Source organism: Bos indicus x Bos taurus, chromosome 21 (genome assembly GCF_003369695.1).
Source record: "Bos indicus x Bos taurus breed Angus x Brahman F1 hybrid chromosome 21, Bos_hybrid_MaternalHap_v2.0, whole genome shotgun sequence".
Taxonomy (NCBI): domain Eukaryota; kingdom Metazoa; phylum Chordata; class Mammalia; order Artiodactyla; family Bovidae; genus Bos; species Bos indicus x Bos taurus.
The window spans coordinates 5,858,370-6,002,548 of record NC_040096.1 but is presented as its reverse complement, the minus strand read 5'-3'; positions in this window follow the sequence as shown (position 1 = coordinate 6,002,548).

Sequence of the window (144,179 nt, the reverse complement as noted above, 5' to 3'; positions counted from 1 at the left end):
TTCAGTATTTCATTGTGGATGATACCTACTAACTTAACTTCCAGTTCTCAAATTCTTTCTTTAGCTTTTTGTAATCTTCTGTTAAAAGATCTGAGTTTAGAGGAGGATTCTGTGAACACGATGAAGTAGGAAATGCCAGGAATCTATCTCTTTACTAACAATTGTACTGGCAGAATTTCTCTGGTGTACAGTTTTGGAACTCTGGAATCTGTTAAAGGCTTACAACTTTCAGGGGAAGACTTAGATGATAAATTGTGGTTAATTTTGGCAAATTTCAGCTCTTGGCACAGTAGCCGCTCATGCTCACCCACCCCAGCCACGTATCAGGCAGCGTGTCTGTGCTCCTGGAGCATCCTGCACACTTCTTCGAGGAGCCAGGAACGGCAGAAAGCACTCTGTTCTCTTGTCACCCAAGTATTAAGATCTGTTCCCAAATGTGATCTCTGGTTGCTGCTTTTGATTACAGAGCTGCCGTCTAAGAGACCGGCAACCGTGGTTTTTGCATCTCTTCCGTTATTGAGGACTCTTTCCCCTCCTATCAAACTGACTTCTGAGGGATTTAAAAGGCTGCCATCTCTTTTTTTCTCCAGTTTATTTATTTCTTAACCCAATTTGGGGACCCAGACATTAAAGAGTAAGATACTCAAAAAACAACAGCATTTACAGGGAAAATTTGGAAGTGACCAGACATACCTAAGGAAAGTCTCAGAAAAGATATGAGGAGAACTTAACACAGTTACAGCCTATGGCAATTTAAAAAAATGAACAAATAACCAAAAACAGTAACAAAAAGCAGCAAACCCTGGGGAAGGGGGAGATTCTACTTTCCAGAGTTCCCACGTTATTTAGATTCAAATGTCCATTGTTAAGCAAAATATTACAAGGTACACAAAGAAACAAGAAAGTATGACCCATTCAAAGAAAAAATAATTCAATAGAATCTGTCCCTGAGAAAGACTGATTGGCAGATATAGTAGACCAAAACTTCAAAACAGCCATCTTAAAGATGCTTCAAGAGCTAAAGGAAGATATAGAGAAAGTGAAGAAAATGATATGTGAACAAAATGGAAATATCAACAAAGAGATAGATATGCTCAAGAGATAATTTAGAGATTCAAAACCAGATTGAGAAGGCAAAAGAAGGAATTCACAAACTTGAAGATGGGACAGTGGAAATTATTCAATCTGAGGAACAAAAAGAAAAAAAGATCAAACAAAAGTGAACAGAGACTAAGGGACCTGCAATGTTAATCTCTCAGTCATGTCTGACTCTTTGTGACACCATGGACTATATAGCCTGCCAGGCTTCTTGGTCGATGGGATTTCCCAAGCAAGAATACTGGAGTGGATTGCGATTTCCTTCTCCAAAGGGACCTGTGGAACACCATAAAGTAGACTAACATATGCACTGTAGAAGTCTGATAAAGAGAAGGGAGAGAATATTTTTTTAAGTAATGGCTAGAACTCCTCAAATTCAATGAAAAACATAGTAAACATTCAAGAAGTTTAATAAACTTCAAGTAAGATAAACTCAAAGAGACCCATACCAATGCACATTATAATTAAAGTTTTTAAAGTCAAAGACAAGTGAAAACATCTTGACAGTAGCAAGATCTTGAAACCATCATATACGAGGAGTAAGACTGTGACCAGATTTCTCAACAGAATGTTGCAAGCCAGAAGACAGCCAATATATTCAAAGTACTTAAAAAAAAAAAAAAAAAAAAACACCAAAAAAACAAAACCAAAGACTCTGTCAAACAAGAATCCTATATTCAGAAAAACTGTCTCTCAAAACTGAGGGAGAAGTTAAGGTATCTCCAGATAAAGAAAAGTTGAGGCTGTTCATGGCTGCCAGACATGCCCTGCAAGAAATATTCAAGGGAGTCCTGCAAAGTCAAGTCAAGAGACACTAGACCATAACTTGAGCAGTATGGAGAAATAAAGGTCTTATTAAGGCTAAATACACAGGCAATTATAAAAGCAAGTGTTATTGTAAAAATGGTTATAACTGAATTTATTGTTTTCTACATGATTTAAGAGGCTACTACATTTAAAGAATAAAATAATTATTAGTAGAAAAAGTATTAATACTACTATAACTTTTGTCTATAACTCCTAATCTTGTCTTCTACACAATTTAAAAGACCAATGAACTTAAAAAATAATTATTAGTTTGTGTTTTGGGACACACATACATAATTTTTATTTATTTATTTATTTTTAATTGGAGGAGAGTTGCTTCACAACGTTGTGTTGGTTTCTGCTGTACAACAATGCAAATCAGCCATAATTATACATATCTCTCCCTCTCAAGACTTCCTCCCCTCCCTCCATCCCACTCCTCTGGGTTATCACAGAATGCCAGGCTGGGCTCCCTGGGTTATATAGCAACTTCTCACCAACTATCTATTTTACACATAGCATATTCAAAAGCAGAGACATTACTTTGCCAACAAAGGTTCATCTAGTCAAGGCTATGGTTTTTCCTGTGGTCGTGTATGGATGTGAGAGTTGGACTGTGAAGAAGGCTGAGCGCCGAAGAATTGATGCTTTTGAACTGTGGTGTTGGAGAAGACTCTTGAGAGTCCCTTGGACTGCAAGGAGATCCAACCAGTCCATTCTGAAGGAGATCAGCCCTGGGATTTCTTTGGAAGGAATGATGCTAAAGCTGAAACTCCAGTACTTTGGCCACCTCATGCGAAGAGTTGACTCATTGGAAAAGACTCTGATGCTGGGAGGGATTGGGGGCAAGAGGAGAAGGGGACGACAAAGGATGAGACGGCTGGATGGCATCACTGACTCGATGGACGTGAGTCTGAGTGAACTCCGGAAGTTGGTGATGGACAGGGAGGCCTGGCTGGTGTGCTGCGATTCACGGGGTTGCAAAGAGTCGGACACGACTGAGCGACTGATCTGATCTGATCTCTGAGTGTATATATGTCAATCCTACTTTTTCCATTTGTCCCACTATTTCCTTCTCCCACTGCGTCACAAGTCTGTTCTGTATGTCTGTCTCCATTTCTTCCCTGCAAATAGGTTCATCGATATCATTTTTTCTAGATTTTATATATATATATATATATATATATGCACTAATATACTATATTTGTTTTTTCTTTTTGACTTATTTTACTCTGTATAAAGACTCTAGGTTCATCTGCCTCAGTAGACCTGACTCCAGTTCATTCTTTTAAAGGCTGAAAAATATTTATCCATTCATTTTTCAATGGACATCCATGTTGCTTCCATGTCCTAGCTATTGTAAATAGTATGCCTGTAAACACTGGAGTATATGTGTCTTTTTCAATTATGAATTTCTCAGGGTGTATGTGGGGCACATATATATAAAGATGTAATTTTGTGTGGATCACAACAAGCGGTGGAAAATTCATAAAGAGATGGGAGTATCAGGCCACTTTATGTATCTCCTGAGAAACCTGTATGCAGGCCAAGAAGCAACAGAACCAGACATGGAACAACTGAATGCTTCAGAGTTGGGAAAAGAGCACAACAAGTCTGTATATTGTGACCCTGCTTATTTAACTTCTATGCAAAGTACATCATGTGAAATGCAAGGCTGGATGAAGCTCAAGCTGGAATCAAGATTGCTGGGAGAAACATCAACAACCTCAGATATGCAGATGATATACCACTCTAATGGCAGAAAGTGAAGAGGAACTAAAGAGCCTCTTGATGAAGGTGAAAGAGGAGAGTGAATAAGCTGGCTTGAAACTCAACATTCAAAAAATGAACATCATGGTCTCTGGTCCCATCACTTTATGGCAAATAGAATGGGAAAAGGTAGAAGCAGTGACAGATTTTGTTTTCTTGACTCCAATATCATTAGGGATGGGGATGACTGCAGCTGTGAAATTAAAAGTCACTTGCTCCTTGAAATGAAAGCTATGATAAACCTAGACAGTGTATTAAAAAGCAGAGACATCACTTTGCCAACAAAGCTCTGTATGATAAAAGCTGTAGTTTTTCCAGTAATCAATGTGTGGATATAAGAGTTGAACCATAAAGAAGGCTGAGCACTGAAGAACTGATGCTTTTGAACTCTGGTGTTGGAGAAGACTCTTGAGAGTCCCTTGGACTGCAAGGAGATCAAACCAGTCAATCCTAAGTGAAAACAAGTCTGAATATTCATTGGAAGAACTGATGCTGAAGCTGAAACTCCAATAGTTTGGCCATCTCATGCGAAGAGCCAACTCACTGGAAAAGATTCTGATGCTGGGAAAGATTGAAGGCAAAAGGAGAAGGGGTTGGCAGAGGATGAGATGGTTAGATAGCATCACTGACTGAATGGACTTGACTTTGAGCAAACTCTGGGAGACAGAGGAACCTGGCCTGCTACATTCTATGAGGTCGCAGAGTTGGACATGTGTCAGTGACTCAACAACAAGAACAATTTTGTGATATCAACAATACATGAACCCAGTTAGATGTAACAAGCATATATAGAACACTCTACCCAACAAATACAGTATATACATTATTCTCAAGTCCACGTGGGACACATTCCAGTATAGATTATGTGTTAGGCCACAAATTTAGCCTCAATAGATTTTAAAACATAGATAACATACAAAGTATCTTTTCTAACTGCAACTATATGAAGTTAGAAACCAATAACAAAAGGAAAACTCACAAAGTTGTAGAAATTAAACAACATACTTTAAAATGACCAATGGATTAAAGAAGAAATCACAAGGGAAAATAAAGATGAATGAAAATGAAAATACAACATACTAAAACTTTATGGAGAAATGTGAAAGTTGCTAATGGGGATATTTATAGATATAAGCATTTACATTAAAAAAAGAAAGAGATCAAATCCACAACTTAACTTTACAACTTAAGGCAATAAAAAAAAGAAGAAAAAAATTATATGTAAAGCTAGCAGAAGGAAGTAATAAAAATTGGAGCAAATATACATTAAATGGAGAATAGAAAACAATAGAGGAGACAATCAAACCAAAAGTTGATTATTTGAGAAAAATCAACAAAACTGACAATCCCTTAGATAGATGGATCAAGACAAAAAGGAAACTCAGATTATTAAATCAGAAATGAAAGCTGTGACATTACTACCAATTCTATAGAAATAAAAAAGATTGTAAGAGAATACTATAAAAGATTGTATTCCAACTGATTGGATAATCTAACGCAATGAGCAAATTCCTAAAAACACAAAACATACCAACACTAAATTAGGAAGAAATAGAAAAATACAATTAGATACATAACTAGTAAGAGTACTGAATCAGTAACCAAATATCTCCCAACAAGGGAAAAACAGTGACCTTGATGATTTCACTAGTGAATTCTACAAAATATATAAAGAAGAATTATAACAAATTTTCTCAAACTTTTCCCATAAAAACTTAAAAGGTTTTTGCAGTTGTGTCCGACTCTTTGTGACACACCCCATGGACTTTAGCCCACCAGTCTCCTCTGTCCATGGAATTCTCCAGGCAAGGATACTGGAGTGGGTAGCCATTTCTTTCTCCAGGGGATCTTTCTGACACAAGGATCAAACTTGGGTCTAGTCGCTTATATAGTTCTAAATGTAGTTCTGGTTAAAAATAAATACAGAAGTAGAAAGTTGAGGTTGAATTTGAGGAAAAGATACTGCATCAATGTTTCAGTATCTGCAAGAGCATCTTTCTGTTAGAAGTAGGGGTCACCATGCGGAATCTAAAAAGAAATGATACAAATGAAATTTTTGGGGGTGTTCTAGAAGGTTTTGTAGGTCGTCATAGAACTGTTCAACTTCAGCTTACTCAGCATGACTGGTCGAGGCATAGACTTGGATTACTATGATATTGAATAGTTTGCCTTGGAAAAAAAAAAAAAACTTAAAAGGTGGGAACACTTCCTAACTCATTCTGAGACCAACATTACCTTGATATCAAAGCCAAACAGAAGGTACAAGAAAAGTAAACTACAGACCAATAACTCTTATGAACACTGATGCAAAAATCTTCGACAAAACACTAGCAAACATAATTCAGAAACATATTAAAGGGATTATACATCATAACCAACCAAGTGGGATTTATTCCAAGTGGGAATGCAAGGATGGTTAAACATAAATTGATCAATGTAATATGTCACACCAACATAATGAAGGAAAAAGCTTAAGTAATCATCTCAATTGATGTAGAAACAGCATCTGGCAAAATTCAGCACACTTTCATTTTAAAAACAATCAAAAAGCTAAGAATAGAAAGAAACTATCTCCACATCATAAAAGCCATATATGAAAAACCCAGAACAAACTTTGTACCTAACAGTGAAAGACTGAAAGATTTTACTCTAAGACAAGGAACAAGGTAAGAATACTTGCTTTCAAGACTTCTATTTAGTAATAACATAGTTCTGGAACTTTTAGCCAGAGCAATTAGATAAGAAAAAGAAATAAAAGGAATCTAAATTGGAAAAGAAGCAAAATTACCTCTATTTTGCAGATGTATGATCTTATATGTAGAAAACCCTAAAGATTTCACCAAAAAGCTGTTAGAACTAATAAACAACTTCAACAAAGTAGCAGGATACTAAGTCAACAAGCAAAAAGATCAGTAACGTTTCTATACAGGAAGAATGAACAATCTGAAAGAGAAATTACAAAATTACAATCTTACTTACAACAATATCAAAAAGAATAAAACATTTATGTACGAACTTAACTGCAGATGTAAAACACTTGTGCAATGAAAACCACAAAACATTGTGGAAAATCAAAGAACACATAAACAAGTAGAAACACATCCATGTTCATGGATTGTAAGATTTAATATTAAAATGTCAATACTACCCAAAGTGATCCACGGATTCAATGTGATGTCTGTCAGAATCCCATTTTTTTTTTTTTTTTTTTTGCAGAAATAGAAAAACCCATTCTGAAATTTATATAGAAACTTGTGCTGTGTGCTATCATATCTGACAGTTGCTCTGTCATATCTGACACTTTGCGACCCCATGGACTATAGCCCACCAGGCTCCTTTGTCCATGGGGATTCTCCAGGCAAGAATACTGGAGTGGGGCGCCATGCCCTCCTCTAGGGGAATCTTCCCAACCCAGGGATCAAATCCAGATCTCCTGCATTGCAGGCGGATTCTACCGCTGAGCCACCAGAGAAGCCCAAGAGTACTAGAGCGCGTAGCCTATCCCTTCTTCAGGGGAACTTCCCAACCCGAGAATTGAACCGGGATCTCCTACATTGCAGGCAGATTCTTTACCAGCTGAGCTACCATGGAAGCCAATGTAGAAGTGTAAGATACCCCCAAATAGTTAAAATAATCTTTGAGAAGAAGAAAAAAATCAGAGAACTCACACTTCCCAATTTAAAAAATGACTACCAAACTTCAGTAATCAAATAGTGTGGTATTGGGATAAAGACATTCTGTTCAGCTCAATTCAGCCACTCAGTCCTGTCCAGCTCTTTGCAACCCCATGGACTGCACCACACGAGGCTTCCCTGTCCATCACCAACTCCCAGAGCTTACTCAAACTCAGGTCCATTGAGTTGGTGATGCCATCCAACCATCTCATCCTCTGCCATCCCCTTCTCCTCCAACCTTCAATCTTTCTCAGCATCGGGGTCTTTTCTAGTGGGTCAGTTCTTTGCATCAGGTGGCCAAAGTATTGGAATTTCAGTTTGTGCATCAATCCTTCCAGTGAATATTCAGGACTGATTTCCTTTAGTACTAACTGGTGTGATCCTCTTGCAGTCCAAGGGACTCTCAAGAGTCTTCTCCAACACCACAGTTCAAAAGCATCAATTCTTTGGTGCTCAGCTTTCTTTATAGTCCAACTTTCACTGGAAAAACCATAGCTTTGACTAGATGGACCTTTGTTGGCAAATAAATGTCTCTGCTTTTTAATATACTGTCTAGGTCGGTCATAACTTTTCTTCCAAGGAGCAAGCGTCTTTTATTTTCATGGCTTAGTCACCATCTGCAGTGATTTTGGAGTAAAAAAAAAAAGTCACTGTTTCCATTGTTTCCCCATTTATTTGCCATGAAGTGATGGGATCAGATGTCATGATCTTAGTTTTCTGAATGTTGAGTTTTAAGCCAAGTTTTTCACTCTCCTTTTGCACCTTCATCAAGAGGCTCTTTAGTCCTTCTTCACTTTATGCCATAAGGGTGGTGTCATCTGCATATCTAAGGTTATTGATATTTCTCTCAGCAATCTTGATTCCAGCTCATGTTTCTTCCAACCCAGCATTTTGCATGATGTACTCTGCATATAAGTTAAATAAACAGGGTGACAATATACAGCCTTGATGTACTTCTTTTCCTATTTGGAACCAGTCTATTGTTCCATGTCCAGTTATAACTGTTGCTTCTTGACATGCATACAGATTTCTCAGGAGGCAGATATGGTGGTCTGGTACGCCCATCTCTTTCAGAATTTTCCACAGTTTATTGTGATCCACACAGTCAAAGGCTTTGGCATAGTCAATAAAGCAAAAGTAGATGTTTACTGGAGCTCTCTTGCTTTTTCCATGATCCAGCAGATGTTGGCAATTTGATCTCTGGTTCCTTTGCCTTTTCTAAATCCAGCTTGAACAGTTGGAAGTTCATGGTTCACATACTGTTGAAGCCTGGCTTGGAGAATTTTGAGAATGACCTGGTGAGATGAGTACAACAGTGTAGTTGTTTGAACATTCTTCGGCATTGCCCTTCTTTGGGACTGGAATGAAAACTGACATTTTCCAGTCCTGTGGCCACTGCTGAGTTTTCTAAATTTGCTGACATATTGAGTGCAACACTTCCACAGCATCATCTTTTAGTACTTAGCTCAACTTAGCTATTTTAGGAAATAGCCTAACTGGAATTCAATCACCTCCACTAGCTTTGCTCCTTGTGATGCTTCCTAAGGCCCACTTGATTTTACATTCCAGGATGTCTGGCTCTAGGTGAGTGATCACACCATCATGATTATCTGGGCATGAAGATCTTTTTTGTATAGTTCTTCTGTGTATTCCTGGCATCTCTCCTTAGTATCTTCTGCTTCTGTTAGGTCCATACCATTTCTCTCCTTTATTGAGCCTATCTTTGCATGAAATGTCCCCTTGGTATCTCTAATTTTCTTGAAGAGATCTCTTGTCTTTCCCATTCTATTGTTTTCCTCTATTTCTTTGTATTATTCACTGAGGAAGGCTTTCTTATCTCTCCTTGCTATTCTTTGGAACTCTGCATTCAGATGGGCGTATCTTTCCTTTTCTCTTTTGCCTTTAGCTTCGCTTCTTTTCTCAGCTATCTGTAAGGCCTCCTCAGGCAACCATTTTGCCTTTTTGCATTTCTTTTTCTTGGGGATGGTCTTGATCACTGCCTCCTGTCCAGTGTCATGAACCTCCATCCATAGCTCTTCAGGCCCTCTGTCTATCAGATCTAAGCCCTTCAATCTATTTGACATTAGAATCTATAAAGACATTAATAAAAATCAATAGAATAGGGATTTGATGAATAAACACTTGTCTATATGGTCAAATGATTTTTGACAAGGGTTCCAAAACCATTTAATGGGTAAATAGCAGTCTTTTCAACAACAGTGCTGGGAAAACTGGATCAAATCAGATCAGATCAGATCAGTCGCTCAGTCGTGTCTGACTCTTTGCAACGCCATGAATCATGCCAGGCCACCCTGTCCATCACCAACTCCCGGAGTTCACTCAGACTCATGTCCATTGAGTCAGTGACGTCATCCAGCCATCTCATCCTCTGTCGTCCCCTTCTCCTCTTGCCCCCAATCCCTCCCAGCATCAGAGTTTTTTCCAATGAGTCAGCTCTTCGCATGAGGTGGCCAAAGTACTGGAGTTTCAGCTTTAGCATCATTCCTTCCAAAGAAATCCCAGGGCTGATCTCCTTCAGAATGGACTGGTTGGATCTCCTTGCAGTCCAAGGGACTCTCAAGAGTCTTCTCCAACACCACAGTTCAAAAGCATCAATTCTTTGGCACTCAGCCTTCTTCACAGTCCAACTCTCACATCCATACATGACCACTGGAAAAACCAGAGCCTTGACTAGACGGACCTTTGTTGGCAAAGTAATGTCTCTGCTTTTGAATATGCTATCTAGGTTGGTCATAACTTTCCTTCCAAGGAGTAAGCGTCTTTTAATTTCATGGCTGCAGTCACCATCTGCAGTGATCTTGGAGCCCAAAAAAGATAAAGTCTGACACTGTTTCCACTGTTCCCCATCTATTTTTCATGAAGTGATGGGACTGGATGTCATGATCTTCGTTTTCTGAATGTTGAGCTTTAAGCTAACTTTTTCACTCTCCACTTTCACTTTCATCAAGAGGCTTTTGAGTTCCGTTTCACTTTCTGCCATAAGGGTGGTGTCATCTGCATATCTGAGATTATTGATATTTCTCCCGGCAATCTTGATTCCAGCTTGTGTTTCTTCCAGCCCAGCGTTTCTCATGATGTACTCTGCATAGAAGTTAAATAAACAGGGTGACAATATACAGCCTTGACGTACTCCTTTTCCTATTTGGAACCAGTCTGTTGTTCCATGTCCAGTTCTAATTGTTGCTTCCTGACCTGCATACAGGTTTCTCAAGAGGCAAGTCAGGTGGTCTGGTATTCCCATCTCTTTCAGAATTTTCCACAGTTTATTGTGATCCACACAGTCAAAGGCTTTGGCATAGTCAATAAAGCAGAAATAGATGTTTTTCTGGAACTCTCTTGCTTTTTCCATGATCCAGTGGATGTTGGCAATTTGATCTCTGGTTCCTCTGCCTTTTCTAAAACCAGCTTGAACATCAGGAAGTTCACAGTTCACATATTGCTGAAGCCTGGCTTGGAGAATTTTGAGCATTACTTTACTAGCGTGTGAGATGAGTGCAATTGTGCGGTAGTTTGAGCATTCTTTGGCATTGCCTTTCTTTGGGAATGGAATGAAAACTGATCTTTTCCAGTTCTGTGGCCACTGCTGAGTTTTCCAAATTTGCTGGCATATTGAGTGCAGCACTTTCACCTTATCCCCATGAACAGTATGAAAAGGGAAAACTAGATAGCCACATGCAAAAGTATGAAATTGGATCCTTATCTCAAAATCATATACAAAAATTAACTCAAAATGGATCAAGGACCTAAATGTATTAATAAGCTCTAAAGCGAAAAAACCTATTAGAAGAAAACATAAGACAAAGGGTTGATGACATTAGTCTTGGCAATAAATTCTTGGATAGAATAACAGATCCATGTTAACAAAAGAAAAATAGACAAATTGGACTTTATCAAAACTAAATATTTTCATCATTGAAAGAAACCATTGACAGAGCAGAAAGGCAACCCACAGAATAGGAGAAAATACTTGTAAATTGTGTATCTAACCAGTAATTGATTTATATCTGGAACATATAAATAATTCCAAGAATTCAAAACAGAGACCAAGCAATCCAATGTTAACATGGGCAATGGTTTTGAACAGATAGTTCACCAAAGAAAATATACAAATAGCCAATATGTGCATTAAAAAACTCTCAACATCACTTATCATTCAGTTCAGTTCAGTCACTCAGTCATGTCCGACTCTTTGCAACCCCATGAGTCACAGCATGCCAGGCCTCCCTGTCCATCACCAACCCCCGGAGTTCACTCAGATTCACGTCAATTGAGTCAGTGATGCCATCCAGCCATCTCATCCTCTGTCACCCTCTTCTCCTCCTGCCCCCAATCCCTCCTAGCATCAGAGTCTTTTCCAATGAGTCAGCTCTTTGAATGAGGTCGCCAAAGTACTGGAGTTTCAGCTTTAGCATCATTCCTTCCAAAGAAATCCCAGGGCTGATCTCCTTTAGAATGGACTGATTGGATCTCCTTGTAGTCCAAGGGACTCTCAAGAGTCTTCTCCAACACCACAGTTCAAAAGCATCAATTCTTTGGCGCTCAGCTTTCCTCACAGTCCAACTCTCACATCCATACATGACCACTGGAAAAACCAGAGCCTTGACTAGACGAATCTTTGTTGGCAAAGTAACATCTCTGCTTTTGAATATGCTATCTAGGTTGGTCATAACTTTCCTTCCAAGGAGTAAGTGTCTTTTAATTTCATGGCTGCAGTCACCACATCTGCAGTGATTTTGGAGCCCAAAAAAGATAAAGTCTGACACTGTTTCCACTGTTACCCCATCTATTTGCCATGAAGTGATGGGACCAGATGCCATGATCTTTGTTTTCTGAATGTTGAGTTTTAAGCCAACTTTTTCACTCTCCTCTTTCACCGTCATCAAGAGGCTTTTTTTCCCTCTTCACTCTCTGCCATAAGGCTGGTGTCATCTGCATATCTGAGATTATTGATGTTTCTCCCGGAAATCTTGATTGCAGCTTGTACTTCTTCCACTTATCATTGCTGCTGCTACTGCTGCTAAGTTGCTTCAGTTGTGTCTGACTCTATGCGACCCCATAGACGGCAGCCCACCAGGCTCCTCTGTCCCTGGGATTCTCCAGTCAAGAACACTGGAGTGGGTTGCCATTTCCTTCTCCAATGCATGAAAGTGAAAAGTGAAAGTGAAGTCGCTCAGTCATGCCCGACTCTTAGCGACCCCATGGACTGCAGCCTACCAGGCTCCTCCATCCATGGGATTTTCCAGGCAAGAGTACTGGAGTGGGGTACTATTGCCTTCTTTGCCACTTATCATTAGCAGAATGTAAATCAAAACTATAATGAGATACTACCTTATACACATCAGTATGGCTACTATTAAAAGAACAGAAAGCAACAAATGTTGGTGAGGATATGATGACACTGGAATACTTGTATAATATTAGCAGGGATATAAAATGGTAGAGCTACTGTGGGAAGTGATATAGCTAGCTGTATGGTGATTCCTCAAAAATTTAAAAATAGAATTAGCATATGATTCACTAATTCCACTTCTGGATATTTATCCCAAAGAATTGAAAGTGGGATCTTGCAGAGATATTTGTACACTTGTGTTGATAGCATCATTGTTCACAGTAGCTCAAATGTAGAAGCAACTGAAGTGCCCAGAGACAGATGAATAGATAAGCAAAACATGATTCATGCATAAAATGGAATATTACATAGTCTTAAAAAAGAAGGAAATTCCACAATGTGTGGCAACACGGATAAATCTTGAGGACATTATGCTAAGTGAAATAAGCCAATCACAGAAGGACAAATACTGTATGGTTCCATTTAAATAAGATACTTAAAGTAGTTAAGTTGTTAGAGACAGAAAGTAGAATAGTGGTTGCCAGGAGCTGGAGAAAGGGGAGAATGGGGAGTTATTGTTTACCAGGCCTAGAGTTTCAGTTATACCAAGATGAAAAACGTTATTGGGATGGATGTTGGTGATGGCTGCATAAGACTGTGAATCTAGTCAAACCTCTAAATGATACACTTTAAAATGGTTAAATGGTGAACTGTATGTTATGTGTACATACCACCATAAACTATTTTAAAAGAAGGAAATGCTGATGACATGGATTTGAAGACATTATGCTAAGTGACTTAAGCCATACATAAAAGGGGAAATACTGTATGGTTTCAGTCACATAAGGTACCTAGAGCACTCAATCCATAGAGACATGAAGTAGAATGTTGGTTTCCAGGGGCTGGAGAGGAGTCAGTATTCAAAGGGTACAGAGTTTCAGTACTGTTTGAAAGAGTATTGAAAAGGATACCAAAAGGTATCCATTTGGGAAGATGGAAAAGTTCAGGAGGTGATTATGGCTGACGATGGTGATTTTGGCTCCTGACAATAAGAATATATTTAATGCCACTGAACTGTATGCCTAAAAATGATCTAAATGGTAAATTTCAAACATGGGGGTAACATAAATGTCCACTGACAGAAGAATGGATAAAGAAGATGTGGTACATGCATACAATGGAATATTACCCAGCCATTAAAAAGAGTGGAATAATGCCTTTTGCAGCAGCGTGGACGGACCTAGACAGTGTCATACTGAGTGAAGTCAGTCAGACAGAGAAGGAGAGATATCGTATGACACCCCCTTTCATGTGGAATCTAAAAAGAAATGAAACAAATGAACTTACAAAAGAGACAGAGACTCACAGACTTAGAAAATGAACTTACAGTTGCTGGGGGTAAGGGATAGTTAGGGACTTTGGAAAGGTCATATTCACACTGTTGTATTTAAAATGGATAACCAACAAAGACTTATTGTAAAAGACATGGAATTCTGCTCGACGTTATGTGCCAGGCTGAGTGGGAGAGGAGTCTGGGGGAGAATAAATACAAGTGTACGTATGGCTGAGTCCCTTTGCTGTTCACCTGAAACTACCACAACATTGTTAGTTGGCTCAGCCCCAATACAAAATGTTTTTGGTGTTAAAAAACTAAATGGTAAGTTTCATGTTATGTTATATTTTACAAAATAATATAGTATACTAACACATGTATATGGAATTTAGAAAGATGGTAACGATGACCCTATATGCGATACAGCAAAAGAGACACAGATGTATAGAACAGATTTTTGGACTTTGCAGGAGAAGGAGAGGGTGGGATGATCTGAAAGAATAGCATTGAAAAATGTATATTATCATATGTGAAACAGATTGCCAGTCCAGGTTCGATGCATGAGACAGGGTGCTCAGGGCTGGTGCACTGGGATGACCCTGAGGAATGGGATGGGGAGGGAGGTGGGGGTTGTTCAGGATGGGAACACATATACACCCATGGCTGATTCATGTCAATGTATGGCAAAAACCACTACAATATTTTAAAGTAATTAGCCTACAATTAAAATAATTTTTTTTAAAAGTAAGCAAAAAAGATATGAGTTTTAAATTTTGATTAATCTTTAAAAATCATTCCTAGAAGTTCTGTTTGGTTCTATTTTAAATTTTCTATGTCAGTTTTATAGTTTCCTATTCTCTGCAGATAACTTTCCTGCAGATATTTTTTAAGCGTTAAATATCTTTTAACATCATAGACAGTTATTTTGTAATCTGTGTCTTATGTTTTTAACACTGGACTTTTTTGTAGGTCAGTCTCTGCTGTCCATTGTTTCTGCTGGCTCTCACTGTGGTGTGTTTTTCCTTATGGGGTTGGTTATTTTTTATTGTATGCTGCTCATTTTCCTTGCAAAAGTATTTGTGAGATGAAATGCTTTCTTTCAGGATTTGCATTTGTTTCTGCAAGTTGTCTGGGGTTACTGCCAGCCAAAGGCCACTTTAAACCAAATTCACTTGAGCTTACTTTGGGATCTCCATAAACGTCTACTTATGACTGCAAATTTTTAGAGGATTCCCTCCTTCCATTCTGCTCAGTGCCTCAGCAACTCTCATTTAGTTTGCTAATTCACCTTTTCTCCTGAAAGTAGCTTTTCAGGTTCGTAGAATACTGTGGGAGATTCTCCTATTACACTTTTGACTTTTGCCCCTTCACCATCAAGAGACCAAACAAAGTTCAGGTTTGCTTGGATCAAAAAATGCACTTGGAGCGAAAACAGCTCGAGTACTGCTCTCACTGCTCTAGGCATCGATCCCTCTTTCCTAAGACTTTTGTACTGTTAATTCTGTACTACTAGGTTGAAAATAAGGAATTATTATCAGTTGGCCATTTTTTGGCTGTCACAAGGTGAATCTAGTAAATATAATATTTAGCCAGATTTTGGGTATTTCTTCGGTTTTATCCAACATTTTAAATTGTCTTGAGCAGGAAGATTGGCCTGAATAACCTAGTCTGCCAAATTCCCAGAAATGGAGTCTATCTTTCAGCTGTCCCCGATAATGCTTGTGGGAAGACTTCCCCTTCCAAAGCCAGCTCACTCATGTGTAATCTCTGGAAACTTTCTCCTACGGATTATCTCCTTACTTGGGTGATCACAATTTCTCTGTTTCAGCTAATTCCTTCTTTTCTGCCTTTTTTGGTTAATGGTTTATGTTGCTTTCTTCACAAGAAAACTTTTTCAGCAAGTGGGAATGACCTTCTCTTTCTCACAATGTACCTTCTAGTCACTGGAGAGAGTAAAGCAGGAAAGAGAAAGATGACAAACAAAAAAAGATGAAAAAGGAAGCACAGCTGAAAGGCAAAAAAGGCTGTTATGAAAGGCTAATGTGAATAAAATCCAGGACTGCGGCCATGTTGTTGGCTAACAGTAGCCAGTTCCATTTGGAGCAGAATCACAGGAAAAAGATTTCCAAAAAAGAAGCAAAATTGAGAGATTACTGGATGTGTATTGGATGTATGTAAACATTTTGAGAGGAGAAATATCAGAAGTGAAGCTAGCAAATCACTAAACTAAACAAAATAATGACAACATACATACACGTACTTCTAAAACAAACAAAAAATAAAGCCATTATAAACTCTGGTAAAAATTAAAGCTGTAAGTAAAGATGGTCATAATCATTGTGCACATGGCTCATCTATAAATAATATTTACAAAGCCATGACTATGAATATGGAAATTGGTTTACTGTAAAAAAAACTATATTAGGAAAATGGGGAATGTACACATAATTGAGGGGTGGTGTGAAGTGAAAGTGAAAGTCACTCAGTCATGTCCGGCTCTCTGCGACCCCATAGACTATACAGTCCATGGAATTCTCCAGGCCAGGATACTGGAGTGGGTAGCCTTTCCCTTCTCCAGGGGATCTTCCCAACCCAGGGATCAAACCTAGGTCTCACGCATTGCAGGCAGATTCTTTACCAGCTGAGCCACAAGGGAAGGCCGTGAATGCTGGAGTGGGTAGCCTATCCTTTCTCCAGGGGATCTTTCTGACCCAGGAATTGAACTGGGGTCTCCAGCATTCAGGCGGATTCTTTACCAACTGAGCTATGAGGGAAGTGGGAGGTTTCAGTTGAGTTCAGTTGCTCAGTCGTGTCCGACTCTTTGCGACCCTCTGAATTGCAGCATGCCAGGCCTCCCTGTCCATCACCAACTCCTGGAGTTTACTCAAACTCACATCCATTGAGTCAGTGATGCCATCCAGCCATCTCATCCTCTGTCGTCCCCTTTACCTCCTACCCCTAATCCCTCCCAGCATCAGAGTCTTTTCCAATGAGTCAGCTCTTTGCATGAGGTGGCCAAAGTACTGGGGTTTCAGCTTTAGCGTCATTCCTTCCAAAGAACACCCAGGGCTGATCTTTAGAATGGACTGGTTGGATCTCCTTGCTGTCCAAGGGACTCTCAAGAGTCTTCTCCAACACCACAGTTCAAAAGCATTAATTCTTCAGTGCTCAGCTTTCTTCATAGTCCAACTCTCACATCCACACATGACCACTGGAAAAACCAGAGCCTTGACTAGACGGACCTTTGTTGGCAAAGTAATGTCTCTGCTTTTGAATATGCTATCTAAGTTGGTCATAACTTTCCTTCCAAGGAGTAAGCATCTTTTAATTTCATGGCTGCAATCACCATCTGCAGTGATTTTGGAGCTCAAAAAAATAAAGTCTGACACTGTTTCCCCATCTATTTGCCATGAAGTGATGGGACCAGATGCCATGATCTTCGTTTTCTGAATGTTGAGCTTTAAGCCAACTTTTTCACTCTCCTCTTTCACTTTCATCAAGAGGCTTTTTGTTCCTCTTCACTTTCTGCCATAAGGCTGGTGGCATCTGCACATCTGAGGTTATTGATATTTCTCCTGGAAATCTTGATTCCAGCTTCTGCTTCCTCCAGCCCAGCGTTTCTCATGATGTACTCTGCATATAAGTTAAATAAGCAGGGTGACAATATACAGCCTTGGTGTACTCCTTTTCCTATTTGGAATCAGTCTGTTGTTCCATGTCCAGTTCTAACTGTTGCTTCCTGACCTGCATACAGGTTTCTCAAGAGGCAGGTCAGGTGGTCTGGTATTCCCATCTCTTTCAGAATTTTCCACAGTTTATTGTGATCCACACAGTCAAAGGCTTTGGCATAGTCAATAAAGCAGAAATAGATGTTTTTCTGGAACTCTCTTGCTTTTTCAATGATCCAGCGGATGTTGGCAATTTAAGAGACTTAAATTCTTGTTTTCCATTTGGGGAAGTGAATAAATAGTATCTAAATCAGTGCAGATGGTGAGTGCAGCCATGACATTAGAAGACGCTTACTCCTTGGAAGGAAAGTTATGACCAACCTAGATAGCATATTCAAAAGCAGAGACATTACTTTGTCAACAAAGGTCCGTCTAGTCAAGGCTATGGTTTTTTCAGTGGTCATGTATGGATGTACGGACTGTGAAGAAAGCTGAGCCCTGAAGAATTGATGCTTTTGAACTCTGGTGTTGGAGAAGACTCTTGAAAGTCCCTTGGATTGCAAGGAGATCAAGGACATCCAACCAGTCCATCCTAAAGGAGATCAGTCCTGGGTGTTCATCTGAAGGACTGATGCTGAAGCTGAAACTCCAATACTTTGGCCACCTGATGCAAAGAGCTGACTCATTGGAAAAGACCCTGATGCTGGGAAAAATTGAGGGCAGGAGGAGAAGGGGACAACAGAGGATGAGATGGTTGGATGGCATCACTGACTCAATGGACATGGGTTTGGGTGGACTCCGGGAGTTAGTGATGGACAGGGAGGCCTGGCATGCTGTGGTTCATGGGTTCGCAAAGAGTTGGACACGATTGACTGACTGAACTGAACTGAACTGAAATCTAAAATATAAAAATGATAAACAATATTATAAATACAAATCCTTTGTATTTCTGCATTGTCTTTGTAACCTCTCCTTTTTCATTTCTAATTTTGTTGATTTGATTCTTCTCTCTCTCTCTCTTTTTTTTTTTTCTTGATGAGTTTGGCTAAAAGTTTGTCAATTTTGTTTATCTTCTCAAAAACCAGCTTTTACTTTTATTAATCTTCACTACTGTTTCTTTCATTTGTCTTTCATTTATTTCTGTTCTGAGCTTGATGATTTCTTTCCTTCTGCTAATTTTTGGGGTTTTTGTTCTTCTTTTCCCAATTGTTTAGGTGTAAAGTTAGGCTGTCTATTTGATACTTTTCCTGTTCCTTGAGATAGGATTGTATTGCTATAAACTTCCTTCTTAGAACTGCTTTTGCCTGCATCCCACAGGTTTTGAGTTGTTGTATTTTCATTGTCATTTGTTTCTAGGAATTTTTTTCCCTTTTGATTTCTTCAGTAACTTTATTTATATCAGTTTATATTTATTTATATTTATATATATTTATTTATATTTATATCAGTTCATTATTTAGAAAAGTATTGTTTAATTTCCATGTGTTTGTGTTTTTTACAGTTTTTTTTTTTTCCATCGTTGATATCTAGTCTCATAGCATTGTGGTCAAAAAAGATGCCTGATATGATTTCAATTTTCTTAAGTTTACTGAGGCTTGATTTGTGACCCAAGATGTGATATATCCTGGAGAATGTTCCATGTGCACTTGAGAAGAAAGTGTATTCTTCTGCATTTGAATGCAATATCTTGAAGACATCAATGAGATTCATCTGAGCTAATGTATCATTTAAGACTTGTGTTTCCTTAAAATTAATTTTCTGTTTGATGATCTGTCCATTGGTAAAAGTGGGGGTATTAATGTCTCCTACTATTATTGTGTTACTGCCAATTTCTCCTTTTATCTCTGTTAGTGTTTGTCTTATGTATTGAGGTGCTCCTGTGTTGGGTGCACAGATATTTACAATTGTTATGTCTTCCTCTTGGATTGATCCCTTGATCATTATGTAGTGTCCTTCCTTATCTCTTATAATATTCTTTATTTTAAGGTCTTTTTTTTTTTTTGATATGAGGATTACTACTCCAGCTTTATTTTGATTTCCATTTGCATGAAATATATTTTTCCATTCTCTCACTTTCAGTCTATATGTGTCTTTAGGTCTGAATTGGGTTTCTTGTAGACAGCATATATATAAGTCTTGTTTTTGTATCCAATCTGTGTCTTTTGGTTGGAGCAATTAATCCACTTACATTTAAAGTAATTATTGATATAAACTTATATGCAGAGTACATCATGAGAAACACTGGGCTGGAAGAAACACAAGCTGGAATCAAAATTGCCAGGAGAAATATCAATAACCTCAGATATGCAGATGACACCACCCTTATGGCAGAAAGTGAAGAGGAACTAAAAAGCCTCTTGATGAAAGTGAAAGAGGAGAGTGAAAAAGTTGACTTAAAGCTCAACATTCAGAAAATGAAGATCATGGCATCTGGTCCCATCACTTCATGGGAAATAGATGGGGAAACAGTGGAAACAGTGGAAACAGTGTCAGACTTTATTTTCTGGGGCTCCAAAATCACTGCAGATGGTGATTGCAGCCATGAAATTAAAAGATGCTTACTCCTTGGAAGGAAAGTTATGACCAACTTAGATAGTATATTCAAAAGCAGAGACATTACTTTGCCAACAAAGGTCCGTCTAGTCAAGGCTCTGGTTTTTCCAGTGGTCATGTATAGATGTGAGAGTTGGACTATAAAGAAAGCTGAGTACTGAAGAATTGATGCTTTTGAACTGTGGTGTTGGAGAAGACTCTTGAAAGTCCCTTGGACAGCAAGGAGATCCAACCAGTCCATTCTAAAGGAGATCAGTCCTGGGTGTTCTTTGGGAGGAATGACGCTAAAGCTGAAACCCCAGTACTTTGGCCACCTCATGCAAAGAGTTGACTCATTGGAAAAGACTCTGATGCTGGGAGGGATTGGGGGTAGGAGGTAAAGGGGACGACAGAGGATGAGATGGCTGGATGGCATCACCAACTCGATGGACATGAGTTTGAGTAAACTCTGGGAGTTGGTGATGGACAGGGATGCCTGGCCTGCTGCAATTCATAGGGTAACAAAGAGTCGGACACAACTGAGCGACTGAACTGAACTGATGTTCCTGTTGCCATTTTCTTAATTGTTTGTGGTTTCCTTTTGTAGATCTTTTTCTTCTTCTCTTGTATTTCCTGACTATATAAGTCTCTTTAACATTTGTTTTAAATCTAGTTTGGTGGTACTGAATTAATTTAACTTTCAAGTGCTAGTGTTAGTTGTTCAGTTGTTTCCGACTCTTTTCGACCCCATTGGACTGCAGCCCACCAGGCGCCTGTGTCCATGAGATTTTCCTGGCAAGGATACTGGAGTGGGTTGCCATTTCCTTCTCCAACAAGCTCATGCAACTACCACACAAAAACAGTATTAGTCAAAAGAAAAGCCAATACCCAGCCAAAACACAGTATTCATTTTTTTAATCTATCAAATTGACAAAGATTATCTCATCATTAGCAAGGGTACAAGGAAATGAACGCTAACCTCTGGTGAGGTACAATATTTAGAGGAACAAGTTCCTAACTTTTGACCAGGGTTCTTAACTACATATATTGTACAAGATATGTATAGAATGTTTGGTGCAAGCATCTACACCAGAAAAGATAAAACTGAAATACTCAAATATCCAACAATAAGGTACTGCTGAGGTGTGGCAGAGTAGAATACTGTACAATTACTAATGTTGCAGACTTTCACTCATCTGTAAAGCTTTTGATTTCTCCATCAGTATTGAATGAGAACCTTGCGTGGTACAGTAGTCTTGGTTGTAGATTTTTCCCTTTCAGTACTTTAAATATATCCTGCCATTCCCTTCTGGCCTGCAGAGTTTCTGCTGAATGATCAGCTGTTAAATGTATGGGGTTTTCTTTGTATGTTACTTGTTGCTTTTCCCTTGCTGCTTTTAACATTCTTGCTTTGTGTTTAATCTTTGCTAGTTTGATTAATACGTGTCTTGCGGTGTTTTTCTTTGGGTTTATCCTGTATGGGACTCTTTGAGCTTCTTGGGCTTGATTGACTATTTCCTTTTCCATGTTGGGGAAATTTTCAACTATAATCTCTTCAAAAAATTTCTCATACACTTTCTTTTTCTCTTCTTCTGGGACTCCTATAATTTGAATGTTGGTGCATTTAATATTGTCACAGAGGTCTCTGAGACTATCCTCAGTTCTTTTCATTCTTTTTACATTATACTGCTTTTTAGCAGCTATTTCCACCACTTTATCTTTCAGCTAATGGATCTGTTCCTCTGCTTCAGATATTCTGCTATTGATTCCTTCTAGAGTATTTTTAATTTCAGTAATTGTGTTCTTTGTCTCTCTGTGTTTGTTCTTTAATTCTTCTAGGTCTTTGTTAATTGATTCTTGCATTTTCTCCATTCTATTTTCAAGGTTTCAGATCATCTTTACTATCATTATTCTGAATTCTTTTTCAGGTAGTTTGACTATTTCCTCTTCATTTATTTGGATTTTGTGTTTCTAGCTTGCTCCTTCATTTGTGCACTATTTCTCTGCCTTTTCATTATTTATTAAGTTATTGTGTTTGAGGTCTCATTTTCCCAGTCTTCAAGGTTGAATTCTTTCTTCCTTTTGGTTTCTGCCCTGGGAAGGTTGGTCCAGTGATTTGTGTAAGCTTCCTGTAGGGCATGACTTGTGCTTGCATTCTGATGGGAGGAGGTGAGTTTTTTTTTTTTTTTATCCGATGGGCAGGATTGAGTGAGTCTGCTGATGTGTGAGTTTGCATTTTTGTCTTGTTTGTTATTTGGATGCAGCGTCTTGCACAGGATACTACTGGCAATTGGGTGATGCTGGGTCTCATATACAAATGGTTGCCTTTGTGGGAGTTCTCACTATTTGATACTCCCTAGAGTTAGGAGTTCTCTGGTAGTCTAGGGTCTTGGAGTTAGTGCTCCCACTCCAAAGGCTCAGGGCTTGGTCTCTGGCCAGGAATTGAAATTGAAATTCCACAGGTGTTTTGTAATGGCATTAAATGGGATTAAAATAAATACCCAAAAACAAAAAACAAAAGATGCACCCCAGACAGATGGCAATTGCAAAATCAGGCAAATAATAGCTGAAATAATGGAATATACACCCATAAGCAAAATCAAAACAGTCCAAAAATAAATAAATAAATAAAGCACAATAGATTGACCCAGCGAATAAAGGAAACCAAAATGATATCCACCAGTTAAAAACAAAATTAACTAAAGCACAAACTGGAAACCAAAACTAAAGCAAGGTGCCAACTGGGGAATAAAGCAATGAAAACAAAACAAATTAACAAATATAGTGAGAAAAAGAAAGAAAGAAAGAAAGAATAGAAATGCAAAGTTAAATAGAGATAGATAAAGATTTATATATATTAAAGATTAACTGCAAAAAGGAGTCTGCCTAGTTGATTGTGTGGATTTAATCTGCAGCTTATACAGCTGGTGGGAGGGTTTTGGGTCTTCTTCCTTAGCCACAGTGCCCCTGGGTTTCAATTATGGTTCATCCAAACCCCTGTGGATGATCCATCTCTGCATGTGGATCATCCACAGGGGTTTGCTCCTGAGGCTGCCCTGGAGGACTGTCTTCTCCAGTGAGTGCCAGGTGTAGGGGTGGTGCAGCTTCTTGAGACTCAAGGGCCCTGGCAGCACAAGGTACTCAGGGGAGTTGGCAGCAAGGGCAGCAGGAAATATGGTGCTCTAGAAGGGTATGGCAACCAACTCTAGTATTCTTGCCTGGAGAATCCCCCAGAAAGAGAAGCCTGGCAGGCCACAGTCCACAGGGTCTCAAAGAGTTGAATACATCTGAAGTGATTCTGCATGTACAGACACAGGACTTTTTTCTAGCCTGTGGTAGCTCTGCCCCAGTGAGGACTGAGTGTGAGGGTGTCACAGCTGCTTGGGTCTCGGGGACCTTGGTGGTGCCAAGTATGCAGGGACACAGACTGCTTCAGCTACAGCAGGTATGGCCCTCTCAGAGTCTTTTTCCAGCCCCTGGCAGCTGGTGATCAGAGGCCTCTTTGGATAGTCCTTTTCCACTGCTCTGCCTGTTCAGGCATTTAAAGAGTCCCTTGCCTGGGGTCCTTCTCTGTTGCTCGGTGAGTCAGACATATAAAGGGGCTCCCCTTGTCTGGGGTTCTACTCTGGTGTTTCCATGCATCAGGCAATTGAGGGGCCAGCCTGTCTATTGTTCAGCTGCTGGCGCTGGCATGTGGGTAGAGATAGGCTCTCCCAGTGATGGCTCTACCCTCTACGTGTGACTCAGCAGCCATTGCTTCCATGGCTGCCTGGCTTTCCTCCACAGGCATTTCCCACCACAATCTCCTCCCTCACATCCCCTCAGGCTGTCTCCCCGCAGTCAACAGCAGATCTTTCCCTGGGATTGCTCCACAATCCCTACACTCCAGCTCCCAGCCGCTGTGCTTGCTAGGGGACCTGCATCCCTGTCTAGGTATGGCTGCAGCAAGGATTGTCTGTGTGATTCTCAATCCATTTAAGCTGCCACAGATCAGTTGCTTCACTCTCAGCCTAAAATGTTTCTCCTCTAACCCAAGCAATTGCCCCAACGTGGGGATCGACCCCTGCTTTATTTCCCCCACCTGCTGAGTGAAGGTCCAGTCCAACTATCCTGTTTTTCTACCTTGTTCCTTCATCCTACCCACTTTTGTGTGGTTGTATATATTTTTTTCAGGTGGCCAAGTACTCCTGCCTGCTCTCAGCTGATGTTCTGCAAGCACTCCTGTCAGAAGGTGTATTCCTGATGTATCTGTGGAAAGAGATGTATTCCATGTCCATCTACTCCTCCACCATCTTGTTCCCTGGGAATTGTTTTTAAACACGTTTTGCCCATTTGTTTTTACTAGTATGTTTTCTTTTATAAATTTATATAATTTGTAATGAGAGCTGTTTTATACATATTACAAATATTTTTCCCTGTCTTTCTCATCAATAAGCTTTGCAAATAATGTCATTCATGTATAGAAGTTTTGAAAATTGTAAATAGTAGTTAAATCTGCTAGTGTCTTCTTTTATATCTAATGGATTTGGGATCCTGCTTAGAAAAACTTTTTGCATATCAAATATGAAGATATGTCCTTATATTTATACTTTAATACTTTTAAATTCTATTTTTATGAATTTTATTCTTTAATCAAATTGGATTCTATTTTTATAAACAGTGATGGATTAAGGATCTATGTAGTTTATCTGTGAAGTGAAGTGAAAGTCGTTCAGTTGTATCTGACTCTTTGTGACCCCATGGATTATACAGTCCATGGAATTCTCCAGGCCAGAATACTGGAGTAGGCAGCCTTTCCCGTCTCCAGGGGATCTTCCCAACCCAGGGATCAAACCCAGGTCTCCTGCATTACAGGCAGATTCTTTACTAGCTGAGCCACAAGGGAAGCCCAAGAATACTGGAGTGGGTAGCCTATCCTTTCTCCAGTAGATCTTCCCACCCCAGGAATCAAACTGTGGTCTCCTGCATTGCATGTGGATTCTTTACCAACTGAGCTATCAGGAAAGCCCACAGTAGGACTTTATCCATTTTAAATATAGTGAGTAGTGTACATGTTCATCTGAAATGTCCTAATTATCTCTTCCCCTCATTTCTCCCCCACTGGCAACCATGTTTGTTCTCTAAGTCTGTGATGTCTGTAAATAAGCTCACTTTTGCATTTCTTTTTAGCTTCCACATATAAGGAATGTCATATGATGTTTCTCTTACTCTGTCTTACTTCACTCAGTGCTGCAAATAGCATGTTTCATTCTTTTTGATGTTGTTTGGTTGCTAAATCATGTTGGAGTCTTTGTGTCCCCATGCTGCTGCTGCTGCTAAGTCACTTCAGTCGTGTCCGACTCTGTGTGACCCCATAGACGGCGGCCCACCAGGCTCCCCTGTCCCTGGGATTCTCCAGGAAAGAACACTGGAGTGGGTTGCCATTTCCTTCTCCAATGCATGAAAGTGAAAAGTGAAAGTGAAGTCGCTCAGTTGGTTCCGACTGTTTGCAATCCTATGGACTGCAGCCCACCAGGCTCCTCCATCCATGGGATTTTCCAGGCAAGAGTACTGGAGTGGGGTGCCATTGCCTTCTCCGTTGTGACCCCATGGACTGCAGCATATCAGCTTCCCTGTGGTATTGCTGATCCTGCCCACAGCGCCAGTTGTCTTGCTGTTCACACTGTCTGCACTGTTCGTGATGCCAGGATAGGCCAGGTGCGAGCTAAGAGGCTGGAAGAAGACTCGAGGAGCTTAGGAACTAGAGACACATTTATTCTCTCCTGGCTGACACAGCATCCATAACACAGTCTCTCTCATAGCTGATGCAGCAGCCGTAATAACAGACACCCTACATTCTCTTCTCTCGCTTTGTTGATGGAGCTCACGTATCCGTACCACACGCAAAACCTATGACCAAGCAAGTACCTCGTGATGCGCTTGCACAGTGCTATAAGTGACCTCAGCTGTTACATAGCCATTATTTACAAAACGTGGGGTGAGAGAGCTGACCACGCCATCCTGGGTAACTTGCTCTCCCCACACTCCACCCCTTCAGGGTCTCTCGCCTCACATTCTATGCAGTCCATCTTCTGTGATATTTCCTCGGAGAGTGACACTGACCCTTGGATTTGCATTTTGTAACAGCAATAGCTATAACCACAAACAATTACATCCCCAATACAGAGCAGAAACCAATGCTAGGTATCACCTGGGATGCATGTTGCAGCCCTTGCCCTCACGGGGCTAGAAGAGCCACCCACTGCATGTGGAGTGCCTTTATCTTCCAATGCCAAGTCCAGTCCACTGTCTGTCCTTGTGAGATTGCAGGAAAGCCTTCACAGGGGCAACTGCACCTCTGTGGAGCTTTTTCATTAGGGACCAGCAAACCCTCCACAGGCACCAGGCTGCTCGCGCTTCTCTTTCTGCTGTACAACAGGCCTCACTGCCCAGTGGGGACCCACAGTTGCATAATGTTCGTTATCACCGCCGCCACTTACTGCCTCGCTGTCAGAGAGGCTGTGTTCTTTAGAGTCACGGGGTCCTTGCTCTAACACCAGTATACGTTGCCCTAGTTCTTCCAAGTGTCTCTGCACATTGTGTACTGGTGTGGCATTGCATAGGGCACCATCCATATTCCCCTCCAGGGCAGTCAGAAGGATCCTTCCCACGGTTCCAGTGCAGTCTGTGCCGCCTTGTTTGGCAAACAGGAACTCACTGCCTGTACGCCTTTTCAAAGCTATCTGGTGAACCGTCCACCACCTCCCAGTCTTCCACCGGAACCCATGCTGAGAGGATTGCAGTCACATGGTACCAAATGCTACCAAATGTGGTGGCCACTGGCTTCCTCCATGCAGTGGAGCCTCAGGCTCCCCACCCACTGGGTATCCTGTGGACTACACCAATTGTATTGCTGATTCTGCTCACAGCGGCAATTGTCTTACAGTTCACAAGGTCCACACTGCTCATGAGGCCAGGGTATGCAAAACTTGAGCTAAGAGGCTGGAAGGAGACTTGGGGAGCATAGGAATGCAGACACATTTGTTCTCTCTTGGCTGACGCAGCAGCCATAACAATAGACACACTATATTCTCTCCTCTCACGGCTGACCTAACACATACAGCCCTGATGCAGTAGTAATGCCCATCACTTTATGTGTAGAACTCACATATCCATACTGCATACAAAACTCGTGACCAAGTGAGTACCTTCTGATGTGCATGTGCAGTGCTATAAATGATCTCAGCTGTTACATAGTCGTTATTTACAAAATGTGGGATGAGAAAGCCTGAACACGCCATCTTGGCCAATTTGCACTCTCCCCAAACCTGTCCTTCACTGTCTCCTGGAGCTTGCTCAAACTCATGTCCACTGAATCAGTGATGCTATCTAACCATCTCATCCTCTGTCACCCCCTTCTCCTTTTGCTTTCAATCTCTTCCAGCATCAGGGTCTATTCCTGTGAGTCAGCTCTTCACATCAGGTGGCAAAAGTATTGGAACTTCAACATCAGTCCTTCTAATGAATATTCAGGGTTGATTTCCTTTAAGATTGAGTGGTTTGATCTTGCAGTCCAGGAGACTCTCAAGAGTCTTCTCCAGCACCACAGTTAGAAAGCAGAAATTCTTCAGCTCTCAGCCTTATTTATGGTCTCTCACATCCATACACAACTACTGGAAAAACCATAGCTTTGACTATACAGACTTTTGTCAGAAAAGTGATATTTTTAATACACTGTCTAGGTTTGTCATAACTTTTCTTCCAAGGAGCAAGCATCTTTTAATTTCATGGCTGCTGTCACTGTCTGCTGTGACTTTGGAACCCAAGAAAGTAAAAATAAAATCTGCCACTGTTTCCTATTTTTCCCCATGTATTTCCCATGAAGTGATGGGACCAGATGCCATAATCTTCATTTTTTGAATGTTGAGTTTTAAGCCAGTTTTTTCACTTTCCTCTTTAATCCCCACCAAGAGGCTCTTTAGTTCCTCTTCTCTTTCTGCCATAAGTGTCATCTGCCTATCTGAGGTTGTTGATATCTTGCCTGGCAATCTTGACTCCAGCTTGTGAGTCATCCACTCTTTTCATTTTGCATGTTGTACCCTACATAGAAGTTAAATAAGCAGGGTGACAATATACAGCCTTGACATACTCCTTTCTAAATTTGGAACCAGTCCATTGTTCCATGTCCAGTTCTAACCGTTGTGTCTTGACCTGCATATAGGTTTGTCAGGAGACAGGTAAAATGATCTGGTATTCCCATCTCTTTAAGAATTTCCCACACTTTGTTGTGATCCACACAGTCAAAGGCAGAAGTAGGTGCTTTTCTGCAATGCCCTTGATTTTTCTATGATCCAGCAGATGTTGGCAATTTGATCTCTGGTGCCTCTGCTTTTTCTAAATTCAGCTTGTGTATCTGGAATTACTCAGTTCATGTACTGTTGAAGCCTAGCTTGAAGAATTTTGAGCATTACCTTGCTAGCATGTGCAATGAGTGTAGTTGTGTGGTAGTTGAAACAATCTTTGGCATTGCCTTTCTTTAGGATTGCAAAAAAAGCTGACCTTTTGCATTCCTTCTCCCAAAACTCATTGCTGAGTTTTCCAAATTTGCTGACATGATGAGTATAGCACTTTAACAGCATTATCATTTAGGATTTTAAATAGCTCATCTGGAATTCTATCACCTCTACTAGCTTTGTCTGTAGGAATGCTTCCTAAGGTCCACTTGACTTCACACTCCAGGGTGTCTGGCTCTAGGTGCATGAGCACATCATTATGGTTATCTGGGTCACTAAGATCTTTTTTTGTATAGTTCTTCTGTGTATTCTTGCCACCTCTTCTTAATCTCTCTTGTTTCTGTCTTTTATTGTGCCCAGGCTGGTGGGAAATGTTCTCTTGATGTCTACCATTTTCTTGAAGAGATCTCTAGGCTTTCCCATTCTATTTCTTTCTTCTATTTCTGTGCATTTGTTCACTTAAGAAGGCTTTCTTATTGCTTCTTACTATTGTCTGGAACTCTGCATTCAGTTGGGTATCTTTCCCTTTCTCCTTTGCCTTTCACTTCTTTTTTTTTTTTTTTTCACTTCTTTCCTCAGGTATTTGTAAGGTCTTCAGATTATCATTTTTCCTTCTTGCATTTCTTTTTCTTTGGGATGGTTTTGGTCCCTGCCTCCTGTACAATGTTACAAACCTCAGTCCATAGTTCTTCAGGCATTCTGTCTACCAGATCTAATCCCTTGAATCTCTTTGTCACCTCCACTGTATAATCACAAGGGATTTAATTTAGGTCATACCTGAATGACCTAATGGTTTTCCCTATTTTCTTCAATTTAAGCCTGAATTTTGCAATAAAGAATTTGTGATCTGAGCCACAGTCAGCACTGTGATCTTGTTTTTGCTGACTGTGTAGAGCTTTTCCATCTTTGGCTGCAAAGAACATAATCAATCTGATTTTGGCATTAACCGTCTGGTCATGTCCATGTGTAGAGTCGTCTCTTGTGTTGTTGGAAGAAGGTGTTTGCTATGACCAGTGTGTTCTCCTGGCAGAATGTTAGCCTTTGCCCGACTTCATTTTATACTCCAAGGACAAGTTTGCCTGTTACTCCCGTATTTCTTGACTTCCTACTTTTGGATTCTAATCCCCTATGATGAAAAGATATCTTTTTTGGTGTTAGCTCTAGAAGGTCTTGTAGGTCTTCACAGAACTGTTAGACTTCAGCTTCTTTGGCATTAGTGTTTGGGGAATAGACTTGGATTACTGTGATGTTGAATGGTTTATCTTGGACAGGAACCAAGATTATTCTCTAGTTTTTGAGATTGCTCCCAACTACTGCATTTTGGACTTTTTTGTTGACTATGAGGGCTACTTCATTTCTTCTAAGTGATTCTTGCCCACAGTAGTAAATGGTCATCTGAATCAAATCCTCCCATTCCTATCTGCTTTAGTTCCCTGATTCCTAAGATGTCGATGTTCAGTCTTGACATCTCCTGCTGGACCACATCCAATTTACCTTGATTCCTAGACCTAACATTCTAGGTTCCTGTACAATATTGTTCTTTATGGCATCAGACTTGACTTTACCACAGACATACAGACACATCCACAACTGAGCATCATTTTTGCTTTAGCCCAGCCTCTTCATTTTTCCAGAGCTCTTTATCTGCTCTCCCCCAGTATCATGGACACCTATGACCTGGGGGGCTCAGTTTCTGGTGTCATATCTTTTTGCTTTTTCATACTGTTCAGGGGGTTCTTGAGGCTAGAATTAAGTGGTTTTCGATTCCCTTCTTCAGTGGGTATGTTTTGTCAAAACTCTCCACCATGACCCGTCCATCTTGGGTGGCCCTGCATGGCATGGCTCATAGCTTCATCGAGGTACACAAGGCTGTGATGCATGTAGCTAGCATTTGGCTAGCTTTCTGTGATTGTAGTTTTCATTCTGGAGGCTGTGGTTCTTCCTGCTTCTGTATGCCTTCTGATTGTGAGGATAAGAGGCTTGTGTAAGCTTCCTCATGGGAGGGACTGGCTGTGGGGAAACTGGGTCTTGCTCTGGTGGTCAGGGCCATGCTCAGTGAATCTTTAATCCAATTTTCTGCCAATGGGTGGGGCTGTATGCCTTGTTATTTGTTTAGACTGAGGTGGCCCTGGAGCCTGGAGCCTTCAGGCTCCAGGTAGGGCTAAAGGTGACCTCCAAAAGGATTTATGCCAACAAGTGCCTTTCAGGACTGCTGCTGCCAGTGCCCCTGTCCCCACGGCAGGTCACTGCCAACCTATTCTCCACAGGAGACGCTCAAACACTCACACCAGGCTTCTGTTTAGTGGCTAAGTAATATCCCATTGTATATATGTACCACATCTTTATCCGTTCCTCTGTCGATGGACATTTAGGTTGCTTCCATGTCTTGGCTATTATATTATTATAAACAGTGTTGCAGTGAACATTAGGGTGCACGTATCCTTTCAGACCACGTTTTTCTCTGGATATATAACCATGAGTGGGATTGCAGGGTCGTATGTTAGCTCTATTTGTAGATTTTTAAGGAAACTCTGTACTGTTCTCCATTAGTGGTTATACAAATTTACCTTCCTACTGACAGTGTGGGTTTTTTTGATAATAGCCATTTTGACTGGTGTGAGGTGATATCTCACTATAGTTTTTGTTTGCATTTCCCTAATAATTAGTGATGCTGAATATTTTTTTCTTATACCTCTTGACTATCTGTATGTCTTTTTTAGAGAAGTGTCTATTTATGTCTTCTGCCCATTTTTTGATTGGGTTGTTTGTTTTGATGATGTTAAGCCTCATAAGCTGTAAATTTTGGAGACTAATCCTTTGTTGGTCATATCATTTGTGAATACTTTCTCACAATCTGTGGGTTGTCTTTTAATTTTGTGTGTTGTTTCCTTTGCTATGTAAAAGGTTTTGAATTTAAGTAGGTCCCATTTGTTTATTTTTTATTTTATTTCCATTATTCTGGGGGACAGATCAAAAAAGATATCACTGTAATTCATGTCAGAGAGTGTTCTGCTTATGTTTTCCTCTAGGAGTTTATAGTGTCTTGTCCAACATTTAGGTCTTTAGTCCATTTTGAGTTTATTTTTGTGTATGGTGTTAAAGAATGACTAATTTAATCTGTTTACAAGTAGCTGTCCACTATTACCAGCACCATTTGTTGAAGAGATTATCTTTCCAACATTGTGTAGTCTTCCCTCCTTTGTCATAGATTAATTGACCATAAGTGTTTGGGTTTATTTCTGGGCTTTCTACCCTGTTCTATTGATCTATATTTCTATTTTTGTGAAAGTACCATACTGTTTTGATGACTATACCTTTGTAGTATAGTCTGAAGTGAAGGATTCCTGAGTCCTCCAGGGATTCCTGACTTCAGACTGATATTTTATTCTTTTTGTTCTAATGGTAAATGAAATTGCTTCTTGAATGTCTCTTTTTGACCTTTTGTTGTTAGTGTATAGAAATGCAATAGGTGTATGTGTGTTAATTTTGTAAACAAAAACTTTACCAAATTCACTGATGTACTTTAGCAGGACTTCAAAAACTATGCTGAATAAAAGTGGCAAGAATGGACATTCTTGTCTTGTTCTTGTCCTTAGAGGAAATGCTTTCAGCTTCTTACCATTGAGGATGATATTAACTGTAGGCTTGTTATATATGGCCTTTATTATGTCCCCTATGCCCACTTTCTGGAGGGGTTTTTTTTTAAATCATAAATGGGGGTGCTGAATTTTGTCAGAAGAGTTTTCTGTATCTATTGAATTGATCATATGGGTTTTAGTTTTCCATTTGTTGATGTGGTGTATCACACTGATTAATTTGAGCATATTGAAAAATCCTTGCATCCCTGGGATAAATCCCACTTGATCATGGTATATGATCTTTTTAATATGTTGTTGGATTCAGATTGCTAGTATTTGTCCAGGAATTTTGCATCTATGTTCATCAGTGATATTGACCAGTAATTTTCTTTTTATTATGGTATTTTTGTCTGGTTTGGGTATCAGGATGATAGTGGCCTCATTAGTTTTCCTTCTTCTGCAATTTTTTGGAACAATTTCAGAAGGAAATCAGTTAGCTTTTCTCTAAATGTTAGATAGAATTCACCTGTGAAGCCATCAGGTCCTGGACTTTTGTTGTTGGGAGTTTTTAAATCACAGTTTCAATTTCAGTTTTTGTGATTGGTCTGTTCATATTTTCTGTTTCTTCCTGGTTCAGTCTTGGGAACCTGTAGATTTCTAAGAAGTTGTCCATTTATTCCAGGTTGTCCATTTTATTGGAATACAGTTGCTTGTCTTAGTCTCTGATGATCTTTTGTATTTCTGTGGTGTCAATTGTAACTTCTTTTTCATTTCTAATTTTATTAATTTGAGTCTCTTCCTTTTTTTCTTAAAGAGTCTGGATAAAGGTTTATCAACTTTATCTTTTCAGAAGACCAGTTTTTTCCCATTAATCTTTAACTATTGTTTTATTTGTTTCTATTTCACTTATTTCTGCTCTGATCTTTATGAGTTCTTTCCTTTTACTAATTTCAGATTTTGTTTGTTCTTTCTTTAGTTCTTTTAGGTGTGAAGTTAGGTTGTTTATTTGAGATTTTTCTTCTTCTTGAGGTATGATTGTATTGCTGTCAACTTCCCTCTTTGAACTGCTTTTGCTGTATCCCACAGGTTTCTGATAGTTGTGTTTTCACTTTCATTTGTCTCTAGGTATTTTTTAATTTCTTCTTTAATTTCTTCAGTGATTCACTGGGTTTTATTATTTTTTTTAATATTTTATTTTATTTTTTAACTTTACAATATTGTATTGGTTTTGCCATGTATCAACATGAATCCACCACAGGTATACACGTGTTCCCCATCCTGAACCCTCCTCCCTCCTCCCTCCCCATGCCATCCCTCTGGGTCGTCCCAGTGCACCAGCCCCAAGCATCCAGTATTGTGCATCGAACCTGGACTGACGACTCATTTCATATATGATATTATACATGTTTCAATGCCATTCTCCCAAATCATCCCACCCTCTCCCTCTCCTACAGAGTCCAAAAGACTGTTCTATACATCAGTGTCTTTTTTGCTGTCTCGTATACAGGGTTATCGTTACCATCTTTCTAAATTCCATATATATGTGTTAGTATACTGTATTGGTGTTTTTATTTCTGGCTTACTTCACTCTGTATAATAGGCTCCAGTTTCATCCACCTCATTAGAACTGATTCAACTGTATTCTTTTTAATGGCTGAGTAATACTCCATTGTGTATATGTACCACTGCTTTCTTATCCATTCATCTGCTGAATATAAAATCAGGTTGCTTCCATGTCCTGGCTATTATAAACAGGGCTGCGATGAACATTGGGGTACACGTGTCTCTTTCAATTCTGGTTTCCTCAGTGTGTATGTCCAGCAGTGGGATTGCTGGGTCATACGGCAGTTCTATTTCGAGTTTTTTTTTAAGGAATCTCCACACTGTTCTCCATAGTGGCTGTACTAGTTTGTATTCCCACCAACAGTGTAAGAGATTCCCTTTTCTCCACACCCTCTCCAGCATTTATTGCTTGTGGACTTTTGGATTGCAGCCATTCTGACTGGTGTGAAATGGTACCTCATAGTGGTTTTGATTTGCATTTCTCTGATAATGAGTGATGTTGAGCATCTTTTCATGTGTTTGTTAGCCATTTCTATGTCTTCTTTGGAGAGATGTCTATTTAGTTCTTTGGCCCATTTTTTGATTGGGTCATTTATTTTTCTGGAATTGAGCTGTAGGAGTTGCTTGTATATTTTTGAGATTAGTTGTTTGTCTGTTGCTTCGTTTGCTATTATTTTCTCCCATTCTGAAGGCTGTCTTTTCATCTTGCTTATAGTTTCCTTTTTTGTGCAGAAGATTTTAAGTTTAATTAGGTCCAATTTGTTTATTTTTGCCTTTATTTCCAATATTCTGGGAGGTGGGTCATAGAGGATCCTGCTGTGATGTATGTCAGAGAGTGTTTTGCCTATGTTCTCCTCTAGGAGTTTTATAGTTTCTTGTCTTACATTTAGATCTTTAATCCATTTTGAGTTTATTTTTGTGTATGGTGTTAGAAAGTGTTCTAGTTTCATTCTTTTACAAGTGGTTGCCCAGTTTTCCCAGCACCACTTGTTAAAGAGATTGTCTTTAATCCATTGTATATTCTTCCCTCCTTTGTCAAACAGAAGGTGTCCATAGGTGCGTGGATTTATCTCTGGGCTTTCTATTTTGTTCCATCGATCTATATTTCTTTGTGCCAGTACCATACTGTCTTGATGACAGTGGCTTTGTAGTAGAGCCTGAAGTCTGGCAGGTTGATTCCTCAAGTTCCATTCTTCTTTCTCAAGATTGCTTTGGCTATTCGAGGTTTTTTGTATTTCCATACAAATTGTGAAATTATTTGTTCTAGCTTTGTGAAAAGTTCCATTGGTAGTTTGATAGGGATTGCATTGAATCTATAAATTGCTTTGGGTAGTATACTCATTTTCGCTATATTGATTCTTCCAATCCATGAACATGGTATATTTCTCCATCTATTAGTGTCCTCTTTGATTTCTTTCACCAGTGTTTTATAGTTTTCTATATATAGGTCTTTAGTTTCTTTAGGTAGATATATTCCTAAGTATTTTATTCTTTTCGTTGCAATGGTGAATGGAATTGTTTCCTTAATTTCTCTTTCTAATTTTCTCATTATTAGTGTATAGGAATGCAAGGGATTTCTGTGTGTTGATTTTATATCCTGCAACTTTACTATATTCATTGATTAGCTCTAGTAATTTTCTGGTGGAGTCTTTAGGGTTTTTCTATATAGAGGATTATGTCATATGCAAACAGTGAGAGTTTTACTTCTTCTTTTCCAATTTGGATTCCTTTTATTTCTTTTCTGCTCTGTTTGCTGTGGCCAAAACTTCCAAAACTATGTTGAATAGTAATGGTGAAAGTGGGCACCCTTGTCTTGTTCCTGACTTTAGGAGAAATGCTTTCAATTTTTCACCATTGAGGATAATATTTGCTGTGGGTTTGTCATATATAGCTTTTATTATGTTGAGGTATGTTCCTTCTATTCCTGCTTTCTGGAGAGTTTTTTATCATAAATGGATGTTGAATTTTGTCAAAGGCTTTCTCTGCATCTATTGAGATAATCATATGGTTTTTATTTTTCAATTTGTTAATGTGGTGTATTACACTGATTGATTTGCAGATATTGAAGAATCCTTGCATCCCTGGGATAAAGCCCACTTGGTCATGGTGTATGATCTTTTTAATGTGTTGTTGGATTTTGATTGCTAGAATTTTATTAAGGATTTTTGCATCTATGTTCATCAGTGATGTTGGCCTGTAGTTTTCTTTTTTTGTGGCATCTTTTTCAGGTTTTGGTATTAGGGTGATGGTGGCCTCATAGAATGAGTTTGGAAGTTTACCTTCCTCTGCAATTTTCTGGAAGAGTTTGAGTAGGATAGGTATTAGCTCTTCTCTAAATTTGTGGTAGAATTCAGCTGTGAAGCTGTCTGGACCTGGGCTTTTGTTTGCTGGAAGATTTCTGACTACAGTTTCAATTTCCATGCTTGTGATGGGTCTGTTAAGATTTTCTATTTCTTCCTGGTCCAGTTTTGGAAAGTTGTACTTTTCTAAGAATTTGTCCATTTCTTCCACGTTGTCCATTTTATTGCCATATAATTGCTGATAGTAGTCTCTTATGATCCTTTGTATTTCTGTGTTGTCTGTTGTGATCTCTCCATTTTCATTTCTAATTTTATTGATTTGATTTCTTCCTTTGTTTCTTGGTGAGTCTGGCTAATGGTGTGTCAATTTATCCTTTCAAGGAACCAGCTTTTGGCTTTGTTAATTTTTTCTATGTCACTGGTTGTTTAGTAGCATAATTTTTAGACTCTAGTGTTTGTGTCTTTTATAGCTTTTCTTACTGTTTATCTCTAATCTCATAACATTATGATTGGAAAAGTTGCTTGATATGATTTCAATTTTCTTAAATTTACCAAGGCTATCCTTGTGGCCCAGTGTGTGGTTAATCCTAGAGAATGTTCCTTGTACACTTGAGAAAAATGTGTATTCTGCTGATTTTGGACAGAATGCTCTATAAATATAATTACACATTGATAGACACATTTGGTCTAATGACACATGTGTCATTTAAGGCCTGTGTTTCCTGATTGGTTTCCTGTCTGGATGACCTGTCCATTGATGAAAGTGGGGTGTCAAAGTCCCCCATTATTACTGTGTTACTGTCACTTTTTCCCTTTGTGGTTGTTAGTATTTACCTTACATATTGAGGTGCTTCTATGTTGGATGCATATATATTTAAAATTGCTATATCTTCTTATTGGATTGATCCCTTGATTATTATGTAGTGTCTTTCTTTTTCTCTAAAAACAGTCTTTGTTTTAAAGTCTATTTTTTCTGATATGAGTATTTCTACTTCAGCTTCTTTTGATTTCCATTGCTTGGAATACCTTCTTCCATCCCCTTACTTTCAGTTTGTATGTGTCCCTAGGTCTGAGGTGGGTCTGTTGTATACAGTATATATATGGGTTTTGTTTTTGTGTCCACCCAGTCAATCTGTCTTTTGGTTGGTGCATTTAATCCATTTACATCTAAGGTAATTACTGATATATATGTTCTTATTGTTTTACATTTGTTTTTGTAGGTCTTTTCCTTCTCTTGTGTTTCCTGCCCACAGAATTTCCTTTAGCATTTGTTGCAAAGCCAGTCTGGTGGTGCTGAATTCTATGTTTTCACTTGTCTGTAAATCTTTTGATTTCTCCATCAAATCTGAATGATAGCCTCACTGGGTAAAGCACTCTTGGTTTTAGGTTCTTCCTTCTCACCATTTAAAACATATCATGCTACTTCCTCTGGCTTGTGGAGTTTCTGCTGTGAAATCAGCTGACAATCTCATTGGGTATTCATTTGTATGCTAATTTGTCATTTCCTCCTTGTTTCTTTTAATATTTTATATTTGTCTTTAATTTTTGTCAATTTGACTACTATGTGGCTTGGCATATCCCTTCTTGGGTTTATCCTGCCTAGGACTCTCTGAACTTCTTGGATTTGTTAGACTGTTTCTTTTCCCACGTTGGGGAATTTTTCAGCTATTACCTCTTAAAATACTTTATCAGGTCCTTGCACTCTCTTCTCCTTCTGAAACTCCTATAATGTAAATGTTGGTGACTTTAACATTGTCCCAGAGGTCCCTTAGGTGGTCTTCATTTTTTTTATTCTCTCTCTTTTTTAAAAATTCTGTTCCATGGCACTGATTTCCACCATTCTGTCTTCTAGGTCCCTTATCTGTTCTGCCTCAGTTATTCTGCTATTGATTACTTCTAGTGTATTTTTCATTTCACTTATTGTATTGTTCATCTCAGTTTGTTCTTTAGTTCTCCTAGGTCTTGGTTAAACATTTCTTGCATCCTCCCAGTCTCTGCCTCCATTCTTTTCTCAAGATCTTGAAACATCTTCACAATCATTATTCTGAATTCTTTTTCTGGAACGTTGCCTTTCTCTATTACATTTAGTTGTTTTTCTGGGATTTTTATCTGTTCCTTCATCTGGGACATAATCCTTTGCCTTCTTATTTTGTTTAACTTTCCGTGATTATAGTTTTTGTTCTGGAGGCTGCAGGATTATAGTTCCTCTAGCTTCTATTGTCTGCCCTCTGTAAGGCTATGTAAGAGGCTTGTGCAAGCTTCCTGATGGGAGAGACTGGCAGTGGGTAAAATTCGGTCTTGCTCTGGTGTGCAGAGCTGTGCTCAGTAAAACTTTAATCCACTTATCTTCTGATGGGTGGGGCTGTGCCCCCTCCCTGTTGTTTGTCCTGAGGCAACCCAGCCCTGGAGTCTATAGGCTCTATGGTAGGGCTAATGGCAATCTCCAGGAGGACTCACACCAAAGGGTACTTCCTAGAACTGCTTCTGCCAGTGCCCTTGTCCCCATGGTGAGCCACCACAACCCCCTGCCTCTGCAGGACACCCTCTGGCACTAGCAGGTAGGTTAGATTCAGCCTCCCGTGGGGTCACTGCTCTTTTCCTGTGTGTCCTAGTGCACACAAGATTTTGTGTGGAAAATTCCCTTCCAAGAGTGGGGTCTTTGTTTCCCCTGGTACTGTGGAAGTCCTGCAATCAAATTCTGCTGGCCTTCAAAGCCAGATTCCCCGTGAATTCCTAGTCCCTCTGCTAGATCTGCAGGCTCAGAAGCCTGATGTGGGGCTCAGAACCTTCACAACAGAGTAAGAACTTCCATGGTATAATTGTCATCCAGTTTGTGGGTCGCCCACCCAACAGGTACAGGATTTTAATTTGTCATGATTGTGCTCCTCTTGTGGTCTCATGGTCTCATTGTGGCTTCTCTTTTTCTTTTGATGTTGGGTTCCTGTTTTGGTGGGTTCCAGTGTCTTCCTGTTGATGGTTGTTCAACAGGGAGTTATGATTTCAGTGTTCTTGCAGGATGAGGTGAATGCACGTCCTTCTACTCAGGGATCTTAAGCCAATCTCAGATATGTTTTTAAATAGAATCATTTTGCAAATTTCAAGGAATCCTTTAGGATTTTGGCTGGGATTTTTCCAGTTTGTGTATTATTTCAGAGAGATTTTATCCCTAATTTGAGCATTTCCAATGAAAATTATGGAGTTATTCACATTTTAAAAAATGTTCTTCAATAATAGAATTTATAATTTTTTTCCTGTGGGGGTTTAAAAATTTTTCATGTTCTTTTAAATGGCATTTTCCCTCCATTAAAATTATAAATGTGATTGCTGATGTATAGGAAGTAAATTTTTATATGGTGGGATTGGGAGGGAGAGTTGCTGAGGGAAGAAAAAGATGACACTAAAATTTATTTCTTCACTTGTTTTCCTGGAGATATGAGCTAGATACATCTTCCTGGGAGGGATATCAATATAGCTCAGGGGCTTTAAAATGTATTAAGAAATATTTTATACATGCAAAGAATATGTATAATGTCTATCTAAGGAATAAAAAATAATATAATAAACCCTCATCTACCCAACACTCAACTTAATAAACAGAATATCATCAAATCTTTGGAGACCCTTTGGAGGTCATTCTGATCTCATTCTCTCCCTTCTCTTGAAGAAATAAGGAATGTCTTGAATTGCTTATTGTTCTCTTGCATTTTCTCATCATTTTACTACATATATACATAGGGGACAAATTTTCAAAGTCACATACACACATGCACAAACACAAAGACATTCTAAATGCTTCCTTTTCCATCTCAGACCCTTCCAGTGAGCATCTTTGTCATGGTGAGTGCTGCTTCCCTGGGAATGTGTGCAGTGCTTCAGAATTTGGGAATTTGAAAATAATTAAACCCTTTTCACTAATGTCTTTGGAGTTTATCTTCTATTACTGAAATACTTGGGTTTTGTTGTAAGCTTATTACGTTTCATTGATGTGTTTATTTCTCTGCCAGTACCAAGCTTTCTCAATACTTATGGCTCTAAGATGGACTTTTGATATTTGCTCATGCATTTGTACTTTTTCCATCCAAATTTTCTCCTCTGTTACCTTTTCATTCTCCAAGAGACCCTTTGTATTAATGCTGTCAAGTCTCTCAAAGAGTCATCTTGGTATTTTGATTGGTAGTGTATAACACTTATAAGCTAATTTGTAAAGAGTTTTCATCTTTACAGTTGCTCTTTCTAATAAAAAACTAAATATCTTTCTCCATTTATTAAAAAATTACATTATTTTCCTCAGTAAAGTTCATTGCTTTTGTAAGCACTGCTTTTTTTCCTGGTAAGTTTGTTTCTATGTATACATTAATTTTTGATAGTGCAGTAAAGAAGTCTTCTTTTCCACTCTTTTTCTACAAAGGAAAGCTACTGACTCCTCTATGATTGCTTTTTATTTTTTCAGTTGGTCAGAAGGTATTTATTTGAAAATGTTCAAAGGGAACTACCTAGTTCATGTAATATGCATGCATGCATGCTAAGTCACTTCAGTCGTGTCTGACTCTGTGCAACCCTATGGACAGCAGCCCACCAAGCTCCTCCATCCACAGGATTCTCTAGGCAAGAATACTGGAGTGGGTTGCCATTTCCTTCTCCATAAAAAATGTATGGCAGGTTCAAAAACAGAACCAAAAATCCTGTGTGGCCTGTACCCAGGGTAAGTGAAGAAAGATTGTGATAGCCTTGAACGCCATGCTTCAGAATGTGGACTTTGTTTCCACAGCCAACAGAAAAACAGCAAAGACTTTTTCCAAACAAGGGAAATGGAGAAATATGTGCTCCTGAACAGTGAAATGATCCTGCAACACTGGGCTGAGGAAATACTGTGCTCAGTCAATCATGTCCGACTCTTTACAACCCCATGGACTGTGGTCTGACAGGCTCCTCTATCCATGGGGATTCTCCAGGCAACAATACTGGAGTGGATTGCCATGACCTTCTCCAGAGGATCTTCCCAATCCAGGGATCAAACCCACATCTCCTATGTCTCCTGCACTGGCAGGTGGATTTTTTACACTGAGTCAGAGCTACACAAAAGGCCCCTGGGAAGCAAGGAGAACCTGTAACCAATGAAGGCACTAGCAACAGAGGCATGCTGGAGACTCTACAAATGTGAGACTGACATAATAACAAATTCGATGGTGTTATTTTTATTAACCTGAAACACATCAGTGATTTATATCACAGCCTGTCACAGTGAGCAAATGTTGGCAGAGGACTATTTTCATTGGCGTACAGACCTCACAATGTAACACTGGAAATGACTATCAGGGTACTGTGGCTGATATGGCTCTTGACGTAGCACCGTTCCAAACCACCAAGCAATAGGTGAGTATCAAATGAGAGTAAACAAAAGCTCTTTTAAACTATGAGGTAGTTTGTGAATCTTACTAATATTATTGTTTAAATTGGTCCCACAGTCTTTGGCCAGTAGTATTCATCAGAGAAAGCTATACCATACTGTCATAATAAATTAACCCTTTCATAAACAAAGTTTCTTTCTTACATAAGGTCCAACGAAGGCTGGTAGTAGTTCTTTCCACTTAGTGATTTAGACTGCCTCCATTTTGTCCCAGGTCACTGGAGCAGAGGAAGAGAGGAACGGAGGACATGCACTGCCTCTTACTGCTTATCCTGGGAGGAAATCATATGGCCTGTGTCTGTAGACCATTGGCCAGACTTAGTCATGTGACCTGAATGACTAACAAGGGAGGCTGGGAAATGTAGGGGGGCTCATGGATGGTAGATAGGTGAGTATCCACTGTTTCCATGAGACCAGCACAGTTGTGGTAAACTGAATGATGCGTGTGGTCTGATGCCTTTACTGAGAAGTTTCGGCCACAGAGCTGAGGACTGGCCTTGTAGTTGCTGACTGTGTGGGAAAGTGTGCTGAACCCAGATAAGCTCCTGGGTCTATTTCCTGGATTTCTCATTCACACCCTTTGTTCTTTCTCACTTCAGGCTTTTATGTGTAAACACAACCCAGCTCCCTCAATCCCTTGGCTTAGTCATCACCTCTAGTTTCTCATAGGGCAATGGGTGGTTTCTGAGGCAGTATGCCAGGCCTTGAGCCTGACTACCTTGAAATCCTGGTGAAAGCAAAGGGGACCAGTTTCAGGACTCCACTCTTTGGCTGCAAGCAACAGAAACCCACTCAAACGCAACATTTCTCTTCTCCCACAGCCCTCATGCAATCTGTCGGGAAACCCTGCTGGTCATCTTGCAGAGCAGGCCTAGAACTGCCTGCTGCGCACCGGGTGTCCTGCTTGCCACCTCGATCAGGGCACTCCTGATTCACATCTGAACGTTGTGACAGCATCCAAACCATGCTCCCTGTTTCTGCTCCTCGTCTGGTCCCAAATAACACCCAGAGTGGTCATTTTAGAGGGAGCTCAGATGCTGACATTCTTCTGCTCATGCATTTCAGTGGCTGCCCTCAGTCTCAGGCCCTCTCATCTCTCCTGTCTTTTTATCCTTAGCTCTGTCTTTCACTCACTCTGCTCCAGCGCCAGTCACTTTGCTGATTCTCACACATTACAGAAGCACTCCCACATGGGGTTTTGCACTTGATGTGTTTCTGCCAGGGGCACTCTTCCCTCAGATATCCTAACAGTGTCTTCTTCACTTCCTCAAAGTCTTCACAATTCAGTGAGGTCTTGCCTGACCACCGTATGCCCTGTATAAGGTAATTTCATCCCTTACTCTCTAGGCCCCCAATTTCCTCGCTCTACTCTACTTTCTTCCTCCTGGCCCCTACAACTTTCTATATACTATATAACTGATCTGTTTGTTATGCTCATTGTTTATGGTCCCCTTCTAGAACACATGTTCCATGAAAACAAGATCTTTGTTAAAATTGTTCTCTGGTGTAACTCAAGCACCTAGCATTACACCTGGCATTTGGTCTATGCTTGATAAATACTTTTTTGAATAAATGAATGAACAAAACTGGCCCATGCAAACTATTTTCTTCAATAAGATTGTAAAGGGGCTTATAAGAATCCAAGAAGCAGCAGCCCCAAATAGTTGGATCTACAAAAATTAGCACAGGGAATCTATATCAGGGAAGCAGAGTCCCAGCCTCGGATTCTAGGCATGCCTACTCTTCCAGGCTCTTTCTGTCCTCTCTGTCCTTCTGTCCTTCTACAGCCCCATGGGAGCTGGCCAACCCCAGCAGCCACAGGGTCATGGACTCAGGGGCTAATGGATGAGGTTGCAGAGGGCCTGGGCTGCACTGAGAGAAGCAGGGCAGCATGCAGTGCCCAGACAAGTCTTAATTCTGAAACATGAGATATTGGCTTCTTCTATCTCAATTCACAGGTAAAGGCCAGACTCCATCTTGGAAGTCCTTCTCTCCAGTCCTTCCATACTTTCATCCCAGCATTACTGTCTTGCTCCTGCTTGCTTATCTGTCACACCCCTTCACACACACACCCCAATATTGCAAATCCTCTTGTATAGAGGCTTATCTTATCTATCCTGTCACCTCTGTATCCCTAGGTCTAGCACAACACCAGCATAGAATACGCACTCAATTAATATTTGCTACATGAAAGACTCAGTGTGACGGTAAGACAGAGCCCAGAGGTGGGTGCCAGGAGAAACCTGGCTGCACAGAGTGCAGAGTTCCGGGTGGGCCCTGGCCCTTGGCCACCTGAACTTCTGCTGGTCCGCATGTCAGTCCCGTGGCCACTTCTGCACCCCGTGGTCCTCACCCTAGGCCCATCCTCATCACACTGTGCTGGAAACACTTCGTACCTCTTGTCTTCTTGGAAAATGTTGGGGCCTTCATCTTTGTGCACTATTATTCACCCTTCTAAAACTTGACAAGAGACCTAGGCAAACTCAGGCCAAGCTTTAATCTCCATCAATTCCAAAGAAGGGAGGGGATTTTTCCTCCCAGTAGATTTTCCATCTACTTGTATGCAAGTAGATATCCCCTGATAGGGCTGGAGCGAGACCTCAGCACCTCTGAAAAATCTTAAGAAGCACAGGTTGCCATAGATTCAGCCTTGTTTACAGGTGGGGTATTGGGTTCAAAGCTGAGCTGAGGTTTGTGTGCCTTCCAGTTCTCCCCACAACTCTGTGAGCCAGACCCGATAGCCTTCCTGATTCAGAGGGAGCTGAGGGCCAACTTCAGAGAGACTGAGGGGCTTGCCACAGTCCCTCAGCTGGTGGGAGGGGGAAGCCATGATGTGAGCCAAGGCCCCTACTTGGGGTCTGCTATCATTCCCTGTGACAGGCACTGAGCAGGAGCTGAGGACATTCACCCACGAACAAGACCAGACCCCCAGCCTGGAACCCACCAGAGCAGCGGGTCTCAATGTGGGACCCAAGGACCACCTGCAACAAGACCACCACCGGGTTGTTAAAATGCCCGTCTCTGGTTCCACGATCAGCATCTTGGGCTTGGAGTCAGGCAGCCTGCCTTCTTCACGGTGCTTCCTTGTGGTTTCACGTACCTGGAGTCTGAAGACCTCTGATAGTCTTATGGGAGAGAGTAGCTAATTGACAGGGGATCACAACAAGGCATGACAAATGCCACAGCGGACATGTGTCCAACCTGTCCTGGGAGGAAGGGTGAGGAGCGAGGTGGTCAGAGCTGAGTCACAGGTGACGTTGGAGTTGGGTCTCACAGCGTGTGGGTTGGAGTGACTGAGGCAGAGGGTGACACGATGAGGCTGGCAGGGGAAGACGACCAGAGGAGTGGAGGCCAGACTGTGTACATCCAGATGGTGCAGGGTTAGATGTGGGGTCCCTCACTGTCTTGGGGCTCTGGGAGCAGAGGGGAAGATGGGTAGGATGGAAGGAGACCACAGGAGTGGAGAGTCACAAGTTGGAGGCAAGACAAGTGTGGGCTTGGTGGAGGCTGTGTGGGTGAAGAGGTGAGGCCAGGCTTGAGGGAGACTGGGAGGCAGATGCCGGTGGCCCCTAGAGAGACGTCTTCTAGTTGGGGTGGCGGGACAGCTGTGGGGCTGGAGCCTGCCTAGCAAGGAGTTGAGAGAGTGCTCAGCTAAAGACAGGTCCACTCAGAAGCTGGAAATGCCAGTGGAGAGCATGGGAAGCATTGAGGAAATGTTTATCAAACACCTACTATGTGCCTGGGTTGTCACTCACCAGCTTTCAGTCAGTTCAGTTTAGTTCAGTCACTCAGTCGTACCTGACTCTTTGCAACCCCATGGACTGCAGCAGGCCAGACCTCCCTGTCCATCACCAACTCCCAGAGTTTACTCAAACTCATGTCCATTGAGTTGGTGATGCCATCCAGCCATCTCATCCTCTGTCATCCCCTTCTCCTCCCGCCTCCAATCTTTCCCATCATCAGAGTCTTTTCCAATGAGTCAGTTCTTCCCATCAAGTGGCCAAAGTATTGGAATTTCAACTTCAGCATCAGTCCTTCCAGTGAACATTCAGGACTGATTTCCTTTAGGATTGACTGGTTGGATCTCCTTGTAGTCCAAGGGACTGTCAGGAGTCTTCACCAGCTTTAGGCTTTTGTTTAACTGAGGAGCTGGGATATGTGTGAAAGAAAGGAAGTAAGGGGGAAATTAGGCTTGTGACCATCCGGCCTTAGGGAGTGGCGTCAGTGGGAATCTCTTTGTCACCTTCAAAGTAGACAAAGTGCTAAGTGTGAGGGGTTTGTCACGTCTTCCAGCTGCTGAGAGGTCACTCAGACTGTGGGGTCTGGTAGTTGGGTGTGGCTGTGGTGGGAGCACCCCACAGACCCCTGTGAGCCAAGGAGCCCTTCCTGTGAAGGCCGCCATGCAGACTTGGGGGCCAAACTGTGCCCCAGCAACACTTGCTCACTTCTATTCAGCCTGCAAATTATGAGGAAGGTAACACGGGAAAGGGGCGGGGAGGGATGCTGCCTTCCTCTGCGAGATGAGGCCGCTGTGGAGGCCATGGCTTCTTGCAGTCAGGGAGAGCCCTCCAGTGGTGGGACGCCTGGGCGATGGGTCTCAGGAGAGCCCTGGAGAGGTTCTCTCTCAAGTCCTCACCGGAGATGCAGTGGGGCTCCCTGCCTGCTCTGGAGGTGAGAGAGATCCCCTTCATTCCAAAGTGACTTCGCAAGGGACTTCCCTGGTGATGCAGTGTCTAAGACTCTGCACTCCCAATTCAGGGGGCTCGGGTTTCAATCCCCAGTCAGGGACTAGATCCTGCATGTGGTGACTAAGAGCCTGCATGTCGCAACTGAAAAAGATCCCATGTGCCTCCACTAAGACCCGGTACCGCCAAATTAATTAATGTGAAAAAAACCAAAGTGACTTTCTGAGGCCAGGCAGGATTGGAGGGCACATTGCATTGGTCACACAGCCTCGTGCCTGCCACACGGGGCCCCCAACCCACATTTGAGCCATCACAGAGGACCCCATCCATGCCAAGTCACCCCTCCCAGGGCACCTGGGGGCTCCTTTTCAGACCCTGTGGACAGGTTCCACTATGAGTTGGACTGTATCCCTCCCAACCTGAAGTTGGTGTCCTAACTCCTCATACTTTACAATGTGACTTGATTTGGAAATAGGATTGTTACATATGTAGTTAGTTAAAATGCCATTGTACTGGAGTAAGGTGGGCCCCTAATGCTCCGTGATCAGTGTCTTTATAAACAGGGGAAATTGAAATAAAATAAGCTTTTAATTTTGTATTGGTACAGCCGCTTAACCAAGATTGTGACAGTTTCTGGTGAAGAGTGAGGAGACTCAGCCATACACATATATGGCTCCATTTTCCCTCAAAAAGGGGAAATTTGCCTACATGCCCCCACAGGGAGAATACCACATGAAGATGAAAACAGAGATGGGAGTGATGTTTTTACAAGCTAAGGAACGCAAAGATTGCCGCAGTCTGCCCATACACTGGGCTAGAGGCCTGGAACATACCTTCCCTCCCCGTCATCAGAAGGAACCAATGCTGCTGGTACCTTGATTTTAGACTTTTAGCCTTCAGAATCATGAGTCAATGCATTTCTGTTGCTTAAGCCCCCAGGCTGTGGTACTTTGTTACTGTAGGCCTAGGAAACTGCTTAATCTGGTCTCCGCTCCATATACAGTGAGTAGATGTCTCCATCAGGAGGCGAGAATAGAGATTTTGTTACTCTGACCTCACTCGGTAACCACTGATGTTTGCTGAACTCCAGGCGAGACCCCACACAGTTATTCCTCCTTACCAATGAGAAAACTGAGTCTCGAGAAGCTGAGCCACGTGTGTCCGACTCCAAGACCTTTGCTTTCAACACAGTTGGAGGAGCTGCTTCTGAATAAGCAAAGCTCTTCAAGGATGAACTCCAGAAGTACTGGCTGAGTCCTGGTGTGTGCTAGGTTCTTTCTAGGCCCCGCAGACACAGTGAGGACTGGATGCACATGTTCCCTGCTCTACTGTAGGTTGCATTCTGGAAGCAGCAACAGACCCTAATATAGTTATGGATTTAATCACAAGCGTGGGCTTCCCTGGTGGCTCAGATGGTAAAGAACGTGCCTGCAATGCAGGAGACCTGGGTTAATGCCTTGTTGTGAAGATCCCCTGGAGGAGGGCAACCCACTCTAGTATTCTTGCCTGGAGAATCTTCATGGACAGAGGAACTTGGCAGGCTGTAGTCCACGGGGTCGCAAAGAGTCGGATACAACTGAGTGACTAAGCACAGAGCACACATAGTGAGTCTAGGAAGAAGAAGCATATGGAGTCACAGGAATGTGTATGTGATGTCCAGCAGATGTCTGGCTTGAGGGGATATTTGAACTGAGCTCCAAAGGAGGTGAAATGTTACCTGTGGGAGTTTGTGTAAGTGACGCAGGAATGCGGATGCACCCCTCCAGTAAAGCTGGTGTGGTTAACCTGCGGAAAGCTAGAGGTGCACCTGAAACCCTGCTGATGAAGTGAGGGAACTGCACTAGGGATGCTCACTTTTATCCTGTGAGGAATGGGGGAAACAGAGGGTTTCATCAAGGGAATGGTTTGTGTTTGCAAAGAGTTCCCTACTTGCGTAGAGTGGGTGGGGTGCAGGCAGGAGAGGGTCGGTAAGGTGAGACCTGTTTGGAGATTCCTGCAAGAATCTCAGCAGGAGAGGATGCTGTCTGAATTGGGTGGTGACAGTGGGGATCAAGGGAAATGAGTGAACTAAGAAAGATGCTCAACATCACCAGTCATAACTTCAGTTCAGTTCAGTGTCTCAGTCGTGTCCAACTCTTTGTGACCCCATGAATCGCAGCACGCCAGGCCTCCCTGTCCATCACCAACTCCCGGAGTTCACTCAGACTCACGTCCATCGAGTCGGTGATGTCATCCAGCCATCTCATCCTCTGTCATCCCTTTCTTCTCCTGCCCCCAATCCCTCCCAGCATCAGAGTCTTTTCCAATGAGTCAACTCTTGGCATGAGGTGGCCAAAGTACTGGAGTTTCAGCTTTAGCATCATTCCTTCCAAAGAAATCCCAGGGCTGATCTCCTTCAGAATGGACTGGTTGGATCTCCTTGCAGTCCAAGGGACTCTCAAGAGTCTTCTCCAACACCACAGTTCAAAAACATTGATTCTTCAGCGCTCAGCTTTCTTCACAGTCCAACTCTCACATCTATACATGACCACTGGAAAAACCATAGCCTTGACTAGAAGGACCTTTGTTGGTAAAGTAATTTCTCTGCTTTTCAATATGCTATCTAGGTTGATCATAACTTTTCTTCCAAGGAGTAAGCGTCTTTTAATTTCATGGCTGCAGTCACCATCTGCAGTGATTTTCGAGCCCCCCCAAAATAAAGTCTGACACGGTTTCCACTGTTTCCCCATCTGTCATCACATCAAAACCCCCAAACTAAACAAGTGTTGGTGAGGGCCTGGAGAAATGGAACCCTTGTGCACTGTTGGTTAGAATACAAAATGATGTAACCCCCACTGAAAACAGTATGGCAGTTCTTCAAAAAATTAAAAATTAAATTATCATATGATCCAGCAATCTCACTTCTGGGTGTATCCCCCCAAATCAGGATCCTGAAGAAGTAGCAGCACTCCAACATTCATTGTAGCACTATTCATGATAGCCAAGACGTGGAAACAATCTCAGGGTCTATCAACAGATGAAGGAGTATCAGTCAGCCTTAAAAAAGAAAGCAGTCCTGCAATATGTGACAACACGGATGACTCTTGAGGACATATGCTAAGTAAAGTAAATCAGTCACAGAAGGACAAATACTGTAGGATTCTACTTACACGAAGTATCCAAAATTGTCAAACTCATAGAAGCAGAGAGTAGAAAGGTGGTTATCAGAGGCTAGAGGGAAGGGGACCAGGCAACGGGCAATGGAATCAATGAGCATAAAGTCTCAGTTATTCAAGATGAAGAAGACATTCTGGGTGATCTGCTGTACAGTTCTGTGCCTTTAGTTAACAACACTGTACTGTGCACTTGAAAATGTAAGAGGATAAATCCCATGTCAAATGTTCTGTCATGATAAAATAAAAATTTTAAATATTTAAAAATACGTTTGGGAGACAGACTATTGGCAAAGCTGTGGAGCTGAGGGAGGCAAATGGATGGTGGAACTGTCTGTGGAGATGGGCAAACACTGGAGGCAGTTTAGGTTGAGCAGAAGAAATAAGAATTCACACATTGGCCACATAGAGTTTGAGGCTACAGTGAGACATCAAAGTGTATCTGTCAAGTGGGCCACTGTTGAAGTCAGACTGGAAGCTCCAAGGTGAGGTCCAGGGTGGATACAGCATGAGGGAGTTCCTAGGGGGGTGGTGGTGCCAAGGCCATGGGGGCAGCTACAGGGGGCACGACTAGGGAGGGCCCACAGGTGGGGGGTGGTGGCAACATGCCCCAGAATGTGATGCTGGGGGAAGACTGGAGAGCCTGGGATATGGAGGCCAGGACAGAGTGCCTGGGGCAGGGCGGGGTGGGGTGGGATAAGGAGACCAGGACAGGGTGCCCGGGGCAGGGTGGGGTGGGGTGGGACGGTGAGGAGAGCTTGTGGGGGTAGGGGGCGGGGGGGCTGTCAAACGGGTCCAGAAACACAGAGGGGTGACCGTAGATTCTGCCCAGAAGTTGAATCAGCTGAAAACTAATGCACAGCAGGGGGAGATTAGTGATTTGGGCCATTGCAAGAGTAAGAGTTACTTTGATGGCAGGGCAGAGGCAGATTCCAGGGGCAAATGGGTTGAAGACTGGGAGATAGGAGGCAGGGAGATACAGGTAAATCCAGCAGATGCTGCCTCAGCCTTTCTTGCCCAGACCAGTGGGCATTCGATGGCTGCCCCACACTCAGGCACCACCATTCCTCAGGCACTGTGTTGGCTGAGGGGATCCCCGATACTCCCTGTCCTAGGGAGCTCCTGGACTGGTAGGGAAATCAGAGATGTAAACAATTACAGTGTTAGAACGGGAATGAGGATGGAGTGGGGTGGTCACGTCTACTTTGAAGGATGTGGAGACTTAGCAGTAGGGAGGGAATCATGAGAAGGGGAAGCCGGGGCCAAATAGATGCCTCAGTTTCCCTTCTTCCTCCTTGAGAAGCCCTCAACAAAGTTACATGATTAAAGAAACTCAGGAAGCTCTTCACAGTGGATCTACTTTCTTCCCCTGGAGGAAGAGTCTCCATGCTCATTCATATGAAGGACTGACAAATCTTGCAATAAAGAAAAGCATTTAAGCTTTTAGTGCAGCACCTCCCTAAATCTGATCAAAGCTCTCTTTTATAGGGCATGTTTAAGGAAGCCTGGGAGCAGGTGGTAGGGAGCCATTGTAGTGCTTTGAGCACTCTAGGAGATGCCTCTTAGAGTTGTGTGTAGGTAGAGGGGAGTGGGGGGAGCTGAAGATTGGAGAGCTGGTTAGGCAACATTAACATGGGTGGTGTTTGGGGGCATGCAGGGAAGGGCCAGACTCCAGGGGATTTTGGAAGAAAGAATTACTAGAACTGGATGACCCATTAGGGATGCTGGGGTGGTGAGGAGGGGGAGGAGAGCTGATAGAGTTGGCGGTGGAGGTGCAGGTAATGGCGATAGTGGGGAGGTGGAAGCGATGATGATAGAGGTGGTGACGGGGTCACGGTGGGGGTGGCGATGGTGGAGAGTAGTAAAAAGACCTGACTTGGTGTCCGGAAGGATAGTGTAAAAGGAAGGTAGGTATGGAACCAGGATGGAATGTGAGAAAATAAAGTCAGCTCATCTTGGACATAGTGAGTTTGAGGCATCTGCAGAGTAGATACGGCATGTCCTGAGGAGCTGCTGCTCTGTGATCTGGGCTCAGGAGAGGGCTCTGGGCTGCAGGCACAGATTTGGGCCAACGGCCACAGAAGTAGATGGAACTAAAGGAAAAGCAGAGGTGAAGATAAGCGTTGGTACCTGTTTGTGTCATGGTCACCCAGATCAGCTCCAGTGGGAGGGGGCAGCTATGTCCCTGGAGCATGGCATCTGTCAGAAAATTTCTGAGCATCAGATCCAGCGGTCCAGCTCAGGGCCTGCTCTTCCAGGGTTCCTGTGCTCGGAGGCTGGCTCCTACAGGAAGGAGAGCTCAGTCTGAACCAGGATGGGCCTACGGCATCCTGCCCTGTTTGTCCTGGACCTAAGGGACTAGGTTCCTGCTTTTGGCCTAGTTTCTCACAGGCAGCCTGCTGGCAGGGAAGGGTCTGTGGGCCATTCGGAAGGGATAAGTCCTAGCCTTGTTCTCTTGGCTGGACTTGGGTTGGCAGATTAAGGGAGCTGGGCTTGGCAGAGGAGTGAACAGTGGTTTGTGCAGATGGATATCTTGATTGCATGCCAGCTTCAGAGCACACAGATCCCTTTCCTCCAAGCCATTCAGGCTACATGACCTCAGCATGGTATCAGTGGCCTCTGCCATCTTGGGTTGTTCAACAAATGTCTTGGCAACTCTACTGGAGTTCAAGGCTAGAGGCCCCGAGAGGGTGCCTGGCACTTATCTGACCTCTTTAAACTTTGATTAAGTGTCCCCATATCATCACAGCCTGGGTGCGAGTGTCAGGAAGGCAGGCTGGGGTGGGGAATAGGGATCCTTGCTGTGGGCTTGGCTTGTGGATCTGAGTTCCTGTACTTGGAGGCATCATAAAAAACAACCCCTCAAGTACACAGACTTTGCATGATATTTCATTGGAATACTCATTTAAATAGAGCCAATTTTGAGGATTTACTTGTCTACTTAGAAGTCCATTTTAACCTAAAGCAGTTACTTGTGTGTAAGGTGATCAGGGTTTGAGGAAGCCCTCAATCTTGAAAATCCCTTGAAAGAAGCATCCTGAGACCTGGCTCAGGAACTGTGTCATCCTATGGCACAGAGGAAAAGGTGAAGGCTTTTAGTGGTGTCTCTGGGGGAACGCCCGTGTGTCCAGGCTGTTGCCAGCTCCATCCGGCATTTCCACTATGGGAGGGACCTTTTCAGATGATCCAGATCTGCAGACACCCAGGCAGACTTGGCCTCTTTTCCTTCCTCTCTAAAATGCTTTTCCCCACTAACAGCTTTCAGCTATAGACTAGGGAAGGTTGGGGAAATGGGAGGAGAGATGGTTGTCTGGTGCTTATGCAAAAAATAAACATATGCAAACCAACTTCCTTACCAAATTGTGTTAGCAGTGCTATGACATGCCCTTCTGACCTCGTCAGTGTACACGGAGTTTGGCCTATTCCAGCTCTGGGCCTGTGATGCCTGGGAAGCAGGCAAACTTCCCCAGACTCCATCCCCAGCAGACTCAGGAGTCCACGGCCTGCTACAAGGAGGCTCTTCTCAGACTCTGACGATGTGCTCGCCCCCACAATCCAGGTCCCAGGCCACTCAGGAATGTGAATATTGCCGTGTGTTGGGCCTGAGGCTCAAGGAACTGGGTGGGGTCGCCATCAAAGATGACATCTTGATCATCTGGGGCCTCTGATGTCCACCTAGCCAGGCCCACCCTTGTTCCATCTCAGGGACATGGGGGATGAGCAGGGGTGGTGTGATGGCCCAGGAATGGCTGGATCTGAACCTTTTGTGGGGAATAGATCTGACCCTCATTGGCAATGAAAGCAGGATGACCTTGTAGCAAAGAACAGACTTTTGCTTAGTTCCTATTGGAAGCCTTTTTTGGCCCTGGCCTTTATTTAATGTTTTTAAGAGAAATAAAGATGAACTCCCCAGGTCGGTAGGTGCCCAATATACTACTGGAGATCAGTGGAAAAACAACTCCAGAAAGTATGAAGGGATGGAGCCAAAGCAAAAACAATACCCAGTTGTGGATGTGACTGGTGATAGAAACAAGGTTCAATGCTATAAAGAGTAATATTGCATAGGAACCTGGAATGTTAGGTCAAAGAATCAAGGCAAATTGGAAATGGTCAAACAGGAGATGGCAAGAGTGAATGTAGACATTCTAGGAATCAGCAAACTAAAATGGACTGGAATGGGTGAATTTAACTCAGATGACCATTATATCTACTACTGTGGGCAGGAATCCCTTAGAAGAAATGGAGTAGCCATCATGGTCAACAAAAGAGTCTGAAATGCAGTACTTGGATGCAATCTCAAAAACGACAGAATGATCTCTGTTCATTTCCAAGGCAAACCATTCAATATCATGGTGATCCAAGTCTATGCCCCAACCAGTAACGCTGCAGAAGTTGAAGTTGAATGTTTCTATGAAGACCTACAAGACCTTCTAGAATTAACACCCCAAAAAGATGTCCTTCTCATTATACAGGACTGGGATGCAAAAGTAGGAAGTCAAGAAACACCTGGAAAAACAGGCAAATTTGGCCTTGGAGTACAGAATGAAGCAGGGCAAAGGCTAAAAGAGTTTTGCCAAGAGAATGCACTGGTCATAGCAAACACCCTCTTCCAACAACACAAGAGAAGACTCTATAGATGGACATCCCCAGATGGTCAACACTGAAATCAGATTGATTATATTCTTTGTAGCCAAAGATGGAGCAGCTCTATACAGTCAGCAAAAATAAGACTGGGAGCTGACTGTGGCTGAGATCATAAACTCCTTATTGCCAAATTCAGACTTAAATTGAAGAAAGTAGGGAAAACCACTAGACCATTCAAGTATGACCTAAATCAAATCCCTTATGATTATACAGTGGAAGTGAGAAATAGATTTAAGGGACTAGATCTGATAGAGTTCCTGATGAACTATGGATGGAGGTTCGTGACATTGTACACAAGACAGGGATCAAGACAATCCCCAAGAAAAAGATATGCAAGAAAGTAAAATGGCTGTCTGAGGAGGCCTTATAAATAGCTGTGAAAAGAAGAGAAGTGAAAAGCAAAGGAGAAAAGGGAGGACATACCCATTAGAATGCAGAGTTCCAAAGAATAGCACGGAGAGATAAGAAAGCCTTCCTCAGTGATCAATGCAAAGAAATAGAGGGAAACAATAGCATGGAAAAGACTAGAGATCTCTTCAAGAAAATTATAGATACCAAGGGAACATTTCATGCAAAGATGGGCTCAATAAAGGACAGAAATGGTATGGACCTAACAGAAGCAGAAGATATTAAGAAGAGGTGGCAGGAATACACAGAAGAACCATACAAAAAAGATCTTCATAACCCAGATAATCACGATGGTGTGATCACTCACCTAGAGCCAGACATACTGGAATGTGAAGTCAAGTGGTCCTTAGGAAGCATCACTACGAACAAAGCTAGTAGAGGTGATGGAATTCCAGTTGAGCTATTTCAAATCCTGAAAGATGATGCTGTGAAAGTGCTGCACTCAATATGTCAGCAAATTTGGAAAACTCAGCAGTGGCCACAGGCTTGGAAATGGTCAGTTTTCATTCCAATCCCAAAGAAAGGCAATGCCAAAGAATGCTCAATGTTCATCAATAGTCAGAAAACGAAGATCATGGCATCTGGTCCCATCACTTCATGGCAAATAGATGGGGAAACAGTGGAAACAGTGGCTGACTTTATTTTTCTGGGCTCCAAAATCACTGCAGATGGTGATTGCAGCCATGAAATTAAAAGACGCTTATTCCTTGGAAGGAAAGTTATAAGCAACCTAGACAGCATATTAAAAAGCAGAGATATCACTTTGCCAACAAAGGTCCGTCTAGTCAAGGCTATGGTTTTTCCAGTAGTCATGTATGGATGTGAGAGTTGGACTATAAAGAAAGCTGAGTGCTGAAGAATTGATGTTTTTGAACTCTGGTGTTGGAGGAGACTCTTGAGAGTCCCTCAGACTGCAAGGAGATCCAACCTGTCCATCCTAAAGGAGCTCAGTTCTGGGTGTTCATTGGAAGGACTGATGCTGAAGCTGAAACTCCAATACTTTGGCCACCTGATGCGAAGAGCTGACTCATTTGAAAAGACCCTGATGCTGGGAAAGATTGAGGGCAGGAGGAGAAGGGGATGACAGATGATGAGATGGCTGGATGGCATCACCGAATCAATGGACATGGGTTTGGGTGGACTCTGGGAGTTGGTGATGGACAGGGAGGCCTGATGTGCTGTGGTTCATGGGGTCGCAAAGAGTCGGACACAACTGAGCGACAGAACTGAACTGAACTGAAGGGAAATAAAGATGAACAAAGTTTGATAGGTCTATCCTTGCTTAGAAGGATCTTACATGGGTGGCATTTCCTGCAGCTTGGCTTTGCAGCTGAGCCTCAGTGGATTCTCTGGTTGGTGCGACTGTGGCTTGGTCATTTTGAGGTTCTTGGGTCTTTCCTGCCCTCGGGAGCTCCACGGGCTAACTGGAGGAGCAGAGGCATCACTGCAGGCAGACCTGGGTTTCCACACCGACTCAGCCACGAACCTGGGCAGGGAGTCTCTCTGATATGTTGATCCATCTCTAAGTTGGGGATGAGCATACTTATCTCCTGATTTGATGTCCTGATTGACGAAATGCCAGTACAGGTACAGCCCCAGCATGCTTCCAGCTCCTAGTTTCATCAACAGTGCTTGTGCATGGCATGGAAGGGGCAAGGGGTTTTCTGTAGCTTCAGTTCCTTCAAAGGGATTATTCATGGTTTAATAACAGTCTATCAGGGAGGACAATGATCCTTCATTGTTCTCCATTTCATCATCGCCAGTCAGAACTATTTATAATGCAGAGATTCCTCAGGAATGACTCAGCTGCCGTACTGCTCTTCCAAGGAGACCTCATCACACGTTACCTGCCTCTCCTGCCTGGGTCTGTCCTGGGCTCCCCCCATCTCGCCTCGGCTGGCCCAGCCCACGGGTGTCTGTTGGTTCCCTGAGCCCTGGCATGACAAGACATTACCAACTAGAGAGGCTGACAGAGGCCAGGGCTCAGAGATAGAGAAGTCAAGTCCCAAGGCGAGGTCCTGGTCAGGGGCTGGGTTACCATTTAGACACATGTCAGCCCAAGCCACAGGGGACAGCTCGCAGGAGGGTCGGCATGAACAGGCGACTTCCAGAAATCTTTTCTGACTGACTGATCCAACTGGACCATCCAGTCAGCACAATGGGGTTCTTCAGGAAGACAGGTTTAAGGCCAGGTTCATCCCTGCTCTCCTGGGAGCACATGTGGGAGTGATCTTGGGAGGTCTTGGGAGGCTGTGTGGTGAAAGCCCTCAGGGGGGTCCCCCCACCTGAAAATGGGCAAGGACGGAGCATCATGATGACCACAGGGAGGAGGGTGCTGGGGAGCCCTCCTGCTGAGCCAGGCCCCCGCGCCCCTCGGTCACATGGCACAGGACACTGTGGGGGTCTCCTCCCCTTCCCTGCTGTCTTTCCCACTGTCACCTCCAGCCTCCAGGTTTCAGCTCAGGGGCCTTGGGCAATTTTCTTCCTTCCTTCACAAAAATGTCTGGGGAGAGGCAAAAAGAAAAGCTTCTATTCTGGGAGGAATAAGCATTTTTGAGCTTGTCTCTTGTAGGCCACCCTCAGCTTCCCTCCCTGCGAAAGGTGAAGGTTCTGTTTCAGGGAGAGGGTCTCGGGCGTCTGCCCCCAGGGTCATGGAAGGGGTGTCCTGAGTTTCTCCCCAGCACTGCCTTGTACCCCGAGCTGGTTGGCCCCTGTCATCAGGTTCTCCCACTTTTCTGCCTTCCTGTTTCTTTTGTAAAAAGCGACCTTTAAAAAACTGTGTGTAAGCATTAAGGTGAACTTAGATGGATATTTTCTCAAGCATTTCACAGCCCCTTTAGAGGGCTTGAGGGTGTCCTCCCAGGGTAGCAGGAGCAACCCCTGGCCTGTGCTCCCTGGGATGCTGGGGAGGGCAGGTTCTGCTTTCCACCCACTATTTGTCTTATCAAAAAATGTAGGAGAAAGGGCAGTAATCTTTGTCAGGCACCTATTCAACATTTTTCAGTGATTAACCCATTTAGTTCTTTCACTGTCCCTGTGAGTTGGTATAATTACTGTAGCTAACAATGACTAACATATGATAAGCAACATAGCAAACAATAATAAAGAGCTTACAGTTAGTTTGGCTCTCATTTAACACTTTACAGAAGTTCACTCACTCAGTCCTCTTAACCACTCCATGGCAGGTACTACAGTGATTTGTGGGGGAGGAACTTGAGAAGAATGTTAAGAGACACACAGTGTGACACAGCTAGTGCTGGAATTTGGCCTCAGGTCGTCCAGCTCAGGGGGTTCCCTGGTGGCTCAGCGGCAGAGAATCTGCCTGCCAATTCAGAAGATCCCTGGGTCGGGAAGATCCCCTGGAGAAGGAAATGACAACCCACTCCAGTATTCATGCCTGGGAAATCCCATCAGCAGAGGAGCCTGGTGGGCTCCAGTCCATGCGGTTACAAGAGAGTCAGACACATCTTAACTATTATTCAACAACAGCAACAACAACATTCTGGCTCAGAGTCTAGCTTTCAACTGCTTTACAGCATCCTCACCAAGTGACCAGACTAGGATTTGAACCGGTATCTGAGGTTCAAAGAGCAGCTTCCTGATCCTGCTATGCTGCCTCTCAGGACAGAGAAGGAACGCATCCTCCTAAGAGCCTCTCAAGGTCTGCTAGGGAAGACCGATTCCAGCCCAGAGCATCCGGTTCCTGCTACAGGAAAGAATGGAAAAGGGGCCAGAGCAGAGGGGGTTTATCAGGGAGGAGGCGCCTGTCCCTGCGCCGTCTCTTGGCCCAGTTACAGTTCCTTCGGTGAAGACCCCAAGTTTTCCTCTGTTAACCGGGGTGTCCCTGGAAAGATCTGGCGCCAACAAATCTGGTGCAGCTCCCCGCAGCACAGCGCAGGAGACGTGCCGCCAGGCTCTCCACTGTCCCCCCGAGCTCTCAACTCGGCCTCTGTGTCCCGACTAGCAGGAGACGTGGCTCGGCTCTGCTGAATGCTGGCGCAGGGCCTGGCGATCAGTAAACATTTGGTGGAAGAATGAACGAAACTTGGAGTGTTTACTGGACAGAGGCCTTTGACCCTTGATTCAACGTCCATCTGTCTGACCTTGGTCTTCAGGGGGTCTGATGGGTCCTTCTGAAGAGATCAGTAGCTATCAGCGCTGAAGCGCAGTTTCTGGCTGGTCAGTGACCGAGCCGATCTGGGCGGAGCCACCGGGGCTGGGCGTGGGGGGCTGGCAGTGCTGCTTTCCCCTCCGCTGTCTCTGCAGGGCCCCCGCTCTGCCGGTGTCTCCTCCAGGCGGGCTCTGCCCCCGCGCCCAGCTCTCCACCATGTGGACTCCAGGCTCAGAGGCAGCTGCCCACATGGGACAGGGCTGCGTGACAGGGTGGGGAGAAAGGCAGCAGGCCCCCCAGAAAGCAGCGGCTGGCTTTGCTGCCCGAAGCCTGGTCTGCTGTTTGTTGCTGACGTGCAAGGCTGCGGACACACATGCTAAGAGTAAGCATTTAGAAATGTTTAGAGAAGTGTGTCACGGTCACAAGGGCAAGTGTGTGATCCGTGGACTCCTCTTCTTGGACCACCAGGGCAGAGAAGGTTGGTTCTTCACCACAGATGTGCCGGATAGGAAAAAAATGGCCTCAGAAGTGCATCTTCTTTTCTTCTGCCCCTTCCTCACTGAAGAAGTGTCCACTTTTGCCCAGGGAATCCTAAGGCAGGTCCACGTCCCTACTCTGGCCCAACACCTTCCAGCTGGCTGATGCTGGCTGGGTTCCCAGCGCCTCGGTTTCTCAATGGTGGGTTACTGTGAGAGTTAGCAGCTTTAGTGTGGAAGCAGGCCTGGTTAGTGTTAATGAGGATATCTAGTTCTGTTCCAGACATTCTGGGGCCTGAAAGGAGCATGACACCAGGCCTGCCTTCGTGTTGCCCTGGGGAGGACATGCTCACATGCTCACAGAGGTCAGGGAAGCTGAGCTCCAGCAGAGGATGAGGGTCGGGGTCAGGGAGGTCCAAGAGCTGCTGGAGAGGATCTGTGATGTGTGAGCCAGAGTCACATGGGCAGCTCCTCAGAGGAACTCTGCCTGGGAGATGGGTCTGGAAGATGGATCAGATGAGGAGAGTGCCAGGAAAGGATCTGGGAGTGGAATAAATGTAGCTTTTGAAGGTCTTCCCTGGTGGCTCAGAAGCTTAAGAATCTGCCTGCAATGCAGGAGAACTGGGTCTGATTCCTGGGTCAGGAAGATCTCCTGGAGAGGGAATGTCTACCCACTCCACTATTCTTGTCTGGAGAATCCGGTGGACAGACCAGCCTGGTGGGCTACAGTCCAGGGGTCACAAAGAGCCAGGGATTACAATAGGTCTCCTTGGTGTAGTGGGTTCATTTAAGGAGAGCCTTGAGAAATGAGATCAGGTGGGGCCTAGTTAGGGAATTGTAGATACCAGAGCTTGACCCCATAGGCTGTGGAGCAGAGAGAGGGGAATATTTGTGGTTTCAGTGCATACTTTAAACCAGTCACTAGCTGAGGGATTAGTGCCTGGTAACTAGTAGAGGGACTTCCTTGGTGGCTCAGACAGTAAAGTGTCTGCCTACAATGTGGGAGACCCAGGTTCGATCCCTGGGTTGGGAAGATCCCCTGGAGAAAGAAATGGCAACCCCACTCCAGTACTCTTGCCTGGAAAATCCTATGGATGGAGGAGCCTGGTAAGCTACTGTCCACAGGGTTGCAAAGAGTCGGACATGACTGAGTGACTAGTAGAGGAAGTGAGTGAGTGAATGAATTGATGCATTAATCAGAGCTCTTTGGGTTGTGAGCAAAACCATTCTAACTCAAACAAAGGTGAGGTGTTTATTGGCTCCCATAGCTGACAGGTGCAGAAATAACTTGGGGCTTAGCTGGACCCAGGGGCTCAATTAATATCATCAGGACTCTCTCAGCTGGAGGAGAGCTTTATTTTTCTAGTAATTCCAAAGTCCTGGAATTTGGTCTTTTGGTCCTGGCTTGGGTCATGCGCCCAGGGAAATGGGATAGATTGGCCACATTGGGGTCACTGCTCATTGTCATGGGTCTGGGTCATTGTGCTGAGACAGGCAAACTGGGCTTGGGGAGAGGTGAGTTCCTCCCAGGGATGGTACGGACATAGAGACATAGGGAAATGAGGGTGCTGCTGACAGGGAAGGGCAGAGGGTTACAGGGAAGGCCAGGATATCAGATCTGCTCAGCAGTGGATGGGAGCTGGGGGCCAGACCAGGGAGATGCTGAAGGCTTGGGTGAGAGTAAAGAGGAGCGTGGCATGTGAATGCACCACAGCTGCCTTTCCTCTCAACCTCTGCCTTCAAAGGCCATAATGGCTCAAGATCGGTCTGACTCAGGCAGGCTGCTGGGGCTGAGCACCCAGGGATGTCCTCTGGGCAGCAGGCACCCTGGACACTCAGGCTGCAAGAGGGCTTGTAGAGGCCAGAGAATAAATGTATTTGTTTTGCTTTGTTTTTCCAGAAGGACGAGAGGATCAACCGCTCCATTTTGGTTGTATTTCATTTCAGATGCCTCCTAGACCCCCAGGTGGGAATTTCAAGGAGGCAGCTGGACATACGAACATGGGGTTGGCAAGAGCTAGAGAGGTCCTCTTGGAGTCTTTGGTAAACAGAAATGATTTAAAACCATGAGACCAGGTGTGGTCACCAAGGAAGAGAATGTGGACAGGGAAGAAGAGAGGACCCAGGGCCAGGCCTGCGGGGTGCAATGTTCAGTGTTGGCCAGAAAAAAGAGGAGCCCCAAATGGTGTTAAGACACAGGTAGGAGATGAAATGCAGCGAGAGGAGACCTGGTGGATGGGGTAGGGGCTTGGGAAGTGGAGAGAGGAGGGCGTTTCCATTGAGGGGATGGACAAATGTGAGCAACACTGATGGGGTGAAGGGAGCGTCCTCTGGATTTGTTCCCAAGGACAGCTGGTGGCCCTAATAAGGGAAGTCTCTGTGAAGCAAGGGGAAAGAGCTAGATTGGAGGGAGTAGAAGGATTGTGGAGGTGTGGAAGTGGAGACAGTAAGTAGAGACAGTAATCTGGAGATGCTGGTGAGGAAAGCAGAGAAATGAGAGAAGAAATGATCTGTTCTGGGTGAATTGGAAGGCTGGAAGTTGCTAGCATGTGTGTATCCTGCGGGAATGGCCCAGTGGTGAGATGGAAGTTGGCAGTGAGGGAGAGAGATGACGGGGCCCCCTCAAAGTTGAAGAACAGAGAAGAAGACATCCCCTCTGTGCCCGGGGGTGGTCGGGGCGGGGGGACCGTGCAGGTATTCGTTCCCATGGGACGGTGACGTCCCCTCCACTGGCTTAGGTTTTCACATGTGAGATAGGAGGTGAGGGCCTCCCTGAAAGTGCGGTGTGGGATGGAAAAGTGCATGAGACTGCTTTAAGACAAGGAAAATCAACCCCAGGGGGACTGTGGCCTGCCCTAATGGACTGAGGTGGAACCAGTCAGCTGGATTGGGAGGTTTTCTCTCTAAATGACAAGTATGTGGATAAGGCAAACTGATGGGCCCACTCAAGGTTGGGGTTCAGCCAGCAATAGCCACAGTGAGAGGGGTGGGCAGAAAGTGAGGGTTATAGTAATGGGGGCCATGAAGAGAAGGGGGAGCAGGTGCTGAGGGAGGAGAGTGACCTGCACAGAGGGGAGGGGAGGAGGTGAGCTGTGGGGACAGAGTGTGGCGGCCGCAGGACTACCCGGAGGACACCCCTGGATGCTCAGCCCCAGAAGCCTGCCTGAGTCGGACTCATCTCAAGCCATTAAGGCCTTTGATTGGAGAGGTTGGGAGGAAAAGCAGCTAAGGTCTGTTTAAATGCCACACTCAGCTTTATTCTGACCCAAGCCTTCAGCATCTCCCTGCTTTGCCGTTAGCTCTCCATCCACTGCTGTGCAGATCCGATATCCTGCCCTGCCCTGCAACCCTCTGCCCTCTCTGTCAGCAGCACCCTCATTTCCCTGCGTCAGTCGTTAGTAGTTACAGAGTGGGGCCGTGGGAGTGATGGGTGAGGAGGAGGGGAGGGAAAGGTCAGGACCTGGTTGGCCACTGTGTAGCTGGGCATCCACATGGTGACAGGAGGCAGAGTTAGTGAGCTGGCTAAGTCCTGCGTGAACAAGGGTCAGTGGGCAACAGTTGCGAAGGGAGGGAGACTGTGCAGGAGGAGGAAAGAGAAAGAGCAGAGGGGACCCACGTACCTTCCTCTTAAGCCAGAACTCCTTCTCCCCAGCTACAGGGCAAGAGGAATCCTCTAGGGGGGAGTGTCTAGACTCAGGTTCAGGTGGAGAATTGAGGGAAGGTTAAGAGAAGAGGTTGAGGAGGTGGAGAATTCTAGAAAACTCGGCCAAGAGTGTAGGGTGGGGAGGAAATGGGGAGTCAAGGCAGATTAAGGAATGAATGAGCGAATGTCAAATGAATGAACTGGTGAGCTCTGCCTGCCAGTTAGCTGGAAAGAGGGCATGTCTATGGTACCACAATAGGCACATTCTTCTCCATTGTTCATTGTTGATGTGGCTCCTGGTGTTGACACTGGGGGTGGAGAGGTGGGCGGATGGAATGACATTTAGATGGTACGTGCTGTGTGGTGTGACATGCTCCAGTGGTGAGTGTTTTGAGTTGCCAGTGATCTCTTTTAGAGTCTCACAGAATCTATTTCCCCAAGCCGTTTGTATCCTTATTTATGTAACTGACTAATCCCTTGGTGGGTAGAGCCAAGACTTCTGTCTCAGTTACATAGAGATACCGAGACAAATTACTCATGGAAGTTCCAGAAGAGATGAGTATCTACAAATTATTGGGATAGTTTCAGTATGTAAAAAGTGTTGTGGACAGCCTCACAGCTATCCAGGCTAGATCAGATGCAAGAAGTGGGTAATTCCAGGCCAGTAATCCCCTTCAGAATGGACTGGTTGGATCTCCTTGCAGTCCAAGTAACTCTCAAGAGTCTTCTCCAACACCACAGTTCAAAAGCATCGATTCTTCGGCACTCAGCTTTCTTCACAGTCCAACTCTCACATCCATACCTTACCACTGGAAAAACCATAGCCTTGACTAGACGGACCTTTGTTGGCAAAGTAATGTCTCTGATTTTGAATATGCTATCTAGGTTGGTCATAACTTTCCTTCCAAGGAGTAAGCGTCTTTTAATTTCATGGCTGCAGTCACCATCTGCAGTGATTTTGGAGCCCCCAAAAATAAAGTCTGATACTGTTTCCACTGTTTCCCCATCTATTTGCCATGAAGTGATGGGACCAGATGCCATGATCTTCGTTTTCTGAATGTTGAGCTTTAAGTCAACTTTTTCACTCTCCACTTTCACTTTCATCAAGAGGCTTTTTAGTTCCTCTTCACTTTCTGCCATATGGGTGGTGTCATCTGCATATCTGAGGTTATCGATATTTCTCCCGGCAATCTTGACTCCAGCTTCTGCTTCTTCCAGCCCAGCGTTTCTCATGATGTACTCTGCATATAAGTTAAATAAGCAGGGTGACAATATACAGCCTTGACATACTCCTTTTCCTATTTGGAATCAGTCTGTTGTTCCATGTCCATTCTAACTGTTGCTTCCTGACCTGCATATAGGTTTCTCAAGAGGCAGGTCAGGTGGTCTGGTATTCCCATCTCTTTCAGAATTTCCCACAGTTTATTGTGATCCACACAGTCAAAGGCTTTGGCATAGTCAATAAAGCAGAAATAGATGTTTTTCTGGAACTCTCTTCCTTTTTCCATGATCCAGCGGATGGTGGCAATTTGATCTCTGGTTCCTCTGCCTTTTCTAAAATGAGCTTGAACACCTGGAAGTTTAAGGTTAACGTATTGCTGAAGCCTGGCTTGGAGAATTTTGAGCATTACTTTACTAGCATGTGACATGTGTGCAATTGTGTGGTAGTTTGAGCATTCTTTGGCATTGCCTTTCTTTGGGATTGGAATGAAAACTGACCTTTTCCAGTCCTGTGGCCACTGCTGAATTTTCCAAATTTGCTGGCGTATTGAGTGCAGCACTTTCACAGCATCTTCTTTCAGGATTTGAAATAGCTCAACTGGAATTCCATCACCTCCACTAGCTTTGTTTGTAGTGATGCTTTCTAAGGCTCACTTGACTTCACATTACAGGAAGTCTGGCTCTAGGTGAGTGATCACACTATCATGATTATCTGGGTCGTGAAGATCTTTTTTGTATAGTTCTTCTGTGTATTCCTGGCACCTCTCCTTAGTATCTTCTGCTTCTGTTAGGTCCATACCATTTCTGTCCTTTATTGAGCCCATCTTCGCATGAAATGTTCCCTTGGTATCTCTAATTTTCTTGAAGAGATCTCTAGTCTTTCCCATTCTATTGTTTTCCTCTATTTCTTTGCATTGATCACTGAGGAAGGCTTTCTTATCTCTCCTTGCTATTCTTTGGAACTCTGCATTCAGATGCTTATATCTTTCCTTTTCTCCTTTGCTTTTCGTTTCTCTTCTTTTCACAGCTATTTGTAAGGCCTCCTCAGACAGCCATTTTGCCTTTTTGCATTTCTTTTCAATGGGGATGGTCTTGATCCCTGTCTCCTGTACAATGTCATGAACCTCTGACCATAGTTCATCAGGGACTCTATCAGATCTAGTCCTTTAAATCTATTTCTCACTTCCACTGTATAATCATAAGGGATTTGATTTAGGTCATACTTGAATGGTCTAGTGGTTTTCCCCACTTTCTTCAATTTAAGTCTGAATTTGGCAATAAGGAGTTCATGATCTGAGCCACAGTCAGCTTCTGGTCTTGTTTTTGTTGACTGTATAGAGCTGCTCCATCTTTGGCTGCAAAGAATATAATCAATCTGATTTTGGTGTTGACCATCTGGTGATGTCCATGTGTAGAGTCTTCTCTTGTGTTGTTGGGAGAGGGTGTTTGCTATGACCAGTGCATTTTCTTGGCAAAACTCTATTAGTCTTTGCTCTGCTTCATTCTGCATTCCAAGGCCAAATTTGCCTGTTACTCCAGGTGTTTCTTGACTTCCTACTTTTGCATTCCAGTCCCCTATAATGAAAAGGACATCTTAGAACTAACATCAAGGGTGTTAGTTCTAAAAGGTCCTGTAGGTCTTCATAGAACTGTTCAACTTCAGCTTCTTCAGCATTACTGGTTGGGGCATAGACTTGGATTACTGTGATATTGAATGGTTTGCCTTGGAAACGAACAGAGATCTTTTTGTCGTTTTTGAGATTGCATCCAAGTACTGCATTTCGGACTCTTTTTTTGACCATGATGGCTACTCCATTTCTTCTGAGGGATTCCTGCCCACAGTAGTAGATATAATGGTCATCTGAGTTAAATTCACCCATTCCAGTCCATTTTAGTTTGCTGATTCCTAGAATGTCTACATTCACTCTTGCCATCTCTTGTTTGACCACTTCCAATTTGCCTTGATTCATGGACCTGACATTCCAGGTTCCTATGCAATATTGCTCTTTACAGCATCGGACCTTGCTTCTATCATGAGTCACATCCACAGCTGGGTATTGTTTTTGCTTTGGCTCCACCCCTTCATTCTTTCTGGAGTTATTTCTCCACTGATCTTCAGTAGCATATTGAGCACCTACTGACCTGGGGAATTCCTCTTTCAGTATCCTATCATTCTGCCTTTTCATACTGTTCATGGGGTTCTCAAGGCAAGAATACTGAAGTGGTTTGCCATTCCCTTCTCCAGTGGACCACATTCTGTCAGACTTCTTCACCATGACCCGCCCATCTTGGGTGGCCCCACAGGCATGGCTTAGTTTCATTGAGTTAGACAAGGCTGTGGTCCTAGTGTGATTAGATTGACTAGTTTTCTATGATTATGATTTCAGTGTGTCTGCCCTCTGTTGCCCTCTTTCAAACCTACCATCTTACTTGGGTTTCTCTTACCTTGGACGTGGGGTATCTCTTCACGACTGCTCCAGCAAAGCACAGCCGCTGCTCCTTACCTTGGATGAGGGGTATCTCCTAACTGCCACCCCTCCTGACCTTGACGTGGAATAGCTCCTCTAGGCCCTCCTGTGCCCCCGCAGCCACTGCTCCTTGGATGTGGTGTTGCTCCTCCTGGCCGCCACCCCTGGCTTCTGCAAGGAGATCCAACCAGTCCATTCTGAAGGAGATCAGCCCTGGATTTCTTTGGAAGGAATGATGCTAAAGCTGAAACTCCAGTACTTTGGCCACCTCATGGGAAGAGTTGACTCATTGGAAAAGACTCTGATGCTGGGAGGGATTGGGGGCAGGAGGAGAAGGGGACGACAGAGGATGAGATGGCTGGATGGCATCACTGACTCGATGGACGTGAGTCTGAGTGAACTCTGGGAGTTGGTGATGGACAGGGAGGCCTGGCGTGCTGTGATTCATGGGGTCACAAAGAGTCGGACACGACTGAGTGACTGAACTGAACTGAACTGAATCCCCTTCAAGAACATCGTGGTGCCCTGCTGTTTTCCATCCCATCTGCCTGTCTGTCCCAGTCCAGGTGGCAAGGATGCTTCCAGAAGCAGCTTCAGGGAAGAAGGCGGCTGCAAGCTGTGTCCTGAAGATGCACTCTGCATATGTCACAGCTTCTTGGCAGAACATTTGAAGGTAGATGTCGCCTGGACATACTTTGCGGGTATTTTTACAATATTCCTTTGAGGAGCTAATTGGCTCTAATAAAATTTTCAGAAGATAGGCAGTACTGCACTGGGGAGAACCATTTGCAGTCAAGTCAAGGCAGCTGAAGCAAGGAGTCAGGCAGAGAAGGAGCTGTTAGTGCTAATGTTAGGGCATCCTGCTCTTTGGGTCTACAGAAACAAAACTGTGAGCATGGCTTGAATGAGCTGGCATTCAGGTCTAAGTTCCCTGATGACTCTGAATCCTCAGAGGGAGGTAAAATGAGTTTTATGTAGAAAGAGAGATCCACGCTCTATTTCAGAATCAGTGAATGTGCTGTTTAAATGAATCATCACTTCCAACTACTGTTTTTCTTTTTTTTTGGTATTTGAATCTTGATTGCAGCAAAGCACAGAGCCTTACTATAAAATTCAAAAGCACCTTTGAAAGCCAAGAAGATTTTTAATTTATCCTGACTAGCTAAATCCAGGTAAGTCATTCTAATAATACTTGTCCATGCAAGTGGCTACATCTGGCAAAAGAAATGCAAACAGAAGCCTAGTGAGTTTTCAACTTCCTTGCCTCCCTCACCCCCATGGGAGACACCTGCCAAGGGTTCCCCAAGGGGTGTGACAATGCAGCCAGCAGGAGCCAGACTCCCAGTGGTAGCCACCTGCCTCACAGTCACTGCCCTCTTGCCATCTGCGGTGGAGCATGCACACCTGCTCTGTGTCTGGCACCCCCCAGCCTGCAAGGTACAGCAGCTGTTGGATTCTTCTCCAGAAAGGGACCTGGGTTGGCCAGGATGGCCCATCTTCAGTCTTTGTTAAGCGAGTGTCCCTGGGGCTCTGCCTTGACCCCAGGGAGAGTCCTGCTGGAAGACCAGATAATAATCTTCTGATTCCTTAACCTTCTAGAAGAGAAAAAAACAAAAGCACATGACCATCCCTGAAAGAACAACTTACTACATATTTAAAGGAATAAAAATACTTTCATTGCACTTGTCATAAGTATTATATAAAAATTAGAAAAATCACATAAATAAAACTAAATTTAAACCAGCCAAATCTGCCCACAATCTGTCTTCCAATCCTATATCTATATAAGCATGTGCTTGATGAATAGACACATACTTATCATGTATGTTATATTTTACATAAGGTTGTATCACCTACATTTTTATTCATTACATTACTAACATCTTTCCACGTGAATTGTATGTATCATCAATATCTACTTTGTTGCCTTCAGTGGTTTATAGAGTTGCACTGTATGGGTGTACTATAATTGTTTCCCTCTTCTGGGAAATTTGGATTGTTGTCAAATGACCTTGTAATAAAAATCAGTGAAAAATTTAAAAAACAAAATGAAAAACAAAGTCACCACACTATCCCTGGATGTGGTTGATCCTACCAGGATTTTTTGCCTCTAAAGGAGTGTTGATTTTGAAAGCTGATCTCCTTGAGAGGTTAGGCTTGACTCCAGGGGCAACACCAACGCATTCTCAAAATCCATCTTTAGAACTGGCTTCCAGGATTTTACATGCAGAATTAGCCATACAGGAAACCCTTAATGCCAGCAAATCTGGGCCCATTGAAGCTGTGTTTGGCTTGTGAAAATAAAACCATTGAAAACCAAGCCAAAACAAGGGGTGATTTTAACTCATGAATTCTGAATTTTTTAGGTAGCCTGTAGAACTGACCCTATAAAGTTACTTCCAAACAGCTAATTCATTTCAATCATTCATTTGTGTATTATTGGCAGAGTAAAATAAAACCCAAAAGACCCCAATAAAACAAAAACAAAAACTACCACAACCAGAAACATTTGGTTTCAAATGCTAACTCTGGCACCGATTAGCTTTGTGACCTTGGACAAGTCACTTAATCTGCATCATAGCTGAAAAGTTTCCCCAAGAAAAATACCTACTTTGTATGTTTGTTGCTCTTCTTCCTGCTGCTCCTCCTCTGAGTGGAGGCTCTTTCTCTGCCGGACATTGCCTTCATTCTGAACAGACTCTTTTTCACTCCTCTACTCCTTATACCCAGTGGTGTGCTGGTAAATTAGATCTCTGGGAAAAAATACATGGAGCCTTGATCTGCAGCTTCTGCCCATTTCTGGAGTATGATTCCTTCCACCATGGCTGAATTTAAGTTACCAGTGGTTGAACAGCAGGCTTGCAAAGTTCCTAAGTAGTATCTAGCAATCGGCCACATGGATAGTAAGAACTGGCTCAGCATGTCTCTGCCCCTTTCCCTCTCCTTCTTCTCTGCAAGTTCGTCAGAACACTGTGGATGTTGCCGGATAGAATTCCTGTATGTGCTTCATACTTTTACATTTAACCAGCTTCCAAAAATAGTTTCCTTCCTTCCTTTAGCTCCTGACCAGTTTGTGTGCTGGAGTTCAGGTGCTCTAGCCACTGCCTCCCAACTTTATGAATCCTCCTTGGCCATCACACCAGCAGGAAATTTCAAACGAGATGGAAGGCTCTTGGTTTTTTCAGGGATGTGCCAGCTTGCAGTCCGGTGTTCTTATTCTTCCAGTGTTGAGAACTGATTTTCATCTGTATAATTCTCCACTGCAGACATACTTAGGTTCCCTTGCCCGTCTTCTAACAGTTCTGGACCAATTCCAAAATTTGTATGTGGAGGGGGTTCCCACACCACCAAGCAATTCTCAGACACCAACTGGTGTCCTACAGTTCAGTTCAGTTCTGACACCATCTACCCAGAGACAGCATCCGTCCTCACAGGTTAAGGGTTCAGTCCCACAAGACTGCCCTCCTCTGCCCTAACACACATGTCAGATGTCAGTTGTCAGTTGACCAGCATGACCCCTTCCTTGGGTTCAACTAATTAGGTCATAGAACTCAGGAAACCCATTTACTCAAAAGATGACTGGTTTATTATTAAAGAATAGAACTCAGGAACAGCCAGATGGAAGAGATGCATAGGACAAGGTATGGAGAAAGGGCCTAGAATGGAGCTTCCATGCTCCCTCCAAGCTCCCCACTCTCCCAGAATCTCCACGTGTTCACCAGCCTGAAAGCACTCTGAATCCTGTCCTTTTGGGTTTTTATAAAGGCTTCATTACATAGGCATGACATATTAACTAATTGGTCATTGATGACTGAGTCAATCTCCGGCCCCTTTCCCCTCCCAGACTAAAAGTTCCAACCCTCTAATCACATGGTTGGTTCTCCTGATAACCAGCCCCCATCCTTAGGTGAAGTCTGAAAGTCACCTCATCAGCATTACAAGATCTTTACTGCTCTTATCACTGGAAAATTCTAAGGTTTTAGGATTATGTGCCAGAAACAGATTGAAGACTAGATACATATTTCTTATTATAAGTAAAAATTCTGTACCATCTAACGTGTTCTACTTCCAACAGAGTGTGGGGGCGCCGTGGAAACGCAGGGGATGGAGGGAGGCACAGTCACAGAGAAGTTCGGGGCCTCTGCCACCTGTCAGAAGGAGAAAGTACCATCCACAGACACTCTCAAAGCAACCCCATGACTGAATAAGGAGAAGTTACTCCAGGGCCAGCCTTCAGTATCAGAAACATCTATGTTTCAGATCAGCCCGGAGAAAGGTGCCTAGGTGCCTTGAAGTAGACACTTTATCAAGCACAGGGTATGTTCACAGATACTTCAGCGCTACCACTGCCCAAGAGGGTGGAAATCTTACCCTTGTCGCCTAAAAAACTCACATGACTTGTTTCGGTTTTATTTGGGGACCTTACTGAGGACTATAGACTTGGAGCTGGCATCTCAGATAGCTCTGAGACAGGAGTCAGTGTACATAGGAGTTTTTGCTAGAAAAGAAAAACATGTAGTTGCACATCAAAAGATTATCACACATCATAAAAAATAGATCTCCCAAGTTTATGCTTTTAGTGCATTTCTGTAAATGGGAAGATGCAGGAATTTGGGGCCTTTGAAATTCTTTAGGTATGCATGTGGTCTATCTAGGTGCCTGTATCCAAAGCACAGCATGCCTCATCCTGTTTTTCCATCCTCAGGGGCACCATTGGTGGGTAACAGCAGTGGGCTGCAATTTAGCCTTTGTAGAAGGGAGGATGAGTGACAGGCTCTGTTTTTGTTTCAACCCTCATTCTACAGGGGAGTGTGTATCACACACCTGGGATTGGCAGGGAGTGGAAAATGGTCAGTGGAAACGTAATTTAGTATAATCCTCCAAAAAGCAACTTTACCTTATATCAGAGTCTTAAAACTATTCAATCCCATCCCTTCAGAAAAGCTCCTGAATGTGCTCATCTCTGTAGCTGGGGTGTGAAAACAGCCACAGACACTAAGAGGGGTCATGGGTATGGCTGTCTTCAATCAGACTGCACTGATGGACACTGAAATTTTGATTTCACGTCATTTTCCTGTGTCACAGAGTACTATTCTTTAAGTCATTTTTCACAAATGTAAAAACAAGCTGGAGCTCACAGGCTTGGTTGGGCTTGTGGTATGCACTTGGCTTAAAGCTCTGGAAGTTTCCTTTCATTGATACAGAACCCCAACAAGGGGTTCCTGACTAGAAGTCCTGGCAGGGTGGCTCTTGGCCAGAGGCACCTCAGGATCCCAGGATCCTTCCATCTGGTACTCACCCTCCCCAACCCTTATGGCCTGCTCTGTTCACAGGCAGATGGAGGCAGAGGGCCTAGAGGAGTGTGCAGGTGGTTTTCTTGGGTGGCCTGGAGGTGCCCACATCTCTCCCCTGCATTCTGCTGGTCACAAGTCAGGCACACTCCAAACTGCAGGAGAGACAGAGAGATGGAGTCTAGATGTCTCTTCTAGCTTTGTGCCCAGTGGGGCCTGGATGGAGGCGTGGTGACCACCCAGCCATGGGATCAAGAATCAAACAATGTTTGAGGTTCACTCATTTCCACATGGCAGCACTACTTTTAAAGATGTAAGACCGACCAGGGGCACTTTGCAACAACAGCTGATCTGAGAGTAGACCTGATGCCCTGGGCACCCTGGGTGGTACAGCTCTGCAGCCTGTCCTTGGGCCTGGGCCCTGAAGGTCACCCTTGCAGTGACCACACACACACTCTACCCTCTTCCATCACTCAGCCACAGAGGCCAGGCCATGATTTGGGGCAGGGAGACTACAGTATTGTCAGGCTGACCCCTGTGCTAGGACTAGATTCAGTGCTATTGAAGTTTTGGGCTGATGGGAGTGGGGTTGAGGAGCTGCCTATGGAGACAGGCAGAAACCCCCGTGAAGCAGCCATACCTTCTACTGGCTCCCCCACCAGAAACAACAAGGGTTTTTTCTCCTCAGCTCTTTCCAGGTGATGCTTGAAGAGGAGGAAGGCGAGGCCAGAGGGGCGGTACTTTCTGTGGGCTCTGTTCAGTTCAGTTCAGTCGCTCAGTCGTGTCCAACTCTGTGACCCCATGGATTGAAGCCCACCAGGCTTCCCTGTCCATCACCAACTCCCGGAGAACGTCTGTGGGCTGGGTACCTCAAAAGCGGGGAGAAGCTCACCCTCTAAAGCCAGTCAGACCAGGATGGGTCAAAAGTCACAGGTTTGTTCAAACAATCTGGAGGAAATAGCTCAAATCTGGTAACATCTGGGGACATAAACTCCTCACAAATGCTCTGCAGTGGGCAGGGCTTGTCTCTACAGTTTCCAGATTTGGAGCCTGGGAGGTTGGCAGGGGTCAGCGGGGTCTAGGTGCTCCCTCCTCCTGCATGGTCCCCAGGCCGGCCCCATTGCGTTGCATTGTCAGGACCCAAACCTGCACCTCTGAGCCTTGTGGCTGCCACAGCCTGGGCTGTGCTGGGGACAGCCTCACCATCTCCTGAACACATCCAGGACTGGGGGTAGGAGAGGCGATGCCCTCTCCCTAGGTGTTGCCAGGATTCCTGTACCATGGCATGCAGCAGTCTTAGGACACCAGGGCTCTGGTTTCCTACCAATCACTGATTCATCAGGTGACCCAGGTGTGTTTCTGAACCTCCCTTCACTTCAGTTTGCTTGTCTGTGAAATGGGGGCAGAAATGCCTACCTGGACAGCCCATCCCATCACAGGCCTGCATCCTGCCCTGAAAGTGCCCACTGTGAGACGAACAAACACTAAGTCTGTCCAAGTACCAGGGGGCCTGAGGAAGTGACTTTCTCAAGGTCATGGAATAGAAACAACAATAACAATATATTCTCTCATTTAATTAGTGTTGAGTGTGTGTTAGAAGCTAGGCTGAAATCATCTCTCATGTCATAGCAGCCCTGTGAGAGATCCGCTATTATACTGATTTCCCAAAAGGGGCCACTGAGTGCCCACAGGGGCTCTTGCCAAGGTCACAAGGACAGGGCAGGGTAGCTCTGTCCCACTCTCTCTGAAGCCTGGCTTCAGAGGCACAGCGCTGTGCTGCTTCCTGGCACAATGGTCCTAACATTCCCAACCTGATTCTCTGTCCTGTGGCGGTGCCTGGGGCCTAGGGCCAGGCTGTCTCTCTCCAGCCATTTGCGGCAGAGTTCAAAGCCCTCCTTCAACTTTGGTGGACCTGCCTCAACAGCTCTCCCCTCTAAGGAGGATGAGGAAACGGGCCTGATGACCCCTCTCTTTCACAACAAAGGTACTAAGTGCTTGACTGGCGAGGGCCGCCTACACTCCTGGGGGCCAGAGGGAGGGGGCTTGGCTCCCTTGGCTGTGGCTCTGCTCAGGTGCTGGGCAGGACAAGGTCCATTCAGAGTTTCCCAGTGTCCTGTGGGTGGATGTGAGTGGAGGAGGGTGAACGAGAGGAGGGGTGAAAAGCAGGGGAAGGGGCTGGGGGTTTTATTTGCAAATTGCATGTCAATTCAGGTGTGAGCGGGCATGGCAGGCTGGTCTGCTGGCACCTGTAGGGTTCTGGATGGGTTGTATCACTCCCTGGGGCTCGGTTTCCCCTCCCATTCATGGAGGAGGAGTAAGATCTGAAACATAAGACTAGCCAGTGTACGCCTGGCAGAGAGACCTGAGGAGAGGGGAAGCACTCCTGTGCTGAAATGCATCGTGTGACCTCGAGGTGTTGAGGACTCCCTATTCTGGTCCCTTCTCTGCAGGCCTTTTCTAGATGTACCTCTGAGGTAAAATGGCTCTACCAGCTCAGACACTAAATATGGAGGTGACATTTTGGGGATTCACATGATGGCTGCCATGCCCTCCCCTGAGGAATCTTCCCTCAGCCAAAGTCATCATCACTGCAACCCCGTGGCACCTACTCAGAACTGGGGAGGTTTGGAATCCCTGACACGTGCCCCTGTGGGTCAGTGAGTGTCCCCAGTGGGGTTGGCACTTGGAAAGGAAGTGTGCTGAGACTGCAGCTGAGCCCTACAGAGCCTGCCCATCCTCAGGGTAGCCAGACTGCATGCACCCCACATCTGGAAAGGTCCTGTCCTCACTCATCAAGTCACAGGGACCCCAGCAATCACCTGCGGCAGATGTGAGCCACAAAACACAGGTTTGCAGCTGAGAGACACTGTGGTTCTGCCTGTGTGGCCAGAGTAGGGCCAGGGCAGCTGGATGGGGCCCACTGCCCTCCTGTCACATGGCTCAGCCCTGAGGTCTGGGGACAGTGTCTGAAGGAGCTGGATTGTTCTTCCCAGAATTTTGTAGAGCATGGCATTGTTTTATGTGCTGACAGGCTTCCTGGCTTTTCTAGCCTAAAAACTAAGGACTTCCAGGCCAGGGACTTGGTGTTTTTTCTTCACAACCTGCAATTGGTTGAATCATCTTTGTCCCCAAAAGATATTTGCTCCTAATCCTAGGAACCAGAAAAAGGGTCATTGCAGATGTGGTTGAAGATCTTGAGAGGAGGAGATCATCCTGGGTCATCTGAATGAGTCTTGAACCAAATCCCAAGTGTCCTTCTGAGAGACGGGCAGGAGGAGAGGGGGTGCACATATGAGAGGAGATCCTGTGACCATGAAAGCAGAAATGGGAGGGATGTGGCCACAAGTCAAGGAATGTCAGCAGGAACCAGAAACTGGACGAGGTGAGAAATGGAGTCCCCATAGGGAGCCACACCTTGATCTTAGCCTTGTGATAATGGTTTCTGACTTCTGGCCTCCAGAACTGCGAGAAAACTGTGAGAGAACTATGAGAGAGAACTGTGAGAGACAACTGTGAGACAACTGTGAGGGAAGTGTGAGAGAACTGTGATGGAACTGTGAGAGAACTGTGATGGAACTGTGAGAGAGAACTGTGAGGGAACTGTGAGAGAACTGTGACAGAACTGTGACAGAACTGTGATGGAACTCTGAGGAAACTGTGAGAGAGAACTGTGAGGGAACTGTGAGGGAAATGTGAGAGAGAACTGTGAGGGAACTGTCAGAACTGTGAGAGAGAACTGTGAAAGAGAACTGTGAGAGAGAACTGTGAGAGAGAACTGTGAGGGAACTGTGAGAACTGTGAGAGAGAACTGTGAGAGACAACTGTGAGACAACTGTGAGGGAACTGTGAGAGAACTGTGATGGAACTGTGAGAGCACTGTGATGGAACTGTGAGAGAGAACTGTGATGGAACTCTGAGGAAACTGTGAGAGAGAACTGTGAGGGAACTGTGAGGGAAATGTGAGAGAGAACTGTGAGGGAACTGTCAGAACTGTGAGAGAGAACTGTGAGAGATCTGTGAGGGAACTGTGAGGGAACTGTGAGAACTGTGAGAGAGAACTGTGAGAGACAACTGTGAGACAACTGTGAGGGAACTGTGAGAGAACTGTGATGGAACTGTGAGAGAACTGTGATGGAACTGTGAGAGAGAACTGTGAGGGAACTGTGAGAGAACTGTGACAGAACTGTGAGAGAACTGTGATGGAACTCTGAGGAAACTGTGAGAGAGAATTGTGAGGGAACTGTGAGGGAAATGTGAGAGAGAACTGTGAGGGAACTGTCAGAACTGTGAGAGAAAACTGTGAGAGAGAACTGTGAGGGAACTGTGAGGGAACTGTGAGAACTGTGAGAGAGAACTGTGAGAGACAACTGTGAGACAACTGTGAAGGAACTGTGAGAGAACTGTGATGGAACTCTGAGAGAACTGTGATGGAACTCTGAGGAAACTGTGAGAGAGAACTGTGAGGGAACTGTGAGGGAAATGTGAGAGAGAACTGTGAGGGAACTGTCAGAACTGTGAGAGAGAATTGTGAGAGAGAACTGTGAGAGAACTGTGAGGGAACTGTGAGAGAACTGTGAGGGAACTGTGAGGGAACTGTGAGGGAACTGTGAGAACTATGAGAGAGAACTGTGAGAGAACTGTGAGGAACTGTGAGAGAGAACTGTGAGGGAAATGTGAGAGAGAACTGTGAGGGAACTGTCAGAACTGTGAGAGAGAATTGTGAGAGAGAACTGTGAGAGAACTGTGAGGGAACTGTGAGAGAACTGTGAGGGCACTGTGAGGGAAATGTGAGAGAACTGTGAGATAACTGTGAGGGAACTGTGAGAGAACTGTGAGAGAGAACTGTGAGAGAACTGTGAGGGAACTGTGAGAGAGAACTGTGAGGGAACTGTGAGGGAACTGAGGGAACTGTGAGAGAGAACTGTGAGAGAACTGTGAGAACTGTGAGAGAGAACTGTGAGGGAACTGTGAGAGAGAACTGTGAGGGCACTGTGAGGGCACTGTGAGGGAAATGTGAGAGAACTGTGAGATAACTGTGAGGGAACTGTGAGAGAACTGTGAGAGAGAATTGTGAGGGAACTGTGAGAGAACTGTGAGGAACTGTGAGGGAACTGTGAGAGAGAACTGTGAGAGAGAACTGTGAGGGAACTGTGAGGGAACTGTGAGGGAACTGTGAGAGAACTGTGAGAGAGAACTGTGAGGGAAATGTGACGGAACTGTGAGAACTGTCAGAGAGAACTGTTAGGGAACTGTGAGGGAACTGTGAGAGAGAACTGTGAGAGAACTGTGAGGGAAATGTGACGGAACTGTGAGAACTGTGAGAGAGAACTGTGAGGGAAATGTGAGGGAACTGTGAGAGAGAACTGTGTGAGAGAACTGTGAGAGAACTGTGAGGGAACTGTGAGGGAACTGTGAGGGAACTGTGAGAGAGAACTATGAGAGAGAACTGTGAGAGAACTGTGAGGAACTCTGAGGGGACTGGAGGGAACTGTGAGAGAGAACTGTGAGAGAGAACTGTGAGAGAGAACTGTAAGGGAACTGTGAGGGAACTGTGAGAGAGAACTGTGAGGGAACTGTGAGGGAACTGTGAGAGAGAACTATGAGAGAGAACTGTGAGAGAACTGTGAGGAACTCTGAGGGGACTGGAGGGAACTGTGAGAGAGAACTGTGAGGGAACTGTGAGAGAGAACTGTGAGAGAGAACTGTGAGGGAACTGTGAGGGAACTGTGAGGGAACTGTGAGAGAACTGTGAGGGAACTGTGAGAGAACTGTGAGAGAGAACTGTGAGGGAAATGTGACGGAACTGTGAGAACTGTCAGAGAGAACTGTTAGGGAACCGTGAGGGAACTGTGAGAGAGAACTGTGAGAGAACTGTGAGGGAAATGTGACGGAACTGTGAGAACTGTGAGAGAGAACTGTGAGGGAAATGTGAGGGAACTGTGAGAGAGAACTGTGTGAGAGAACTGTGAGAGAACTGTGAGAGAGAACTGTGAGAGGGAACTGTGGGAGAACTGTGAGGGAACTGTGAGGGAACTGTGAGAGAGAACTGTGAGAGAGAACTGTGAGAGAGAACTGTAAGGGAACTGTGAGGGAACTGTGAGAGAGAACTGTGAGGGAACTGTGAGGGAACTGTGAGAGAGAACTGTGAGAAAACTTTTTTAAGCCAGCAAATTGGTGGTGATTTGTTATAGCAGTCATAGAAAGTTAATATACTACCAGATCCCATGCCTGGTATAGAGCAGATAGTCAGATATTTGTTGAAAGTATAAAGGAAGGCTCCTAGCCAAGCATGCCCCCATGCAGCTGGGTCCTCGAAGGTTAGATTATCCCTCCCCACAACCCCAGCGTCTGTCCTGTCAGTTCTGAGGGGTCTGGCCTTCAGCCCTGGCCTGTGAGGCTGCCCACTAGAGGGCATGGTTCTGACCAAGCCCATGCTCACTCCTCATGGAGCTGTTGCCTCTTAGATAAAGCCAATGACAGGGGCCACAAACAGCCACAGGCTACATTCGGCTAGCAGACATAGTGATTTGGCTGTGAATATTGTTTGTAAATTAAACTAGTTGCCAACATTTTATTAAATATTGGGAGATTTTATACGAAATCAGGATTTTCAATTTCTGTGAAAAAATATCAGAGGTTCTTTTCAGCCCAGGATGCACTCCTGTGTGGCTCATTAGGTTGGACCTGAGAGGAGGCTCATTCCCTCAACCACCAGGGCCTGTGGTGCTGACTCCAATTCTCCATCTGCACACCTGACCCCGCATTTGAGATGGACAACTCGAGTTTTCTCAGCCTGGCAGGAGGTGCAAGATAGTTTCCACCTCACAGAGCCTCTGTCCAGCTCGACTGCTTCCAGGCCCTCCTTTATATAGATTCTACTGTGATTGCCATCTCCTCCAGCTTGGGGCTCTCTGCAAGGTGTTCTGTTCTCCTCGGCAACTGCCATGAGTGCTGCTTTCAGGGCCTGGGGCCTGTGCAGCCCTTGGAAACCACCCAGTTGTTCTGGGGGTTCTCACTGTCTCAATCAGCAGGACAGCCCACTTCTCAGAAGATGGAGGACGCCCAGGATGACCTCCCGCATTCCTGGAAGATGGAGGACAGCAGCATCCGCATCTGCTTTCCTGAGCAAGTCCCTGGCCGAGTGGCTCCAACGGAAACCAAAAACACTAATGAAGGGAAGGAATGTCGGCGAAGCACTTGGGATGCTCCCGTGAGGAGAACTTTTGGCTCACTTGGAGGACGCAAGCTCCTCAGCATCTCCAAAATGGTGCCCAAGCCTGAAGCCCAAGTGTGTGTAAAACTCTCGGCATCTGCCTTCAAGCACGCAGACACCAGGACTGACATTGCAGACGCTGATTCAATGCATCTCAGAGCAGGAGCCCCTGGTGAATCTGGCTCAGGGGGTCTGAGACTGTGCTTGGCCTGGGGACCAGGACTGGGAGCTCTCAGAGGCAGGCCAGCCTCCTCCTCTCCAAGCAATAGCACCAGCAGCACACAGAGGATCAATCTGAAGGGAAGAGTCACTGAGTGAGCCCCCCAGGAAGGGCTCTGTCCACAGCTGCTGTCTACTCAGCTGCTTTAGCATCTTCCCCAGGGCCAGGGAAAATGAAATTTAAAACACGTGTCAGGGCCTTAATGAGGCTAGTCAACTCTTCAGAGTCATGCTCTGACTGTGCTATGCTATGCTAAGTTGCTTCAGTCGTGTCCAACTCTTTGCAACGCTATGGACTGTAGCCCATCAGGCTCCTCTGTTCATGGGATTCTAGGCAAAAATACTGCAGTGGGTTGCCATGCCCTCCTCCAGGGGATCTTCTTGACCCAGGGATCAAACCTGCATCTCTTACATCTCTTGCACTGGCAAGCATGTTCTTTACCACCAGCGCCACCTGGGAAGCCTCCATGCTCTTCTGACCAGGGATCTCCAGCACTGAGGGATGGACTGAACGAGGCGAGGAATAAAAACAATGAATCAGCAGGAGTGGTGTGACCACAGGCAAGTTGCTTACATCTCTGAGCCTCAATGCTTTTACTTACAAACTGGAAATAATAACTGCCTCAAAGGATACTGTAAGGATTAATTTCATGCATGTCAGACCATCATTAGGCAGTCATGCAAGTTTCCATGTCTGAGCCCTGTATTTTAATCCTAAGGTTGGGAAATTATGTCTTAAATTGCAGTTTCCACCACTGCACCACTGGGAGTGGCAGTGGGGGCAAGTTAATTTTCAGTGGTCACTAGCAGAAACCCACTTAAATAGGCAAAAGATAGAAAGATGTATTTATAAGGTACATTTATTACAAGAACACAGGGAGCCCAAAGGAATGCCTAGGCTCGGAAAGACCTGGACTCAGAAATGGGAAAGCTCAGTGAACTCAGGAAGGAACTTTCTTTCTGACTCCCTTCTTTCATTGCTTCCCTCTCTTTGTGGCTTTTGAGCTAATCTGTGGCCTGACCCACAGAAGAAGAAGCTGGCCTTGAACTTCTTTGCTGCTAGTTTCAATTCAGGTGAGCAATAGAGATCATCAGGTATCTCCAGATCCCATCCACAAATCCACAGGTGCAGACTGGGGGTCTTTGAAGCTACATAGAGAGGTCCCAGCTCAGCCTTAGCAAGCTGTGTCACCCACTCCTTCTAATGGAGTTGTCCTCAGAACAGCAGGACTAGGACTGTGGGACACTCCAAAAGTGGTCCACACAGATGTCCCCACCCCCAGTGCCTAATAGTTAGGGGCTTGCCTCCTCCAAGCCTGCTTGTCAGTGTCTCAGGATGGAGGAGCAAGCCTAGCACCCACAGAGCTTTTCCAAACCATGGTGAGTGCTGCCTGAGGCCTCATGCAAAGAGACAGGCAAGTCTGGAATAGCGGGAGGGTGATTGGGAGAAAGGGTTGGAGTGGATTGGGCATGAATTCTGGGATGGCACACTGCAGGAGGGCACTCAGTCCTTGAGGTTTCTGACATGCTGCTCCCCAGGCCCAGACATTCATATCTGAGGCCAGTGCTTTATTTCCATAAGAACTTGTTGTGATTTCCAAGGACAAACAGGCCTGCTGCCATTTCATTTTCATCTATTTGGAAGTCTCCCTCTAAGCCTTATGCTACTGAATCTCGTGAGGATTTTGTGCTGGGTTCAGACTCAGTTTAATACCCCATTCCCAACTCCTGCTGGGAGGAAGCTTGCAGCTTACCATGAATTACACTCTTGGCTCTTAACTCCTTTTCCTTGGGTATCCTTTCCTTCCAAGAATGGCTGGTGCTGGCATGCACTTTAAAAGAGAGGAAAGTGGGCCTAAGTTTCCATTATGCTGCAAAGCAGAACCATCTGTTGGTGACTTTCCTGCTGGAACGAGGTCCTAGTGAGAGTGTTCACCAATGAAGAGCTGGCATCTCAAAGACACAAGTTCTTGGCCCTGGTTCCAGCTCATCCCTGGGCCAGAGCATTACACGGGAGGTTGTTGGTTTACTTTGTCCAGCCAAGTCTTGGCTAATCTTTGTGATGCATGGATGTTTCTCTATCAAGGAGGCATCCTGTGAAAAGGCAGGTGTGGAGTCCTATGAGCCTCAGGTACCTGAGTAGCCCTTCTCTGCTCTGCTCACAAAGCCTTTGTGCAGATACCTGCTCAGACCTTATAAAACCACAAGAGGAGGTTTAGGTGGTCATGGAGTGAGCTAACTGGGGCCCCACGTTGCACAACCTGGGGCAACATTCACATTGTAGTCTAGGTGAATGGTACCTCCTGGAGCTGTACTCTGTACAACCTGGGAAGCTGTAGGTGATGGCCCTGCGCCTAATAACTGACAGAGCCAGGTGAGTCTCAGGCAGGCTATTGGCCTCTAATTCCATTTTCTCTCCTCTGCCCTCTGTTCTTGCTGAGGTACCTTCTGGAGTACCTCTTAGGGTTTGACAAGATGCCTAATGCCTCAGCTCCTAATATTGAGTTCCTTACCTGAAAACTTAGGCTAAAATATCTACTCCCATTGTTGGGATGAGTAAATGACATAATGCAGAAAACATGCCTGGCCCAAGGGCCTGGGTCTTAGTGAGAACTTGGGAAATAGAAGCAGCTGTTGATACTGTGGCTGCTGCTACTGTAAGGATAATAGCCATTATAAGTATTTCTGCCCATTATTATTCTGATCATCTTTCACACACAGATGCACCTCCCCCTCGGGGTGGTGAGGACTTCTGGCTCCTAGCACCACACCTGCACAAATTAGAGATCATCTCTCTCTTCGCTTCCTTTCCTCTGATCTGGTGTCCCAGATCATATTTCATGGGGTTGGTGAGTTTAGAGGAACCCAGGTCAGCTGAGTCAGGAGAAGCCAACTGGTGGCTCAGGAGTGAAATGGTTGAGCGCTCCTGAGTGAGCACCTCCACAGCACCTCCTTCTCTCTGCTTTCTCACACAGGTCACAGGTCTTCATGGACAGGCCTTGCTTTCTCTACTAAACTTAGCAGTCACTGAAGCCCCAACCTGTGCCTGCAGCAGATCTGATACTGAAGAGGAAAAGTTAAATTTTACATAACCTCCTGTTCATTCTGTCTCTGTAACTCAGCTTGCTCCTTGCAAAGTTTGGATCACGTAGGTCACATAGTCTCAGAAAGTGGGGACTTGCAATACTAGGAACTAGAGCTTATATCACTCACCCTTGTCCTACTCTTTGTGATTGCCCAGCCCCTGCAAACCTGCTTAATTCTGCGTGTTCATGTAAAGGTCAGGCATCCTTCTCCCCATCTTGACTGCTGTTCCTGTGCATGTGCAAAACCCTTTAGTTTAAACCAGCCTATTAACAGCTAGTGTTGCCCACTATAATCTGTCTAAAAAAACTCTGTAACCTCTTTGTTTGGGGCTCAGAACTTAGAGTGTTAACTCCTCTGGGCCCGCCGGGTAATAACTCTCCAACTCTCCAAGGGTTGTGCTTAGTTTCTCGATTACTGGTTTCTGCAACATTTCTGGAGGCCCCAGAGAAATTCCAACCATGCCAGCCCCTTGAGCTGCCAGACTGGTGGCTCAGCTGAGCTGGAGTGAAAGAACCCTGAGACCAATGAGGAGGCATGCCACCCAATGGTATTCCGGGTTCTCTTTTGGACTGGTGTTCCGACTCTCCAGACGGCAAAGCCCCAACTGGATTCATTGGAGGGATGGACAAACTCACCAGGAATGGCCACAGGATCAGGTAAAACCCCAGGGCCAGTCCCCAGTCAGGTCCTACCCCAATGGGTAAAAGAGGAAATTGATCACCTCCTTGGAGCTCTCAGGAAGGGAGCAACAGTTAAGAAAACCTGGGGAATCGGGAGAAGGAAGGCATTGTGATGGCCTCTGAATGACTGTGAATGTGTGAATGCTGATTGAACAGAGTGAGAGAAATTTTTCTTTTTGGAAACTGCAAAACCAATTATTTTTGCATATGCAATTAAAAACAACTAGCTTGTTAAAAGTCCTGCCTAGGAAAAAGCTTGAAGTTAACCTGTGCCATGTCCTTGAAATACACAGCCAACTTTGCCTGATACCTCAGCCTTGGCCGAATTAGAAATTCAAGCAAGGAAAAAAACTGGATCAAAGAGAGATTTTAAATCTCAAACAGAAAACTATAAGACCTCTGTCAGTCTGTCTGTCTGGATTTATGTATGTCTAGTGTATGTCTTACTTGGGTTTCTCTCACCTTGGGCGTGGGGTATCTCTTCACAGCTGCTCCAGCAAAGCGCAGCCACTGCTCCTTACCTTGGACGAGGAGTATCTCCTCACTGCTGCCCTTCCTGACCTTCAACGTGGGATAGCTCCTCTAGGCCCTCCTGCGCCCGCCACTGCTCCTTGGACGTGGGGCTGGCCCTCCTGGCCACTGCCCCTGGCCTCAGGCATGGGGTTGGTCCTCCTGGCCACCGCCCCTGACCTTGGACGCAGGGTATCTCCTCTCGGTCGCCGCCCCTGACCTCGGACGCAGGGTAGCTCCTCCTGGCCACCACCCTTCAGGCATGTGGTCCTCCCGGCTTCTGCCCCTGACCTCGGACATGGGGTAGCTCCACTCGGCCTCGGGGCCACCGCCGCGCTTAGTGCGCCACCACCCCACGTCCAAGGTAAGAGAAACCCAAGTAAGATGGTAGGTGTTGCAAGAGGGCATCAGAGGGCAGACACACTGAAACCATACTCACAGAAAACTAGTCAAGGTAATCATACTAGGACCACAGCCTTGTCTAACTCAGTGAAATGAAGTCATGCCCATGGGGCCACCCAAGACAGGAGGGTCATGGTGGAGAGATCTGACAGAATGTGGTCCACTGGAGAAGGGAATGGCAAACCACTTCAGTATTTTTGCCTTGAGAACCCCATGAACAGTATGAAAAGGCAGAATGATAGGATACTGAAAGAGGAACTCCCCAGGTCAGTAGGGCCCAATATGCTATTGGAGATCAGTGGAGAAATAACTCCAGAAAGAATGAAGGGATGGAGCCAAAGCAAAAACAATACCCAGCTGTGGATGTGACTGGTGATAGAAGCAAGGTCCGATGCTGTAAAGAGCAATATTGCATAGGAACGTGGAAAGTCAGGTCCATGAATCAAGGCAAATTGGAAGTGGTCAAACAAGAGATGGCAAGAGTGAATGTAGACATTCTAGGAATCAGCGAACTAAAATGGACTGGAATGGGTGAACTTAACTCAGATGACCATTATACCTACTACTGTGGGCAGGAATCCCTCAGGAGAAATGGAGTAGCCATCATGGTCAAAAAAAGAGTCCGAAATGCAGTACTTGGATGCAATCTCAAAAACAACAGAATGATCTCTGTTTCTTTCCAAGGCAAACCATTCAATATCACAGTAATCCAAGTCTATGCCCCAACCAGTAACGCTAAAGAAGCTGAAGTTGAACAGTTCTATGAAGACCTACAAGACCTTTTAGAACTAACACCCATAAAAGATGTCCTTTTCATTATAGGGGACTGGAATGCAAAAGTAGGAAGTCAAGAAACACCTAGAGTAACAGGCAAATTTGGCTTTGGAATGCAGAATGAAGCAGGGCAAAGACTAATAGAGTTTTGCCAAGAGAATGCACTGGTCATAGCAAACACCCTCTTCCAACAGCACAAGAGAAGACTCTATACATGGACTTCACCAGATGATCAACACCAAAATCAGATTGATTATATTCTTTGCAGCCAAGATGGAGAAGCTCTATACAGTCAGCAAAAACAAGACCAGGAGCTGACTGTGGCTCAGATCATGAACTCCTTATTGCCAAATTTAGACTTAAATTGAAGAAAGTGGGGAAAACCAGTAGACCATTCAAGTATGACCTAAATCAAATCCCTTATGATTATACAGTGGAAGCGAGAAATAGATTTAAGGGCCTAGATCTGATAGATAGAGTGCCTGATGAACTTGGAATGATGTCCATGACGTTGTACAGGAGACAGGGATCAAGACCATTCCCATAGAAAAGAAATGCAAAAAAGCAAAATGGCTGTCTGGAGAGGCCTTACAAATAGCTGTGAAAAGAAGAGAAGTAAAAAGCAAAGGAGAAAAGGAAAGATATAAGCATCTGAATGCAGAGTTCCAAGAATAGCAAGAAGAGATAAGAAAGCCTTCTTCAGTGGTCAATGCAAAGAAATAGAGGAAAACAACAGAATGGGAAAGACTAGAGATCTCTTCAAGAAAATTAGAGATACCAAGGGGACATTTCATGCAAAGATGGGCTCGATAAAGGACAGGAAAGGTATGGACATAACAGAAGCAAAAGGTATTAAGAACAGGTGGCAAGAATACACAGAAGAACTGTACAAAAAAGATATTCACGATGGTGTGATCACTCATATAGAGCCAGACATCCTGGAATGTGAAGTCAAGTGGGCCTTAGAAAGCATCACTATGAACAAAGCTAGTGGAGGTGATGGAATTCCAGTTGAGCTATTTCAAATCCTGAAAGATGATGCTGTGAAAGTGCTGCACTCAATATGTCAGCAAATTTGGAAAACTCAGCAGTGGCCACAAGGCTGGAAAAGGTCAGTTTTCATTCCAATCCCAAAGAAAGGCAATGCCAAAGAATGCTCAAACTACCGCACAATTGCACTCATGTCACGCACTAGTAAAGTTATGCTCAAAATTCTCCAAGCCAGGCTTCAGCAATTCATGAACTGTGAACTTCCTGATGTTCAAACTGGTTTTAGAAAAGGTAGAGGAACCAGAGATCAAATTGCCAACATCTGCTGGATCATGGAAAAAGCAAGAGCATTCCAGAAAAACATCTATTTCTGCTTTATTGACTATGCCAAAGCCTTTGATTGTGTGGATCACAATAAACTGTGGAAAATTCTGAAAGAGATGGGAATACCAGACCACCTGACCTGCCTCTTGAGAAACCTGTATACAGGTCAGGAAGCAACAGTGAGAACTGGACATGGAACAACAGACTGGTTCCAAATAGGAAAAGGAGTACGTCAAGGCTATATATTGTCACCCTGCTTATTTAACTTACATGCAGAGTACATCATGAGAAATGGTGGACTGGAAGAAACACAAGCTGGAATCAAGATTGCCAGGAGAAATATCAATAACTTCAGATATGCAGATGACACCACCCTTATGGCAGAAAGTGAAGAGGAACTCAAAAGCCTCTTGATGAAAGTGAAAGAGGAGAGTGAAAAAGTTGGCTTAAAGCTCAACATTCAGAAAACAAAGATCATGGCATCCGGTCCCATCACTTCATGGGCAATAGATGGGGAAACAATGGAGACAGTGTCAGACTTTATTTTTGGGGCTCCAAAATCACTACAGATGGTGACTCCAGCCGTGAAATTAAAAGACGCTTACTCCTTGGAAGGAAAGTTATGACCAACCTAGATAGCATATTGAAAAGAGAGACATTACTATGCCAACAAAGGTTCATCTAGTCAAGGTTATGGTTTTTCCAGTAGTCATGTATGGATGTGATAGTTGGACAGTGAAGAGGGCTGAGCACCAAAGAACTGATGCTTTGAATTGTGGTGTTGGAGAAGATTCTTGAGAATCCCTTGGACTGCAAGGAGATCCCACCAGTCCATTCTGAAGGAGATCAGCCCTGGGATTTCTTTGGAGGGAATGATGCTGAAGCTTAAACTCCAGTACTTTGGCCACCTCATGCGAAGAGTTGACTCATTAGAAAAGGCTCTGATGCTGGAGGGATTGGGGGCAGGAGGAGAAGAGGATGACAGAGGATGAGATGGCTGGATGGCATCACCGACTCAAGGGACGTGAGTCTGAGTGAACTCCGGGAGTTGGTGATGGACAGGGAGGCCTGGCGTGCTGTGATTCATGGGGTCACGAAGATTCAGACATGACTGAGCGACTGAACTGAACTGAACTGAGTGTATGTCTTTTGTTTTTTACTGGTAATACTGTTGAAGTTGTTCAGTTCAGTTCAGTCGTTCAGTTATCTCCGACTCTTTGCAACCCCATGAACTGCAGCACGCCAGGCCTCCCTGTCCATCACCAACTCCCAAAGTCCACCCAAACCCATGTTCATTGAGTTGGTTATGTCCTCCAACCATCTCATCCTCTGTCAACCCCTTCTTCTCCTGCCCTCAATCTTTCCCAGCATGAGGGTTTTTTCCAGTGAGTCAGCTCTTCACATTAGGTGGCCAAAGTATTGGAGTTTCAGCTTTAGCATCAGTCCTTCCAATGAATATTCAGGATTGATTTGCTTTAGGAATGACTGGTTGGGTCTCCTTGCAGTCCAAGGGACTCTGAAGAGTCTTCTCTAACACCACAGTTCAAAAACATCAATTCTTTGACACTCAGCTTTTTTTGTAGTCCAATTCTCACATCCATACATGACTACTGGAAAAATCATAACCTTGACTAGACAGACCTTTGTTGCCAAAGTAATGTCTCTGCTTTTTAATATGCTGTCTAGATTAATCATAGCTTTTCTTCCAAGGAGCAAGAGTCTTTTAATTTCATGGCTGCAGTCACCATCTGCAGTGATTTTGAAGTCCCCCAAAATAAAGTCTATCCAAGGAGCAAGAGTCTTTTAATTTCATGGCTGCAGTCACCATCTGCAGTGATTTTGAAGCCCCCCAAAATAAAGTCTATCACTATTTTCACTGTTTCCCCATCTATTTCCCATGAAGTGATGGGACCAGATGCCATGATCTTAGTTTTCTGGATGTTGAGTTTTAAGCCAACTTTTTCACTCTCTTTCACTTTCATCAAGAGCCTCTTTAGCTCTTCTTCACTTTCTGCCATAAGGGTGGTGTCATCTGCATATCTGAGGTTATTGATATTTCTCCCAGCAATCTTGATTCCAGCTTGTGTTTCTTCCAGCTCAGCATTTCTCATGATGTACTCTGCATAGAAGTTAAATAAGTAGGGTGACAGTATACAACCTTGACGTACTCCTTTTCCTATTTGGAACCAGTCTGTTGTTCCATGTCCAGTTCTCACTGTTGCTTCCTGACCTTCATACAGGTTTCTCAAGAGGCAGGTCAGGTGGTCTGGTATTCCCATCTCTTTCAGAATTTTCCGCAGTTTATTGTGATCCACACAATCAAAGGCTTTGGCATAGTCAATAAAGCAGAAATAGATGTCAATAGTCTGCTCCTAAATCAGGAATTAAAAATGGACAAACAACAGATGAAAATCAAAGAGCCAGGGCTATGGGAAATCCAAGATGGCTGTGTGACTTTTCCCAGCTCCCTGACAGACCTCATTTCTATTTAATGAGTTAAAGCCTTCCCTGGCTACAGTGTTAATGCCCTCACAATGAATTCTCCAAAAAAAAAAAAAAAAAATTATGTTTCACTGAATATTAAGTTCTAGTTTTGTTAATTAAGGTCTGTGCTTATAAGACTCACTTCTGAGATAGTTCCTTGTTATGTTATATTGCTATAAGTTTTAATTAAGTTATTAAAAAGGATACTCTAAGATTGTTTCTGAAGCTTATCTCAGTAGCCAGTCTTTGGATAAAGGGCAGATGCTCCATGATGTACAACCAGGAGATGAACACTTGGCTATAATCATTTAACTGAGTCAGATGACCTGGGGTGTACTGGGGTATATAAAAGTTCTTGACTTAAATTCTTGCTTGCTGCTGCTGCTGCTGCTAAGTCGCTTCAGTCCTGTCTGACTCTGTGCGACCCCTTAGACGGCAGCTCACCAGGCTCAGCCATCCCTGGGATTCTCCAGGGAAGAACACTAGAGTGGGTTGCCATTTCCTTCTCCAATGCATGAAAGTGAAAAGTGAAAGTTAAGTCGCTCAGTCTTGTCTGACTCTTAGCGACCCCATGGACTGCAGCCTACCAGGTTCCTCCGCCCATGGGATTTTCCAAGCAAGAAATTCTTGCTTGTGACCATACTAATAACTGAAGGAGTTCATCAAGGCTGTATATTGTCACCCTGTTTATTTAACTTATATGCAGAGTACATTATGAGAAACACTGGACTGGAAGAAACACAAGCTGGAATCAAGATTGCCGGGAGAAATATCAATAACCTCAGATATGCAGATGACACCACCCTTATGGCAGAAAGTGAAGAGGAACTAAAAAGCCTCTTGATGAAAGTGAAAGTGGAGAGTGAAAAAGTTGGCTTAAAGCTCAACATTCAGGAAACGAAGATCATGGCATCTGGTCCCATCACTTCATGGGAAATAGATGGGGAAACAGTGGAAACAGTGTCAGACTTTATTTTTGGGGGGCTCCAAAATCACTGCAGATGGTGACTGCAGCCATGAAATTAAAAGGCGCTTACTCCTTGGAAGGAAAGTTATGACCAACCTAGATAGCATATTGAAAAGCAGAGACATTACTTTGCCAACAAAGGTCCGTCTAGTCAAGTCTATGGTTTTTCCTGTGGTCATGTATGGATGTGAGAGTTGTACGGTGAAGAAGGCTGAGCACCGAAGAATTGATGCTTTTGAACTGTGGTGTTGGAGAAGACTCTTGAGAGTCCCTTGGACTGCAAGGAGATCCAACCAGTCCATTCTGAAGGAGATCAGCCCTGGGATTTCTTTGGAAGGAATGATGCTAAAGCTGAAACTCCAGTCCTTTGACCACCTCATGCGAAGAGTTGACTCATTGGAAAAGACTCTGATGCTGGGAGGGATTGGGGGCAAGAGGAGAAGGGGACGACAGAGGATGAGATGGCTGGATGGCATCACTGACTCGATGGACATGAGTCTGAGTGAACTCCAGGAGTTGGTGATGGACAGGGAGGCCTGGCGTGCTGCAATTTATGGGGTCGCAAAGAGTCGGACACTACTGAGTGACTGATCTTATCTGATCTGATATTATTTTCTATGTAGCTTGTTTCAGGAGATTATTTCTTATGTTACCATATGTGTGATGTACAGTTCCATATGAGATCAATAATTATAATAATGTAACTCTAGATATGGGAAGAAACAACAAGAGGAAATATTTTCCTGGACCAAGAGGCTAGTAAGACAGGTATGGTCCAGAGACTTTTGCTACTTACAAGGCACGGTCTATGACAACATATTGAGTGGTGTGTCAATGGAATCTTTGTTAGACCTGGGAATGAACTTTCCCAGTACCATGGGACACAATGACCATGAAATGGCCCCCAAACATGGTCAGATATGTGGCTATGAAGGGGCCCTGATGACTGAAAGTTGGCCCTTGCCAGCTGCATCTACAAAGATTAAATCATGACAACTATAAGATGCTGACCTTCAACACCCCCTTGAAAGAAGTTCAGGGTGGAGACAAAAAATAAGGCACTCTGTGCTCTGGGAAAAATCAAAACACAAACAAACAAACAAAACAGGCCTTCAGATAGTCAGATGTTTTCAGGTAAAGGTTTTTATGAGTCCAAATTCTTGCATCTTCTCATACCTAGAGAAACACTAATGCCATGAACCAATGTCTGGACCTGGTTCTCCTGGCCAGCCCCTCAGCAGCTTTCCTACGTCTGTTAATCTTTGGGCCATATATCTTTAACTTTCTTGTTAAGTTTCTTTTTCCAAATAGTAGTACAACAAGAATATCCCCTGGACAACACCCAGATAAGGCTAGAACAAGCTGCCTTATCATTCTATGGACTCTCATCTTCCTCTATAAATGCACCCGAGGTCCTAAGGCTACTCTCCCTTTGAGATCTTATACGAGAGACCAGCCCCAGTGATAGAAAAGCTCAAGGGAGACCACCACCAACTAGCTGACCTGGAGATGTCCCGACACTTCCAGGCCCGGGAAAAGTCTTCTGCCATCTCACCTGAGAAACCTAAGAAAGGACACCCATTCCTTTGGGCAATTGGGTTCATCCCTATCAGCCAGGAGATGAGCTATGGGTTAAAGATTATTAAAAAAACAAAAAACAAACAAAAAAAACACTTAAGCCAGTTTGGACAGGCCCTCACATGGTTATCCTGCAACCCCTACTGCTGTTAAAGTTACAGGTGTTATCCCTTGGATCCACCATACCAGAGTCAAGATGGCAGCTACTTCCTGTGATGACACCTGGAAAACAATTCAGGACCCCAAAAACCTCCTCAAGGTCCAGTTCCAAAGACAATGGCCCTCACCCACAAAGGACGCAGAGACCTGCTCTAGTTACTCCGAAGCTGACTAGTCAACACACGGCAGAAGCTTGAGGATTCTTTAGCTTTGCTCCAGCCACACTCTGGCAGCTGGTCAATGCATGGCTTGAGGATCCGACTATTAAAATATCGATAGATTTTCATTGTCAACCCTGGCCTCTCCTCTATCCCTGATCGGTGTTATTGCTGTGCTCTTCATTACAGGACCAGCTAGACTCCCTGGCTGAGGTGGTTTTACAGAATAGGAGGGGGATAGACTTACTGACAGCTGAAAAGGGAGGACTCTGCCTCTTCTTAAATGAAGAATGCTGCTTTTATGTAAACCAATCAGGAATAGTCAGGAGATGGCTCAACAGCTAAGGGAACAAATCATAAAAAGGAGAGAGAAACTAGCTAACTCCTGGAGTAACTGGAACAATATCGGAGCTGGGCATCGTGGCTTCTCCCTTTAACAGGTCCTCTCTTCATGCTCTTTGTGACGTTCTTGTTTGGCCCTTGTATTCTCAATGCAATTACCCATTTCATAACCTCTCGGATTGAATCCATAAAGTTACAAATGGTAATAGCTCAATATAGCCCCCTAAATGATTGGGAGCTCTGAATGTCCTACCAAAACACGAGGGTGCTTTTTATAATGAGTGATAGAACCATCAAGAGGGGGAAATGTAGAGGAAAAGTAAAAATTTTACATAACTTCCTGCTCATTCTGCCTCTGTAACTCAGCTTGCTCCTTGCAAAGTCTGGATCATGTAGGTCATGTAGTCTCAGAAAGTGGGGACTTATAATACAAGGAACTGGAGCTTATTTCACTCACCCTTTGTCCTGCTCTTTGCAATCACCCAGCCCCTGCAATCCTGCTAATCATGCCTGTCCAGGCCAGGCATCCCCCTCCCCATCTTGACTGTTGTTCCCACACACGTGGAAAACCCTAGTTTAAACCAGTCTATTAGCAGCTAGTGTTGCCCACTATCAGTTCAGTTCAGTTCTGTCGCTCAGTCATGTCTGACTCTTTGCGACCCCATGGACTGTAGCATGCCAGGCTTCCTGTTCTTCACCAGCTCCTGGAGTTGACTCGAACTCATGTCCATTGAGTCGGTGATACCATTCAACCATCTCATCCTCTGTCATCCCCTTCTCCTCCTGCCTTCAATCTTTCCCAGCATCAGGGTCTTTTCAAATGAGTCAGCTCTTTGCATCAGGTGGCCAAAGTATTGGAGTTTCAGCTTCAGCATTGGTCCTTCCAATGAATATTCAGAACTGATTTTCTTCAGGATGGGCTGGTTAGATCTCCTGGTTAGTCCAAGGTACTCTCAAGAGTCTTCTCCAACACCACAGTTAAAAAACATCAATTCTTTGGGGCTCAGCTTTCTTTATAGTCCAACTCTCACATCCATACATGACTACTAGAAAAACCATAGCTTTGACTACATGGACCTTTGTCAGCAAAGTAATGTCTCTGCTTTTTAACATGTTGTCTAGGTTGGTCATAACTTTTCTTCCAAGGAGCAAGAGTCTTTTAATGTCATGGCTGCAGTCACCATCTGCAGTGATTTTGGAGCACAAAAAAATAGTCAGACCCTGATGCTGAGAAAGATTGAAGGTAAAAGGAGAAGGGAATGACAGAGGATGAGATGGTTGGATGATGGACATGAGTTTGAGCAAGCTCTAGGAGTTGGTGATGAACAGGGAAGCCTGGCATGCTGCAGTCCATGGGGTCGCAAGGAGTCAGACACTACTGAGTGAATGAACAACAGCAACAACCTCCAAAAAAGAAAACACACACAATATGACAGTCTTAGGCTGCTTCCCCATACAACCAGAGGGCATGAGTTGTATGGGGAAGCCTACTGGGACAGCCTACTGCATGAGCTGAAGAAACCTCAAGACTCATCAGATCAGCTGTGCAGAAACCACTCATTAAACCAGTTGACAGAATTTGTTGGTTAAAAACACCCTCATGCTAGGTTTTTATGGCTTGCCTCATTTGATTTTTAGAATAAAGAGTTTCTCAGCTTTTTTTGGAAGGTCACAGCAGTCAAATGTAAAATATTCCTAAACCTGGTGACTAAGGTTTAATACTGATTCATGGCAACAAGAGGTAGAGGGAAACTTCCACTCTTCGACACGTCAGGGGTTGGGATGTGGCGTGCCCACACCTTCATCCTCTGTGCCCAGAAGCTGAGGTCCCCTGGTGAGCACCATCAGAAGAGAGGCCTGGAACTGGAAACAGGTTTGTTCTAGTCGCCCTCTCACTCTCATCCTGCAAAGGATTGTCTTAGGGGAGCAGAAAGATGTGTTCTTAAACACAGAAAAGCCATGGGACCATTTGAGATTTTTACGAGACCTCCTCTTCAGTGTCTGTGTCTCAGGGGGCCCTACAGGCTGGGAGGGTTTGCGATTTGGTGAAAATCTGTGCCTAGCACACAAACAGAGGGAGAGCAGTCAGTGCAACACATTCACAGGACATGTTTGACAGCTGCTGCTGCTAAGTCACTTCAGTTGTGTCTGACTCTGTGTGACCACATAGACGGCAGCCCACCAGGCTCCCCTGTCCCTGGGATTCTCCAGGCAAGAATACTGGAGTGGGTTGCCATTCCCTTCTCCAATGCATGAAGGTGAAAAGTGAAAGTGAAGTCGCTCAGTCGTGTCCGCTACCAGAGGCTAATGTGTTAGGGTTCTCTGAGAAAGAGATTTATTAGGATGTACGTATGTATCCAGGGGCTTCCCCAGGGACTTAGCAGTAAAGGATCTGCCTGCAATGCAGGAGATGCAGGAGACACATGTTCAGTCCTCAAGTCAGGAAGATCCCCTGGAGGAGAGCATGGCAACCCACTCCAGTATTCTTGCCTGGAGAATCCCATACAAGAGATTCTAGTATTCTTGCCTAACACTGAATTGAAGATTCCAGTATTCTTGCCTGGAGAATCCCATGGACAGACAAGACTGGCAGGCTACAGTCCATAAGATTGTAAAGAGTCAGACGTGACTGAAACGACTGAGCACACATACATATACATGTGTATCCATCTCTCTCTATTTCTAACCCTGTAGAGATTTATTTTAAGAAATTGACTGATTTCATTATGGAAGCTAGCAAGTCCAGAATCTGAGAGGTGGGCAGGCAGGCTGGAGACCCAGGGAAGAGCAGATATTTCAGCTTGAGTCTAGAGGCCATCTGCAGGCAGAATACTTCCTCAGAGGCAGTCAGTCTTTATCCTGTTAAGGTCTTCAGTGACTTGTGCCTTGAAAGCAGGAGGACAAGGGCTCTGGGCATTTCCATGGGCTGCTCTGACAGGCTTTTGGTAAGCTCGAAGTCTCAGTGTCTTTTATGACAATTAAACCTGTGTCTCCCTTATCATTTCGGTTTTAGAAGTAAGCACTTAGCCAGGCCTCTAAAGCCATCCGTGCAGAAAATCAAGTACCACAGCCTGGTTTCCCCAGGGAGTTATAATATGCCTTCAGGCATGCTGCCTGGGTGTTGTCACACCACTGGTAGATGTGGCATCTGGCGTTGCAACTTGGAAGGGTGAAATTTCAAGGGAAATGAGTGAGGACCCTCCATTCAAGACCCTCCAGGATCTGGCATGACATCCCCCCCCAGAGCAGCACACAGCGTTTCTGCTCACCATCTCCTGGGAAGCCCAGCCCTCAAACATCACCCAGTTCAAGCCTGTGATGATTAATTCTATGTGTCAATTAGACCACGGTACCCAGATACTTAGTCAAATGTGAAGGTATTTTTAAAATGAGATGAATATTTACATCAGTAATGAGTAAAGCAGATTACCCTCCATAATGTGAGTTTTCTGCCTGACCTGGGTCTAAAATTGCTTGCACACCCTGTCCTGTTCATTCTTACACACCTGTACAGTATGGCCCACACTCTAAGCCCTGACAACTAGCTGCTGATGAGAGAGATGCCCTGGGCTGGGTGCTGGCGGTGGACCCCCAGAGGCAGCTCTTCTTTGCCTCCTGGTAGGCACAGTGAAGATTCAGTGAAGGTGAAGCGCTTTGCTCACTAAGGACCCTGGGGTAAGCTACCTTCTGTGTGGTTCAGACACTTTTGGTCAGCACTTTGCCAACCAAACATCCCTGGACCTCAGTGAGATTTAAGCGGCCCCTGCCTGTGAGTTGAGCCTTGCAGAGGCTGCAGGGATTGGGTGAACAGAGTGCAGGGGATATTACGTCTGGTGCCCTACCGTCCTCACGATGGAGCAAGGACCGCTGCCCCAGCCTCTCAGTGTATCTCACGGGGAGCATCCGGCTGGCTGGCCTCCGGGCCTCCTGGGGATCTCACGCAAGCCTGGGGCGTGGGGGAACTGACTGAGGAGTGGTGGCAGCCAAGGGGAGGAGCTTCTCTCCAGGTTGGCTGCTGCTGAGAACCTCCCCAAGGTGGGCTGTCTCCGGGGTGCCAAGCAAGAGCCTGACCTTTCTCTCAGAAAGGTCCACCCACCACAGGCAGGGTCCTATGTGAGGAAGAATCCCAGAGAGCCCACCATCACAGATCTTAGGGCTCTTGGTCCAGCCTGAAGCCGTGGGAGGGAGACGGGAGGCACAGCTAAGGATGCTGAGAAAGCCAGGAGGCAGGAGAGAAGGCGCTGGTCCCCTCTCCACCACCAGTCTCCTCTCCCCTCTCCCCGCTGGCTTTGGGCGGGTTCCCAGATCAGGCTGAGTCTCAGTGATCCGGCCTGTGAAGTGGGAGCTCCATAAAAGGCACTACCCATGATACAGCGGGATGCCCAGTACATGAGGGAGGTTGTCAGTCACAAAGCCCAGTAAATCCTGGGTATTGAACGAACACACGGAGTTTTGGTCAGTCAAGGTGTCATTGTCCTACAGCTTGTCTCGGTCGGATTCCCCTCGTCTGCACCAGTTCTAAGTCTGTAGCCAGGCCCCGGCCGAGGTGAGGCGCCACACGGAACTGGGGCCCCAGGGGCATCCCCAGAAGGGTGCTAGTTTGTTTGTGCAGTCAAATAAAATGTTCATTTAGCACCTATCATGATCTAGGCAAAGGAAATAAGTCCTGAATATTCATTGGAAGGACTCATGCTGAAGCGGAACCTCCAATACTTTGACCACCTGCTGCAAAGAGTTGACTCACTGGAAAAGACGCCGATGCTGGGAAAGATTGAAGGTGGTAGGAGAAGGGACGACAGAGGATGAGATGGTTGAATGGCATCACCGACTCGGTGGACGTGAGTTTGAGCAAGCTCCAGGAGATGGTGATGGCCAGGGAGGCCTGGCGTGCTGCAGTCCATGGGGTTGTAGACAGTCTGACACAACTAATGGACTGAACGATGATGACGACGAGGCACTTTACTAGATTCTGGGAATATTGAGGTGAAAAGATGGGCTCCTTACCCTGGAGCAGCAATTCGAACTTTTTGATTTCAGAACCTCTTTACTCTGTTTTCCAAGAAGGCAACAATAGTAACAAGAAAAATTAATGAGAAAAGTGACATGGTTTTACATTTTCACTAGTGTGAAATAAATTCCACAGTCATTTTAAATGTTAACAGAAGGCAGTTGGATTCACAGATCCACTTCTGCGTTGTGTTTTCATGATAAATCACATCCTTTAGCCTTTGGAGAAAATAGATGCAAGGGGAAACAGTATCTTAGTGTTATTATGAGAATAGTTTTGACCTAGTGGGGACCACTGGGAGTCCCTAGATATTTTGAGAGTCGCTGGGTATTAATATAAAAAAATGTACTGCCTCTTGGAGACAATATTGGTTGTCTTATTATTTGGGTGAACTGTTATTTGAGCCTAGAATCTAACTCCATTTTACATATAAACACAAAGTAAATTTTGTGTGGTTTTAATATACTTAGTATTTTCTAAGAACTAAACTATTATGCTGGTTGAAAGGAGATTGAAGGTTGTTTTGTGCAGAAATTTACTAAGGGTAAATCCTTTCAGAAAATACATTACTAAGCAATGTTGTTCATAGTATTTGAGTTACTGTCCCTGTCAGCCTGACTCCCCATAGTTGCAAGTATCTTGGCTGTTATTATCTACGTGGCATCTGCATTTACTTTTTTCATTAAACTTTATTTTGAGAACATTGTAGGCTTACATGCAACTGCAAGAAATAATGCAAAGAAATCCTGTGTACCTTTTCCCCAGTTTCCCCCAAGTGGTGACCTCTTCCAGAACTATAGCACAACATAACAACCAAAATGTTGACACTGTTACAGTCAGGATGCAGAACATTTCCATCACCACATTGTTCTTTTAGGGCCACACTCACTTCCTTCCAGCTTCCCACACCCCTCCAACTCCCCGCTTTTCTCCTCAATCCCTGGCAAGCACTAATATGTTCTCCATCTTTATAATTTTTGTCATTCAAAGAATAATATATAAATGGGCTCTTGCAGTATGTAGACTTTGGGGATTGGCTCTTTTCACTCAGCATAATTCTTTGGAGACTCATCTAGAGTGTTGCACATACATCATTAACTGTCCTCACTATTGCTCAGCAGTATCCCAGGCGTGGAACTGCCACAGCTTCCTCCACTGTTCCCCCACTGAAGGACATCTAGGTTGCTTCTAATTTAGGGTTATTGTGAATAACGCTGCTTTAAACATTCATGTACAGATATTTTGTGTGTGAAGGTCTTCATTTCTCTGGGATAAATATCTTGGAGTGCAATGCTAGTTGCATGTTTAAGTTTAAAAGAAACTGCCAAACTGCTTTCCAGTGTGACTGTACCATTTTACATTCCTACCAGCAGTTTATTAGTGACCCAGTTTTTCTGCATCCTCTCCAGCATTTGGTGTTGTCACTAGTTTTTATTTCAGCCATTCGGTAGGTATGTCAGATCAGATCAGATCAGTTGCTCAGTCGTGTCCGACTCTTTGCAACCCCATGAATTGCAGCACGCCAGGCCTCCCTGTCCATTATCAACTCCCGGAGTTCACTGAGACTCATGTCCATCGAGTCAGTGATGCCATCCAGCCATCTCATCCTCTGTCGTCCCCTTCTCCTCCTGCCCCTAATCCCTCCCAGCATCAGAGTCTTTTCCAATGAGTCAACTCTTCGCATGAGGTGGCCAAAAGTACTGGGGTTTCAGCTTTAGCATCATTCCCTCCAAAGAAATCCCAGGGCTGATCTCCTTCAGAATGGACTGGTGATAGCTTGTTGTGGTTTTAATTTGCATTTCCCTAAGGGCAAATTGTGCTATGTATTTTTCATGTGCTTATTTGCAAGCCATGATAAAATGTCTATTCATGTCTTTTGTCCAATTTCTAAGGATTGTTTTTTTGCTGTTTAGTTTTGAGAATTTTAAAAAATATAATCCAGATACAAGCTTTTACCATATATGTGGTTTGCAAATATTTATTCCACTCTGTAACTTGTCTTTTCATCCTCTTAACAGAGTCTGATGTAGAGCAAAATTTTTAATTTTGATGAGATCTAATTTGTCAGTAAAATCATCTATTTCAAATTGGGTAAGTTGTGATAGTTTAAATTAGTGGTCAATTTCATCTAAGTTGTAAAGATTTCTGCATACTAAGTTTTTCCTTTTTTATCCTTTTGGGGATATCTGTAAGGGTCTGTAGTGATGTTTCTGTTTCATTCTTGATACTGGTAATTTGCTTTCTACTTTTTTCTCAATCTTCTTAGAGATTTGTCAATATTGTTGATCTTTTAAAATAACCAGTCCTTGTTTTGTTGATTTTTCTCAATTTTTATTTTTCATTTTCAGTTTCATTTATGTCTGTTCTTAGCTACATTATCTCCTTCCTGTTGTTAGCTTTAAATTTATTTTGCTCTTATTTTTCTGAGGTAGGAGCTTAGATTAATGCTGAGACTTTTTTCTAATGTATGCATTTAGTGTTACAAATTTTCTTCTCAGCACTACGTTAACTGTGTTCCCCCAATTTTTAATGTAGTATCTTCATTTTAATTCATTTTAATATATTTTCAAATTTTTGTTTGAGACTTTATATATGGCCTATAGATTATTTAAAATTTGTTATTTAGTTTTTAAAGAATTTTTAGTTATTTTTATGCTATTGATTTGCAGCTGGACTCCATTATGGTCAGAGAATTTAAAGTAAGAAATCAATTTTTATAAATTTATTGATTTTTTTTTTATGGCCCAGGGGGCTTCCCTGACGGCTCAAATGGTAAAGAATCCACCTGCAATGCGGGACACCTGGGTTCGATCCCTGGGTTGGGAAGATCCCCTGGAGGAGGGCATGGCAACCCACTCCAGTATTCTTGCCTGGAGAATCCCCATGGACAGAGGAGCCTGGTGGGCTATAGTCCATGGGGTCGCACAGAGTCAGACATGACTGAGCGACTAAGCAGCAGCACCTGGCCCAGGGTATGGTATATTTTGGTATATGTTTTATGGACTCTTGAAAAGAATACAAGTCCTGCTGTTTGGTGAAGGGTTCTATGAATATCATTTAGATCCTGTTGTTTGATGGTGTTGTTGAGTTCTCTATCCTTGTTGACTTTCTGCCTAGTTTTTCTATCAGTTGTTCAGAGAAAGATATTGATGTCTCCAGCTGTAACTGTGAATTAGTGTATTTTTTCTTTAAGTTTTATCATTTATTGATTCACATATGTCATGTCTCTGTTGTTTGGTACATACACATTTAGAATTACTGTGTCGTCTTGGTGGATTGACTCTTTAACATTTTATATTTTTATATAGTGTCTCTCTCCATTTCTGGCAATTATTTTTTGCTCTGATCCTATTTTACCTTATATTTATATAACCATTCCTGCTTTCCTTTGACTTTTGCATGATATATCTTTTTCCATCTTTCCTTTCAACCTGCCTATGTTGTCATATTTGAAGTGAGTTTTTTCGACACCATTTGGTTGGGTCATGTTTTTCATAGACTCCACCAATTTCTCTTATAATTCATGTATTTAGATCATTTCCATATTATTGATAGTCCCATCACTTCATGGGAAATAGATGGGGAAACAGTGGAAACAGTATCAGACTTTATTTTTGGGGAGCTCCAAAATCACTGCAGATGGTGACTGCAGCCATGAAATTAAAAGATGCTTACTCCTTGGAAGGAAAGTTATGACCAACCTAGATAGCATATTCAAAAGCAGAGACATTACTTTGCCAACAAAAGTCCGTCTAGTCAAAGCTATGGTTTTTCCAGTGGTCATGTATGGAAATGAGACTTGGACTATGAAGAAAGCTGAGCGCTGAAGAATTGATGCTTTTGAACTGTGGTATTGGAGAAGACTCTTGAGAGTCCCTTGGACTGCAAGGAGATCCAACCAGTCCATCCTAAAGGAGATCAGTCCTGGGAGTTCTTTGGAGGGAATGATGCTAAAGCTGAAACTCCAGTCCTTTGGCCACCTCATGCGAAGAGTTGACTCATTGGAAAAGACTCTGATGCTGGGAGGGATTGGGTGCAGGAGGAGAAGGGGACGACAGAGGATGAGATGGCTGGATGGCATCACTGACTCGATGGATGTGAGTTTGAGTGAATGCTGGGAGATGGTGATGGACAGGGAGGCCTGGCGTGCTGCAATTCATGGGGTCGCAAAGAGTTGGACATGACTCAGGGACTGAACTGAACTGAACTGAGGGCTTAAGTCTACCATTTTGTTTTTTCCTGTTTGTTTTTTCAGTTTTCCTTTGCTGCCTTTTTGTGGGTTATTAAAGCATTTTTTTAAACAATTCCAATTTGATAGTTTTTGAGTCTATCTCTTTTATATGATTGTTTTTATGTATTATGTTACATATAATAACGGCACAATCTACTGGCATTATCATTTCACTGGTTTACTGAAGTATACAAACCTGGCTTCCCTTTCCATTCCTTTACGCTTCCCCATTTATAATTATGTTAAAATTTCCTCTATATATGTTTAAAATCACATCAGACTGTGTCATTATTTTTGCTTCCACCATCAAACATGATTTAGAAAACTCTGTTGGAGAAGGAAAATCTCTTTTGTTTATGCTTGTTCATTTCTCTTTCCAGGTGTTCCAAGATACCTTCTTTTGTCATTTTGTCTCTAAATGAACTTTCTTTAGCTATTATTCTAGAGTAGCTATTATTTTAGAGTAGATCTGCTAGTGACAATTCTTAATTTTCTTTCATTTGAGAGTGTTTTGATTTCCCCTTAAATCCTGAAAAATGTTTGTATTGTATTCAGTTCTTTACTTTCAGCATTTTAAAAATATTAAGTCACTTCTTTCTAGTTTTCGTGGTTTCTGATGAGAAATCTGCAGTTATTCAATTTGCTTTCCCCCTGTAACATGTTATTCTCTCTGGCTATTCTCAAATTTTCTTAAAAAAATACATATATGATCGAAGTATAGTTGACTTACAGTGTTTCAGGTGCACAGTAAGGTGTGTCAGTTATACAAATACACATATATTATTTTTTAAGTTATTTTCCATTATAGGTTATTGCAAGATATTGACTATGGTTCCCTGTGCTATACAGTACACCTTTGTTACTTGTTGCATATCTATTTTTTTATTAGAAATCTAGCATTCTATTCATACTAAGTCAAACAAGTGGAGTAAAAAATGTCATAATTTTTTAGTTAGGCAAACATTCATAAGTTTTCTAAGATACATATATATTATACATATTTATGGGCTTCCCATATATATGGACACAACAGAAGCAGAAGATATTAAGTAAAGATGGCAAGAATAAACAGAAAAACTATACAAAAATGATATTAATGACCCAAATAACCATGATGATGTGATCACTCCTCTAGAGATAGGCATCCTGGAGTGTGAAGTCAAGAGGGCCTTAGGAAGCATAATATGAACAAAGTTAGTGGAGGTGATGGAATTCCAGTAGAGCTATTTCAAGTCCTAAAAGATGATGCTGTGAAAGTGCTGCACTAAAGCAAATTTGGGTATGTTCAAAGCTTTCCTAACAGGGTAAAGTTGTTCTTGATATTTCAGCAGCTCCCAGGTGTCCGGTGGGAAGCCACAGAGTCCCCAACTATTGATAGCACTGGTTATGATAGCTGCACTAAAGCAAATTTGGAAAACTCAGCAGTGGCCACAAGACTGGAAAAGGTCAGCTTTCATTCCAATCCCAAAGAAAGGCACTGCCAAAGAATGTTCGGACTACCACACAACTGCACTCATCTCACACACTAGCAAAGTAATGCCCCAAATTCTCCAAGCCAGGCTTCAACAGTGTGTGAACTATGAACTTCAATGTTCAAGATGGATTTAGAAAATCCAGGTGTTCAAGCTGGATTTAGAAAAGGCAGAGGAACAAGAAATCAAATTGCCAACATCTGTTGAATGAAAAAGCAAGTGAGTTCCAGAAAAACATCCACTTTGGCTTTATTGACTATGCCAAAGCTTTTGACTGTGTGGATCACAACAAACTATGGAAAATTCCTAAAGAGATGGGAATATCAGAACATACTATCTGCCTCTTGAGAAATCTGTATGCAGGTCAAGAAGCAACAGTTATAACTGGACATGGAACTACAGACTGGTTCCAAATTGGGAAAGGAGTACGTCAAGGCTGTATATTGTCACCCTGCTTATTTAACTTATACACAGAGTATATCATGCGAAATGCTGGTCTGGATGAAGCACAGGCTAGAATCAAGATTGCTGGGAGAAATAGCAATAACCTTAGATACGCAGATGACACCACCCTTGTTGCAGAAAGCAAAAAGGAACTGAAGAACCTCTTGATGAAGGTGAAAGAGGAGAGTGAAAACCTGGCTTAAAGTTCAGCATTCAAAACACTAAGATCATGGCATCCAGTCCCATCACTTCATGGCAAATAGATGGGGAAACAATGGAAAGAGTGAGAAACTTGATTTTCTTGGGCTCCAAAATCACTGCAGATGGTGACTGTAGCCATGAAATTAAAAGATGCTTGCTCCTTGGAAAAAAAGCTATGACAAACCTAGACAGCATATTAAAAAGCAGAGACATTACTTTGCTGACAAAGTTCTGTCTAACTAAAGCTATGGTTTTTCCAGTAATTATGTGAGAGTCATGTATGGTTGCGAGAGTTGGGTCATAAAGAAAGCTGAGTGCCAAAGTATTGATGCTTTTGAATTGTGGTGTTGGAGAGGACTCTTGAGAGTTCCTTGGACTGCAAGGGGATCAAACCAGTCAATCCTAAAGGAGATCAGTCCTGAATATTCACTGGAAGGACTGATGTTGAAACTGAAACTCCAATAGTTTGGCCACCTGATGTAGAGCTGACTCATTGGAAAAGACCCTGATGGTGTGAAAGATTGAAGACAGGAGGAGAAGGGGGACAACAGAAGATGAGATGGTTGGGTGGCATCACCAACTCGAGGGACATGAGTTTGAGCAAGCTCTGGGAGTTGGTGATGGACAGGGAAGTCTGGCATGCTGCAGTCCATGGGGTTGCAAAGAGTTGGACATGACTGAGTAACTGAACTGAACTGAATGCATTTTCTCTCATTAATCAAAAGAAATTTTATTATGATTACTTCCTATTGTATTATCAAATTCCATGTCATATCTTAGCTAGGGCTTTAGATACATCATATCCACTTGTATATGAACCACATAGATCTCCTCCTATTTCTGGATGTGCTAACCATGAGAGTCTGGCATTGAGGATGGAGGGCAGGTGATTGGATGGCTAAGTGCTTTCTGAGGCCATAACCAGTGCTATCAATAGTTGGGGACTCTGTGGCTTCCCACCGGACACCTGGGAGCTGCTGAAATATCAAGAATAACTTTACCTTGTTAGGAAAGCTTTGAACATACCCAAATATACATACAAAGTATAATGAACATTTATCATTGAGCATCAACAATCATCAGCTCATTACCAATCTTGTTTCATCTGTCCTTCCTTTCCCCAAATGGGTTCTTTTGAAGGAAATCCTAGACATAAGGTCTTTTTATCTGTAAATACTTCTGCACACATAAAACTAAAAAATAAAGCTTTTAGAAAAAAGCCAAATAACCAGCTTAGTATTATCAGAGTTAAAAATATTAACAATGAAATCTTAATATTAGTGTTCTTATTTCCTCCACCATCTCATGATCCCATTTTATGCTTACTTGGTTTGAATCAGGATCCAAATAAACTCCACACATTATATTGGCCTGTGAGTCTCCTAAGCCTCTTTTAATCTATAAACTTCCCCTCTCCCTAATTTTTATGTTAAAGATCCAAGTTATTTATTCTGTTTGTCACATTTTAGATTTCGCTGATTGCATCCCCATGGTGTCATTTAACATGCTCTCCCATTGATAGTCTTTCTTATAAATGGGTAGATCTAATGACTTGATTATAAACAGATTGGTTTTTTTTTGGCAAGAATATGTCACAGGTGGTGTTATGTACTTTCATCAGGAAACACACAATATCTGGTTCTCTCTTTCTATGCTATTGAAATTAACAGGTGGTTTCGGATGTTGTTAGCCTGACTCATCCATTATTGAGTTCTCTGTCGGTTACCTATTGTTTTCATCGGACGTAAATGATGACGTGGTGGCACAGGGGCTTCCCTGGTGACTCAGCAGTAAAGAATCCGCCTGTGGTGCAGGAGACGTGGGTTCAGTCCCTGGGTGGTAAAGATAGGCATGGCCACCCACTCCAGTATTCTGCCTAGAGAATTCCATGGACAGAACAGCCTGGTTGGCTACAGTCCATCAGATAACAAAAGGTTGGACACAACTGAAGCCACTGAGCATGCACACAATGATTAGCAGAGGTTTCAAAATGGCAATCTCCTATCATTCCTTCTTCTTTTATTGGCTTGAATACATCTACAGAGAGAAACTTCCTTTCATTAGTGATTTGGTTAATCCAAGATACATTTTATATAGGACATACAGGATAAATGTTTGATTCCTTCCCTTTGCTAAACTGCTAAAGCAGTTTCAGAATAGCAAATTGGCATTCTATAAATTTGGGGTTTGTAATTATTTGCTTATCATTATGACTCATGGGTTACGTTTGGTATGCTTCAGTCAATTGTAATCAGTGTTCTTGATGCTTAATTTGTATTATCTTTGATCAGTTAGAGACTTCTCAAGTTGTCTCCTGAATCCTTTTGACCCAACCTTAGTAGTCCATGATTTCATCCTGTTCTCACACTTGACAGGTTCTAGGTTCCTCTTAGAACCAGGATTCAGTCACTTAGAACCATCCAACCAGGATTCAATCTTTTTCTTTTCTTTTTTTTTTTTTTTGAGGAACTGGTTCCTTTGGTGGGAAATGGAATTTAGAGACCAAAATCTGATCATTAGTGGTGTTCATTGCTCCTTGGTTAGTTATTGTTTTTAGGCCTCTGCTAGAAGCAGAGATTACTTTGGCAACAAAGGTCCATCTAGTCAAGGCTATGGTTTTTCCTGTGGTCATGTATGGATGTGAGAGTTGGACTGTGAAGAAGGCTGAGCGCCGAAGAACTGATGCTTTTGAATTGTGGTGTTGGAGAAGACCTTTGAGAGTCTCTTGGACTGCAAGGAGATCCAACCAGTCCATTCTGAAGGAGATCAGCCCTGGGATTTCCTTGGAAGGAATGATGCTAAAGCTGAAACTCCAGTCCTTTGGCCACCTCATGTGAAGAGTTGACTCATTGGAAAAGATTCTGATACTGGGAGGGATTGGGGGCAGGAGGAGAAGGGGACGACAGAGGATGAGATGGCTGGATGGCATCACTGACTTGATGGATGTGAGTCTGAGTGAACTCCGGGAGTTGGTGATGGACAAGGAGGCCTGGCGTGCTGCGATTCATGGGGTTGCAAAGAATCGGACATGACTGAGCAACTGAACTGAACTGGACTGAATGAACCAGAGCTAGAAAATTCCCCCTCCCACCCCCATTTTTTTTTTTTTAAAGAAAACACATTGAGTTTATACAGATATTTTCAAATTTCAATTTGGGATCACAAAGATTTTAGATTAAATCTTGATTCCTAACAACATTAGTAAATTACATATATATATATATAGTGTGTGTGTGTGCGTGAGTGTGTGTCTTTGTGTGTGTGATTATTAACAGTTAATATTTCCTTGTAGTTACTTTGTCCTTGGGGGTATATCACAAAGAAATTTTCACTAAAATCATTGTGTTTTATAAACATTTGCAGTTATGCCTCCTTGTATGAATAAGTCACCAGCTCAATACATAAAATTATTTCTTCCAATTTACTTTTCTATTTTTATAAATTTCTTTGTAAATGTTCCATTTATTTCATTTTATGTTCATGTAAAACATTTACAATGCTGTAAAGTCATATTTCAGAGACAAGTTATATTCAGAGAAACACAGTTTCCATCTTTGTTCCTTCCAATCACATTTCTTCCTTCTCCAATAGGTAACCATATATACATACATAATCTGATTTTTCAAATGTATTCTTTAATAATTTTTCTTTATATAATAATGAATTCTGGAGGTCATCTCTAGCAGATACATTTCTCATTGCTCTTACCTGCATAGTACCCTACTGAATGGAAGTACCATAGTTTATACACTCAATTTATACAACCCCATTATGGATATTGAGTTGTTTCTTGTTTTGCGCTATGACTAGCTTTGTGCATATATTTTCCGTATTTTAACAATGTATCTTTAGAATAGATTTATAGAGTAAAAGTTTCTGATCAAATACTTACATAATTTTGCTAATATTTCCAACTGTCTTTCCATAGGGTTGTGGCAGTTTTTTGTTTTTTTTTTTTTACTCCTCTGGAGATGAGCTTGTCATCAAACTTTTGGAATTTTGCCCCCTAATAGGTAAGAAATTACATCCCGTATAATTTTAATTTACATTTCTCTTATTATGAAGAAAATTGAGCATCGTATATGTGTGTGAAGGCTATTTGTATTTCTTTTCTGACCTACCTGTTCATAACTCTTGTCCATTTTCCATGAGGTTATTAGCATTTTCCTTCTCTCTTTTTAGAATTTATTTTCCATAGTTACCATTTGCCCTTCTTCCTTATTAATGGTGTTTTTGTTTCTTTGTTTTTACTATGCAATTTTTTTCTCATATATATGCTGTCAGGTTTGTTAGACTTTTCCTTACTGCTTTTGGGTTTTGAGTCATAGTTTAGGAAAGTTTTTTCTGCTCCCTAAATTTTCAGGAATTCATCCTTTTTCCACTCTATTTTATATGATTTATTGCATATTATTAAATATTCCATCTAATCTCTGAGATATTTGCAATGTATCTTAGTACAGAGGGTTAGAGACAGATTCAGTTTTCTCTTTTTCCCTATGGCTATGCATTACTCTAACACCATTTATTTAAAACTCTATTTTTTAAAATTCCTTCCTTATACTAAATATGTACAAGGAACGGATTCAATTTTTGGATTTCAGGTTCTATTCTATTAGTCTGCCTATCCAATACTAACTCTGTACTGATTTTTAAAGTGAGGAGTCAGTAATATGTCTTTATATATGTGATAAAGCTAGTTTCTCCACATTGATTTTTATAGGTTATCTGGGATACTTGTTTGTTCTTCAGTTGAACTTTAGAATCAACCTGTCTAGCACCAGAAAGAAAATGGGCTCATGTTAGATTTATAAATTATTTTAGGGTAAATTGGCATCTTTTTGATGTTCAGTCTTCTTATCTATGAACTTGGAATATCTCTTAATTTCTTAAAGTATACTTTTGCTTTTTTCATAAATTCTAAATTTTCCTAGAATAGGTTGGGATATTTCTCAGTTTGTACCCGCTGTCTTCTTTTTCTGTCTATCATCAATGAGATCTTCTCATTTATTGTTTCTTCCAGATGACTTTTACTCATAGATATTGTAGGCCACTATTCTTGTGGAAAATTCTGAAAGAGATGGGAATACCAGACCACCTGACCTGCTTCTTGAGAAACCTATATGCATGTCAGGAAGCAACAGTGAGAACTGGACATGGAACAACAGACTGGTTCCAAACAGGAAAAGGAGTACGTCAAGGCTGTATATTGTCACCCTGCTTATTTAACTTATATGCAGAGTACATCATGAGAAACACTGGGCTGGAAGAAACACAAGCTGGAATCAAGATTGCTGAGAGAAATATCAACAACCTCAGATATGCAGATGCCACCACCCTTATGGCAGAAAGTGAAGAGGAACTCAAAAGCCTCTTGATGAAAGTGAAAGGGAAGAGTGAAAAAGTTGGCTTGAAACTCAACATTCAGAAAACGAAGATCATGGCATCTGGTCCCATCACTTCATGGCAAATAGATGGGGAAACAGTGGAAACAGTGTCAGATTTTATTTTGGGGGGCTCCAAAATCACTGCAGATGGTGACTGCAGCCATGAAATTAAAAGATGCTTACTACTTGGAAGAACAGTTATGACCTAGATAGCATATTCAAAAGCAGAGACATTACTTTGCCAACAAAGGTCCATTTATTCCTATTTTATCCTTTTCATTGATGGCATTGTTTCCTTAATTTTTCTTTCTAATTTTTCATTGTATAGGAATGCCAGGGATTTCTGTGTATTCATTTTATATCCTGTGACTTTACTATACTCAATTATTAGCTCTGTCATTTTCTGGTGGCATTTTTAAGGTTTTCTATGTAGAGGATCATATCATCTGCAAATTGTGAGAGTTTTACTTCTTTTTTTCAACATGGATTCCTTTTATTTATTTTAATTCTCTGATTGCTGTGGCTAGGACGTCCAAAACTATGTTGAATAGTAGTGGTGAGAATGGGCACCATTTTCTTGTTCCTGATTTTAGAGGAAATGCTTTCAGTTTTTTGTCATTGAGGATAATATTTGCTTTGGGTTTGTCATATATGGTTTTTATTGTGTTGAGATATGTTCCTTCTATGCCTACTTTCTGGAGAGTTTTTATCATAAATGGGTATTGAATTTTGTCAAAGGTTTTCTCTGCATCTATTGAAATAATCATATGGTTTTTATCTTTCCATTTTTTAATCTGGTATATCATATTGATTGATTTGTGAATATTGAAGAATCTTTGCATCCCTGGAATGAAGCCCACTTGATCATGATGCATGATCTTTTTAATATGTTGTTGGATTCTGTTTGCTAGAATTTTGTTGAGGATTTTTGCATCTACGTTCATCAGTGATATTGGCCTATAGTTTTCTTCCTTTGTGGCATCTTTGTCTGGTTTTGATATCAGGGTGGTGGTGGCCTCAGAGAATGAGTTTTGGAGTTTTCCTTCCTCTGCAATTTTCTGGAACAATTTGAGTAGGATAGGTGCTAGCTCCTCTCTAAATTTTTGGTAGAATTCACCTGTGAAGTCATCTGGTATTGACACAAAGACAGAAATATAGATCAATGAAACAAAATATAGAAAGTCCAGAGAGAAATCCATGGACACCTCATCTTTGACAAAGGGGACAAAAATACACAATGGAGAAAAGAGTCTCTTCAACAGATGGTGCCTGGAAAACTGGTCAACTATGTGTAAAAGAATGAAACTAGGACACTTTCTAACTCCATACACAAAAATAAACTCAAAATTGTATTAAAGACCTAAGTGTAAGACCAGAAGCTATAAAACTCTTAGAGGAAAACATAAACAGAACACTCTCTGACATAAATCACAGAACCTCCTAGAGTAATGGAAATAAAAACAAAATGAACAAATGGGACCTAATTAAACTTAAAAGCTTTTGCACAATGGAGGAAACTATAAGCAAAGTGAAAAGGCATTTCTCAAAATGGGAGAAAATAATAGCAAATGAAACTGACAAAGAATTAATCTCCAAAATATACAAGCAGCTCATGCAGCTCAACACCAAAAAAACAGTCAAAAAGTGGGCAAAAGACCTAAACAGACGTTTCTCCAAAGAAAACATACAGATGACTAGTAAACACATGAAAAGATGCTAAACATCACTCATTATTAGAGAAATGCAAATCAGAACCACAATAAGGTGTCATTTCATACTGCTCAGAATGGCCACCATCAAAAAATCTACAAACAGTAAGTGCTGGAGAGGGTATGGAGAAAAGGGAACGCTCACACTGTTGGTGGGAATGCAGTGTGGAGATTCCTTTAAAAACTGGGAAGAGAACTGCTATATGACCTAGCAATCCCACTGCTGGAGACATACCTCAAGGAAATCAGAATTGAAAGAGACATGTACCCCATGCTCACTGCAGCCCAATCAACAATATCTAGGGCATGGAAGCAACCTAGATGTCCACTGGCAGATGAATGGATAAGGAAGTTGTGGTACATAGACACAGAGGAATATTACTCAGCTATAAAAAGGAATGCATTTGAGTCAGTTCTAATGAGGTGGATGAACCTGGAGTCTATTATACAGAATGAAGTCAGAAAGAGAAAGACAGATACTGTATATTAACACACACACACACACACACATGGAATTTAGAAAGATGGTACCAATGATCCTATATGCAGGAAGCAAAGGAGACACAGACATTAAGAACAGACTTTTGGACTCGGTGGGAGAAGGCGAGGGTGGGATGATTTGAAAGAATAGCATTGAAGCATATACATCACCATATGTAAAATAGATGACCAGGGCGAGTTTGATGCATGAAGCAGGGCACCCAAAGCTGGTGCTCTGGAACAACCTGGAGGGATGAGGTGGGGAGGGAGATGGGAGGGGTTTCAGGATGAGGTGGGGACACACATATACCTGTGGCCGATTCAGGTTGATATATGGAAAAACATTCATAATATTGTAAAGTAATTATCCTCCAATTAAAATAAATTAATTGATTAAAAAATAAAATATTTTTGGTGTGAATGAATGCTGCATTTCTCAAATGTCTTTTTGCACCATAAGGAGACTGTCATGGCTTTTATCCCTAGTTTTATTGACATGATAAATCATATTTCTGGATTTCCTGTATTGAACCACACTGGCATTCCTGGAATCAACAACTTTTGCTCAAAATGTATTATCTGTAATATATTGTTGGACTCTATTTGCCTAGATATTTAATACTTTCATATCAATATTAATAAGTGAAATTGATCTGTTGTTCTAAATTTTTAGAAAACCTTTGTCAGATTTTCAAACTGGCAATATTTTTGGCTAAATAAATAGTTGGAAGATTTTTCTTTCTCTGCTATAGCACTAAAATTATCTGGTTTTTAAAGGTTTGCTCAAATTCCCCTTAGAAACCATTTGGGCTTGAAGCTCTTTTAGGGTACTATTGTGGGGAGTTGTAGTTCCTTTCTATATTACTTCTGTGATAACTGGTTTATTCAGAGTTTTGAAGAAAGGGGGCCACCTATGATGAGTTATGACCTATAGGAATTGAAGAAAGAAATACAGATATTCTTTGTAGCTCAGGAACCATGGGTACTAGTTTTATTGACATGTGATTTTGATTTATGCTTTGAACACTTAGTAAGAAAAAATAGTTCTTTCTCACAACTTGCATTAAAACTTCTTGGAATTAGAATGTTGTTGATAATATATTGTGAGACAGATAGTGTTCTCTAAGACCTTTCTTTGCTTGGGAAAACAAAAATTTATATGAATATATGGGTGTGTACCTATCACAGAAGAGCTAGGATCCCCAAATCACCAATTGCATATTTCAATTTCATGTCAATTCAAGAGTTAGACTACAGTGTAAAGCTTTCAATTTTGGTTAAATCTCCAGTAGAATTAATAATTAATTAAAATGATTTTTTAACTCTTTGGTTGGCAGTTTCCAAATGAGGATGGCTTAATTTGATTTGGGGTTTGCAATTCTGTGGTGAGAGGAACTTCATGAGACTTTAAATGCTATTTCTTTCAATTTCACTCTTAAAAAATTACAATCCTCCACTCTTATCCCTTGCTAACTTTTTTCTCTAGATAATATTTTCCACTAGAACTTTGGGGAACTAAGCAGATGCATTTTGATTCCTTTGTCCAACTAATGACTTGTTTCTGGACAGAAAAATGTTACCATCAACAGAATTTTTTTTTTTTTTAATATTATACAGTTTTGTTCAGGCCAGCAGTGTGGGATGGGGATTTTGTCTTTGGATTTGCCAAGATGTTTATGCAGCAGGAATGTTACTTATGTAAGCCTGGAAGTGCTCCTGATGGGCTCCACTCCCTCTCCCATCTCAGCTTTTTTTCATTAAGATTGATCTTCCTTTCATGATGCCACATTAAGTGGCTAAAAAGAAAAGAATCAAAGAATATTTTACTGTACAAAATAACTTAACTGTCACAAAACATCCATTTGGTTAAATGAACCACAAAAAGTTCTGGAAAACTGGGCAGCAAATAGTTTTTGTTCCATTTGGCTAGGCCCTTAACTCACTTCCTATTGCCATCCCTCCCCACCCCCCACCAGCAGTGGTCAAATTAATTCAGATTTGGGGGAAAAAATAAAATATTTTTAAAATAAAAGACAAAAAACAAGTACAGAAATAAAACACACACCCTTTTACATTTTTTCAGGGTAATGCAGATAAATTTCTATGTAACAGAAAAATGTAAAGTGAGGGGAAATCATAAATGTAAACATTAATAAAGCATATAATAAATAAAATCTACATTAACAATTGTGAGAAACTAATGAAATATAGGACTAGAATTAACCTTGACACAGGTAAAAAATATCTACACATTTTAGTAACTAATCAACAAAACTTGTTGAAAGCAAATAGGGCATTTGGGGGTGAAAACAGAGATGACTGTGAAAGTCATGAGGCCACACTCCCAACCCTCCCTGCTTACCTCATCCTCCCACTTTTCTGTGTGTGCTGCCCAGTGAGTCAGTCAAGATGATAAACTTCAATGATTTTAAGCAGATGTGTGTGAACACTCCTTGATAAAACATGCCAGAATGCGATACCAGTCTGGACCAGAACCTGCCCCCTCAATAATACAACAGTCTCTCATCAAAGGTGGCAATAACTCCAGGTTACACTCACACTCAGAGAGGTACCCCTTCTCTGGGGACCTCTGTGATATCAACAGCTTACAGGGGAGATATTCTTCACAGAGGACACCTTCAGGATGGATCTTGAGGCATTGGTAGGAGTTTGCCTTCTTCCCATGGGTCTGTGAAGGAATCAGCAAACTAAAATGGACAGGAATGCATGAATTTAACTCAGATGACCATTATATCTACTACTGTGGGCAAGAACCCCTTAGAAAAAATGGAGTATCCATCATAGTCATCAAGAGTCCAAAATGCAGTACTTGGATGCAATCTCAAAAATGACAGAATGATCTCTGTTCGTTTCCAAGGCAAACAATTCAATATCACGGTAATCCAAGTCTTTGCTCTGAACAGTAATGCTGAAGAAGCTGAAGTCGAACAGTTCTATGAAGACCTACAAGACCTTCTAGAACTAACATGCAAAAAAGATGTCCTTTACCTTGTAGGGGACTAGAATGCAAAAGTAGGAAATCAAGAAACACCTTGAGTAACAGGAAAATTTGGCCTTGGAATACGGAATGAAGCAGGGCAAAGGCTAACAGAGTTTTGCCAAGAGAACACACTGGACATAGAAAATACCCTCTTTCAGTAATACAAGAGAAGACTCTACACATGGACATCACCAGATGGTCAATACCGAAATCAGATTGATTATATTCTTTGCAGCCAAGATGGAGAAGCTCTATAGAGTCAGCAAAAACAAGACTGGGAGCTGACTGTGGCTTAGATCATGAATTCCTTATTGCCAAATTCAGACTTGAAGAAAGTAGGGAAAACCACTAGACCATTCAGGTATGACCTAAATCAAATCCCTTATCATTATACAGTAGAAGTGAGAAATAAGTTCAAGGGATTAGATCTGATAGACAGAGTGCCTGATAAACTATGGATGGAGGTTCATGACATTGTACAGAAGACAGGGATCAAGACCATCCCCAAGAAAAAGAAATGCATAAAAGCAAAATGGCTGTCTGGAGAGGCATTACAAATAGCTGTGAAAAGATAAGAAGCAAAAAGCAAAGGAGAAAGGAAAGATATACTCATTTGAATGCAGAGTTCCAAAGAATAGCAAGGAGAGATAAGAAAGCCTTCCTCAGTGATCAATGCAAAGAAATAGAGGAAAACAATAGAATGGGAAAGACTAGAGATCTCTTTAAGAAAATTAGAGACACCAAGGGAACATTTCCTGCAAAGATGGGCTCAATAAAGGACAGAAATGGTATGGACCTAACAGAAGCAGAAGATATTAAGAAGAGGTGGCAAGAATACACAGAAGAACTATACAAAAAAGATCTTCATGACCCAGATAATCATAATGGTGTGATCATTCACCTAAAGCCAGACATCCTGGGATGCAAAGTCAAGTGGGCCTTAGGAATCACTATGAACAAAGCTAGTAGAGATGATGGAATTCCAGTTGAGCTATTTCAAATCCTAAAAGATGATGCTGTGAAAATGCTGCGCTCAATGTGCCAGCAAATTTGGAAAACTCAGCAGTGGCCACAGGACTGGAAAAGGTCAGTTTTCATTCCAATCCCAAAGAAGGGCAATGCCAAAGAATGCTCAAACTCCTGCACAATTGCACTCATGTCACACGCTAGTAAAGTAATGCTCAAAATTCTCCAAGCCAGGCTTCAACAGTATGTGAACCGTGAACTTCCAGATGTTCAAGCTCGTTTTGCAAAAGGCAGAGGAACCAGAAATCAAATTGCCAACATCCACTGAATTATCGAAAAAGCAATAGAGTTCCAGAAAAACATCTTCTGCTTTATTGACTATGCCAGAGCCTTTGACTATGTGGATAACCACAAACTTTGGAAAATTCTGAAAGAGATGAGAATACCAGACCACCTGACCTGCCTCTTGAGAAATCTGTATGCAGGTCAGGAAGCAACAGTTAGAACTGGACATGGAACAACAGACTGGTTCCAAATAGGAAAAGGAATACATCAAGGCTGTATATTGTCACCCAGCTTATTTAACTTATATGCAGAGTACATCATGAGAAGCACTGGGCTGGATGAAGCAAAAGCTGGAATCAAGATTGCTGGGAGAAATATCAATAACCTCAGATATGCAGATGACACCACCCTTATAGCAGAAAGTGAAGACGAACTAAAGAGCCCCTTGATGAAAGTGAAAGAGGAGAGTGGAAAAGTTGGCTTAAAGCTCAACATTCAGAAAATGAAGATCATGGCATCTGGTCCCATCACTTCATGGCAAATAGATGTGGGAAACAGTAGAAACAGTGATAGACTTTATTTTGGGGGACTCCAAAATCACTGCAGATGGTGACTGCAGCCATGAAATTAAAAGACGCTTACTCCTTGGAAGAAAAGTTATGACCAACGTAGAAAGCATATTAAAAAGCAGAGACATTACTTTGCCAACAAAGGTCTGTTCCGTCAAGGTTATGGTTTTTCCAGTAGTCATGTATGGATGTGAGAGTTGGACTATAAAGAAAGATGAGTGTCGAAGAATTGATGCTTTTGAACTGTGGTGTTAGAGAAGACTCTTGAGAGTCCCTTGAACTGCAAGGAGACCCAACCAGTCATTCCTAAAGCAAATCAGTCCTGAATATTCATTGGAAGGACTGATGCTGAAGCTGAAATTCCAATACTTTGGCCACCTGATGTGAAGAACTGCCTCATTTGAAAAGACCCTGATGATGGGAAATATTGAAGGCAGGAGGAGAAGGGGACAACAGAGGATGAAATGATTGGGTGGCATCACTGACTCAATGGACATGAGTTTGGGTAAACTCCAGGAGTTGGTGATGGACAGGGAGGCCTGGCGTGCTGCAGTCCATGGGTTTGCAAAGAGTCAGACATGTGTGAACAACTGAACTGAAATGAACATGGCTCTGTGAACATCCTGGATGAATGTTGGGACCAAGGCTCTAGGATGAGGTGGTTTTCACACAGACAGCAATGATGATGAGGCCATAATCTTGAAACATTACCAATCTTTTTCAGTCATTGGAAAAAAGATGGAATTCCAGCCTGAAAACATCAAGATGAAGTGACAGAGGACCTATTCCCTCTTTCCCATTAATTCCTCCAATATATTTTGAACAGACAGGGACTGGCTGGGTTGCCATATAGAGCTGAGAAGTTTGCATCCTGGACAAGGGTCCTTTATCCAAGGGACACCAACGACATAGTAGATATCATAGTTTGCACACTTCTTGTTCCAGTTTTCTGGAGGATGCAGGTATAGAGGAAGAGATGCCTTTTTCCCAGGTGCACAAAAGTGTTACCTATGCTTGAGGTACAGTGTAGATGCTTCTCTGTGGTGGGAATCCTAAAAAGCATGGGATACAGCAGAGGGGTCTAAGATGATGAATACCAAGGGAAGAGGAGGGCCCTGCCCCCAGGACCATGCCCCTAAACAAGCCGCATCATATAGGCCATACTGTTTGCAGAAATGTGATCCAACACAAATACAGTATGAGCCACAAATCATTTCAAAGTTTCTGGTAGCCACATTTTAAAAAGCAAAACAAACAGATAAAATTAATTTTAACAGTAGAATTTGTTTAAACCAGTATGTCCAAAATATTATAATTCAACATATCATAAATATAAAAATGATTAATGAGACATACCCATCTGAAAGCAGAGTACCAAAGAACAGCAAGGAGAGATAAGAAAACCTTCTTAAGTGAACAATGCAAAGAAATAGAGGAAAAAAATAGAATGGGAAAGACTAGAGATCTCTTCAAGAAAGTTAGAGATATCAAGGGAACATTTCATGCAAAGATGGGCACAATAAAGGACAGAAAGGGTTTGGACCTCTGTCAGAAGATATTAAGAAGAGGTGGAAAGAATACACAGAACTACACAAAAAAGGTTTTAACAACCCAGATAACCATGATGGTGTGATCATTCATCTAGAGCCAGACTTCCTGGAGTGCAAAGTCAAGAAGGCCTTAGGAAGCATCAATATGAACAAAGTTAGTGGAGGTGATGGAATTGCAGCTGAGCTACTTCAAAACTTCAAAGATGATGCTGTTAAAGTGCACTCAATATGTCAGCAAATTTGGAAAACTCAGCAGTGGCCACAGGACTGGAAAAGGTCAGATTTCATTCCAATCCCAAAGAAAGACAATGCCAAAGAATGTTCAAACTACTGCACAATTGCACTCATTTCATACACTAGCCGGAGAAGGCAATGGCACCCCACTCCAGTGTTCTGGCCTGGAGAATCCCAGGGATGGGGGAGCCTGGTGCGCTGCCATCTATGGGGTCACACAGAATCGGACACGACTGAAGCAACTTAGCAGCAGCAGCAGCATGCACTAGCAAGGTAATGTTCAATATTCTCCATCTAAGTTTCAACAGTATGTGAACCAAAACCTTCTAAATGTTCAAACTGGATTTAGAAAAGGCAGAGGAACAAATTGCCAATATCCGTTGGATCATAGAAAAAGCAAGAAAATTCCATAAAAACATCTACTTGTGCTTCATTGACTATGCTAAAACCTTTGACTATGTGGATCACAACAAACTGGAAAATTCTTCAAGAGATGGGAATACCAGAACACCTTACCTGCCTTCTGAGAAACCTGTATGCAGGTCAAGAAGCAAAGAACCAAACATGGAACAACAGACTGGTTCAAAATTGGGAAGAGTATGTCAAGGCTGTATATTGTTGCCTTGTTTATTTAACTTCTATGCAGAGTACATCATGCAGAATTCTGGGCTGGATGAAGCACAAGCTGGAATCAAGATTGCCAGGAGAAATATCAATAACCTCAGATATGCAGATGACACCACCCTTATGGCAGAAAGTGAAGAAGAACTAAAGAGCCTCTTGATAAAGGTGAAAGAGGAGAGTGAAAAAGCTGGCTTAAAATTCAACTTTCAAAACCCTAAGATCATGGCATCCAGTCCTATCACTTCATGGCAAATAGATGGGGAAACAATGGAAACAGTGACAGACTTCATTTTCTTGGACTCCAGAATCACTGTGATGGTGACTGCAGCCATGAAATTAAAAGACGCTTGCTCCTTGTAAGGAAAGCTATACAAATTTAGACAGCGTATTAAAAAGCAGAGATATTTCTTTGCCAATAAAGGTCTGTCTAGTCAAAGCTATGGTTTTTCCAGTAGTCATGTATGGATGTGAGAGTTGGAGTATGAAGAAGGCTGAGCACTGAATAATTGATGCTTTTGAACTGTGGTGTTGGAGAAGACTCTTGAGAGTCCCTTGGACTGCAAGAATATCCAACCAGTCAATTCTAAGGAAATCAATCCTGAATATTCATTCAAAGAACTGATGCTGAAGCTCCAATACTTTGGCCACCTGATGTGACGAACTGACTCCTTGAAAAAGACCTGATGCTGGGAAAGATTGGAGGCTGGAGGAGAAGGGGATGACAGAGGATGAGATGGTTGGATGGCATCACCGACTCCATGAACATGAGTTTAAGCAGGCTGCAGGAGTTGGTGAAGGACAGGGAAGCCTGTTGTGGTGCAGTCCATGGGGTCGTAAAGAGTTGGACATGACTCTGTGACTGAACAAAGGAAAAACGAGATATCTCATACTCTTTTCTTTCACTAAGTCTTTGAAATCCAGTGTGGATTTATACTTTCAGCACATCTTAATCACTATCAGCCACGTTTTAAGGGCTCAGTAGCCTCCTGTGGCCAGTGGGTCCCAAATGCGAGAGAGCAGCTCCAGAATCTCGCTGGTGACCATGTGATCCTCTGCCTGGGCAGAGGGTGAGGCCTGCCTTCCAGGGGCAGTCAAACCTGGCTGTGCGTCTCTGAAGGACTGGAACTGTGGATGGGCCTGTGGATTCCAAGGCAGGACAAGAAGGCAAGAGTCCCAACTCCCCTCGTTGTCACCCCCCAGTCACTTTTCCTGCAGCCCAAGGAATGAGGGATGGGACTCAGGGAGAGAGCATTTGTGGATCTGCAAGGCATTCAGACCCAGTGCCGTTTCTCATCAGTGGAAGCGACTGCAGACCATGCTTCAGGGAGCCGCGTGGATGAGCAAATCCAGAGAAACTGGGAGCTGCAGGGCTGGGTGGCCTCCCTGCAAAACGTGAACGCAGATCGTGGTCACAGCTGCCACCACCGCGTCCCCAGCTGGTGCTTGGCACTGGCGCTTATCTCCACAGCACTCACTCTGTGGGAGGGAGGGATTAGCACCCTGCTTTGTGAGGAGGAAACAGAGATTGAGAAACAGAAGTGTCCAGGGCCTGAGAACTAGAGTGGCCAGCCTGCAGAGCTTCTCCCGGGCTCCCAGCTACTGGACACAGGTGGCGGTGCCATCCACAGGGTTCAGAGCTTCGGCCAAATCTTATGCACCTTATGCACTTAAAGGTAATAAGGCTTCAGTCGAGGGAGCCTTGGTGACCCTGTCACCCCACAGTGCAGCCTCATTCACGTAGCTTGCGAGAATGAACTGAAGCCCAGGTTCAGACTGCTGTGTGTGGGACGGTCCCCAGCGTTCCCTGACCTTCATTCCATAGCCTGAAAGGGAGCAGCCCTTGGAGTCTATGTCCATCCACCCCAGGTTCATTAGTGACATGGGGGCAGGAACAAGGTGCTTTGTCCCTGACCAGGTGTGGGGAAGACCTCAGCGGTCACCCCAAGCAAGTCACTAGGGATGAGGCGCAGGCTGGGAGCAAGTGAACTGACCACAGGAAGAAGAGTGGAGGGTGTGTGTGTGTGTGTGTGTGTGTAAGAGAGAGAGCCATGGGTGAGGAGTACAGTCAGACACACGGCAAGTACGAGGGTGTGAGGCAGAGATGAGGGCTCAGCGAAGGGCAGGGCTGCCCAGCAGAGCCCTCGGAGTTGAGGCTTAGGGAAGAGATGGAAGAATTACACAAAGCTGAGAAAGGATCAGGGTCAGAACTGTGATGCGTGGTTCTATCCGCAGCCAGAACCAGAGCTCTGAGTGCAGAAACCTGTACCTGTAAGAATTTTCTGGTGGACCTGATCAGAAATGACCTGACCCGAGGGGTATGTAAGTCTATGCAGGGTGACATCTTGGCCGAGACTAGAACTGACTAGGGCCTCAATGAGATGTCCTCGCTGGGCTGGGGTGCTGACTTTAGCAAGACAGCAAGAAAAAGCACCAAGAAGGAGAGCTGCAATCGTCTTGAAAAGTTCTGTGTATGTCTTTTTATGCACTTACAGGTAATAAGAGAAGGATCTGTATGATGAAAATTACAAAATGCTCATCAAAGAAATCAAAGAAGACCTACATAAATGAAGAAATATCTGTGCTCATGGATTGGAAGACTCAGCAGAGTAAAAGTGTCAATTCTAGCCAAGCTGATAACAGTTTCGGTGCAATTTCCATAAAAAACTCAGCAAGGTTTCTGCAGACACAGAAAAGCCATTTGTAAAATTCACAGGGAAAGGGCAGCACTCTAGAAAACAATCTTGACAAAGAAGAGTGGAGTGGGAGGCCTCACTTGTGAGCCTTACCAAGGCTTACAATAGAGCAACAGCCATCACGCCAGAGTGGTGCTGGCCGCGGAACAGAAAGATGGCCCCGGCACCGGGCGTTCCTTGACCTGTGAGTGTTGACCCATGCTGTGGGTTTTGGAGTCTCTCCTCTCTGTCCTCCTCCCTGGGAGGTCTAGTTCTGGCGGGAGTTTCTGCATCACCTCGCCCATCCTCTCTGCATGTGACACCCTGTCACCTCTCTGGGCCCGGGCCTCCGTCCACCCCTCAGAAGAACGAGGCCCGTGTCCATGCTGCTGACCTCTCAGTTACCTCCACAGCCTTCCTGGGAGCCCAGGATGCCACAGGGCTGCTCTGGCTCTGGAGAGGGCAGCAGGCGCCACCTCACCTCCTCCCCAGCCTCCTCCACCACTCTGTCCCTCTCTCTGGCCACCAGAGGGGCTCCTCACACCGACCACATCCCGGAGGTAGGTGGGAGGTAGGGCACACAGCCCCTGGCCTGGCACCCCTCAATGCATGGGGCTGTCTCTCCCTGATCCCCGGGGAGGTGGGTGAGTCATCCTACAGCCAAGGGATGTTCTTGAACCCCCTGGGATGCCCTCCCATCCCCTTCCCATCTGCTCTGCATAAACTCTCTACTCTGAGTCTCCCTGGGGCAGAGCCTGGCGCTTTGCTTCTGAGAGCAGAGTTCGCACCGCCAGGTGGGGTCTTCCCCTCCTGGGCCTCAGGGGACCCTTGTGGGTCCTTCTTCCCCAGGAAGTCGGTCTCAGCCCAAGGTTGGGCTCGAATGGAGGACATGCTGTGGGCACACAGGACAGCCAGGGAGGACAATGGCCGGCCACACGTCTCCTGCGCTTTATCCCCTGCGCACCCCTGCAGGGGCCTCCTGGGGAGAGGAGAACCACCTTTGCTCTGGCAGGTGGACGGAGCACAGAGTGGGCATTAGTTCTGTCTCACTCAGCTTGCAGTCACAAGGCTGCCGCCCCAGGCCTGGAGCAGCTCTGGTGCCCTGGAGCCCGAGGCAGGCCCACAGCTGCCTGGAGCCTGACAGCAGACTCCCCGAGGAGTACTTCGGGTTGAGGTCTGAGGATGAGCAGGACTCGACAGGTGCCCAGGGGTAGAAGGGGCTCCGGGAAGAGAAGCCAGCCTGGCTGAAGGCTCTGGGACAACGAGGGACTACTGGAGGCACCGGGAGAGGCTAGGGCACAGGCGAGGTGCCCTGCAGCCTGTGGTAGGGGTTCTGTCTTTATTTCAGTGTCTTCTGTCTCATGCATCAAACTTGAAGTGAGGGTAGAGGGTTCGGAACTCTTATCTGAAGTCCTTCCATTGCCCCAACTCCTCACAACTCACCCGGGCCCAGGGCAGGTGCTGACCAATGCTGAGACCACTGAGTTATGGGGGCTTTGACTTGGAGCCCCTTTCATCTAGCTGGTAAGAAAACAGAGGCACAGCGGGGTGAAGGGTCTTGGTGAAAGTGGACTTAACCCTATTCTTACTCCCTTATCTGATAATAGTTCCTCACTTATCCTCCAGATGCCACAATATTTTGTCACATAGCTCTGTGGCCTGGCGTAGCTGCTTCCAGTCTAGGGGAAGGATGTGACCAAGGCCAAAGCAGTCACTACGGTGCACTGGCTGGACATCACGATTGGCTCAGGGATGGACACACGGACAAATTCAGGCCAAACCCAAGTAGCCTAAACACTTGTTTGCAGTCTCTGATGTATAGCCCTAGAGCTGCTGAAAGGCTATTCCTTGGGAAAATCTGTCTGAGAGTGAAACCAAGTCAAAGAAAGCTAAATGAGTGAACGACAGTTCCCTGAGGCCTTATGAGAGCATCTGGATCCATCTATGCCTGAAGCTGTGCCTTGAACTTTTAAATTACATTCATCGATGTGTTTCATTATTTTGCTTGAGATAGTTTGGCTTGTGTTTCTGGTATCTGAAACTTGCAAGTTCTGGCTAATTTAGCACCCCCGGCCAGGCCTCCTTTTCCTCATCCTCTTCTTAGCCAGTGTAAAGAATGGAGCTTTCCTGAAGCTGTTCCCTAGCATGAAGCTGCCGGGGTCCAGCCCCGGCTGATCCAGGGTATTCGAAGTGGGGACGGCATCGGTGACCTATTTATTTAAATATTTTATCAAAGATATAAAGAGTAATAGAATGAGGATAGCTCAGTAGGAAAATTCAGTGGAGAAAAGAGGCTGAGTAGCTTGGTTTACGTGGGAGACCAATAAAACTTCAAGACAAGAAGTTTGCACCACTTACATAGGCCGCAGGCGTCCTTCCGTTCTCCCGAAGGAGAGGAGACACTGAGGCCTCCCCGGTCAGATCTTAAAAGCCCAGGCATAATTGGTAAGCATGGTGGGTTCTGCGCTCCAGATGGAGACTCAGCCAGAGTGAGAGAGAGAGCGACATGGGGAGACCAGTGTTTCGAGAAACTGATCCCAATTATTTATTTTCCATGGTCTACTTTTATACACTGAGATGTTATGCAAAAGTCACACGGGGTCAGCAGTCCTGACTTTTATCAAAGTCAGGTGCGTCATACAAATGTATACAGAGGTCTTAGGGGTGTTACATCATCTTCTGGCCAGGGGGCCTGCTGACAATTTATGACCCTCTCCTTGTGACAGCGGTCAGTCAACCAGGACACTTATTTCTCCAGGGGTGATTATTCTTAAAACAGATGCCACCCAAATAAAGTTACATTCCTATAGGGTGAGGGTGTAGTGGGTTTTAGTTAAGGAAAGAATTTACTTAGCCTAAGGTCTAACATGATTAATATCAAAGGTTAATACTTATTTCTTCTATATATTCATTAATGTGTGTAAGGGCAGGGGATATGGAGACTTAGCAACAAACATTGGCTCAACAAATGAAAAACCCTTCACCAATACAATTTCTAATCAGCCCACTATACTTATAGTTTTCTAACTTTTCTAAGGAACCTGTTTTTAGAAGGTTTAAAGCATCTCGTGCCTCTCACGGTTGGGAGGCTGTGAGCAATCACATGTGGCCGGACGAGCCTGTCAGGCAGGTCAGAGAACTTTCAGAGGAGTTTGTAGGTTAAAACACTCTTGTCACGCCCAGGAGTTTTTATTAACTGGAGCTCTAAGTTAACTCCTTCTCCGAAGGAGGTGGTGGGGGACAGCCCCCCACAAAGTCAGAGGTGTAGGTGAGAGCACAAAGTAGTAAAGTAGGCAGGCTCTGGTTATGGGGGTAGATGCTCGAGGATTTCCAGGGGGACTCCTGAGGCTCGATCCCGCCTTTGCGTATGTCGAGCCTCCTTCCTCATGACCTTTGCCACGGGCGGAGTACCTCACTCTGGCCTCCAACATGAAGCCCTTTCACTCACCTATGACCTCCAATCAAGGGGCTGTTGGTTGAGAGAACCTCGCTCTTTTTCATACAGCCCCTGGCCCTGCTGTTCTGCACTTCTACCAGCATGGATCAGCCCCTCACTGTGTGTAGGACACATTGCCAGTCTCTGTGTCCCTGCGCTCGCCCAGCCTCAGAGCCCCAGGTCCTCTGGACCTTGCAGTTCAAAGGGCTGAAGCTGAGAAAGGATGGGTTCTGAAACTCTCTGCCCTGTTCTCCCCAGGGCTTCTCTGGTGGCTCTCGGGCCTGCCAGCATGGGTAAGCTGGGAACACAGGCTGCTGCTGCTTGCTGCTGCTAAGTCGTGTCAGTGGTGTCTGACTCTGTGCGACCCCGTAGATGGTAACCCACCAGGCTCCCCTGTCCCTGGGATTCTCTAGGCAAGAACACTGGAGTGGGTCGCCATTTCCTTCTCCAATGCATGAAAGTGAAAAGTGGAAGTGAAGTCAGTCAGTCGTGTCCGACTCTTAGCGACCCCATGGACTGCAGCCCATCAGGCTTCTCTGTCCATGGGAGTTTCCAGGCAAGAGTACTGGAGTGGGCTGGGGGCTGAGGAGGGTTATTTTTTCCAATGGCCTTTTCCAAGCCAGAAAGAACTGAAATGTGAGCTCCCCCTCCTTTATCCTCCAGCAGAACTGGTGGTGCTCCAGCATGCTGGGGGCCCCTGAGAGCATACACCCATCTTAAGAGAAAACATCCCCCAGTGGAGGCAGAAGACAGCAGGACCTCCCCGCGTGTGGATTAGGAAACAAGCCCTGCCAGGGCGTGGGCTCCACTCCACTGCTGTCCTCAGCGACTCTGAGGCTCTAGGAGAGGAATCTGATGTCTCTAAGCCTCAGTCTCTCTACCCATATTTGGACATACAAATACTTCCTCTCCTGGTCATTGAGAGGAAAAACGAAGTCGTCTACATGGAGGGTTTAACACGGTGTGGGGAGAGAGCAAACGAGCCAAGAAAGCCTGTTCAGCTCTCCCACCCGCGTTTTGTGAATGATGACTAGGGAAGAGTTGTGATCGTTTATAGCACCGCGCATGCACGTCACGGGGTACTCGCTTGGTCACAGGCGACTTTGTGCAGTAGGCACATGTGAGCTCCACCTAGAAAACGGCATTACTGCTGTGTCAGGGCTGTGTCCGTGGGGTCAGCCATGAGAGGAGGGTGTATGGCGTGTCTGCTGCTACGGCTGCGGCATCACGCAGGAGAGAAGACTGTTGTGGCCACTGCGTCAGCCAGGCTGTGTTATGGCTGCTGCACCAGCCAGGGGAGAATAAACGTGTCCACAGTTCCTACGGCTCCTCGAGCCTTCTTCCAGCCTCTTAGCTCTTGCCTTGCCTACCCTGGGTTCCACCAACAGTGTGAACAGTAAGACAGTTGGTGCTGTGAGCAGGATGAAGAGCAATACACGGGGGGCCTGGCGCCTGGCCCTGCTCAAATCTCCCTGAATTTCTCTAGCTGCAGCCGGCATGAGGCAGGTGCTGTCCTCACCCCCTTGGAATGGGGGCTTCCCGTGGTGCCAGTGGCAGCCCAGGTCAGCGTGAGGGCAGCTCACAGGGCTGGTGGCTTAGATGCCAACACGTACGAAGGCTGGGCAGAGAACAGACGTCACGGGCCAGCCTGGCTCATTTCGGGAGGGTCGGCCCTGAGCCTCCTGATGGGCCCTTGGTCTGGGGACGTGGTGCAGCGTGGGGCAAGGGGACTCTGGGAGGACAGGCACCCCCAGAAGGGGGCTAGGGCTGGGGCGGGGGGTGTGGAGCTGGGGAGGGCGGGGGGGCTGGTTCCCAGGCTCCCATCTGCAGATGCTCTCCCGGAGGAGGCCCGGGGTGGTAACAGGCTCCAGGGGGGCCCTGGAGCTGTTCTAAAAATAAAAACAACTGTTCATCTCAGGTGAGAGTCAAGACTTTGAAAGGAGAGAAAGCCCCCAAGGGCCCAGGACATGTGCTATTGGGTGAAATAATTAAGAAAAGCTGCCTGATCGCCCACAGAGACATAAATCATCCTGGGCCACTGGGGACTGGTCCTCATGGTCCAGCTCCTAATTCTTCACAGCTGTCCCTGTGAGACAGGCCTGGGGGCGCGGGGAGCAGTATGAGTCGGGAAGGGGGACCCAGAGGCACAGAGGAGACAGAGGGGGAAAGGGAGACAGCAACTCAGGGGTGAAGCAGGATGGAGCGCTCCAGAGGGGACCCGCGGACGCGAGGGGACGTGAGATGTGCCAATGGAGAGGACGAAGGAAGGTGAGAGGGTCTAGGGAGGTCTGCGCAGTCCTGCCCTGGAACCCTCGCCCTGCCTGCAGCCCCCGAGCCCGGGCGGCACGAGGCGGCCACTGATGCGGCCTGAATCCCCCTCTTCCTCCCTTCCCGGAGGAGCGCCCGGGCCGCACCCCATGAGGCAGGCGCAGGGCTGGACGGCAGGCAGGGCGGGCTCCGATCTCCTCACAGCCCACCCTCCGCTGAGGAGCAGGAGTCCCCCAAGGCGGGGAACCAGGAGGGGGCGCTGCTGGCAGACCGCCCTGTGCCTGGGGCTGCCCCTTCCTGGAGTCCTGAGAAATGCCTGCTTCAAAGCTAGAGGCCCCCAGGCCAGAGCCCAGCCCCGCCCTGCCTGCGGGAGAACCTGCTTTTACCTGCCCTAAGCATGAGGGTGCGGAGAAGGCAATGGCACCCCACTCCAGTACTTTTGCCTGGAAAATCCCATGGACAGAGAAGCCTGGTAAGCTGCAGTCCATGGGGTCGCTAGAGTCCGACATGACTGAGCGACTTCACTTTCACTTTTCACTTTTCACTTTCATATACTGGAGAAGGAAATGGCAACCCACGCCAGTGTTCTTGCCTGGAGAATCCCAGGGACGGGGAGGCCTGGTGGGCTGCCGTCTCAGGGGTCGCACAGAGTCGGATATGACTGAAGTGACTTAGCAGCAGCAAGCACGGGGGTGAGAGCGCTGAAGAATGGATGCTTTTGAACTGTGGTGTTGGAGAAGACTCTTGAGAGTCCCTTGGACTGCAAGGAGATCCAACCAGTCCATCCTAAAAGAAGTCAGTCCTGAATATTCATTGGAAGGACTGATGCTGAAGCTGAAACTCCAATACTTTGGCCACCTGATACGAAGAACTGACTCATTGGAAAAGACCCTGATGCTGCGAAAGATGGAGGGCAGGAGGAGAAGGGGACGGTGGAGGATGAGATGGTTGAATGGCATCACCGACTCAATGGACATGAATTTGAGCAAACTCCAGGAGTTGGTGACGGACAGGGAGGCCTGGAGTGCTGCAGTCCATGGGGTCGCAAAGAGTCAGACAAGACTGAGCAACTGAACTGAACTGAACTGAACTGACGGACCAGGGTGGGAGGGGTGCAAGACGCCTGTTCCTGGTTCCCAGGACATCCTCACGGAGAGGCTGGTCAGACCATTTTACAGACAGGAGTGTGAGGCTCGGGGCTGAGTGTCTAGGCCAGCCTCTCCCATCTCCCTCCCTCCCGCTTCCCTCTGCCCCCACCTCCTCCTCCATCCCTCCTCCGTCTCCTCTTCCTCATTCCTCTGTGCCTCCTCCTACCTTTATCTGTTGACTAAATAGAGAAAAGGCAGCAGCAGCAGAGGCAGGAGGGGAGAAGGCTGGGCACCTCAGGCTCTAGCCCCGCCCCGGGCATCCTGCCTGAGGGCAGGAACCCTGGCCTGTCTCTGGTCCCCGGGGTCTGAGCCTGCTTGAGCTGGCTGGGGAAGAGGGAGCTCACAGGCAGCCTGCAAGGAAATGAGTTGCCCTTTGGAGCCGTGAGGGCTCAGGACACACCATGGCCCACAAGCCCTGCAGACTTGGAGGCAGGGGTGGGCTCCTGGCACCCCCTGCACACCTAGGGCTAGCCCAGGCTGAACCAGTCAGGGACCAGTCTTCGCCTCTCTGCCCATCTCTCCTCTGAAGTTGAGGTGCAGAGGGGATGGACTCTTGGTGGAGAGGTCTCCAGAATTCTGAAGAGGCCACAGGCTTCACTGGACCTGCATTTGAACCCTGGGTGCCATGGACCAGTTCATCAAGCTTCTCTAAGCATCAGTTTTCTATAAGATGAGGACGATTAGAGCCACCTTGGAGACAAGTGGCAGTGGAGGGTGGCCTGTGTGCGTGATGTCTTTCCCAAGCAGTGGGGATGGGGTTCAGGGGGTGCGGCTTAGATTTGCTCACAGGCATCAGGGAAAAGGCTGCAGGAGCCTAAGGGCTAAGGTCCTCTGGGACCTGCAGGGACAGCTGTGTTCCCAGGACAGAAGCCATGGGGCCTTTGGAAACTTGCTGTCTTTGCAAATGCCCACGCTGCTTCCCCAGGAGCCCCCTCTTCACCTACCAGAGTAGCCAGTCTTCCACTACTGAGAAGCCTGGAATGTGTGTCATAGGGGGATCCAACCCCTCTCTAATCTCTTCTGCTTTATTGTCACTGTTGGTTGTTATAGCCCAGAGGAGTCCATGCGGAGACATTAGGTCAGCACTTCAACCTGGGCCACCTGGCCAAATCCGTCACAGCACCGCCCTCCAGGGATGGCCAGCAGCTGCCTGGCCCAAAGGCCGCCTCTACCAGTCCTGCCCTCCTAGGGGCAGCCTGAACACCCTGCCTGGTCCATCAGAGTCCAGCCCAGGGTGCAGAGACCGCCCCTGCTGCAGGTGGGAGGCCTCCTGGGGGAACCTAGAGTCCCCAAGGACCCAGCCCTTTCGTGGATTACTTAGACCCAAGATGGAGCAGGGGGTGGCAGGCCTGTGAGTGGGGAGCCAGGTGAGCCTGAGTGCCAGTCCCAGCTCCCAACAGCTGGTGACAGTCATACCTGCTACATGCCATTCTCATTCAATGCCAAGAACATGCTCTAAGGGTTAATGTGAATTCTCCCGAGAGTCCTGTGAGATAGCTTCATGATATCTCCATTATACAGAAGAGGCAACCAAGACCCAGCACAGGTAAGAAAATGCCCTGGCAGGATTTCCCAAGGCTTGGTAGCGTTCAGAAAGCTCCCTGCAGGATGCTGGGATCCCAGGGGAGAGAAGCCATCATTATTGCCCCTGACACAGTCCACCAAGAGCTAGGACAGAGCTAATGAGGGCCCCTTGCATCCTGCACATGGGTCTGCTCCCCTAGGACTGATAAGAAAGTCAGAACAAGTGGGTCAAACATCAGGAGGGCCTTCCTGACACCACCACCACCTCCTGCACAGCCTCTATCCTTGGGGAGATGCCAGGCACTCAGAGCTGGGACTGTGCCCATCTAGCTTTGCAGAACGCAGGATCTGGGATGAGCTCTGACTGGCCAGCCCTCCTGGCTTGCAGGGATGTCACTGTGCCTTCGTATTTCTTGCGGACGTCACTGTTTATACTCATGTGTCTGTGCTGGGCTTCTGCTTTGGAGACATTGTTTCAATGAAGACCCAGCACAGCCAAAAATAAAACAAACAATTTGAAATCTGTGGGCAGCAACCAAGGCATTAACGATTAATGGCAGTTGTTTTCCATCTGCCCTCTACAGGAGTCCCATTCTAAACTCTAGAAGGCTTGGATGGGGTTTCCTCCTGTTAATACTTACTGAGTCTGCCCTAGCCTCCATGATTAATGGGGAGACCTTTGTAGTTCCTCATTAGCCCCAGGTGACCAGGTGAGGTATGAACATGGAATGCGAGATGGACTTATAAGAGGCTTCCCCAGGACCCTTTCCCCAGGGCAGTGAGAGCCTCAGTCTGGGAAGCATGTAGGGCAAAGCTGTCCCGGGGCCACATGTCTGGCTCTGAGGAGGAGGTCTGTCTGAGAAAAATCAAGTAGTGGGAGGAGATGGAAGTCTTGGAATATCAGAGGCCTGACACAAAATTCCAACACAAAATTAATCCTGATAAAAGGAGTTTCAATAAATTAAAAATGGCAATAGGAAACTGGGACCTTTTTTAACTTCTTTGTGGAAAAACAATCAAGAAATGAAATTACTATAATGGAATTAACTAAAGAAAATACATTCTTCTCTAAAAAAACATATGAAACATTTTTAGCTAATAGGTTTTTCTTCATAGAGTCAAAAGCCTGTTGACACAGTGGATCCAAGATGCCCTAATTGTAGTGGCTAAAAGATATCTTCCTCACCCACTCCCACATCTGCCCTCTGAGCATGTAAGCAGATAGCACTTCTTACAGACACTTCATATGAAAATAACACATTATTCCTAACTTTTATTTTTAAGCAGTCCCTTAAGTGAAAGCCCTTGACAACTCATAGATACCTTCAAGTTACTTTATGTTTTCAAAAGTAATCAAAAGTAGTCAAATTGCAACTACTTAATAGCCAAGATTTTGAAACAACTCATATGCCCATCAGTGGATCAATGGATGAAAAAGATGTGGTATATACATACAATGGGATATTGTTCAGCCACAAGAAAGGACAATATCCTGCCATTTTTTTACATGGACCCTGGGCAGATTATGCTAGGCGAGATAAGTCAGACTTGCATGTGTGCATGCTAAGTCGTGTCCTACTCTTTGCAGTGCTATGGACCATAGCCCGCCAGATTCCTCAGTCCATGGGATTCTCCAGGCAAGAATACTAGACTGGGTTGGCATGCGTTCCTCCTGGGGAGCTTCCCGATTCAGGAATTGAACCCGAGTCTCTTATGTCTCCTGTACTGGCAGACAGATTCTTTACCACTGAGCTCTCTGAGAAGCCCTTAGATAATAATGAAAAAGAAAAAGTGAAGTCACTCAGTCATGTCCAACTCTGTGATCCCATGGACTGTAGCCTACCAGGCTCCTCAATCCATAGAATTTTCCAGGCAAGAGTACTGGAGTGGGTTGCCATTTCCTTCTCCAGGGGACTCTTCCTGATCCAGGGATCGAACTGGGGTCTCCCACATTGCAGGCAGATGCTTTACCATCTGAGCCACCAGGGAAGCCTGTAGATAATAATATGTAGTGTGATAAATATTGTTGTAACAACCAAATTACAATATATAAATGCATCAAAGTAGCATGCTGTACACTTTAAATTTACACATTACATGTCCAGTTTATCCAAAAAAATTCTCTGGGTTTCCAATCTCTCCCCTTCGTTTTCCTCCCCATTTGTTCAGTTTCTCAAGATTTTGTCCAGTGAAATTAAGTCAATGGTATCTTTATTATCATCACCACTTGTGTCTCTGAAACTGAGAGTGTGTCTCCTGTAAGACTAGTCTTTGCCAGGCCTTCCCCTCCCTGCTGCATATGACAGACCCCACTGGTGTACAACACCAGGCAAGGAACTAGCTTGGTAGAGAGTGGTTCTTTCCCTCGTGGGTGGGGAGCATGGGCATCCCTGTCCACTCTGGCCCAGAGGATGGGGTGGGTCAAGGTCAAAGGTGTCCTGGCCAGAGTGAGATGCCTGAAGCAGCTGCGGGGCAAGGAGAGATGTGGGACAGTATCTCCTCTAGATCACATGAGCCCCATTTGTCTCTGGCTGGCTGCTCCAGAACAGAGTGGTTCTGTAGCCCCCTTCTTCTTCTTGAGTGTAAGTCCCAGGAACCAAGGACTGCAGATGCCAGCTAGAGGCTGGAGGTCCTGCCTTCTATTTTTGTACTCTTTTTTTCAAGGTGTGATATTTTCCAATGTTCCCACCTGACTCTTTCCACAAATACTGTTTTTCTGATGTTATTAACATATAGTATAGCAGAATATGAAAAAAAAAGAACCAAAAAAAAAAAAAAAAGAGAGAGAGAGAGAGAAGTGAAAGGCAAGGGAGAAAGCAAAAAGTATACCCAACTGAATGCAGAGTTCCAGAGAATAGCAAGGACAGATAAGAAAGCCTTCTTAAGTGAAGAATGAAAAGAAATAGAGGAAAACAATAGAATAGGAAAGACTAGAGATCTCTTCAAGAAAACGGGAGATATCAAGAGAAGATTTCCTGCAAGCATGGGCACAATACAGGACAGAAATAGTAAGGACCTAACAGAAGCAGAAAAGATTAAGAAGAGGTGGCAAGGATACACAGAAGAGCTATACACTAAAAGATCTTAATGACCCAATAACCACAATGGTGTGGTCACTCACATAGAGCCAGACATCCTGGAGTGTGGAAGTCAAGTGGGCCTTAGGAAGCATTACTATGATCAAAGCTAGTGCAGGTGGTGGGATTCCAGCTGAGCTATTTAAAATCCTAAAAGATGATGCTGTTAAAGGCTGCACTCAATATGTCAGCAAATTTGGAAAACTCAGTGGCCACAGGACTGGAAAAGGTAAGTTCTCATTCAAATGTCAAAGAAGGGCAGCTACAAAGAATGTTCAAAACACCTTACAACTGTGCTCATTTCACATGCTAGCAAGGTAATGCTCAAAATCCTTCAAGCTAGGCTTCAGAGAACTTCCAGATGTACAAGATGAGTTTCAAAGAGGCAGAGGAACCTCTGGATCACAGAGAAATTGTCAACATCCACTGGATCACAGAGAAAGCAAAGGAATCCCAGAAAAACACCTAATTCTGCTTCATTCACTATGCTAAAGCCTTTGATTGTGTGGATCACAACAAACTGTGGGAAATTATTAAAGAGATGGGAATACCAGACCGCATTACCTGTCTCCTGAGAAACCTGTATGCAGGTCAAGCAACAGTTAGAACCAGACACAGAACAATGAATTGTTTGAAAATTGGGAAAGGAGTACATCAAGGCTGCATATTGTCACCCTATTTAATTTCTATGCAGAATACATCATGTGAAATCCTGGGCTGGATTAATCACAAGCTGGAATCAGGATTGCCATGAGAAATATCAACAACCTCAGATATGTAGATGATACCACTCTAATGGTTAGAGTGAAGAGGAACTAAAGAGCTTCTTGAAGGTGAAAGAGGAGACTGAAAAAGCTGGCTTAAAACTCAATATTCAAAAAATGAAGATCATGGCATCTTGTCCCATAACTTCATGGTAAATAGAAGGGGAAAAAGTGGAAACAGTGACAAACTTTATTTTCGTGGGCTCCAAAATCACTGCACATGGTGACTGCAGTCATGAAATTAAAAGACACTTGTTCCTTGGAAGAAAAGCTATGACAAACATAGACAGGGTATTAAAAAGCAGAGGCATCACTTTGCTGAAAAAGGTCTATATACCAAAGCTATGGTTTTTCCAGTGGTCATGTATAAATGTGAGAGTTGAACTGTAAAGAAGCACTGAATAATGGATGCTTTTGAATTGTGGTACTAGAGAAGACTCTTGAGAGTCCTTTGGACTTCAAGGAGATCCAACCAGTCAATTTCTAAAGGAAATCAACTGAATATCTACTGGAAGGACTGATGCCAAAGCTCTAATACTTTGGCTACCTGATTCAAAGAGCTGACTCATTGGCAAAGACCCAACTCATTGGCAAAGACCCTGATGCTGGGAAAGACTGAAGGCAAAAGGAGAAGGGGGGACAGAGTATGAGATGGTTGGATGGCATCACTGACTCAATGAACATGAATCTAAGCAAATTCCAGGAGACAGTGAAGGACAGGGAAGCCTGGTGAGCTGCAGTCCATGGCATTGCAAAGACTGGGACATGACTTCAAGACTAAACAACAACAAAAAAATACACTTGTACATGTTGGCAAATGATTGCTATAATAAGTCTAATTAATATCCATCACCACACATCGTCACAAAATTTGCTTTTCTTTTGATAAAAATTTTAAGATTTACTCTCTTAGCAACTTTCAAGTATACAATACAATATTATTAACCATAGTTCCCATTATTAACCATTACATCCCCATGATGTATTATTATTTCTTGTATAGCTGGGGTTTTGTAATTTTTAAGCTCCTTCACCCAACAAATGATTTTTAATAAGGACACACAGTGGGCTAACTTTGGCTTGATGTCCTGAATTTAGAGAGGTGGAGGGGAGAGGGTGGGAGTTGTTGGAGGGGGCTGGAGAGGAAGAGGAAGGGCTGGGAGTCAGGGAGGTAGTGTGGGGAGAAGAGGAAGGGAGGGAGGGAGGAGGAAGCACAGCACACAGAGAACAGAGTGAAGCTCTGTATTAGCTAGTCTTTTACAATGAATGAGCCTGGCCCCATCTGAAGACAAGTCTCGGAGATGGGAGAAGTTTGGCAGCTCTGAGGCTCAGAGATGGGCTCCAAGTCCAGCAGACCTGGAAGCCAGGAAGTGACTCTGGGCTGCCGTCAGCCAATCATTTGGATAGCCAGACCACGTGCTAGCAGGAACAGGGAGGCTGCATTCTCTGGGTGCCCCGGGGGTGAGGATGGTGGTGAGGCATTGCTAGACCTGATCGTCCACACCATCGATGAGCCGCTAGACAGCACTGTCCTGGAGCCAACTCATTATCGCTCATGGGGAATGCTGTGACATTTCCAGAAATTTCGTGAGCTGGCCATTAAACACAGATTTACTGAAAATTGAATCATAAATTGACTTGTAAATTAAATAAATTGTGTCAGAAACAAAGATAACACTCAAATCTCATCAAACTCATGGCTTCCTAATTAATCTACTTTATTTTACAGTTGAGTTTAGTTACATATGTTTACAAATTACATGGAACTTATACAGTGGAAATACCATGCCTAGTGTGCTCTGCACTTCTCTTCCCACCTCCAGGTACAGTTAGGTGTAGCTGGTGGAAGTCTTCCACTACAGACAAATACTACAAGCCAGGGCACACCTCCACTTCCCCTAGGAGCACTGGCTGTGAATCTTGCATCCTGTTCCAAGAACACAGGTTCCCACTGGACTCATCATACTGCCTGTCCTATGGAAGGTGTTCAATAGGCTGCTCAAATTTATCAATGGGTAGTTAATAAACAAATAAAACAGGCAGGATTTATGGTGATTGTGCTCCCAAATGTCCCAGCATAGTTTCAATTCAAATACTCTTCCCTGAGATCAAATTAGGGGACTTAACTAGAGGAGAGTGAAAAAGTTGGCTTGAAACTCAACATTCAGAAAACTAAGATCATGGCATCTGGTCCCATCACTTCATGACAAATAGATGGGGAAACAATGGGAACAGTGACAGACTTTATTTTTGGGGGGCTCCAAAATCACTATAGATGGTGACTGCAGCCATGAAATTAAAAGACGTTTGCTCCTTGGAAGAAAAGCTATGCTCAACCTAGACAGCATATTAAAAAGCAGAGACATTACTTTGCTGACAAAGTCAAAGCTACGCTTTTTCCAGTGGTCATGTATGGATGTGAGAGTTGGAGTACAAAGAAAGCTGAGCACCAAAGAATTGATGCTTTTCAACTGTGGTGTTGGAAAAGACTCTTGAGAGTCCCTTGGACTGTAAGGAGATCCAACCAGTCAATCCTAAAGAAAATCAGTCCTGAATATTCATTGGAAAGACTGATGCTGAAGCTGAAACTCCAATACTTTGGCCACCTGATATAAGGAACTGACTCATTGGAAAAGACCCTGATGCTGGGAAATATTGAAGGCAGAAGGGGACGACAGAGGATGAGATGGTTGGATGGCATCACTGACTCAATGGACATGAGTCTGAGCAAGCTCCGGGAGTTGGTGATGGACAGGGAAGCCTGGCGTGCTACAGTCCATGGGGTCACAAAGAGTCGGACATGACTGAGTGACTGAACTGAACTGAACTAGGTTTCAGAGTCAGTCAGTGAGGCCACTGTGAGGTTAGTAGATAGTTTACAGACTCTTCATTCTGTCTTTTCTCCATTCCCACAGACCAATCAGTTTTGTCTTTGTACACTAATTTCACTTATAATCTCCCTAGATACCTCAAATTGCCTTCTTGTTTACAGACTTCAAAATCTAAAGTTGAAATCTTAGGAGAAATAATCACTCTGTTCCAAAGTCAGATTTGAAAATGAATTAATAATAATAGTAATAATAGCAACAACAATAGTAATAGAACCCTCAAAACTTAAAATTTCATTACTTAAAATAGTTTGGAGCTCAAAATTCAAATGACTCACAGACCATGCAGCTGGTGACCCACCCCACCCCCACTCCCAAGCTAATTGAGTTAAAAAAACATGAAACTTAGAGATCCCTGATCTCTCCAAGAAGTGGATGGCCATTTCCTCTCCCCCAGGCCCAGGCGCTCTTGGCCGCTTGAGGTATAGAAAAACGTCATTTGGAGAATCACTTGTTTCCCACGTGGCTCTTAAATCAGTGTAATTTAAGAAACATAGAATTCACCCACCCAAGTTTGGAAGTCAGGATTGGGACACATTTGATAGGGAAGCTGAAGGATTGCAGGGGTGATTTTCCTCTCTGTAAGCCCCTGAGCTTGCTTCTTGACATTCAAAACACCTTCCATAGCGAAAAGCTTGATACACACTCAGGGGGAAAGTCTAGCCATAGATTGCAAAGGAGGTCTCAGCCTGCACGACCATCAGCAGTTGGAGGGAGAAGTCAGAAGGATGTCATAGTTCCAGCCTCTCTGTCTATCCCTTCCCCGACCTCCCCCCAACCCTGTAACCACAAGTGGTTTGTCTCTATTTTTTTTGGAATTGACATGTACATACTACTATATTTAAAACAGACAGCCAACAAGAACTTCAGTTCAGTTCAGTTCAGTCGCTCAGTCGTGTCCGACTCTTTGCGACCCCATGAATCACAGCACACCAGGCCTCCCTGTCCAACACCAACTCCCAGAGTTCACTCAAACTCATGTCCATCAAGTCAGTGATGCCATCCAGCCATCTCATCCTCTGTCGTCCCCTTCTCCTCCCGCCCCCAATCCCTCCCAGCATCAGAGTCTTTTCCAATGAGTCAACTGTTCACATGAGGTGGCCAAAGTACTGTATAGCATAGGGAACTCTAGTCAATAGTAACCTAAATGAGCAAAGACTTTGAAAAGAATAGATACATGTGCATGTAAAACTGAATCACTTTGCTGTATCCCTGAAACAAATATGATGCTGGTAATCAACCATACTCCAATATAAAATCAAAATTAAAAAATAAAAATTAAAAAAATATTTTTAAGTGTTTGAAAAAAAGAAGGACTTCAACATGTTAACTGTACTCCTCTCGGAGTTGTGGAGATTTTAATTTTCTTCTATTCAGTTCTCTGAATTTTCCTTCCATGAGGAACAGACATGGCACTTCGTTTACAACTGCAGTGGGGAACATTCTTTCAATCCATTCTAATTTCGACTGACGTATCCACATGCCCAGCAAAAGTGGATTCAGTTCCTGACTATCTCGCAGCTCAGTGGCTGAGTGGTCCGGATCTGAGGAGAGACAGCTGACCAGCTGGTTCAGAGCAGCCCTCAGCCTGTTCCCCCTTCTTCCTGCTGCAAAGTGAGTGAGAGCTAGGAGTAGGTCAGCTCCCTGCAGATCAGCTGCTCCTCTCGAAACAGGGGCTGCCTTCCCTGGACACAGCCACTGATCGTTTTGTCTTCCAAAGAGGAGAGAGTCTTCCTCCGAGATGAGCTTGGCTTCTACCTCTAGTCAAAAGAAAGATGCTTTTGTGGCTTCTAGTTTCCAGCCCCTCCATTTCCAGTGCTTCTGGGCCCGAGAGCACCCTGGATACACCCATCTGATGAAGGAGTCCCCAGCTGATCCACAAGGGCCTCCCAGGTCAGGGGTGTCTCCAGGGCCTGTTCCACACCCAGCAGCAATCCACCCACTGAATCATTCATTCATTCCTCAACAGATGCCCCTGACCCAGGCAGAGTCCAATGTAGACAAGACTGTGTTCATCTCTATACGAATGCCAGCTAGTAAACAGTCTAGCATAGCAACCTCAGATAATGAAAACACCAGGAATAAACATATAACAGGGCAGTGGGATAGGAGAGGCCACCCGGCTAGGGTAGTCAGGCATGGGCTCTGTCACAGATAAGCAGGGGACTGACAAGAGTTGGGGGTGAGGAGTTCGTAAGCATAGGGGAGGACTTTAGGCAATGGAAACAAAATCCTAAGGCCTGGAAGCAGAAATCAAATAACAGCCAATGCATTGTGCGGTATAATGGGCTCTGTTTTCTTAGTGCTTTGAATATTTTATTCATTTAATCCTCACAGTGATTCTAGGAGAGAGGTGCTATTATTATCCCTATTTTATAAATGAAGAAATGGAAAATCAGAGAGGGTAAGTCATTTGCCTAAGGCCAGACATCAAATCAACAGTCTATCATTTCATTTTTAGGGATCCAAATACTGGTTTCAGCAGTAATAAACATTTAATCCTTCTTCTGTAAAATCATGACTATATATAGGCCTTTAATGTCTAGGAATATTCTATTATTCTGTCCTCTCTTTTGGAATAGGTGATGGGATCGATTCTGTCTTAGCATTATTTCCTTCAAAAGCAAAGGCTAAGTAGCTGTGCCCCCTTCCCAGGTCAAGGCGAATCCCTATATTGCTCATTGCTCCTCATAATCTATGAGCATAGCAAGGACATGCAGGCTGTCAGGGCCTGGTCCTAGGTGCGGGGCTGTCCAGAGCCGAGAGAAGCTCAGAGCGGGCCTTCCATCCCCAGCCCAGGTGTGTGCAGTCCGCAGGGAGAGGGTTTGAGGCCCCTCCAAGGAAGTGGAGGCCTGGCCAGGTGCACCCCTCTCCAGAGTCAGCACCGCACTTAGATGCCGGCAGACGTCCAGGTGGGGAGTGCAACATCCTGGGGTGCTCAGGGCCCGTCCAAAGATCCAGATGTTTGGCGTCGACAGCCCCCAAACTTGGGTGATTGAATCTGACACTTTTTTTTTTTTTTTTAATAGAGTGTAGGCACAGCTGTCCAAAGGAAGCTTGTTTGTATTTGCTCCTTCTCTCCCGGCTCAAGTGTGCTTTGAGTTCTGATTCCAGCAACCTTTTGGCAGCTCTTTCTTCCATTCTTGTGCTGGGAAAAACCCAAGAGTCCCCCAACGCCTATAGGAAGCAGGGAGAGCAGAGGCCTGGCCTATTTGATGGAGCGTTGGAAAGGGGGCTGCGGATGAAATAGTGCTATGGAAGAGGAGGCCCTGCCCAGCATGGGGGCTCGATAGATGACTTTTTAGGTCACTCTCCATTTTTGGCTTCAAGGACCCTCAGGCGGGTTCAGCAGGCCCCTTCCCCCACTCCTGGAACCCAGAAAGAGGTACTTCCTTAGAAGGCTTTGGAGGGGGCGTGAGGCACAGAGACAGGAGGGCTGGAAGAGACCCCACAGGTAATGCCACTGTCCCTTTCCTTCTCCCAGCCACCAGCATCCTCTGGGCCCCCTCTGACCGGCTGGACAGACCGCTTGCCTTTCCCGGAGGACCCCGTGCTCTCCGCTGCCCTCCCTCCCTTCCTCAGCTCTTCCGAGTCTCCTTCACCTCTCTTGGCTCAGGCCCCGTGTCCCCCTCCCTGCGGCCTCGCCCTGGGAGCAGAGCCGCACCCCCACGGCCACGTTCATCACCTGGCGCGTCTGCAGGGCAGGACAGGACCATCCATCTCCACAGCTTCCTCCCCAGGCTGCAGGCCGGAACCGGACAGCACGGTGATAGGTCGTTGAAGGTCTGTCCACGTGGAATGAAGCGAAGAGCTGCCCGAGGACGAAGAGATGCTCCCAGAGTCAGGCAAAAGCTGCGCCTAAGAGGAGGGGAGGGGTCCTCTGCTGGCACTGAGGCTGCAAGCTGGGCGCTTGCAGTTTGGAAACACAGATCTGCATCCTCTGAGGTTTTTGTTTTGCTTAAAAAAAAAAAATTGAAGTGTTAACTTTGAAAATCAGAAGATTGTACTTAAAAATCCAAATATCTGGTGTCAAGTGTGAAATACCAGACGGTCCCAGCAGGAGCCGCCGGGGTGGGCGGGGCGGCCCCTTGGCCCGGCTCAGCCGGCCTTTTCCCTGCGGTTCCCGACCTGGCCCTACGAGCCTCTCTCTACAAGCTGGGAGCTGGGAGGTGTTGCCTCGGCAACGGGCACACAGAAAAGGACCTTCCTCACATTTGGCTTGGGGCCCGCCCGGGGTTTTAAATCACACTCTAGAGCTGCCTTTTAGCTTCTTGGAAGTAAAAGAGAGCTTGAGAGTGGTTCAGAGCATCTCCGCAGACCGGATGCCGGAAGCACGCGTTCTCCCGCAGACCTGGCCCGCGGGCGCCCTGCAGAGCGTTGCCCCACGTTCCCCCTGCTCTCCAGAAAACTGGAGCCGGCCCTGCTGCCGTCCTTACAGGTGGGTGTGGAAGGCACGCCCAGCTCCCCAAGGACCAGACACGCTTCTCCTGCAGTTTTCACTGCTGGTGAATAGCTGTTCATTACAAGTGATGGACAGGGACACCTGGCGTGCTGCGGTCCACGCGGTCGCCAAGAGTCAGATATGACTGAGTGAGCGAACAAGTCCATTCAATGAAATTCAATTTTAGTTAGAAATATCAATACAAGCAAGAAGCCCGGAGTGGGGGTGGGTGAATGTGGGTGAAGAGGAGGGCGGAGGGAGGGGGGAGGGCTCCAGAGGGGACCCAGGAGCCATCGTGGGGATGACGATGTGCCCCCTGCTTTGATGGTGGTGATGGTTTTATGGAGGCCCACCTGCATCTAAGTTATCACATTGTGCACTTGGAATGGGCACGGCTTGGTATATGTCAGTTATACCTCGATGAAGGTATTAAAAAAAAAAAAGAGGTACCTGTTGAATTTAGTTAAAAGGTGAAGGTTTGGCATGAGAGTGAAAACCTCATTTGTGACTCCTGTTTGGACAGCGTAACGGGCATTTGGGAGAGCAGGTCAGTAGGGAGGGGCCCTGGGCAGAGTTCAGAGGCCCAGGGGCCAGAGAAGGCCCTGCACCCTCAGGAAATCCTGCCTTTTTCTCACCTGTGCTGCCCCTTCCCCCTCCTGGGGCTTCCTTCTCTGGGTCCTCTCAGAAGGGGGGACTTTTTCTTCCAAAGCCTAGTGGGAGGGGGAGTCCCCCAGAAGACCCCGCCTCCCAGAGCCTCTCTCTGGAAGCAAAAGGCCTGGGGCCGCCCCCTCCCGCTCTGCCGCCTGCTCACCGCTACGGCCTCTCCCAGGGACTCTGGGCTCTGTCTTTGTCTTTGTTGAAACCCACAGTGTACAAATCAATAACAAGTGTCTGTGAAACAACTAAAGAAGTAAAACTGAGCGGCCCCGTGCCAGGGATAGGAGATCAACTCCCTGAACGTTCTTCCTCTGCCCTCTGCCCACCAGCCCCTCCAAAGGCCCGCAGGGTGGGCCACAGACCAGCATGGGTGGTTGGCTTGCCCCGCGCCCCCTCCAGTCCGGTTCCTGTGGGCAGCCTGGGATCGCTGGTCTACGTCTCCCTAATGAACTCTGACGTTCCTGGAAAGCATCTGTTTTTACAAAACGCTGCCAGGGGTGGAGTGGGCGAGTGGAGAAGGTGGGGCACAGGGCCTTGGGGGAAAGCTGGCTGCCCCTTCTGCAGGGGGAGCTGCTTGGGGAACCTGTGCAGGACTGGACTGCAAGGCATGGGGGGACCTCCACTGTGGGCAGCCGCAGGCCAGATGGAGTTGATCCTACCGCGGGACCCGCTTTTAGGGGAGGGGGCATCCATCCTATGTCCAAAGGGGCTAGACCCTTGTGCTTGTTCTGCCCATCTCGATGGTGCTCAACAGTTTGGAGCTCCTGAAGGGAGAGGTGAGGCTGGGACAGTTCCTAGGTCCAGGCGTCAGCGTCCTAACCTTAGGGTAGGCTTGTAGGAAGGGGCAGCCCTGGGCAATCTTGGGGAGAAGGAGACGAACAGAGCCTGGCAGTGCCTAGCCGAGGGGGCAGCATTCAGCACAGAAGTTGTGGGTCCAGACACGGGTACCTTGGTCCTCTCCTTGCTCTTGGGCCATCTGTCCCAACCTTTCACCCCAGCGGCTCATCATCAAGCGGGCATATCACCCCCAGCTTGCCCTGCCCCCCTTCCCAGCTCCTCTCCTGTTTCCCCACATTTGGGTTCATTTTCTCCCACTAGCTTTGACTCTGAGAATCACCTCTCAGCTTTGAACATTCACTGCCCTCAGAGCCCAGGAGGCAGTCAGTCCCAGGGGATGGTATTGACCACCCACTAGTCCAGCTCAGCTCTGACCTAGTCCTGGAGCAAGGATCATGCAGGTGACTCCCACAATCCACTCAGACCCACAGGTGAGACTGGATGAGAGCCTGGTGACACAGACCAGACTGACACTGCAGCCCTGAGCCAGCAGCTCACTGCGGCTGAGGATCCCACCCACCTGCGCACCTCCCAGCCAGCAGGGCTGGGGGTGTGGGGGCCCCTACCCTGATCTGGATCAAGTTCAGGGTTGGCAGTGGTGGTTGAGCAGGGCGTTGGACAGAGCCTGTGAGAACTAGCCTCAGTGACCATTTGGTTATTTATTGCTTTGTGAGGAACCACTGCCACCCCCAAAACTTAGTGGCTTAAACCATCTGTCACTTACTGCCACCATCTCTTGTGCTTCAGGAGGTCGGTCTGTCAGCTCTGGCTTGGCTAGTCTCACTCAGAATGTGTTGTGGTGTTTCAGTGAGATGATAGCAGGGCCTGGAGTTGTCTCAAATGGTCTTTTCACCCATTCTTTGGGCATCTGATGCTGGCTGTCAGCTGGGACCTCAGCTGGGACATCTCCATGTAGCCCTGCAATACACATGGGCTTCCCCAAAGTATGGCAGCCAGCTTCCAAGGACAAAAGGTCCCCAAGGGGAGCCTGGTGGTGGTTATCTTTTCTGTTATGACCTTGCTTCTCAAGTAATGCTGCATCATTTCTGCCCCTTCTACTTGTCAGAACGGGTAATTCAACCTGGTTCAGATTCAAGGAGAGGAGAATCAGACTGCCTCCTGAGAAGAGGAGTGTCAAAGAATGTATGGACAGGTTTCAAAACCTCCTGGATGATTCCTGCTGAGCTGGGCCTGGGGGAGAAAAGGCATGGAAACTGAAGTTAATTTCTGATTTTATCCCCCCCTCATTGCCTGGAGGAAAACTTCCAGAATCTTCTGCCCCAAGGTGGTTGTCCTATTGATGATCTCTTATAATAATCTTTCAGCTCAAAGACGCCTGCTCATGGGGCTCAGACACTGGGGACTCTTTACTGGGTGTAACTGGCCTTCTTGGTGGGGTGGGAGGGAGTCAAACCCTCAGTACACAGTACAGCATTCACATGTCACAGGGAGGGCAGTCTTGCTAAACCCAAGGACATGCCCTCTGAGGGATGGTGTGCTGTAAAAAGGGGCATGAGCTCTCTGGGTCCCTGCCTTTGTCAGTTCAGTTCAGTCACGCAGTCGTGTCCAACTCTTTGTGACCCCATGAATCACAGCACGCCAGGCCTCCCTGTCCATCACCAACTCCCGGACTTCACTCAGACTCACATCCATCGAGTCAGTGATGCCATCCAGCCATCTCATCCTCTGTCGTCCCCTTTTCCTCCTGCCCCCAATCCCTCCCAGCATCAGAGTCTTTTCCAATGAGTCAACTCTTCGCATGAGGTGGCCAAAATACTGGAGTTTCAGCTTTAGCATCATTCCTTCCAATGAACACCCAGGACTGATCTCCTTTAGGATGGACTGGTTGGATCTCCTTGCAGTCCAAGGGACTCTCAAGAGTCTTCTCCAACACCACAGTTCAAAAGCATCAATTCTTCGGTGCTCAGCTTTCTTCACAGTCCAACTCTCGCATCCATATATGACCACTGGAAAAATCATAGCCTTGACTAGACGGACCTTTGTTGGCAAAGTAATGTCTGTGCTTTTGAATATGCTATCTAGGTTGGTCATAACTTTTCTTCCAAGGAGTAAGCGTCTTTTAATTTCATGGCTGCAATCACCATCTGCAGTGATTTTGGAGCCCCCAAAAATAAAGTCTGACACTGTTTCCACTGTTTCCCCATCTATTTGCCATGAAGTGATGGGACCAGATGCCATGATCTTCATTTTCTGAATGTTAAGCTTTAAGCCAACTTTTTCACTCTCCTCTTTCACTTTCATCAATAGGGGGAAAATCTGTTTCTTCTATCCTCTTGATTTCTTCACCTGAAAGTGAAAGTGTTAGTTGCTCAGTCATGTCTGACTCTTTACAACCCAATGGACTATAGCCTGCCAGGCTCTTTGTCCATGGGATTCTCGAAGCAAGAATACTGGAGTGGGTAGCCATTCCCTTCTCCAGGGGAGATCTTCCTGACCCAGGAATCGATCCTGGGCCTCCCACATTGCAGGCAGATTCTTTACCATCTGAGCCACCAGGAGACCTGCAAATCAAACTTAACAAGAATAAAGAATGGATGGAGTTACACACATATGTATGCACAGGACTTCACAAAGAAATGTGACTCAAAGAGGCTCTCAGAATTTGGAGTTTGTATACCAATTTACCCCTTCGTGGGTCACAGCCGTGTTGTGACAAAGCGGCTTGCATAACTCAGTGAAGCTAGGAGCCATGCCATGTAGGAACACTCTAGATGGACAGTCATAGTGAAG